General features: G+C 38.4%; 1 protein-coding gene and 1 long non-coding RNA gene across 5 annotated transcripts; one reads left to right on the forward strand and one right to left on the reverse strand.

The window, feature by feature from the left end:
- Positions 1-51,141: 51,141 nt before the first annotated feature.
- On the reverse strand, positions 51,142-53,758 carry LOC144455632 (uncharacterized). Its single transcript, XR_013484351.1, has 2 exons — positions 53,314-53,758; positions 51,142-51,647 (listed from the first exon to the last, which is right to left on the reverse strand). It is a non-coding gene; the product is annotated as an uncharacterized LOC144455632 (long non-coding RNA).
- A 6,346-nt stretch (positions 53,759-60,104) lies between these two features.
- On the forward strand, positions 60,105-120,414 carry N4BP1 (NEDD4 binding protein 1). Of its 4 annotated transcripts, none has more exons than XM_078150084.1 (8): positions 60,105-60,578; positions 93,547-95,279; positions 107,740-107,870; positions 112,261-112,357; positions 115,485-115,592; positions 116,920-117,027; positions 117,329-117,375; positions 118,921-119,184. In XM_078150084.1, exons 1-8 carry the CDS (start codon positions 60,117-60,119, stop codon positions 119,094-119,096), a joined length of 2,862 nt encoding a protein of 953 aa, XP_078006210.1. In that variant the 5' UTR covers positions 60,105-60,116; the 3' UTR covers positions 119,097-119,184. The 4 variants fall into 4 exon arrangements, with proteins under 4 accessions (XP_078006210.1, XP_078006211.1, XP_078006212.1 ...); XM_078150085.1 differs by having other exon boundaries at positions 117,283-117,375; positions 118,921-118,973; XM_078150086.1 differs by having other exon boundaries at positions 117,325-117,375; positions 118,921-118,973.
- Positions 120,415-121,896: the final 1,482 nt, after the last annotated feature.

Genomic DNA, 121,896 nt, shown 5'->3' on the forward strand with positions numbered 1-121,896 from the left:
GCCTGCTATATGCCAGTCACTGTGCTAAACAAATATTATTTCATTTGATCCTGACAATAACCCTGGGAGGTAGGTACTATTGTTATCTTCATTTTACAGTTGAAGAAACTGAGGCTTATAGAAGTTAAGTGACCTGTGAGGCCAGATTTGAATTTGTGTCTTCCTGACACCAATCCCAGTGCTTTATCAGATCATGTCTAATAATAATTTCATAATTTTTAAGGAAAGAAATTCATGATGGTTACAATAATAAAAAGAACAAAAATGTTCTTTTACATAGGACTGAATGGTTTATGAAGCACTTTCACAATGATCTGATTCTAATAACAACCCTATGAAGAAGCTGGGCAAGGATATTATCCTGATTTCATAGATAGGGAACCTGAGGCTCAGTCTTCTATATCATTATATGATGCTACAGTATATAGTAGGTGCTTGATAAATGCTTATTGGCTGAATAAGGGGTTAGATAACATTTATAATGAGAAACCTCAGTGGGAACGTAAATCTACAGGGGGAAGGGGAGAAGGATAATACATTTCTAAACCAAATATGGGACAGTTAGAGTTAGAGTTGCCCCAGAGTCAGAAAGACATAGTTTCAAGTCCTCCCTCTTACATATGTTGATTTTGTAAACATGGGCAAGTCACTTAACTACAATGCCCCCCAGGCAACTCTTAAAGACAGTTATAGAAAGTTGCCCAAACACTTTGGAAAAAACCCTCAAATATAAAGGATTTATGGGTTATCTGCTGTTTCAAATTATGCATTGTAATAGCTCCCCTCCATTTATCATGAATATATAGTTAAATATACATCGAACAGTAATCCTACAACTCCAATTTTTCAAAAGTCCACCTCTTAGCATATTGCTCATCTCGACAAATCTACCTCAGTAAATAAGAGCTTATAGTTGTGTGGAGCTTCTAACTTTTCAAAGCATTTTATATCCATTATCTCATTTAGAATCTTCGACTCTTAGCGCTAGAAAGTGAACTCAGAGGTCTTCTAGACAAACTTCCCACCCCATCCATTAATTCCCCCTAAACAACCACTATGTGAGGTACATAAAGCAGGCATACTTCTACACGCATACACACACACACACACACACCACACACACACACACACACACACAACTTCTTAGGTGAAAAAAATTAGAGGTTGAGCAGCTTGTCCAAAATCACAAAGATAATGGCCCAACTGCAGTAGAAACCAGCTATCCAACATCCAGGCTCTTCCCAGGAGAGCACAGTGCCTGTCTGGTAGGTGAGTACACACATTCATTCCCCCGAAGCAGCCATCCCCATGCTCTAACACATACACTCAGCACATCCCCATTTCTACCAGTTCAGTCTTGAACACCTTTTGAATGACAACATTATCTCTCAGATCCAGTGATGGTAATTACTGTAGAAATAAGCAAGAGCTATCACTTCTCATAAATGACAGGGATGCGGGAGGGAGGGAGTAATACATGCAAGAGTGTTAACCTGCCACCCGTATAACACTGGCAAGGCAATTTTCTTCATTTGGCAGTATTACCGAAGCTCTCATAAAGTGACACCCATTTCAAACGTGTGTAATGTTGTGGTGCAATCTACAAAATTTGTATGCAACATTGCAACTGTGTTTGGGAATGCTCTGCCTAAAAGACTAGACAGCTGTATTACAGTGACAAAGTGAGAATAACTTGTCATTCTGGTAATAATCTAACCATATATAAGTATCTGTCATCATGGAAATTGGCCTCTTCCATTTCAATTTATTTTGTCAACAACCCAAGCAGAGCCAGAAAATATTTTACAACACCATTGCACACAGACCAAGTAGTGTAGGGAACTTTAAAATAAAACTCATCATCATACTGCTAAATATTTACATTAAAAAAGATTCCCTGTTCTGGAAGACATCCCAGCTCCACTAAGCATCTCTGCCAGTACACCTGCAGCTTTTTGTAACTAATTAAGTAGCTCCAGGAAAAAAAATGCATTTAAAAATGCCTCCACAAACAGATGCACACTCCATTAATTAAACAAGCTGGAGCAATCACCAAGTCTGTAATTGGAAAATTTGCTTCTTTCCTCCAGTTTAAGGAAATCATAGTTATTTGCAAATGTCTTTTGATAGATTCTCCAAAGAGAAGGGCTGCAAGCAGCAGGCTGTGGGTCCCTGTAGTAGGCTGGGAAGGTGCTTGGCAAACATTGTTCTGGGCATGACACAGAACTGCCTAAGCATGCTAATTATTTTGAGCTCCATTCCCCCCATTCCCACCCCAAAGGTTGTGTTCATGAGAGAAAGGAATAGATTTCAGCGCCAAAACCTCACTCATCTAACACTGGGGCTCAAATATATTATATTCCCTACCTTGCCATGGTTCTTAATAAATCACCCACTTATACAAGCAGTACAAAATGTGTATGTGATATCATTCAACCCATAGGGTAGCATTCTGAATTGAGTATTCATTTTGCACACAGCACTGCACTAGACAATGATGTGAGAATCATAGAATCACAGCTCTCCAGCTGAAAGAGACCTTAAAAGTCATCTAGTCCAGCTTCCTAGTTTTTAAGATGGAAAAAACTGAGGCCTTGAGAGGTGAAGTGACTTCCAAAGTAAACACAGGGAGTAATCAGCAGAACTGGCGATTGAAAGTTCCACACTTTCCATTGTACCATGAGGGTCAATGAATAAAAAGAAATATATAAATTAATATACTAATAACCCTTTATAATGGGGATATGGGTTATCCATACCACTTTAAAAAGGACTATTTTATAAAATTCAGCTGACATTTATATAGTGCTCTGTGATTCCACCTTTACATATATGATTTCACTTTTTCTCTCATCAGTTCTATGAGCAGGTGGGGTAAATACTTATCCCCATTTTACAGATGATGAAACAGATGAGACAAGAGTTTAAGTATTTTGCCTAAGGCGATACTGTACTAAGTGGTCCAGCCTAATGCCTAGTCAGAGGAAAATATGTATGCTAAGGATTAGTTAGAGACAAAGTTGGATAGGTTATGTAGGGCCAGATGTTGGAAGACCTTGAATGTCAACTTGAAGAGTTTAGACTTCATATGAAGTCATAGGAAATGAAGAACCATTAAAGGTTTTAAGCAAGGAGCAGTAGTCTTTTACACAGGTCATCCCCCATGGCTGGAGTGCTCCCCATCCTCATCTCTTCCTGCAGAATCGCTAGCTTCCTTCAAAGCACAGATCCTGTGCCACCTCCAGTAGGAGACCTTTCCTAACTAATCCAGTTGTTAGTGATCTCCCACACACGTTCCTTTATATATATATATATATATATATATATACTCTAAAAATGTTTTCAGTAGAGAGGCATTGTGGTATAGTATATGGTCAGCCTCAAAGTCCGGAATTCAGGTTTTGACTCTAGCACATACTGTCTATGTGACCCTAACCTATGCAACTCTAGGGGACTACAAATGAGAGGATATGCTGATGGGGATGGGATCTGAACTCCTAAAAGGAAAGGACCATGTCTTTGAGATCCAGACCCCAAAATTAAAAGCCCTGGACTTTCACGCCAGGTCCCTGGTGTTCACCTGGAACAATCTGTCCTTTCCAACTAATTTACTGCTCTTTCGTTGTCTGCATCTGGCCCCACCCTAGACCTCCACTCCTTGATCCTATCTCCTCTGTATCCTGTGGCCATGTGGTCCAGGTCCCTGGTGTTCTACCTCCCAGTCACCCCAGCTTACTGCCCACTCCCATCCAGATCCTCTCTAGACCCCTCCTCACAGTCACCTCTGACTACTTGGTCACTCCTAGATCCCTCCCACAGTCTTTATGTATATAAGATCCATCTTGACCACCATTAAGGTGCTCAGATTCTTAAAATCTGGCCAATGGCTGAGATTCACTCTATCCCACTTGTCAATATGAGTGTCACAAATGTTCAGATTCTTTAAGATTCTGGCCAATATGGTGGATCTTTAATAAACCTTGTCTTTGGCTGAAAGCATGAGAGCATTGTTCATTATCCAGAACCCGGGCAAGCGTGCCATCATGAAATTGATGTGCAATGCTGATGAACTTCTCTGGGCAACCAAATTTTGACATAATTTTCCATAAGCCCTCACAACTGACCTCTGCTTTGCTCCTGGTATTTCTCCTGGAGTTATCTGGCAGCAAACATCATAACAATCATTCCTTGGTCATTTCTGAAGCCACACTGGCTCTCAGGTAGATGACCATCTTCCAGATGAAAAATCAGCCTATTAAGGAGAACTCTGGCAAGAATCTTGCCAGCAATGACTAAGGGAGAGAACCCCCTATGATTGTCACAGGACAATCTATATCCTTTACCTTTATACAAGTGGACAGTGGAGGCATCCTTGAACTCCTGGGGGATAACTTCCTCTTGCCATATAACCTGGAAAATTTCAGTCAGCTTTTGTGTGAGCAATGGACCCCCTACCTTGTAAATCTCAGCTGGAATAGGATCAGCACCAGGTGCTTTGCCACATGAAAGGAGCCTAATGGCATTCAAAACCTCTTCTTCAGTTGGAAACTCTACTTCAGAGAGCTCAACTCCAACAGGCTGGCCATGTTGTTTGAATGCAAAACATATGCTTGCCAAAAAGACTATTTTATGGAGAACTCACAAAGGGCAAGCTTTCATATGGTGGTCAGAAGAAGCAATACAAGGATACGCTCAAGGTCTCTCTTAAGAACTTTGGAATTGATTGTATGACATGGAAGACACTGGCACAGAACCACTCAACATGGCATGCCCACATCAGAAAAGGTACTTGTGTTCTATGAGCAAAGCAGAATTGAAATAGCTCAAGAAAAACACAAGATATGCAAACTTAGAGAATCCACCCCAAAGGTTCACACAGACTATTTGTGCCCGATCTGTGGCAGAACATTCCAAGCTCACATTGGTCTGATCAGCCACAGCTGGACACGCAAAAATTTGGCTTTAGCATAGTGGTGTCATTTTGGTCTTCCAAAGTGAAAGACAACAACTAACTAACTTTGGCTGAAAGAAGGCTTCAATAGAATTCATCTGGGCAGGACCCACGTGTTGCTATTTCAGGGTCCCAGCACCCCTAAACTTCTAAACCTCAACAATACCAAGCTCATTGGTAGAGGAAATTTCTTCACCCAGGAATTAAATGATGCAAATTCTTAATTCTTCTACCTGAAACCTCCTTCATCGCAATCCCCCCCAGGATCTTTCTCCAACAGGTATCTTCTTGCTCTCAAGTATCTTTGCTCCCCCATCCTTTCCTTCCACCTATAATTATGCTCAGATTTCCCAATCATATGCACCATCTCAAAAAGCCTCTCCTTGGGGCAGCTAGGTGGCGCAGTAGATAGAATACTGGCCCTGAAGTCAGGAGGATCTGAGTTCAAATCTGGCCTCAGATACTTGACACTTACTAGCTGTGTGACCCTGGGCAAGTCACTTAACCCCATTGCCTAGCCAAAAAAAAAAAGCCTCTCCTTAACTTTTCTATCCAATCTAGTCACTGTCCTACCTCTCTTTCCCTCCTCTACTAAACTTCTTGAAAAATTTGTCTACTACCACTTCATACCTATCACATTGGCTAATATGACAAAAAAGGAAAATGATAAAGGACTTGGGAAAATTAGGACACTAATGCACTGTTCGTGGAGTTGTGAACTGATCCAACTATTCTGGAAAGCAAGTTGGAACTATGCCCAAAGGGCTATAAAACTGTACATCCTTTGATCCAGCAACACCATTACTAGGTCTGTATCCCAAAGAGACCATAAAAAAGGGGAAAGGGCTTACATGTGCAAAAGTATTTATAGCAGCCCTTTTCATGGTGACAAAATATTAGAAATTGAGGGGCTGCCCATCAATTGGGGAATGGCTAAACAAGCTGTGGTATATGAATGTAATGGAATACTATTGTGCTATCAGAAATGATGAACAGGCTGACTTCAGAAAAACCTAGAAAGACTTACATGAACTGATACAAAATGAAATGAGCAGAACCAGAAAAACGTTGTACACAGTATCAGCACCATTGTATGATGATCAACTATGAATGACTCAGTTCTTATCAGCAACACAATAATCCAAGACAAGTACAAAGTACTCATGAAGGAAAATGTTATCCCTATGCAGCTAAAGAACTGATGGACTCTGAATACAAATTAAAGCTTTTTTTCTTCATTTATTCTTTCTTGTGTTTTTTTTCCTTTTGATCTGTTTCTTCTTTCACAACTGTGACTAATATGGAAATATTTTTACTTGATAGCACATGTATAAACTATATCAAACTGCCTACCATTTTCAGAAAAGGGAGGAAGGGAGAAAAATTTGGAACTCAAAATCTTGTAAAAAATGAATGCTAAAAATATGCTTGACATGTAACTGGGGGAAAAATACTATTTAAAAGAAAAAAAGAAAAAGTTGTCTGCATCAGATCAATTTAATTCAACAATCATTTTTAAATACCTATCGTACATAAAGAAGGCATTTTGCCATTCAGAATATACAAAGAAGAGAAAAAGAAATAGCCCTACTCTCAGGGAGTTTACATTCTAGGAGGAATTGTGATGTTTATACTGATAAGTAATTACAAAATAATTTGAGGGGATAGGGAAAACTAACAACTAGAAAAATCAGAAAAGGTTTCCTGTAGGAGGTAGCCCATGAGTTGAGATTTAAAAGAAGCTAAGGATTCAAAGTGAAGCCAAGGAGGGAGTTTGTTCCAGATATGTATGATAGCCTGAGCAAAAGCACAAAGATAGAACAAACAGAATAGAATTTAGTGAAGTGACACTATTGATCACTCTCCCATCCTTGAAAATCTCTTCTATGTAGGTTTTTGGAACACCGCCCTCTCCTGGTTCTCCTCCTACCTGACTACTTTAGCAAGTAGGCCAGTTTGGTTAGAATGTAGAGTTCATAAAGGGGAATAATATGAAATAAGTCTGCACAAAATTATAGTAAAATTCACTGTTTGGAGGGACAAAAAGTTCTAGAATTTCAAAGGAGGTGCATTTTTAAAGTAAAAATGAAGGAGGAATAACACTTCCAGACCTCTAATTATATCATAATCAATCAATAAACAAAAGCACCTCTTACATACCAGACACAGCACTAAGTGCTGAGGATACAAAAAGAGGCAAAAGACAATCCCTGCCCTCAAGGAACTTACAGTCTAATGAGGAAGACAACTTGCCAATAAATATATACAAAGCAAGCCATATACAGATAAATAGGAAATAATTAAAAGAGGTAAGGCACTAGAACTAAAAGGAGTTGGGGAAGGCTTGCATTAGTAAAAGATGGGATTTTAGTTGGTATTTAAAGGAAACCAGGGAAGTAGGTGGAAGCAAGTAGGAGGGAGAGGTTCCAGGCTTGGGGAACAGCCAGAGAAAATGCCCAGAACCAAGAGGTGGAGTGTCTCGTTTGTGGAGCAGCCAGGAGGCAAGTGTCACTGGATTGAAGAGTACCAGTCAATGAGTAAAAAGACTGGGAAGGTAGGAGTAAGAAGAGTGGGAAGGTAGGAGGAGACTAAGTTATAGCTTTGATTGCCAAATGGAGAATTTTTTACTTGATCCTGGAGACAATAAGGAATCGCTACAGTTTACTGAGTAGGAGAGTGACATGTTATCTGATCATCATGTTTAGGGTGTGCTTTGGGAAAATCACTTTAGTGGTTCAACAAAAGATGAATAGGAGTGGAAGGAGACTTGAGGCAGGCAGACCCACACAACAGGCTATTACAATAGTCCTGATTACAATGAGGTGATGATGGCTTGCGCTAGAGTAGTGGCAGTGTCAGAGGAAAGAAGAGGACATATTCTAGGGATATGCAAAGGTGAAATTGACAATAGATTAGATATTTGGGAGTGAAAAATAGTGAAGAGTCCAGGATGACTCCTCAGTTGCAAGCCTAAGGGATCGGAGAACAGTGGTACTCTCTTTAGTAATAAGGAAAGTAGGAGGAAGGACAGTTTAGGGGGAAAGATAATGAGCTCAGTTTTGGATATACTGAGTTTAAGATGTCTATGGACATCCAGTTTAAGATGTCTGAAAGGCATTTGGAGATGCAAGATTAAAAGTCAACAGAGAGTTTGGGAAAAGATACATAGATTTAAGAATCATCAGTATTGATCTACTAATTAAATCTATAGAAGCTGATGAGATCATCAAGTGAAATAGCATAAAGGAAGAAAAGACAGCCCACTACTGAACCCTGATGGACACCTATAGTTAGAAGGCATAATCTGAAAGAAGATCCAGCAAATGAGACAGAGAAGAAGCATTCAGGATAACAAGGAGAGAGAAGTGTTCCAAAAAAACCTAGAGAGAAGAGAATATCAAGGAGGGGAAAATGATTAACAGTATTAAAGGTTGATTTGGTCAAAGTGAATGAGGATTGAGAAAAGTCCATTGAATTTGCCAACTAAGAGATCATTGGCAGTAAAGTAGTAAGCATCAAAATTATTTGATATTGATTAAAGAATAGGAAAGAAGATCAGTAGAATAGACTAGATAAGGAAGAATCAGAAATAATTGAAATCAATAGCCTAGTGTTCAGAAAATCTGAAAAAATAAATTACTTGAGCAAGAGCTGTCTATTTAACAAGAAGTACTGGGAAAATTAAAAAGCAATTTGGCAAAAATTAGGTTTGTAGCAACATCTTACAACATTTATAACAATAAGTTCAAAATAGATATAAGACCTGAATATTAAATCACAGCATTAAAATTTTTTAAAGAAAACTAGATCAAGTATTCCTGGAGAGTGGAAAGGGAGTTCTTAATTATTTCTCACCAAGCTACACTCCTGACTCCTCCATAATGCCCCTAGAAAACTCTTTATCCAGGAAGATCACTTCAGCCCTGGAATTCACACATCAGAAGTATCTTCTGTCCCCTGCAGCTCCTCCTTCTGATTGGGTCGTTCCCCTGAGAATATCCATTTAAAAAGAGTGTCCATGCCAGCCATGCCAGGACAGCTATCTCTTTATTTCTCAGCAGACTACAGTCTATCTCCCCTCCCACCCAGATAGTCTTCCTCCAGTAGAATGTAAGCTCCTTGAGGGCAGGGACTTCCTTTTTTATTGTATTGGTATTCCCAGCAGTAAACATAGTACCTGGCAGCAGCAAGTGCTTAATAAATAATTGTTGAATGACTGACTAATCAAACAAAAAAAATAAATGATTACAAAAAATGCAATAATTTCAATAACATACAAATTTTTTAAAAAGTGTGCACAAACAAAATCAATGCACATAGAAGAAGAATGGAAGCTATTGATTGGGGGGGAAGATATTTGTGTCAAATATCTCTGAAAAGAGTCATGAATCCAAAACACATGTGGAACTAACACAAGTACAAAAGACCAAGAGCCATCTTCCAATGGATGTATCATCAAAAGATATAAGTAGTTCTTCCCAAGAAGAGAATTTCAAACTATTAAGAACTCTATGAAAAACTGCTCCAAATCAGTAATAATAAGAGAAACGTAAGGTAGCCCTGAGATTTCATATTATATAGAGCAAGTGGGCAAAAGTGACAAAAGATAGGAATATTTAATGTTGATGGGTCTATAAAAACACAGGAACACTATTACATATTTGGTGAAGCTATGAATTCATCCAACCATTCTGGAAAGCAATTTGGAATTATGCTCAGAAAAGGACTAAAATGTTAACATCCTTTGACTAGAGACCCTACTCCTAGGCATAGATCTCAAAGATATCAAAACAGAAGAAAGATCTCATATAAGAAATATTTATAGCATCACTTTTTTGTGGTAGCAAAAGACAGGAAATAAAATAGATACTAATCAATTGGGGAATGACTAAGCAGATTGTGGAACATGAATATAACAGAATATTACTGCACTGTAAGAAACAATGAATATGATGAATTCAAAGAAACATAATTGGATATATGAACTGATGGAAAATGAAATAAATAGAAAAAGGAAATCAAATACATACACTGACTCCAACACTGTAAATGGAAGGAAAGAAAAGAAACTGAAAATGACAAAACTTATCCTCAAGGAAGAGTTGAGAAAATGTACCTCTATTTTGCAGGAGTTATGGATATGGAAAATGTCATATATTGTCAAATTTGGTTCATGTAAGCAAGACGTTTTGCTGATTAACAATTTTTTTAAAAGTCCTCCAAAAGAGAAATCACGTACCAGAGGTAGAACAATTACGGCTGAATCCATAGGACAAGAAAGCAAAAAGGTAACAACCTTGTGAATTATCACTAGAGAATGCCAAACCTTAATGTCCTCCCTCAGGCACTCCTGCACTACATTCTGATAGAGTATATAAACCAACCCATGAATTTATATTTTAGGATCCATGAAGGCGTTTCCCTTCTGCTGCTAAGAATCTGCTGGCACATCACACCCACAAACATTCTCCATCTGATTGCAACAAACAGCAGATATTGACTCTGCCTAGCCATATGAGAAGTAAGGGGAGAATTAAAGGAGAAAAAAACAGGCTTAATTCTGCTTCCTTCAAAATCTAGGTTAGGGATCCTCAAGGCCACAGAAGTTTTGCCCAGAATTCCCATCTTTTCTTTCCCCAAGTTTGCAAAAATTGACTGATGCTAATTCAGACCAGCCAGAGAAGGAAAGAATGAATGAAACTGGGTAAAGGAGCCAGTGTATATGACTCCAGGTCTCTATTCACTTTTCCACAAAACAAAAAAGCTCAAGATACAACCCAAATCTGCAGGCCTGATCATAATTATTGAATTAATAATTAATTGAGGAAATTATGATAGGGGCCAGTTAGGAGACTATCTTAATAACCCAGGTGAGATGATAAGGATCTGAACTTGGATAATGGCTATGTAAGTAAAGAAAAGGATACAGGTTTGAGAAATATCATGGAGGAAGAATTGATATTGACAACTTATTAGCTATAAAATGTGAAGGAAAGGAAAAAGTAAAAGATGGCTCCAATGTTGCAAATATGGATAACTCAAAGCATAGGGGTGCCATCAATAACAAAATAAAAATAATAAAAGTTTGGAGGCAGAAAAAGTTGGGATTGGGATGAGAGAGAATAATGAGTTCCATTTTGGACATACTGAGTCTGAGATGTTGATGGGAACATACAAGTAGAGATGTCCAGCAGACAGTTGGTTATATGGGTCTGGAGTTCAGGAAAGAGATAAGGAATAAGAGATAAGTAGATCTGATAGTCATCTGCCTAGAGAAAGTCATTAAACCCATGGCAGTTGATGAGATCACCAAGATGAAAAGTGTAGAAGGTGAAAAGGGCCCAGAACACAGCCTTGGAAGACTCTTACCCATTTGCAATTAGAATATGGACTATTTTCAAGCAAAGGAGAAAGAGAGGGAGTGGACAAGCAGGTGAAAAAAGAACATGGATGGAAATAATATCCAGGACAATGTGATAAGTGAGTGTCAATAAAAATAGTTAACATTTATGTAGTATTTTAAGGGTTTCAAAGTACTTTATGTATGTTATATCATTTGTTCCTCACAAAAACCTTATGAAATGGATACTGCTATCCCTTTTTTACAGAGAAACTTAACTTTGAGAGAGGTTAAGTGACTTGCCAGGGTCACATACCTAGTAAGAATGTGAGGTAAAAGTCAAGCTCAATTTTCCTAACTCCAAGTCATGTTCTCTCTCCATTATCACACAGAAGCCTAAAGCTACATAAAGGAAGAAGCCTAAGAAAAGGACATCAAATTTAGCAATAAAGACTATGTTGGTAACCTTATAAAAATTTTAAAAAAAAACATTTTGAAGGATGAGATTGAGACCAGATTACAAGGAATCATGGGAACAATGTGTATAAACTGATTTTTTTCTAAGATTTTGGTTGTAAAAGAAGGGCAGATATAAAAAATAACTTGAGAGGGAAGCAGGTTAAAGTGAAGTTTTCTTACAGGTGGTAGAGACCTAGACATGTTTAGGAAATAGGGAAGGAGTTAGTAGATGCAGATTGAAGATAATTGAAGATAGGGAAAGGGAAGGGAGGAGAGAGAGACTTTGAAATAATGAAAAAGGCAAACTCTCAGAAAAGATTGGAATGGAGGAGATTCAGGATAGAAGAAGGGTTGGCCTGGACAAAGATTAGAGTAGAAAAGAGACTTCCTGATAACTGATCTAATTTTCTTAGTCAAGTCACAATCAGGTCTTCTGCTAAAGGGGAAAAGAATGAAAGTGAAAGGAGGAGGTCTAAGAACAAAAGAGAAGATTTGAAATACCCACAATGAGGAGCATTCTAGAGTCAATCAGGGAAGAATAAAAAGGATTTCCATGCTGCAATGAGTATTCTATCGGTATTAGATAATAACTATGTAGTGTACTTAATCAGAGGCAACAAGGTAGCAAAGTGGATAGAGCACTGGGCCTGGAGTCAGGAAGACCTGAATTCAAATCTGGCTTTAGACACTTGCTGTATAAATGTGGGCAAACTCTATCTACCTCAGATTCCGATTCCATAAATAGAGATAATAGTAGCACTTACGTTCCAGAGTTGTTGTGAGAGGGGGGAAAAGATAATATTTGTAAAGCCCCATGCAAACTATAAAATGCTATATAAATGATATCTGTTATTAGAATGATTATGTGACTTTCTTTATTAGCATTCCACAGTGTTCAAATGGGCAAGAAAAAGGCAGATGGCTGGGGTAACCCAAGACTGAGATTTAGCAAGATATGAGAAACAGGAGAACAAGGAGCAAAGGATTCAATGATAAAGGATAATGCATAGCTGGACAGTTTAAAAATAAGGTCAAGACTGAAAGAGAAAAAGTATGACCACAGCAGAGGTAATGGAGTGGAAGAGCACGAAGACTAGAGACCATATACAGAATAGGTTTTGGAGGGATGAGGCAAAAAGAGAAATGGAAGAAAAGGATGTGATACAAGAGAATAATCTGAAAGTTCTAAATGGAGGTAGAATTATACAGAGCTCTAGATGTAAGTGATATGATCAAGAGCATGACCATTCCTGTGTATAGCAGAGGTTCTATGATGTTTGTTTGGTTTTTCTTTTTGGGGGAGGGGAGTGGTTCAGACTGATGAACTGGAAAGCCAGGATGTTTGAAGGGATATTAATATAATGTTTCTTTTTTTAATATAAATTTATTTATTTTTAGTTTTCAATATTTACTTCCACAAGATTTTGAGTTCCAAATTTTCACCCCATCTCACCCCTCCCCCACCCCAAGACAGCATGCATTCTGAATATCCCTTTCCCTAGTCTGTCCTCTCTTCTATCTCTCCACCCTTCTCTTATCCCTTTCCCCTTCTATTTTCCTGTAGGGCAGGATAGACTTCTGTACCCCATTTCCTATATTTCTTATTTCCCAGCAGCATGTGAAAACATTTTTTTAAACACATGTTTTTAAAACTTTAGGTTTCAAATTTTCTCCCTTCCTTCCTCCCCACCCACCCTCATTGAAAAGGCAAGCACCTCAATATAGTTTATACATGTGCAGTTATGCAAAACACGTCCGTAGCAGACATGTTGTGAAAAACTAACTCTATTTCCCTTAATCCTATCCTGCCCTCCCATTTATTCTATTCTTTCTTTTGACCCTGTCCCTCCTCAGAAACATTTATTTCTGATTACTCCCTTTCCCAATCTGCCCTACTCTCTATCATCCCCCTGCTCTCTTGTCCCCTTCTTTCCCTATTTTCCTGTAAGGTAAGACAGATTTCCATACCCAATTGAATGTGTATGTTATTCCCTCCATAAGCCAAATCCTATGAGAATAAGATTCACTCATTCCCTCTCACCTTTCCCTGTTTCCCCTCCACTGTAAGAGCCTTTTCTTTTCTGGGTTTTCTTTTCTTTCTTCTTCTCTAAGTATAATCCTCTCTCGTCCCTTATTTTTATTCTCCAGTATGACCCCTTAATCTTCAACTCACCTTGTGCCCTCTATCTATCTATCTATCTATCTATCTATCTATCTATCTATCTATCTATACATACATATAATTTTTTCCTCCAACTACCCTAATACTGACAAAGGTCTCATGAGTTATAAATATCATCTTTCCATGCAGGAATGTAAACAGTTCAACCTTAATAAGTCTCTTATGATTTCTCTTTCCTGTTTACCTCTTCATGTGCCACCTGAGTCTTGTATTTGAAAGTCAAATTTTCTATTCAGCTCTGGTCTTTTCATCAAGAATGCTTGAAAGTCCTCTATTTCACTGAATGATTATTTTATCCCCTGAAGGATTATACTCAGTTTTGCTGGGTAGGTAATTCTTGGTTGTAATCCTATCTCCTTTGCCTTCCGGAATATCATATTCCATGCTCTGCGGTCCTTTAATGTAGAAGCTGCTAAATCTTGTGTTATCCTGATTGTGTTTCCACCGTACTTGAATTGTTTCCTTCTGGCAGCTTGTAATATTTTCTCCTTGACCTGGGAACTCTGGAATTTGGCTACAATATTCCTAGGAGTTTTCCTTTGGGGATCTCTTTCAGGAGGAGATCGGTGGATTCTTTCCATTTCTATCTTGCCCTCTGGTTCTAATATATCAGGGCAGTTTTCCTTGATAATTTCTTGAAAGATGATATCTAGGCTCTTTTTTTGATCATGGCTTTCAGATAGTCCAATAATTTTTAAATTCTCTCTCCTGGATCTGTTTTCCAGGTCAGTTGTTTTTCCAATGAGATATTTCACATTGTTTTCTAATTTTTCATTCTTTTGGATTTGTTTGACAGTGTCCTGATTTCTCATAAAGTCACTATCTTCCAATTGCTCTATTCTAATTTTTAAGGAAGTATTTTCTTCACTAAGCTTTTGGACTTCCTTTTCCATTTGGCCAGTTTTGCTTTTTAGGGCATTCTTCTGCTCATTGGTTTTTTGGACCTCTTTTGCCATTTGGGTTAGGCTATTTTTTAAGGTGTTATTTTCTTCAGTTTTTTTTGGGTCTCCTTTAGCAAGCTGTTGACTTGTTTTTCATAATTTTCTTACATCACTCTCATTTCTCTTCCCAGTTTTTCCTCTACTTCCCTTACTTGCTTCTCAAAATCCTTCTCGAGCTCTTCCAAGGCCTGGGACTGATTCATATTTTTCTTGGAGGCTTTGGATGTAGGAGCTTTGACTTTGTTGTCTTCTTCTGGTTTTATTTTGATCTTCTTTTTCACCAAAGTAAGATAATATAGTCTGACTCTTTTTGCACTGCTTGCTCATGATCCTGGCTAATTACTTGAGTTTTAAACTCTTTGTGAAGGTAAGAGTCTGCTTCCAATATGGAGAATGTACTGTCCCAAGCTTTGGGGGTTTGTACAGCTGTTTTCAGAGATACTTGTAGGGACCTGTAAATTTTCAATTCTTCCAAGGTGGGGTGAGGTGTTTATTCCTTTCCTGGCCTGTGACCACAAGTACTCCTTTCTATCCTGTAACTGTGAGGAGGGTTTTCTCTGCATAGCCACTACAAGCTCCACCATGCCAGTGCTCCTCCTCACCCCAGGACCGCCGCCTAGAACTGTGACCCAGATCCAAACACGGGCAAAGCAAGAGATTCCTGCCTCAGCACTGGCAAAGAGATCCCTGCAATCCCCCTCTGATCAGCCACTCAATTCCCCCTCAGTCTGTGGGCTGGAAGCTCAGGAGACAGCTGCCTCTCCAGGGCCGTGCTCTTGGGGAACTGGAGCTGTGCCCCCATGCTCCTCCATCAGCACCACAGAAACAGACTTTTCCCACTGACCTTCTAAGTTGTCTTTGGCATTGGTGGGATTGAGGAGTCTGGAAACTGCCACAGCTGCCCTCCATTCAGTCCTCTGAGGCCTGCTCCAGGTTCGCTGAGGCCTTCACACCCACAGTGCACTGCGCTCCTCTGCTGCCCAGCGCAATATACCTTTCTAATCAATCATCCAGGTTGTCTTGGGCTGGAAATTTGTTTCACTCTGTCTTTTTGTGGGTTCTGCTGCTTTAGAATTTGTTTAGAGCCATTTTTTATGAGTATTTGGAGAGGTTTGGGAGAGAGTTCAAGCAACTCACTGCTTTCACTCCTCCATCTTGGCTCTGCCCCCCAACACAATATTTCAATCTCCAAGTATGAGGACAAGGATTAGAGAATAAAAAAAGACTGTAAGTCCACTAATGAACTCCTGGGAAAAGGAGCTGATAGATTTCTACAGAAGTCTTGGATGAGATGATATAAACAGATAGTGAACCTTAAAGGAAAAGTGGTTGCTAAGTGCTAATGGCAGTCCTAGAAGTCACAGGGAAGAATAAGGATCGTGCCCACTCTTCCTCCCTTCCTAATGTGTCAGGTTACATGAAAGGACAGATACCAGTACTGGAAAGGAAGGCTAGGGAATATGGAGTCTTCTGGGGGTAAGCCAGATTTCCATGTGTGAGAAGATAGTAGTATGAGACAGGGGGTCTAAGAGGAAGGAAAGCTTGTTAATAATAGAATTAGAGTTGCAGAGTGTATAATCAATTACTCAATCAACAATAATTTATAAAGTGCCTGCTATGTGTTGGGCACTATTTTAAGTCCCAAGATACGGAGACAAAAATATGAAACAATCTCTCTAATCCCTGAGGAATAGGACAGGTACCCAAGAGGGTTACAGTTATAGCATGTGGGGCTGAGAGAGTAGGGAATGGTACCACTGGACAGGGTTTTCCCCTAGGCAGCCAGTACCACTGATCCACAGGAATTAAGAGAGAGGAAAGTTCCAGCCATTTGAGTAAGGCTACCAACCATAAGGGTCTTGTGATGATAGAGAGCAGCATCAATTAGTGCAGAAATTCTCAATCTGGGGTCAAGGAATTTAGGGGGTTTTTTTTAATACTTTGATAACTGAATTTGAATGTAATTGGTTTCCTTTTTATTTTATGCCTTCTATTCTGAGAAGGGATCCATAAGCTTCACCAGAATGCCCAAGGGGTCCATGACACAAAAAAAGGGTTAAGACCACCTGAGTGAGTGTATTTTCAAGGATCAAGGAAGAAGGGAAATTAGGTCAGCCACCCAGGTCTGCAATTATCTAGCGATCAGGTCCACAAGGATCAGATTGTACTAAAATTCAGGAGCAGCTCCTTCACCTAGTCCAAAAATGGCAAGGAGTGGTAAAAAATTAGAAGATTTTCTACATGGAAGCTGCACTTGGCTTCTGGTCAGGCCTGGTGTTACAGGCCTTGCTTCCTGGATGAGGTCTTAGGGGCTAGATTGGGAAGATTGTTTTGGCACCCATGTGGAGGATGAATTGAAAAGAGAAGAGACTGGGAGTAGCAGTAACCAAATAGGGGGCTGTTTTAATAGTGCAGGTGAGGTATACCAGGCTCTGGTCCTAATCAGGGTGCTGGCAGCAAGAAGCCTTGTGCCTGGGGGCTCAGTGGTTATGCAGGACAAAGGCATTATTAATTCTCTAGTCTGGTTTAGAAGCAGGGCCAGGTTGTGCCTCCATAAGCAGCAGTAGGTTCCTGCTAAGTGGTGATGGATGAATGCATTAGTGACTCACTTTAAAATAGTAGTGGACTCCAGGGCAGCAGGCAGCAGGGAAAGAAATCCCCAAACCCCTGGGCCCCCTGGGTTGGGGTAGGTACTGGGCCATCTGCTTTCACCAGCTCTGACTACACCCTTGGTACAATGCCTCCATTTCTTAACTATTCGATATCACTTCCATTTGCCTTAGTCTTGCAGGCAAGGTTGCCTGCCTCCTCTTCCCCCATAACTCCACTAAAGCTATTCTATCAAAGGACACCAAGAATCTCTTAATTGCCCAATCAAATGGATTTTCTGAGTCCTTAAACCTTCTTGACCTCTCTGCAATTTTTGGCATGACTGACCACCACCTTCTGCTGGATACTTTTCTGTCTCTTAGCTTCAGAAACAACACAGGATCATAGATTTAGAGCTGGAAAAGACCTCACAGGCCACTGAGGCCAAGTCACTCATTTTACAGATGAAGAAACTGAGGCATAGCTATTAAGTAAATTTCCTAGGTTCACACAGCTAGCAAATGTTGGAGGCAGAAGTCATCTTGGTTATAAATCCAGGCCCCAATTCATTATGCATCACTACCTCCGACCACTTTTGTTTCATTCTCCTATTTCTACTCTAAGTGTACCTAGTCTTTCTCCTTTGCTTAATCATCATTTGACCCACCTCTTCACATGGATGTTTCCCCAGGGTCCATCCTTCGCACTCTTCTCTTCTCTATTTATGCTCTCTCCCTTGCCAATCTCAATAGCTCCTGTGACTTTAACAACTTTCACTATACAAATGACTCCTAAAATCAATCCAGATGTCTCTTCTGAGCTCCTGATCCATATCTCCAATTGCCTTTGGGCCATGTCCACTTGGATTTCTCATCAGTACCTCACAGAATCATAGAATATCAGAATTAGAAGGGACCTCAGATGGCATCTACCCCAACCCATGTGTAAACAAGAATCATCTCTATAGTAAATGAGTGGCCTTTTTACTGTTCAAGACACTCCATCTTCCATCTCTGTGACTTTGAACTGCCTGTTCACCATGCTGTGCAGTCCCTCCTCATTTCCTTCTGCTGGAATCCCTAGTTTCCTTCAAAGCTCAGCTCAGGCACAACTTTCTACATGAAACCTTTCAGGATTACTCAGCTACTAGTGCATTAATTCCCTCCCCTCCTTACCTTTTATTTATTTTGTATGTTGTGTGTATGTTTGTATATATACATATGTATATGTTCATATACAAGTTTGTATATATACATATATGAATGGTATCTCATCCAATAGAATATACACTCTGAGGGTAGGGATTATTTCATTCTTGTCTTTGTATCCCAAGTCAAACACGGTATCTGGCACATAGTAGGCTTACTTATTAATTGAAGTGGACATCCTTGCCAAGGTCAACCCTTCTACATGTTTACTCGATCCCATCCCTTCCTGTCTTCTGCATTCCTAATCATCCTCTCCCTAATCTTCAACTTCTCCATAGCAATTGGTGCCTTTTCTACTACCTTTAAATATGTTTATCTCTCCCAGCCTTAAAAAAAAAAATCCTTGAGATGGAATTATGAAATGATCCAACCATTTTGGAGAGCAATTTGTAACTATGCCCAAAGGGCTATAAAAATGTGCATACCCTTTGAGCCAGCAATAGCACTTCTAGGGTTATATCCCAGAGAGATTATACAAATGGGAACAGGACCCACATGTACAAAAAGATTTATAGCAGCTCTTTTTGTGGTGGCAAAGAATTGGAAATTGAGGGGATGCCCATCAATTGGGGAAAGGCTGAACAAGTTGTAGTATATGAATGTAATGGAAGACTATTGTGCTATAAGAAATGATGAACAAGCTGACTTTAGAGAAACCTGGAAAGACTTGTATGGTCTGATGCTGAGTGAGAATCGGGAGAACATTGTACATAGGAACAGCCAGGTTGTGCAATGACTAATATTGATAGACTTACCCCTTCTCAGCAATACAAGGGTCTAAGATATCTCCAAAGGCCTCATGATGGAAAAGGCTATCCACAAAGAAAGAACTATGAAGTCTAAATGCAGATTGAAGCATACTATTTGCTATTTTTTTCTTCATTGTGTTTTGTTTCCTCTTTCTGGTGGTTCCTCCCCTTGATTCTAATTCTTATTTACAACATCACTAATGTGAAAATATGTTTAACAGGAATGTATATGTATAGCCTATATCAGATTGCGTGCTGTCTTGGGGAGGAAGGTGGAAAGGGAGGTGGAGAAAAATATAAAACTCAAAAGCCTATGGAAGTGATTGTTGATAATTCAAAATAAATTAATTTTAAAAATCCTTGAGCAAGGAATAGTTTACTTGTCAGATCTATGGAGAAAGGAAGAATTTATAACCAAACAAGAGATAGAGAACATTATGAAATGCAAAATGGATCATTTTGATTACATTAAATTAGAAAGGTTTTGCACAAAGCCAATGCAACCAAGATTAGAAGGGAAGCAGAAAGCTGGGAAGCAATTTTTACAGCCAGTGTCTCTGATAAAGGCCTTATTTCTAAAACATATAGAGAACAGAGTCAAATTTATAAGAATACAAATCATTCCCCAATTGATCAAAGGATATGCACAGGTAGTTTTCAGATGAAATTACAGCTATCTATAGTCATATGAAAAATGCTCTAAATCACTATGGATTAGAGAAATGCAAATTTTAAAAACTCTGAGGTACCACCTCACACCTATCAGACTGTCTGATATGACAAAAAAGGAAAATGATAAATGTTGGAGATGATGTGGGAAAATTGGAACACTAATGCAGTGTTGGTAGAGTTGTGAACTAATCCAACCATTCTGGAGAGCAATTTGGAACTATACCCAAAGACCTACCAAACTGTGCATACCTTTTCTTTGGTCCAGCAAGACCACTATCAGGTCTGTATCCAAAGAGATTTTTTTTTAAAGTGGAGGTGGGGAATGGGGAGACATATTTGTACAAAAATTTATAGCAGCTCTTTTTGTGGTGGTGGCAAAGAATTGGACATTGAGGGGATGTCCATCAATTGGTGAATGGCCGAACAAGTTATGGTATATGATTGTAATGGAATATTACTGTGTTATAGGAAATTATGAACAGGCTGATTTCAGAGAAACCTGGAAAGACATAAAATGAGGCTGAGTGAAGTGAGTATGACCAGAAGAACATTGTACATAGACGACTTTGATAGACAGCTCTTCTCAGCAATACAATGATCTAAGACAATTCCAAAAGACTCAAGGAAAATGCTATCCACATCCAGAGAAAGAACTATGGAGTCTTTATGCATATTGAAGCATATTATTTTCTCTCCTTTTTCTTTCTCATGGTTTTTCTCTTTTCTGATTCTTCTTTCACAGCAAGACTAATGCTTGCTGTCTTGGGGAGGGGGAAAAGAAGGGAGGGAGAAAAAATTTGGAACTCAAAATCTTATAAAAATGAACGTTGAGGGACAGCTAGGTGGCACAGTGGATAGAGCTCCAGCCTTGGAGTCAGGAGGACCTGAGTTCAAATCTGGCCTCAGACACTTGGCACTTATTAGCTGGGTGACTCTGGGCAAGTCACTTAACCCTGACTGCCTCACCAAAAAGGAAAAAAAAGTGAATATTGAAAATTATCTTTTCATGTAATTAGAAAAAATAAAATACTGTTAAGTGGGGGAAAATCCTTTACTAAACACTAACCATCCCCTCAAGCTCTCCTTCCATATCTCTCCTCCCATATCTCTCCTCCCATATCTCTCCTCCTTTTCTTATCCAAACTCCTCAGAAAATTTGTCTACAACTCCTGTTGGTGGGATTGTGAATTAATCCAACCATTTTAGAGAGCAATTTAGAACTATGCCCAAAGAGCTATCAAACTGTGCATACCCTTTCTTTAATCCAGCAATACCACTATCAGGTCTGTATCCCAAAGAGATTTTTTTTAAAAAAGCAGAGGTGGGGGATGAGAGACCTACTTGTATAAAAATTTATAGCAGCTCTTTTTGTGGTAACGGCAAAAAACTGGACATTGAGGAATGGCTGAACAAGTTGTGGTATGTGATCATAATGGAATATTACTGTGCTATAAGAAATGATAAACAGGCTAACTTCAGAAAAACCTGGAAAGACTTGCATGAACTGATACTAAGTGAAGTGAGTAGAACCACGAGAACATTGTACACAGTAACACCAATATTGTAAGATGATCAACTGTGAATGACTTAGCTATTCTCAGCAATACAATGATCCAAGACAATTCCAAATGACTCATGATAAAAAAAAATGCTATCTGCCTCCAGAGAAAGAACTGATGGAACCTGAATGTAGATCAAAGCATACTATTTTTCTTATTCTGCTTTTTTTCATGGTTTTTTTTTTTGCCTTTGCACTTGTGTCTTCTTTCACAACATGATTAATATGGTACTGTGTCTTGCATAACTGAACATGTATAACCTATATCAAATTGTTTACTGTCTTGGGGAGTGGAGAGGTAAGGGAGGAGAGAGAAAATTTGGAACTCAACATTTTTAAAAAGTGAATGTTAAAAATTGTTCTTACATGTAATTGGGGAAAAAATATTATTTAAAAAGAAAAATTTGTCTACACTCCATACCACCACTTCCTCTCCTTTCACTCATTCCTCACTTCTTTGCAATTTGGCTTTTGACCTCGTCACTCAATTGAAACTGCTCTCTCAAAGTTACTGATGATCTCTGAACTGCCAAATATGGTGGGATTTTTAAAAAATTCTTCCTGACCGATATGTTACAATTGACACTGCTGACCCCCCTCTTCTCCTTGATATTATCACCTGTCTGGGTTTTTGTTATATTACTCTCTCCAGGTTCACTTCCTACCTGTTTGACCACTCACTTCTGTAGAGGTTTCCCAAGGGCCTTCTTCTTCTCCCGCTATGTTCTCTCTTGGTAACCTTATAAGGTCCCATGAATTTAACTATCATCTGTATGCCGATGACTCCCAGATCTACATATCCAGTTCAAGTCTCTCCCCAGAGGTTCAGTCTAAGACCTCCAGATGACTAATGGACATTTCAAATTGGATGACTCAGAGACATCCAAAGTTCAACATGTCTAAAACTGAATTTATTATATTTTCCCCTGAATCCTCTCTTTCTCCAGACTTCCTTATTTCTGTCAAATGCAACACTATCCTCCCAACGTCTCAGGTTCACAATCTCAGCATTTTCCTGGACTCCTCAATATCCATCACTCCATATATCCAATATAAATGTTTATGTTTCTACCATCACAACACCTGTCTCATCTGACCTCTTCTCATTCACACATCTGCCACCTTAGCTCAGGCCCTCATTATCTCTCATCTCCTAATTGGAACAGCCTCCTGACTAGTCTTCCTGCCTCAAGTCTCTCATCACTCCAGTTCATCCTCCATACCACTACGAAAGCAATTTTCCTAAAAAGCAGACCTATGTGACTCCCCTATTCAACCAACTCTTCTTATTGCTTTTAGGATAAAACATAAACTTTTCTGTTCAGCTTTGAAAGTCCTTCAAAACCTAGTCCCAGCTTGTCTTTTTAGCTTCATTGGGTATTACTCTCCCTCTTATGCTTTGCAATACAGACAATCTGCCCTTCACTCTCTCTCTACTGCACATGACATTACTTCTTCCTCTGCACTGGCCATCTCCCACACTCCAGAATGTGTTTCTTCCTTTCCTCTATGCAGCTTGGGCACCATCTTCTTCAGAAAGCCTCTCCTGATCCATCCCCTCCCCCAACTGCTAGAGCCCTCCCTCCCAAACTACCTTGTATTTAACTACTTTAAATACACTTGTATTTCTTAACTTTATGACGTATGCATTGTCATATATATACATATATATACATATATATACATATATATACATATATACGTATATATATACACATATATATGTATATATATATACATATATATACATATATATACATATATATATACATATATATACATATATATACATATATATATATATGTGTATATATATATATATATATATATATATATATATATATATATATATATATACACTTCTTGCCACCTCCATTAAATATAAGCTCCTCTCCAGTAGAGATTTTCATTTTTTATTGGTATCCCCAGAGCATAAGGCAGTGCCTGGCACATAATAACCACTTAATAAATACTTGTTGATTGATTGGGCTAATCCAACCCAGCCTTTAGTTAAAGACTTCTAGTAAGAAAGAACCCTTTATTTCCTGAAGCAGGAAATTTCTACTCTCAGATAACTGTAATTATTTAAAAAGTTTTTTCTGACATCAAAATCTAATTCTTCTTTTTTGGCAATTTTCACCTGTTTCTTCTAGTTTTGCCCTTTGAGGCCAAGCACACCAACTTTAATCCCTCTTCCTCATGACAGTCCTTCAAATACATGAAGACAGCTATCATATTGCCATTAAATCTTGTCTATTGAAGTTAAACATCCCCAGTTATTTCAGTCAATCATCCTATGGCAGGCTGTCAAAGCCCTTCACTTTCATGTTCATCTTCCTCTGGACGTTTTCCAGTTGATCAATGATGATTATAAAATGTGGAATAGAATACTAGACACAAACCTCCACTTGTGGTCTGACCAGGGCAGACTTCAGGGAGACTATCACCTCCTAAGAGCAGGACACTCTGCCATTCTTAAGGTAACCTATGATTGTATGAGGTTTTGTTTTGTTTTGTTTTTGTCTGTCATTATCATATTGTTGACTTGTATTTAGCTTATAATCCACTTAAACACAAAGATCTCTTTTTCAGTTTAGCTACAATCTAGTAATGGCTTCCCCATCTTGTTTTTGTGAAATTGACTCTTGGAATCCAAGTACAAAATTTCATATTTATCTCTATTAAATTTCATCTTAAGGAAATACCTCCTAGTAGAGAGGTGAGCTAAGAATGTGAAAAGCTCTTATTAGATATGTCAGATATGTTTACTATATTAATTGAGTTCACTTAAATGTTTATCTCTGTTACAAAGAAAGGTTCAATTCATAAGTCAGTGTGCTAAGGATAAATGATATTATGTGATAAAATGGCAAAGAGTACAATAAAACTTACAGAATTTTAATTTTAAAAAATCATCTTACTAGATTTGGCCTTAGATTCCAGCTTCTTGAAGATTTTTTTAATCTTCATTCTGTCATCCAACATTTTGGCTGTCCATCCTAACTTTATGTGATCTAAAAATTTCATTGGCATTCTACATATGTTTTTATTTGTGCTTTTATTTATGCTTTGGTAAAAATGTTAAGGAGCACGGCATCAAGCACAGATCCCCAGAGCTTTCCACTAGAGACTTGCTTCAAATTGACACTGAAAAATAATGACTACTCTGAGTTTTGCCATTCAACCACTTCTAAGCCTACAACTGTTAAGCCCATGTGTCTCCACGTTTTCTACAATAATAGCATATGAAAAGGTCAGTTGCTTTAGTAAAATCTGAGTAAATTCCATCAACTGTATCCCCTAACCAACCAGGTTTGCAACCTTGTTCCTAATCAAACCACTGTGGCTCTTTATTAAGACTGATTCTTCTTCTATATATGTATTAATAATTCATTTAATAATACATTCTAAAATTTTATCAGAGTTTATAGATTGCAGGCTCCACCCTCTTCTCTTTTTTGAATAGGACAGCATTTGCCTTTCTTAATCCTGTGGCCCTCCTCCCATTATCCACAATCTTTCAAAAATCATGTACGGCAACTTAGTAAATTTTAAATTCAACATGTCCAAAGCCAAGCTTATCATCCTTCTCCCTAAATCTGCTCTTCCTTCTGTCTTCACTATTTTTGTCACTGTACCAATTCATCCAGTTGTCCATGTTTGTGTTGGGAGTGAGGAAAGGAGTAGCTTTGACTTTTCTCTCTCCCTTATCCCTCAAATCTAATCAGTTACCAAGTTCTGCTGACTCTACCTCTGCAACATCACTCAAATTGAAATACACCGCCTTCCTTACATTGGAGAGGTGAGAGGATATGAAGGTGGAATGATGAATACACTATTAGGTAAGTTTTTGCCCAACTTTTTCTTTGTTACAAGGGGAACTTCAGGGTGGAATACATCTAGAAATAACAAAAAGCAAAAGGCATCAATAAAACTTTAATTAATTAAGGGTATAATCTATAGTATAAGGGTATAATCTGAGGAAGAGGGAGTAGAGAACAGGAAAGAACAAGACAGAACAGAAGAGGACAGAAGAGGAAAAGAGAGATAAGGGAAGATGACAAAAAAACAATTAAAACTTAAACTCTTTTGCCTAACATTCAAAGTCCTTCACTATCTGGTGCTTCCTCCATTATGAAAGCCTTCCTCTATGATGATCCTTATACTTGACAGAGCACTTTCCTTTGCAACTCTCTAATGGACTCACTAGTAATAGCATGCACTGGAATTATCTGGGGGATAGGGGATAGTCCTATGCTCCTAAGCTATAAAATTCATTTGGGAAGAGATCACATAGGAGCCAAGATGACAAAATAGAAACAGCATTCCAGCCAAACTCTCCCAACATTCCCCTCCAAACAATTTTAAAATAATGCATCAAATCAGATTCTAAAATAGTATAGCCAAGAAAAGTTGGGGTGAGACATTTTCCCCAGCCCAAACAACTTAGCAGGTTAGAAGGAGAGGTCTGGGACATTAGGGTAGGGAATGGCCAGAAGCCCAGTGTGGCACTGACATTAACCACAGGCATTGGAGGCAATAGAAACAGCAGAGCCTCAGCAGCAGTTTTGGGAGTTCTCAGCATCCAGAGACAGAAAAGGCATGGACAACTGATTACAAGGTGGCCTGCGCTGGCACTGAGCACAAGACTAGGCACTATTTGGCTACTCCATTGCCTATTAAACCATTTCAGGTTGCAGTTCCAGAATGGAGAGGAGTGCTTATAGTACAAGGGTGCAGGGGCCCTGGTGACAGTCCCAGAGCAGAAAGAGAAGAGAGACCCTAGTTCCAAGTTGCAATTCCAGGGTGGAAAGGAGCACTAGTGCTTGTGGTTGCAAGGGGATAGGGCTCTTACCTGGGTAAGAAGCAGAATGCAGATCAGGAAAGCAGTGACTGGATCACACCACCTTTGAAATTACTGAAAACTTACAGACTCCCAGAACTAACTGTGAAAAGAGTAGGGCAAAAAAGCCTGAAACTTGGGACAGTGATCCACCCCCACTCCACCCCAATTGAGTAAAGCCCAATTCTAACATAAAGTTCAAAGTCAAGAAACAGGCCAGAAAAAAAAAATGAGCGAACAACCAAAAAAAGATCGTGACCATAAAAAGCTAATATGGTGACAAGGAAGCCATCACCATATGTCAAGAGACATAAACTCATAAGATAATGATATGAAAACATCCATAAGCAAGCCTCAAAGAAAAATGCAAATTGGACAGAAGCCCAGCAAGAATTCCTGGAGAAAGCTAAAGAGAGTGATTTTTTAAAAGGAGCAAAAATGATTATAAAACTCAAGTAAGCAACATAGAGGAAAAATTGGGAAAAGAAATGAGAGCAATGCAAGAAAATTGTGAAATGAGAATTAACAGCTTGATAAAAGAGGTGCAAAAAATACTGAGGAAAAAACACTTTTAAAAAAAGAATTGGCCAAATTGTAAAAGAGGAACAAAACCTCACTGAAGGAAAAAACTCCTTAAAAAGTAGAATTGGTCAAGTGGTAAAAGAGATGTAAAACTTCACTCAAAAAAACCAATCCCTTTAAAATTAGAATTGGGCAGGTGTAAATTAATGAATCCTTGGAACATCAAGAAACACTAAAACAATGTCAAAAGAATGAAAAAATAGAAGAAAATGTAAAATATCTCATTGGAAAAACAACTGACCCAGAAAATAGGTTGAATAAATCATTTAAAAAGTATTGGACTACCTGAAAGCCATGATCAGAAAAAGAGACTAGGCATCAAATTTCAAGAAATTATTAAGGAAAACTGCCCTGATATCTCAGAACCAGAGAGTAAAATCCACTAACCACCTGCTGAAAGAGATCCCCAAATGAAAACTCCCAGGAATATTGTAACCAAATTTCAGAATTCTTACATCAAGGAAAGAATAGTACAAAGCAGGCTGAAAAAAAAACATCATTCAAATATTGTGTAGCCAGTCAGGATCACATAAAACTTGGTAGCTACCATGTTAAATAAGTGGAAGGCTTAGAATATGTTATTCCAGAAGTCAAAGGAGTTAGGATTACAATCTATTCAATAATGACTTATCCAGCAAAACTGCAGGCTGTGGGGTGGGGGTGGGGCAGTGAAATAATGGATAAGAGAGGACTTTAAAGCATTATTAATGAAACAGAGGACTTTAAAGCATTCCTGATAAAAAGTCCAGAATTGAATAGAAAATTTAACAAATTCAAGATTCAAGAGAAGCATTAAAAGGCAAATATGAAAGAGAAATCATTAAGGGGCTTAATGAGGTTAAACTGTTTACATTCTTATATTAGAAGATAATAAATGTAACTACTAAAAACTTCATCATTATTTGGGCACTTAGTCTACACAGATATTCAGTGTGAGTATAAGTCAATTATATTGGGATGATCTTTTTTAAATGGAGGGATGAGAAAGAGGGCTGTATTGGGAGAAGAGGGAAGAGAGAGGAAGACTAGAGAAAATCACCTCACATAAAATAGCTATGCAAGAAAGTTTTTACAGTGAAGGAGAATATGGGGGTGGGGGAGGCAATGCTTGAACCTCACTCTCATATGAACTGGTTCAAAGAGGGAAGAACACACACACACACACACACACACACACACACACACTCTTAATTTGGTATAGAAATCCATCTTATCTAACAGGGAAGTAGGAGGAGAAGGGGACAAGAAAAAGGAGGAGCTGATAAGAGAGAAGACTAAGGGAGATAATTTTCAAAAGCAAAACAGACTTTTCAGGGGAGAGAGAGAGACAGAGAGAGAGAGAGAGAATAAACAGAAGAAAATAGGATGGATGGAAATATACAGTTAGTAATCATAACCTGAATACGAATGGGTTGAGTTAACTCATAAAATGGAAGTAGATATCAGAGTAGATTAAATACCAAAATTGCACAATATGTTGTTTACAAGAAATATATTTGAGGCAAAGAGCCACACACAGAGTGAAGGTAAGGGGCTAAAGCAGAATCTATTATGCTTCAGCTGAAATAAAAAAAAGCAGGAGAAACAATCATGATCTCAGACAAAACAAAAGCAAATATAGATATAATTAAAAGAGATCATAAAGGGAACTATATCTTGCTAAAAGTTACCATAAGCAGTGAAGTAGTATTAATACTAAATATACACGCACAAAATGGTATAACATCCAAATTCTTAAAGGAAAAGTCAAATGAGTTACTGGAGGACATAGATAGTAAAAGTATTCCAAAAGAAGACATCAATTTACCCCTCTCAGTATTGGATAAATCTAACCATAAAATAAACAAGAAAGAAGTTAAGGAGATGAATAGCATTTTAGAAAAATTAGATATGATAGACCTCTGGAGAAAACTGAATGGAAATAAAAAGGAATATACTTTTTTCTCAGCTGTACATGACACCTACACAAAAAGTGACCATGTATTATTAGGGCATAAAAACTCAAATGGAGAAAGGCAGAAATATTCAATGCATCCTTTTCAGCTCAGAATGCAAAAAATGTTACATTCAATAAAGGGCTATGAAAAGATAGATTAAAAATTAATTGAAAATTAAATAATCTAGTCCTAAAGAATGAGTAGGTCAAAGAAGAAATGATAGAAACAATCAATAATTTCATTAAATAAAATGACAGCAATGAGATAACATACAAAAATTTATGGGATGCAGTCAAAGCAATACTTAGGGGAAATTTTACATTTCTAAATGCTTACATCAATAAAAAAAAAAGACAAAGAGGAGATCAATAAATTGGGCATGCAACTAGAAAATAAACTAGAAAAAGAACAAATTTTACATTTCCAATTAAACACCAAATTGGAAATCCTGAAAATCAAAAGACAGATTAACAAAATTAAAAGTAAGAAAACCATTGAACTAATAAATAAAACTAGGAACTAGTTTAATTTTTTTAAATAGATAAACCATTGGTAAATTTGATTTTTTTAAAAAGAAAATCAAATTACCAGTATCAAAAATGAAAAGTGAATTCACCACCAATGAAGAGGAAATTAAAGCAATTATTAGGAACCATTTTGCCAAAAAATCTGACAATCTAAGCTAAATGGACAAATATTTACAAAAAATATAATTTGCCCAGATCTACAGGAGGGGAAATAGATGACTTAAGTAACCCCATCTTAGAAAAAGAAATTGAACAAGTTATCAGTTCCCTAAGAAAAAATACCCAGGACCAGATGGGTTCACAAGAGAATTCTACCAAATATTTAAAGTACAATTAATTCCAATACTATATAAACTATTTGGGAAAACAGGCAAAAAGTAGTCCTACTAAATTCCTTTTGTAACACAAATATGGTACTAAATCTCAACCAGAAACAGCCAAAACAGAGAAAGAAAACTTTAAATCAATTTCCCTAATGAATATTGATGCAAAAAAAAATTTAAATAAAATACTAGCAAGGAAACTACAGCAATATGTCACAAAGATCATACACTATTACAAGGTGGAATGTTTACAGGAATGCAGAGCTAGTTCAATATTAGGAAAACTATCAGAATACATCAAAACAAAACCAACAAAAATCATGTGTTTATCTCAATGGATGCAGAAAAAGCTTTCTGACAAAATATAATACTCATTCCTGTTAAAAAAAAAACACTAGAAAGCATAGGAATAAATGGAGCTTTCCTTAAAATGATAAATAGCATTTATCTAAAATCATTAGCAAGCATTAACTTTAATGGAGATAAGCTAGAAGCTTTCTCAATAAGATCTATGTGAAGCAAGGATGCCCATTATCGCCACTATTATTCAATGTTGTACCAGAAATGCTAGCTATAGCAATAAAAGGGGGGGGGGGGAGACAACCATTGAAGGAATTAGAATAGGCAACAAGGAAACAAACTATCATTCTTTGCAGATGATATCATAGTGTACTTGGAGAAACCTAGAGAATTAACTAAAAAACTACTTAAAATAATTAACAACTTAAGCAAAGTTACAGGGCTATGAAATAGACCCACATAAATAATCAACATTTCTAGATATTACCAAAAAGTCCGGCAGCAAAAGAAAGAAAAATTCCATTTAAAATAACTGCAGACAATGTAAAATACTTTGGAATCTACCTGCCAAGAACCAGGAATTATATGATCACAATTACAAAACACTTTTCACACAAATAAAGTCAGATCTGAATAATTCAAAAAAATAGTAATTGCTCATGGATAGGCCAAGCCAATATAATAAAAATGACAATTCTGTCTAAATTAATTTATTTATTCAGTGCCATACTAATCAAGCTACTAAAAAATATTTTATAGAACAAGAAAAAAAATGACAACAAAATTGATCTGGAAGAACAAAATGTCAAGAATATCAAGAGAATTAATGAGAAAAGATTGTGAAGGAAGGTAACCTAGCTATACCAGATCTCAAACTGTATTACAAAGCAGTAATCACCAAAACAATCTGGTACTAGCTAAGAGATAGAGTGATGTATCTGTGGAATAGATCAGGTACACAATATGCAGTACGTAATGACCATAGTAATCTAGTGTTTGATAAATGCAAAGATGCCAGCTTTTGGGAAAAGAACTCAGTATTTGACAAAATCTGCTGGGAAAAGTGGAAAGTAGTTTGCAAAAAATAGGTATAGGCCAACATCTCACAATGTATGACAAGATAAGGTCAAAATGCATATGTGATTTAGACATAAAGGGTGATACCATAAGCAAATTAGAGGAGAATGAAATAGTTTACCTGTTAGATCTATGGATAAGGGAAGAAATTATGGCCAAACAAGAGACAGAGAACATTATGAAATGCAAAATGGACAATTTTGATTTCATTAAATTAAAAGGGTTTTATACAAACAAAACCAATGGAGTCAAGATTAGAAGGAAAGCAGAAAACTGGGGGGAAATTTGACAAGTTTCTCTGACAAAGGCCTCATTTCTCAATTATATAGAGAACTGAGTCAAATTCAGAAGAATACAAGTCATTCCCCAATTGAAAAATGGTCACAGATATGAAGAGGCAATTTTCAGATGAAGAACTCAAAACTATCAATAGTCACATAAAAAATGCTCTAAATCATTATTGATTAGACAAATGCAAATTAAAACAGCTCTGAGCTACCATGTCACCAGATTGGCTAACATGACAGAAAAGGAAAAGGACAAATGCTGGAGGGAATGTGGGGAAAGAGGTACATAATGCATTGTTGGTGGAGTTGTGAACTGATCCAACCACTCTGGAGAGCAATTTGGAACTATGCCCAAAGAGCTATAAAACTATGCATATCCAGGAATACCACTACTAGTTCTGTATACCAAAGGGAGAGAGAGAGAGAGAGAGAGAGAGAGAGAGAGAGAGAGAGAGAGAGAGAGAGAGAGAGACCTATTTGTACAAAAATATTTATAGCAGCTCTTTTTGTGGTGGCAAAGAATTGGAAATTGAGGGGATGCTCATCAATTAAGGAATGACTAAACAAGTTCTGGTATATAATTGTAATGGAATATTAATGTACTATAAGAAATGATGAGCAGGCTGATGTCAGAAAAACTTGGAAAGACTTACATGAATTGAAATGTGATGTGAACAGAACCAGGAGAACATTGTACACAATAACAGCAATATTATAACAATGCTCAATTGTGAAAGATTTAGCTATTCTCAGCAATACAATGACCCAGGACAATTCCAAATGACCTATGACGAAAATGCTATTCAACTCCAGAGAGAAAACTGATGAACTCTTAAGTGCAGACTGAAGCATATTGTTTTTCTCTCTCTTTATTTTTCTTGCTTTTTTTTTTTTTGGAACATGGCAAATATAGAATTATGTTTTGCATGATTTCACGTATATAATGGGTACCCTACTGCTTGCACACTCAGTAGGTAAGGGAAGCACTGAAAGGAAGGAGAAGTTAGGAACTTTTAAATGTTAAAAAAATTTAAAGGGAAAAGAACATATGTTCTCTAAATTATATATCTTTGAGCGACTAAAAGAGTTTATAATTCACTAGCATAGCCTTCAAGAATCCAAGGCCATCTTGACACCACAATGAGCTATCAAAGTAGAACTTTGCAGGGAAGGATAGTGCAATGAAAACAATAAATTATTAATAAATGCTTGTTAAAAGAGGAAAGCTTTGAAAGTAACATGTTGAATTTATTACATACTTTAAAAGAATAGCAACGTGAGCATAATAGAGATTCAGTTTCATAAACACTCCTCTCTGTTCCACTGGGTACATATGAAGACACTCATTCTAATTAATATCTGTTAAGTTCACAATTTTTTTTATATTGAGAAAATATAATAAATGTTGAACTTTGAATGAATCAATGAGTTCATATACGTAAATAATTATAGTATTACGCAAACTAGATTAGAGGTAGTGGATGTAGAGGATGGAGGCAGAGAAACAGACTGCAAGGGAATGGGAAGAAGACAAAACCTATATTTATTCAGCTTTTTTTCCCCCAAGTTTTAGTTTTTTATATGCAAAGGGGAGAATGAGGAGACTGGCCAACGAGCCTAGCCCTTATAAGGATACAAAATGTGCTCTACTGAGCAAGTATAGGGATTGTTTTCAGTCTGATTAACACATGAAGAACTTTTTTAACTGACTGCTAAGCCAAAGCTGAATGTGAATTCAAGAGTCCCTAACCGACCAAAGCAAAATTCTCTTCCTCTTTGCTACTGCTTGGGTTCAAGTGAGGAGGCAAAGTCTTCCAAGAACCCTCAGTAGCCCTACAAGGACCATTGCTGTGTGGTTCGTGAGCACATGGCCTTGCTGTTGCTTCCTTCCATGTTGTGTCAATTCTTCCTACTTTTAGGTATTGATGTATTAGAGATAGCCATGACCTTATGAGCACCAAAAATCTGAGAGCTAATATCTATGATGAGACTTATGGGGAAATCAAGCATAAATGTACGGCATAAAAAGGGTCAGCTAAGACCACTCTACTTGACCCAGCCAAGCAATAGTAAAGATGTGGACTAATCCATCCATTGACTATTATTTGGAAGCAAAGATGGTTAAGTGACTATAGAAACTGCTCTAAGTGTGGAAAATGTACATCTGTTTTTCCTATATCTCAATAAATATTTATTTATAAAAGCTAACTAATGTTTATTGGTTAAATGATACTGGGACATTCATTACTGATGGTTGAGAGGGAGAAGAATGCATCAGAATGGATGGTAGAGTCAATAACATTAGAGAATAATCACCCTTGATCCCCATCTAGGGGCACTGCTAGTACCCTAGGGAAGAGTAAATTTCCTTGCTCTGGGAATTGTCAACAGGTGATCAAAGGTCATGAGACTTACATGAAAATTAGGTTTATTACGAGAGAAATGAACATGCATGTGGAACCCAAAGAGTTCACAGTCCTTACAGAAGTTTGCATATTTATGACAGTACAACAACAGGAGGAGGAAAAAACAGGAAGGGGCATGGCATAGAAGGGGACAGGGGCAGTAAAAGCTGGGAAACAGGCAAAACCACCAGGTGAGGGGCAAGATGATGGCATAAGCCCCATTCTTTTCCCTTGGAAACTGGTAGACTATGAAAATGGGAGGGTCTGCTTATCTCTGAAGGACCCCAGCCTGGGGTCCTACACAAGCATTTTCCAAGCCTGTCACAGACTGGTGGGTACCTGTCTTGCCTCCAAGGACATACAGGGAATTCAGCTTGGAGTACAAACAAAAATTATGTCAGGTGGGGCTTCGCCTTTGGCACATTCAGGGTCTCCTGCATGCTCTGGGTCCAGTTTTTCTGGAAAATACGGCAACTCAAAAAGACAAGTTCAAGGGACCCCTTAACAGAATCCAACCTGGTAGTGCACTAATGGGTTGAGAGATCAAATCCAGACTTTTGCTACAAATAACATAGATATAGATGTAAAAGGAAGAAATTGGATTAGTAAATTTTCATTTACTCACACATACACACATATACACACACACACACAAACACGGAAAGGGATATTGAAACCATGAAGCTATTCAGATTCTTATTGCCTGGTTCTTCTTTGATAATCACCTTTTCTGAATGGTTGATCTTCTAGGAAATTCTGTCTCCCACCCTCCATTTATTTCCCTGAGGGTCTTACACTATTGACATTCATTTGGCACTGATTGTAGAGTACACTGAATGCTCACTCAACTATCTGCACTTTTCATTCCACGAGAGCCTTTCACCTGCCTCCTAAATCTCCAAATACACACACATACACACACACACACACACACACACACACACACACACACACACACACAAGGGTATACATGCAGACATACATACTATTCTTGTACTACTATTTATCCTAACAGTACATGTTCTAAACCCAAGAGTTAACACATTCTTTCATGATCAGGCTGAAAACTAATTTGTGCCCTAAGAGGATCTTCCTTTATCTCCTGGAATAACCCTTAAATTACAAAGCAGAGTAACTACATGCAGCACTATCCACTTACCTTAAAATTAGTATTAATTTGGACGTGCTGCTAATGTTTCTTTAACATATATAGTTCTCTAAAGACATCTAGCAAATGGCATGCCTTGGGATTTCTGTGATCATGCGTGGTGTACAGCAGAGAGGACTGAACTTAGAATCAGAAAATATGGGTCAAGTCCCTCTCTAGACACATCCTAGTTGTGTGTAACCTTGGACAAGTTATTTCCCTTCTAGATGGACCTCAGCTTCCCCATCGACAAAATGAGGGAGTTGAATTCAACAATTTCTCCACCTCTGACAGTGTATGTCCTACGGTTCTAGTTCTTCAGCTGCAGATGATGACAGCCTTGCACAAGTCATGTAATATCTCTGGACCTCAGTATCCTCCTCTATAAAATGAAAGGAGTACACTAAATGATTTCCAAGGTCCCTTCAGGCTCTGAATTACATGATCCTACTTGACCGTGTTCTAGGAAATGCTGAACATGGTCTCCTCCCCAGATGGCAATGACACAGCCTGCTGCCCTGTTGCTATTCCCTGCACTGTGAGTTCTTGGCATGCATTTTGTTCCCTGGCCCCCTTCAGCTGCATTTCCCAAACTAAATTGGCCATAGAATAGTTTGGAGATTGAAATATTTTGATAGAACCATAAAAAGGTTAGTCCTGGGAGTTCAAGGTTTTAAATTACACCAGAAATAAAAAGAGAAATCAAGAGAATTTAAGAGCAAAAGAAAGAAAATTAAACCTGTCCTCAAATTGAAAAATTGTCAAGTAGTAAGTATTTACTCTGGTACAGTGAAGACAGCATTGGACCAGGAGTCAGGAAAACCTGAATTCAGATTCAAAACCTGAATTCTCAGGCAAGTCATTTAACCTTTTTCTGCCTCAGTTTCTTCATCTATAAGATGGAGATAATGATAACACCTCTCAAAAAATTGTTATGAGGATAAATTAGACAGCATTTGTAAAGCACTTTGTAAATGTTAAAGCATTATATAAATGCTAGCTATTATTATTATTATCATGAAGGACAAGACATGGGAATGGAGAAGCAAGGGTTGATATGAGAATAAAAAAATTGCAGATGTGTTCTGAGCCCTGACAAATGATCCATTTTCCTTTTTCATAGGACAGTTCTCTCAAGACCATGTTGTAGGGTTTCAGTTTTAGCTTCCACACAGAGAAGCCTAACACTCTCTAGCAGCTTTCTATGAATTACTATTGCATCCTCACCCACTACATTGGGGCAACATTAATCATAAGTTGAAACAAACGCACCTTGGGGAGCCCATGTGGAGGTGGCAGTCAAGTATAAAATGGGCCAGTGGATAAACAGCAATTGTTCTGAAAAAAAGTCCTGGGGGTTTAGTAGACCATAAGTTCAATTCGAGTCAGCAGTATGATGTGGCAGTTATGGGACTGCAACCTGCATTAAGAGGGACACACCTTCCAGGAATAGGAAGGTGATGGTCACACTGTATTCTGCTCTCATTAGGCCTCATCTGGAGCTCTGTATTCAGTTCTGCACACTGCAATTTTGAAAGAACATGGTAAGCTAGAATGCATCCAGAAGAGGGAAACCAGAATGGTGAGAGGCCTTGAGTCTATGACATCTAAAAATCAGTTGAAGGAACTGAGCATACTGATAGGGGAGAAGAGAAGACTCAGGGAGAATGTGATAGTTGTTTTCAAATATTTTAAGGTCTGGCATGTGCAACAGCGACTAAACTTGCTCAGTTTGGCCCTACAGGATGGAACTAGAAGCAACAGATGGAAATTACAAGGAAGAAAAGTTAGACTTCCTGTTAGGAAAGAATTAGAGCCATACAAAAGTAGAATGGACTACCTCGCTAGGTGGTCACTGAGTTTCCCTTCCTTGGATGTCCTCAGGTACAGACTGGATGATCAGTCATCAGGGACTTCAGAGTGGGGATGTCTCACATGTATGAGTTGTACTAGAATCAAGTTTCCTTCCAGCTCTCAAATTCTATGATTTGGTGGGTTCTGAGCATGTCTAAATACTGAATCAGTGATATAGGAGCTGGACCTGGGATTTCATTGGTATAAGGAACTCCCAGGTGAGGAAATTCCCTCTACCTTCCATTCAATTTACACTCTTTAAGAATCCTCTAAAGCACTGACATGTTAAGTGAATCATCTAGGGCAGAGGTGGGGAACCTGCCATCTCCAGGCTACATGTGGCCCTCTAGGTCCTCAAGTGTGGTCCTTTGACTGAATCCAGTTCTGTGAAGTTTGGATTCAGCCAAAGGGCTGCACTTGAGGATTGAGAGGGCCACTTGTAGCCTGGAGACAGCAGGTTCCCCATCCCTGGCTAGGGTCATATAGCCAGTCTGTGTCAGAGGAAGGACTTATACTCAAATTTTTCTGGTTCTGAGGCCAGCTCTCTTCCACTATGCCATTATGCCCCTTATGGAATTAATGCTGTTTAGAGATGTGGAATTTTTCTGAAAATGAAAAGATATCCTACATTTAGTAGAAAATACCTCTCTAAAATGAGTGGGGGGAGGTGGGTTGGCAGCAAATCAACATCCACACTGGGAAAACAAAAATAGAATCCACATACAATACTTATTATCCAAATAATATTTATTGAAGAACAGTTTTTACAGTCAACTGAGGCCTCAGGAGGCCTGGAGCCAGAGGATGCTCCAAGTTTTTGGATGAGGGTATGGTCAGCAATAAGAATAGTTTTCTAATTTGCCCCTTATTACAGAAGAAAACTCCGATCTCTGATTATGTGATAATTCAACAGTTTTCCTTATTCCACAGAAGAGATAGTGAATAATGAGGAAGCAAAGTGTTATCTGTTATCTCCATTCCCAGATCTATGATTGGAGATCTTTGAGCACAGTAATTAGTAGAGGGGACAAAGAAGAAGAAAAGAAAGTGGGAAGAGACACACCATGACTATCTTTGTAAATTTATTGGGCTTGTTCTCATACGGATAGAAGCCTGCTCTCATGGTAATGACCACTAGACTCTGAAAAATATTAACCTACAAATTTTTCCTAGGGGCTCATACTCCCCATATAGGCAGTCACTGGCTCATAAAGGAAATTTTATGGGGAAACAAAGAACAAAACTGTCATTAAGTTGTTCATGGTCTGAATTCCTGTTGTAATTTTTAATTCCGCTGAGCCAGGCTCAAGACTCTAAACCAAAACATAGATATAATAAAGGAGTTAAAGTTCATTCAAGGTTTTTAATTCAATAGTTTATGTTTTGGGATGTCTTCCACATCTACAATGCATCAATAGGCAATTCCTGGGGGCTAGAATAGTTCCTAACACAAATGTCCGATTCAGTTCCCTGTTTTTGCCTAGTTTGTTCCATCAAATGTCTTTGCTTTGAAGTCATGATCATGTGGTTTCATTTTGTAAAAGAATCATGGATAGAAGCTTCTCTACCACAGATGTGAATAGATGGTTAGCCCAAATGGACCTGTGTACAGCTGAGAACTGGGTACATTGAGGGGACCAGGTGCTATATTCACAAGGGTTCATTTAGAATATATTGTGGATGCACTAGCATTGTAAGGTATATTAAAGTTTTTCTGCGCATAATATACTTTCCTTTTGATATACTGGACAATAGAGTTTTGTGTTAAACTTATTTAGGTCAGACTACATAGTTGATTTAAAAACAACAATTAGACTTATGTCAGTGTCATTAAAGTTGTAATGATTTGCTGACTGCCCACCATGGCCATTCTGTTATTGGAAAATGTGAGCACAGTAACAGGAATGAATCCTTATCAAGGACTGTTATCTTATGCCCATTAACAGTCATGATAAAAATACTGACATTCTCTAGGTACTTTAGAGTAACATCAGGTACTCTCTAAGGCTTACGAGGTTATTAGCTGTATTGTGTATGCTGTCTGAAACAGTGGTTCACTGTTTCAGCCCCAAAGAGATAAGAGGCTATTTGGAAACTAAACTCCCTGCTACTCAGAAGCTAATGAAAAAGTTTAAACCCTTCCTGACTGGAGGAGAGACCATGTGACTATGTGACTACGGACAGTGTGAGAACCTTGTTCATGGAAGCCACCCCATCTTCAGCTATTCATCATTTAGGGGCAAGTTTCTTCTCAATAGTCAAGAAGTTAATATTAGCCACAGTGATTCTATAGTAATATTTGCCACAATTACTCACTGTAGTAATAGTTATATTACTACATGACACCCAATAGGTCTTTTTCAGGATGGCATCCCTATCTACCAATTAAAAAAAAAAACACTTGGCTAGAATGTGCCATAGCCAGGATGCAGGGATAGCATGAAACTAATGCAGAGAAACATATGTGATTATTAGAGAGACTTGGGGGATCTACTCTTGACATTGTACAACAGTGAAGATGCAATGCCACCAGGTTCGAATATGCTGCAGATGCCAGATAGTCAATTTGTAGTGCTAGAAGGGTCAAGGATAGATAGATGATAGATAGATAGATAGATAGATAGATAGATAGATAGATAGATAGATAGATAGATAGATAGAAGATGATAGATAGATAGATAGATAGATAGAAGATAGATAGATAGATAGATAGATGATAGATGATAGATAGATAGATAGATAGATAGATAGATAGATGATAGATAGATAGATAGATAGATGATAGATAGATAGATAGATAGATAGATAGATAGATAGATAGATAGATAGATAGATAGATAGATGATAGATGATAGATAGATAGGTGATAGATAGATAGATAGATAGATAGGTGATAGATAGATAGATAGATAGATAGATAGATAGATAGATGATAGATAGATAGATAGATATAGATAGATAGATAGATAGATAGATAGATAGATAGATGATAGATAGATAGATAGATAGATAGATAGATAGATAGGTGATAGATAGATGATAGATGATGATAGATAGATAGATAGATAGATATAGATGATAGATAGATAGATAGATAGATGATAGATAGATAGATAGATAGATAGATGATAGATAGATAGATGATAGATAGATAGATAGAAGATAGATAGATAGATTGATAGATAGATGATAGATAGATAGATAGATAGATAGATTGATAGATAGATGATAGATAGATAGATAGATAGATAGATAGATGATAGATAGATAGATAGATAGATGATGATAGATAGATGATGATAGATAGATAGATAGATAGATAGATAGATGATAGATAGATAGATAGATAGATGATAGATAGATAGTGATAGATATAGATAGATAGATATAGATAGATAGATAGATAGATAGATAGATAGATGATAGATAGATAGATAGATGATAGATAGATAGATAGATAGATGATAGATAGATAGATAGATAGATAGATAGATAGATAGATAGATAGGTGATAGATAGATGATAGATTGATAGATAGATAGATAGATAGATAGATAGATAGATAGATAGATAGATAATTGGTAGATAAGCATAGATATAAGTACAGATAGAGATGATATTGGGCAGCTAGGTGGCACAATACATAGAGTGCTGGGCCTGGACTCAGAATTCAAATCTGGCATCAGACATTTACTAGCTTTGTGATCTGGGCAAGTCACTTAACTATGTTTGCCTCAGTTCCTTATCTGTAAGATGAGCTGGAGAAGGAAATAGCAAACCACTCTAGAACCTTTGCCAAGAAAACCCAAATGGGGTCACAAAGAATCATACATGACCAAAATAACTGAACAGCAACAACAAAATAGATGATATGGATATAGATTTATATATAGATAATATATAGATATGAAAATCCTACATATTTCCCAACAGGGGGGAGAGAAGGTCTTGGACTTGGCAGTAAGTCTAGAACTGCTGCAGAATGCTACAATCAGGAATATAAAGTGCAGTGTGTGAACCTATTAGTCTGACTTAAGTGCTCAGGGAAGCTATATATGATGTCATGCTATGATATCTACATAAGAAGAGAAAACAACACCCTAGACACTCAAAACTGATGCAGCTAATCCAGCAGATGAAGGAAGAGTGTATAGACAGGGAGAGTATGCTGAGGCAACAAAAAGTAGCCCATCAGGGCTTCAGAAAAGTCACCTGGAGTGTTGGCTACAGAGACCCAAGTAGGACTAAACCTTGAAGGCTCATCCCAAGTCAGATCTACTGTTCACTCACTTGATTCTTTTATAGGGATAAATGGCCTCAGGCTTGGAGATTGAGGCAGGCCTTGGGATAACAATAACAGAGGTCAAGTTGTATTTTGCTGTAATCACGGACAAGGAAGTCATAAATATCTAGAGGATACCCATTCAGCATTGGTTTGTCAGAAACTAGAGGCATATGGACTAACATCAGGCAACACAGAGAGAGCCAGGGATGGCAGCTACTAAAGGCCCCCAAAACTAACATCCCTGGTCTTTTCCACCTGGACTTACAAAACCCCCAACATCAGAAAGAAAATAGAAGATGTGGCATACTGTGCTGGACAGTGGATCCCAGGTGACAATTATATTCTCGGCACTTCATGAAGGAAACTATTAAGTATATATAGGGGCTAGATTTCTATGGATTTTGTGCAAGAAATTACCCATTCTTGGGTCATATCAGAATAAGCTTGGAGTTCCCTAGGAAAGTCGTGGATATAACTTAACACAAAAGTTGTTTCTATGGCCCTATTTGTTCAAACTCAACACACACATCTCTGGAATGTCAAAATTGATGGAGACCAACTTCAGCTTGTTCTAAGTACCATCAGAATGTGACAGACAGAAATCAAGGGTTCAATACCTCCATACCAAGGAAGCTTAAGAAGGTAGAAGATAATGGTAAAGACAGAGAAGCAAAAACAAACAAACTAGTGAATGCTCCATCTGAAGGGTGGACACAGAGAAGTTTATTTGGGCAGTTCCTTAGAATCTGAGGAATAGAAGGAGCAATCTAAAAAGAAGCTGAGCAAGAGAGCAGGTGTTTTCTCACTGCATAAGTGAGCTCAAGGTTAAGTGCACACAGTCCGTATCAATGATCCCCAACTTATTTGAGAATGATGTAGGAAACTCACTGTCTCAGAGACAGAAGAACCCAGGAACCACCAGAAGAAATGATTAGTCAGCAATACTTCCACAGAATCCCATAATCCATTCCATAGTAGTTGTATAGGAAAAAAAAGACCAGGAAGATTGTGGGTTATTGAACTTTGAACAAGAGAACTAGTTTGATAAACCATGCAGGGAGTTCTGAATTGTTCACTAGGTAACCACTGATTTTCACAGTTGGATCTGGGCAGTTGGTACTATCAGATCCCCATGGCAGAAAATAAGAAAAATAAGCATTCATAAGTCCAATGGAATCTGCCAGTTTGAATATATATGGAATTTTTGAGTCTCACCACTTTCCAACGGTTTATGGAGAAGACAGTTGGTAAGGAACATAGATTTAGAGTTAGGAGGGACCTCAGAGGCCATCTAATCCAAACCTCTCATTTTATAGATGAGGAAATTGAGACCTAGACAGATCAATTTGCAACCAAGTTCATTCAGATAGGAAATAACAGAGGCAAAATTTGAACTCAAGTTCTCTAACTCCAAAGTCGGTGCTCTTTCCATGGTACCACAGTGTCTCATCATATTAGAAAAGACCTCAATAAGTATGAATAAAGGCTACTGAAAGCATTAGATCAACCAGAAGTCATTGGTCTAAAGATGTCAATTGATAAATAACAGTTCTGAAAAGGCAATGTCAAATAGTTACCTAATGTCTCAGCAGATAGGACTGACCCCAAAAAGTTTGAAGCACTCATCACCTGACTGTATCTGAAGACTTTTCAAGAGCTAAAGACTTTTCTAAGATTTGTGGTTGCTATTACAAATACATGAAGAAATGTGCCATTATTGGAAAGCTTCTCAATAATCTCATAGGATAGTACAGTTAGAGCTGGAAGGGACCTTAAAGTACTCATTGAGTACAACCCCAATTTTACAGAAGAGGAAATTAAGCAGCAGAGAGGTTATGACCTGCCAGTATCACATAGGGGTTAAGTGTCTGAGATGGAATTCATACCCAGATCTTTCTGACACCAGGTCCTGCATTCCATCTACTAAAGCACATTTCCTTCCATTCTTGTATATATGCTTAAAAAAAAATAAAAGCAAAAAGGGAAAAAGGGGGAGCAATCTGTTCTGAAGTCTCTGACACCATCTGAAAATCACTGGGATGAGAAATGTGGCCAAATCTTCAAGGACTTGGTTAATTGCTTCACACATGAACCAGGGTTTGCTTTTGCAAATCCAAATGAAACCTTTTCATTACACACTATAGCCTAGAGTGTGACATGGGAACAATTTTGTATCAAGAGAAAAATGGACACCAAAATTCTATTGCATTTTGTGGCAGATTTGCTGAAAAGGAAATTCACGATCCCATTTATCCTATTTACAAATTAGAGTGATTATATGTATGGAACATAGTTGCACATTAGAGAGGATAGTAGCACAGCTACATATTTTCAATACACAGTAATTCAGATGTTTCCTGCCAGAGATGGTTAGCAGCATGAACCAATTCTGAATTGAGAGTAATATTGGCCAGGAAAGAATATGGATATGAATGCCCTATCCTCTAGGCTCTGCATTTATAAAGCCCTGGTGGTAACCATATTCAAAATGATCTGTGAGATGTAAGGATATGAGTCACTAACATGAAAATGCAGCTGAAAGTCCTGTACTTCCACTGTAGAATGAACCTTCAGTGAATATAAATTTTGTAACATTGGACCAACCCTCCCTTCTCTATGTATCCCTAGATGACTAGCCCCAGAAGCAACTGATTGCTTAATGTTTATGAGAATGAAAATTACTAAAAAATAGAGTTATGACCCTCTGGTTTTTTTTCTCATGATTCCTTCCTCAGAAGGCACCCTAGTGTTGAGAAAATAGCAGATATTGAAGTCAAAAAACTGAATTCTATACTAGTCCATAACTGACTCAATATAAAGAAATTCTTGGTGCTACTCAATTCATATTGATTCATAAGTATGAAGGTATTACATAATGATTTTGGATACTCTAGGCCAGGAGAAAATACTGGAGAATTCTACTGATTCAAGATGGCATCAGATGTGTGTAGGACTTGTAAGACTTGTATTCACAATGTTCACAGGAAAGTGAAATAGATTCTCATTACTTATTAGGGAAGTATATATACACCAGAAATCCTGTGTATAGGTCTTTTATCTCTAGAAGGAGACAGAAGATAAGCAGTATCCTAGTAATGACAAACTATTTCACCTAGTATGCACAGGCATGCCCAGCTAGGAACTAGGAAGCTTCTACAGTTGCCAAGGTGTCATTGGAGAAACATTACTCAGTGTCTATATGGTTTCCATGCCAAGATTCATTCTGACTGACCAAGGTTGAAATATTGAGAGTAAACTATTCAAGAAGATATTAGCTTAGGCAGGAATCAAGAAATTTAAAACTTCGCTTTACCAAATTCAAAGAGACACATACCCATAGTATTTTAATCACACACTATTGAATATACTATAGACCCTGAGACTTGACCAAAAGATTCAGGGGAGCCCACATATCATTTCTAGTGTACACATGTGATTCCACCAAGAGTAATAGTACTGGCTTTATCCTACAACTGCTGGTGTTTGGACAAGAACCAAGCTCACCTATTAATATATGTTTTTGGAGCCTCATAAGGTAGAGAAGTAGAGACACGATCAGCACATGCCTGAGCTTAATTGAAAATAGCCTAACACTTAACAGGTAGCTATATATGGCTTCAGCTCAGAAAAGCTCAAGGAGAAATAAGCAAGGGTGCGATGCTTGAGTTCATTGTCAGAACATCAGCTGGGGTATAGAGTCCTGCTAAGAAACCTTGGTTTTCAAGGAAAACACAAGATAGTAGAACAAGACAGTAAATATTCACCCTTTACCAAGTGCTTGAAAGACTCTGCAATCTGCCTATTTGAAAAATAACTGAAAAATGAATGATGCTTTGCAAACATAATACATATAATAATACATAATACATAATATGTTAGAATACAATAGAATATAACTACCCAATGCCCAAAGAAGGCTACTTGGATACCCTGTTGTTCAGAATAAGACTAATGGATAATCAGTCAAATATTCTCTGAGAAGTGCCTGTCTGCCAGTTGCAGATAGACTGATGACTTACATAGAAAGGATACAGTCCATGATTCAGGTGAAGAGGAAATTGCATTAGTCAAGATTGTCTCTAGCCTCAAAGGAACCTCTGCTCTAACAAGGGCTTGAATCTAAAGGCTTCTCCTTTTCTGCTTCACATTTCCACTATGGAGGTCCCAGGAAAGTTTACTGACCACTTCTCAGAATGTTTTTAAATGCAGAGGTAGCACTAACAGCAGGCAAGGTTGGTTAGATTTCATTCTTCCCTCCACGGTTCTCTGGTATCATTAATGGGATTTGGGGAAGCTTGGTGGCTCAGTGGATATAGTGCTGGGCCTAGAGTCAGGAAGACCTGAGTTCAAATCCTGCCTCAGACACTCACTAGCTGTGTGACGCTGGGCAAGTTACTTAACCTCTGTTCACCTTAATCCACTAGAGAAGGAAATAACAAACCACTCCAGCATCTTTGCCAAGAAAACCCCATGGATAGTATTGTCTATGGGGTCACAAAGAGTCCAAGTGTAGGAAAATGGTCAGTCCCCTATACCTCAGTTCCATTAGCCACTAACAGTTAAATTAGCTTTTACACTGAAACATTTACTTCAAAAGATATAAACATACTCCCCTATAATATGGTAGGCATAATCTTCTCTTTCACTGCCTTAATCTTTGGGGACTTAGACTTTGGGGTCAGAGCTTAGCTCAGTTCCTATACAACACAGTCCCAGCTCCAAGTCATAAAACCTCCCTTGGGCTTGAGTTGCAGGCACTTTGTTTTCTCACAGCTTCCATACTGGGCTAGCTGGTTTGCACCACCCTGCCTACAATCTTAGCTTCACAGTACTATGGCTCAAACTTGCAGGTCTCAGTGGAGATCATCTCTGGTATTTGAAGCTTAAGCAACTGAAACTGAGCAGGACAAATAATACAGAACGGAAACAAACACCTCCAGGCTCATTTCTTGGAGCCAGGTTTAAAAAGAGCAAGCAGGGGAAGAAAGTTTTTCCCTTCTCGCTAATTCAGTTCATAGCAACCTCGCTGTAGGTGAACTAGGATCTTCAGCATCAGGTTGCAGCAGATAAGAGTTGCCAAAAAGAGTACAACAGTTTTAAAGATGCAGACAGCCACTCAAAAGAAGCCATGTGGTAGGGGATGCAGTGGATTCCATGTTGGACAAACTAGATATTCTCTAAAGATTCCTCAAGGGCACCTCCATATTAGGCAAACTAGACATGCCCAGACCAACCCTGGTGGTATATAAAATCAACGAATCAATATTTATTAAGTACCTACTATATATACCAGACACTGATAATCATTGGGGATACAAAAAGAAGCACAAGACAGTCTGCCCTCCAGGAGCTTACAATCTAATGGAGGAGACAACATACAAACAAATATATACAAAGCAAGGTCTATCCAGGTTTTAGTTTGGGCATAAAGAAAGCCAGGGAAGTCAGTATACAGAGTAGAGAGAAGCTCAAGGCCTAAGGGACAGCCAAAGAAAATGCTGGGAGCCAAGAGATGGAGTGTCTTGTTCATGGAACAGCCAAAAGGCCAATGTCACTGGATCAAAGAGTTCCAGTTGGGGAGTAAGGTATAAGAAGACTGGAAAAGCAGAAGGGGGCTAGATTATGAAGAGCTTTGAATGTCAAATAGAGCATTTTGTATTTGATCTTGTAAGCAATAAGGAGCTATTGGAGTCTGTTGAGTAGGAGGTGAAAGGGTTGGACCTGTGCCTCAGGAAAATGACTGGTAACTGAATGAAGGATGGGTTAAAGTAGGAAGAGATGAAGCAGGCAGACCCACTAGCAGGCTATTACAATAGTCCAGATATAAGGTGATGAGGGCCTAAACCCTGGTGGTAATGTCAGAAAAGAGAAGACATATTCAAGAGATGTTACAAAGGTAACAGGTAATGGCAACAGATTGGATATGGGAGCCTCAAGGACTAGAAGGATCATGTCACCCTCTAACTCAGGCCTGTACAATATACAGCCTGAGGGTCGCTTGGGGCTACCAAAGGATCTCGGGTGACGACCCACAGTTGCTGGGCTGTTGGTGGGCTGCATGTTTTACAGGTCTGCTCTAGAGTAATAAGGAAGGGGGCGGGGAGGGGAAGGCTTAGGGGAAAAGATAATTAGCTCAATTTTGGGCATGTTGAGTTTAAGATGTCTATGAGAAATCTAGTTTGAGATGTTTGAAAGGCAGTTGGAGACGCAAGATTGGAGGTCAGCAAAGAGGTTGGAGCAGGATACATTAGCATTGAGAATCATAAGCATAGAGATGGTAATTAAATCCACAGGAATAGATAAGATTACCAAGTGAAGTAGTATACAGGGAAAAGTCTCAGGACACAATTTTGAGGGACACCTATGTTTAGAGGGCATGATCTGGAAGATGACCCAGCAACAGAGAGTAAGATGAGAACCAGGAGTGAGTGGTATTCTGAAAATCAAAAGAGACAAGAGGATACAGGAATAGAAAATGGTCAACAGTGTCAAAGGCTGCAGAGAAGTCAAGGTGGGTGAGGATTGAGAAAGGGCCACTGAATTTGGCATCCAAAAGATCATTTGAAACTTTGGAGAGAGTAGTTTTGGTGAAATAATAAGGTCAGAAGCCAGACTGTAAGGGATTGAGAAGAGAGTGGGAGGAGAGAAAGTAGAGGCACCTATTGTAGATAGCCTTTTCAAGTAGTTTAGCTACAAAGGGCAGAAAAGATATAGAATGATAGTTAGCAGGGATGGAAGGATCAAATGAGGGTTTTTTCAGGAGGGAGAAGACTTGGGCACATGTGTAGGCAGTAGGGAATGAGCCAGTAGAGAGGGAAAGATTAAATATAAGTGAAGGAGTGAGAATGAGAGAGGGTACAATCTGTTGGAGGAGATAAGATGGAATTGGATCACTTGAACAAGTACAAAAGTTAGCCTTGGTAAGGAATAAGGCCATTTCATGTGGGACAGAGATGAAGGAGGAGAGAAAGGCAGAAGACATCTGAGTGATAGGAGATGAGGAAGAGGAGAGAAGAGAGAGCTCATGACAAATGGCCTCCATTTTTTCTGTAAAATATAAAGTAAGATTCTCAGCTGAAAGGATAGGGGGGGAAAGGGAGCCATGGAAAGTTTGAAGAGGGATGAAAAGGTTTGGAAGTGCCACTGTGGAAATAGGATAGCCCAGTTGAGGTCGTATAACACAAATTTGTAGTGGACCTATTCTGAATGGTTGCATGACTTTCTCCATCTTCATTCAGCAACTTGTATGTAGGAGTGAAGGTGACAAATGGTGGGAGTGATATAAGGCTGAGGTTTAGCTGTGTGTAATCAGTGAAATAGGGGGCTAGGGATTCAAGAGAGGAGGACAGTGCAGAGTTCAATTGGTTCACCAAGGAGTCAAGAAGCGGAAAAGAAGAGAAAGTGGTTAGTGTGGGAGAGATAGTCTAGGAGAGAATTGAGGGGGTCAAAGGATTAGTCATAGTACAGATAAAGAGTATGGTTTTATAAGGGAAGGTAGAAGAAGAGGTGAAAAATCAATAGATTATGATAGGATAAGGGATTTCAGAATTCTTGAATGTGAAGATGGTACATTTGTAGGTAATAAGATCAAGGGTGTGACTATACTGTCTGTGTATTGCTGAAGTGTGATGGAAGAGCAGGTCATGAGAAGTGAACAGGTTGAGGAACTGAGTGGCTAAGGTGTTTGTCAGAGAGTCAATATATATGTTGAAGTTCTCTAGTATGAAGGCAGGAGTTGGAGAGGAGAGAAAAACTGTGAACCAGGTACCAGAACTTATTGAGGAAGGAATGAAAGTGACCTGGGGGTCCATAGAGAATAGCTACCATGATTTTGATTGGGTGGTTGTGTGGTCTGTACTGTGTTCTCAGAAAGAACCAATACATCAAGGAGATAAGGACATGACTTGCATTGAAATGGATTTGAGGGAGGGAAGGAGGACTCCTGCAAAGTTATCAGCTTCACTTCTTCCAGAGCCATCTGGCCCCAGGGGCCAGATACAGATCAGGTGGACTGGAGAAAAGTGCAGGATGCAGTAGGAGACCTCGGCCTTTTTAAACTAAGGTCTTTCCAAGGTCTCACTTTGAATGAGGTAACACCCATTCAGTGAATAGGCCTGTTGAAGAAGTGATGGCCCCTTTAATACTACTAATAATAATAATCAGACTAAAAGGGGAAGATGCTCAGGCTTGTTGGCCAAAAGAGAAACAAATACTATTTACATTCAATCTGAGCCAGGAGGGCCCCCCACCATTAGGTGCTTGGGCAGGGACCTATTGTTGTACAATGAGACCCAGAGGTTAGTTGGGTTTAAGGCATGGTCTTTGAGAAAGAAATCTAGCAAGTAAACACCAAGATAACTAGGTAGGTTTCAGCCATCAAAATTTATCTTGCTTTGGGCAGAACACCCTCAGGTAAGGGTATGATACTCCATTCGGAGAGAGGAAGAGAGGAGAGGAGAGGAGAGGAGAGGCTCCAGAGCCCATGCTCTTCTCCACCATGTCATATTGCTTCCAACATGTGTGACAATAGAGGCCTCATTGGAATAATTGTCCATATCTGTTCATTTATATCACTTTTTGGAATGCTATCTCTAACCCTTACTTCTTGATCTTCACATTGGACTTGTTCCTCTCCTGTGAATCTTAGAGTTGAGATTCTTTAGCCTTATAATTTATTGAATTGTGGAATGGTCCTTGGCATATAGTCTAGGTCCATATGGCCTTAGCAAAACTTCTCTTATGCAAGATGGGACCCTTTCAGGAATATGTCAGGGATAAAGCTAAACTAGCTGAAACTATGCCTGGAGTGAATTCAGCCGAGAGAGTGGGGTAGAGAGTACAGGATACAATCCCACCAAGGGTGCAGTTGGGGAGAGTGTCATCATGGTAACACAAAAGATAATCTCATCATAAGATTAGTCATGCCAGAAGAAGTGACTCATCTCCCAAATATCCCTGTTCCTTCTCCCCAACAGAGTTTGGGAAGGAGGATGAGTCCCTGAAAGGGGACAGTAACAGGGCTTGACATTGGTAGCTAGAAGCAGTTGTAATCTAGACCTCCAAAGAATTTTGAGGCAAGACATGAGTAGACACTGCAGGGGGAAAAAAGTGTTCCTCTCCAGATGTTGGCATCCATGGACAAAGCCCCAATCATGCCACATTAGTTATCCAATAATCCAATCAGGATTATACCAAGCAAGTTAAGTTTTACAGATATATTTCATATATATATATATATATATGTATTTCTCTACTTTGGGAGGTGAACAAGAAAGTAAGAATTTCGAATATGGAGGTGACCTTTTGTGATTATATCACATACATCAAAACTTCCTTAAATTGCAGTTTAGAGGCAAGTTTATACAAGCAAGGATTTATAGAAATCCTAAAGTGGGTTTATGAACCAACATGCTTACCTATAGTGAGCTATTCAAAACTTTCATGACTTTGAGACCGCTAAAGTCACCTTTCTGCCCTTCATCAATCACTTCAGTACAATAGGTAATATTGCAATAGTTGGAAGGATTAAATGAAATAAAAGTGGGCATTTATATAGCAGTAAAGTACTTATCAATGCAATTTCCCTCTACTTCTCACCACAGCCTAGGGAAAGTAGGTGCTGTTATTAGCCCCTTTCAGGTACTTGAGACGCAAAGCAGGCAAGTAATTTGCCCAGTCATACAACTAGTAAGTGCCTGAGGCCAAATTTTAACCTGTGAACGCTTTATCCCCTGCATCACCTAGGTAGGTGAAAAGTACTATAGAAATGCAAGTCTTTACTGGTAGCAGTAAGCAGTCCGAATGGTCTTTTTTACCAGCAAGCCCACATGGGAGTCCGCGTGGGTGTAATGCCAGTTCCTTTGGCTGGTTAAAGATTTTGTAATTAAGAAAAAAGTCAAACGTTCTGTGGGTTAACACCCACTACTTTCCAGTTTCATCCTGCTGTTTATTCGGAAGCATTCCCCGGGGCTGCAGCTTACAACTATATGGGAAAGTACAATGTGACAAAACACACTAGGAGGAAGTAAATTCATTTATCATCCCAAGCAACCGCCCCTCGAATTAGGCAACCAGTCAGTCTCTGTCGGTGCGATGATTGCTGCACGGAACAAGCAAACAGCTCCACGGTTTCTCTGAACATTTGTTATCCCGGATTTGTGATGCAGTTCCAGCACCGAGCTGATTTTAAATGAACTTCCTCAAGAATCCAGTCTACAATTTTGGCTTTCCGTATCGGAGCCTGACATGGCTCCATTTGAACAGGAGGTGGCGCCACGGACACGGGAAGCCAACAAAGAGAGATTCTATGAGCCAGAGACGGGAAGTGACTTGTTACATTCTTAAAATAATAATGATGATTCCATGTTGATAGCATGGAGGTAACAAAGGGCTTTCCTCGCCTATACTGGTAAGTTTCAGGGGACAGAAGATCTGGAGAGCAAGCAAAGAAAAGACATTAAATTAAGTGAAAAAGGATAGGAGAACATGAGTTAAAATCCAAGCTGTACAACTTCTTAACTGTGTGACTTTGGTCATGTTAATTTGCTTCTCTGGATCTATTTCTTCCTCAGTAAAACAAATCTTATGAACTCCTGTGAAAGGAAGGCAGTTACAGAATGGAAGCTTGACATCAGGGACCTTTTCATGTTTGTTTTTCTATCCCCTTGGTAGCTAGCTCAGAGCCCAGCACACAGTAGGTTTGTGTTGATTGTTGATTAATTGAAACCAGACTCTTTTCTCTAAGAAAGTGTCTACAGGTAATGAGAGACTCAACTTCAAATAATTTACCAATACTCTTCAGCTCTGTGTACTAAAGACAAGGGGATTCTAGGCATATACCCTAATGATGAAAAGAACAGAAAGGTTATCATATATACCCAAATATTCATAGTACCAGTCTTTATGGAAGTAAAAGACTAGAAACAATATGGATGCTCATTCATTGTGGAATGTATATAATGGAGTATTATTGTGAAGATGAGGAAATCATAAAAATATGGGAAGAAATGAAATGGTGCAAAGAATACAAACCAGAAAAATAATGTATATGACTTATAACATAAATAAAAAACGATACCAAGAAGCAGTGGAGCTCAGATTAAATGTGGTGACTAATAATGATTCCTGAGATCATATGATGAAACACATCATCCTCCTGGGGGGAGGAGAAGGTGTGGCACACATTACTACAGATCAGGAAAATTGCATTTACCAATGATGCAGTCCATCCATTGTGTTGGATGGTTTTACTTGAATATATTTCTTAGTTACAGGGAGGGTCTTGAGGTGGTAAACAGTCTGTCACAACATTATTGTGGTTTAAAAAGCAAAGGGCATCTACAAAAAAATCAAATCAATAAAAGCCAAGGGTAGTGTCCTAAAATGTCATGAGTAACTCAGGCCTCTAGAGGCAAAGGTACAGGTCACCAAAGCAGGAAAGGTGCCAGATGGTCCACTAGGAAAGAGGTGATCTTTAGATAATAGGATTTAGAAGTGGCCTTAGTACAGTAAAAATTGAGTTTCAGGGCTAGTAGAGCACTAAAACATAGAATGTCAGAGACACAGAAGATCTTAGAAATAGAATGTAAAAACAGGAAGGGATCTTAGGAATTTACCATATGAGGGATCACTCTGATCACACTTCGAAGATTAAGAAAATGGAAAAAAAAAGATTAGGAAAATGAGGCCTTAAGTGTCAAAGAGATTTGCCCAAACACATACAGTAAATAGAAAACCTAGGATTCAAACCCAGATTTTCCAACCTTGAGAAGAAAGGGGGCATGACAGCTGTTTTTCAAGGAGCTAGCATGGAAGAGGAATGGGACTTCTGCTTGGCTCAAGGGAGCAGACTTATGAATAATGTGTGAAAGATAGGTTTAGGCTAAACAGAAGGGAAAACCTCTTAATAATTACAGATCTCAGAAAATAAAACAGAATCCCTCAGAAATGTCCAGGTTTCCCCTAACGGTCTTCAAGCAGAGACTGGTCAGTTCTTACCAGTCAATGATGACGAAGAGGTACTTCTTAGCCAGCAATTGATTGGACTGGATGGCTTTTGAGGTCCCTTCTAATTCAATTCTACAGAATCACAGCCTACCTCTACATCCTGGCTAGGAAATCAGAATCCTATTGGGACTCTTAGACTCCTAGTGTGGTCTCTCTCCATGCAGCTCTTCAGCTCATAAGTCTCTCTCCATTTTGCTCTCTTGGAAATTTCCTTTCACAGGTCTCTTCCTCCAGCCTTGAAGATGAAATTGCCCTCCTATACAATTAACCCTGCCTACCTCATGAACTGGCCTTTACTTGTGATGTAATCTCCCAGTGCTTTAGGTACAGTGTCCCATGGGAAATGGAGTCCTAGGGTTGTTTCCATGTTCTTGTATTATGGGAAATGTAGTACTATAGAATATGCAGACCATTCCTTTAGATATGCTTTGAAAAGACATGTATCAAATTGTGTGAAATCTCTGTCCTTGGAAACCTGGGAAAAAAAGTGATAGGTTACGTATATATAGCGCTTTACAATTTTTCCCATTTCTCTGAACGGATGAGTCTCAGAGAAGGTAACAACTTGCTCAAGGTCATATAATAAACAACAGAACTGAGACTAGAATCCAACTCTTCTGACTACCTAGAAAACCAAAACACTGGAATAAAGGGATTGCTCATCCCCAGGGCGGGGAAGGGGTGGAGGGAACCCAGCAGCTGTCAGACACAGAAATCCTCCCTTCTACATTTAAGCTAACTGAGGACGGCACTGTCATCACAATCCCCAGATGTAGATCTCTGGAACTGAGTCATAAGTGTTCTCTTCCCTGTACTGAGTCACTCCTGAGTCCATCCTTCAGGTTTTTGAAATGCTGTGGAAAATCCAATTTCTTTCCCATTGTGGTTAAGGAAAACCCTGTGAGTTTCCTGTGCCAGAATCATGTCCTGGCCATCAGTAATATGGCAAAAAAGAGTGCTGGACTTACAGTCAGGAGACCTGGGTTCAAATCTTGGCTCTGACACCTAGTAGCTATGTTACCCTGGACAAGACAAGTCACTTTACCTCATTAAGCCTCAGTTTCTTCATCTCTAAAATGGGGACAATAACATTACTACCTCCCTCACTTGAGGGATATGTAAGGAAAGCATTTTGTAAATCTTTAAAGCCCTATGAAAATCTAAGTTATTATTATCTAATGTAGTATACTAGACCTAGAAGCAGGAAGCCCTGAGTTTGAATACAAATTCTGACCCTTACTGATGGGGTGATGGGACCTGGACCCCTAAAAGGAAAAGACCATGTCTTTGTAAACACCTCAGTCCCTGAATTTTCCCATACATTTCAGCAGCCCAGATCTCTTCCATTGACGTTACGATAAATTGTTCCTTGACTGGAAGAAGGTTTGAGTGCATAAATTCATTCCAGGCAGCCAGGGACACTGCTCTGTACCCTGACTTTTCAGGGTTCCCATCAGCCCCAAACTGCATCACTTACTATTGAACCTAGAACAAGTCACTGGACCTGAGTCTCAATTTTTCTTTCTGAAAAAGGAGAATAATAATACCCACCTTGTAGTGTTATTGTGAGAGACAAATGACAATGTATATAAAGTGCTTTGCAAAACTAAAAATACTACATAAATATGAGCTATATGTCATTTCACTTGCCTGGAAAGGCGGAACTTGACTAGATGATCTCTCAGTCTCTACCACCCTCACAGAATGTCAAAGCTGGAAGGAACCTTAGAGATCCCCTAGTTCAGCCCTTCCATTTTACAGATGAGGGAACTTTGAGTCTTTATCATTCCAGTGATGATAAATAAAATACCATAGGATTAATGGAGAAAATAAAAATTGCACTGGAACTTGAAGAAAGGTAGAATTTGGTAGAATACCTTTTGAACAATTAATCAGAATAATTTATATGAGCATTATACAGCCAACTTCAAAAACACATAGGAGGTTATTTACTATAACCTAAATAGAGCTTCTTCTTAACCTCTTCTCCATTCAGGCCAGGGTAACTAACAAAGCTAAAACAAGATTCGGCCAAGGGCAGATTGTGCTACTGCATTTTTTGATAATATTACCATAGGCTTTAGTTCTGTGACACACGCATGATCTAATCCAATCCCCTTATCATATAGAAGAGGAAACCAAGGCCCTTAGAGGCTGTGACTTTCTCAAGTTCACACAGCTAGCTAATGAGATTCCAGGATTTGAATCCAGGTCTTCTGATTCTAAGTCCATTACACTAATCATCTAAAGTCAAATAGAGGATGTTTTGTTTTGTCCTGTCTTGTTCTGTTTTCATGATCATTCCTCATTACCCACAGCTCTTTCCCCCTCTATTCAGGCAGATAAAATATTACTTAATATATTGCAGAAAACAACCACCACCCTTATCCTTGGCTCCAGACATTACAGGCTGGTGGGACTAGTCAGGACAAGACAGGGTTAGACACATGAAGGAAGTTGTAGTTCAGAAACTCTCAAGGACATGATGTAAAGTGGAGGGAGTTTCTAGGGCGGGGGTTTCTCTTTCTCCTGGTTCTCTTCAGTGAGGAAACATTGAGGGTCATATAAAGGGAAATGCTGACCAGTTTTGGGTGTGCAGACAAACAACCCTCTATGGAAAAAGAAAAAAATCCCTATCTTTCTGATGATCTGGTTTCTTTGCATTAGGGCCTTTTCTTAGTAAGGGATTGCTTGGTAATTAAATGACTAAGAGTCATTGGTACATGAAGGAAGGTAGGGATGCTCTGTAAATACAAGGAATAGTCAGAGTATGATATAAACAGGAATCAGCAATGTAGAAAGCCCTTCCAATTAGTTAAATAACCAGCTTTTTAGTCAAGGTAAGTGAAATAAGCAGGCAGGAAATAACATGCTCTATGTTGACTCTAGTTCCATGCATGATCAATCAGCCACTGTGGAATTCATTATCTGACTGCACCCTGTACAATCTTGTCATATGCCTTGGTGGAGCATGACACAAACTAGGACTATAGACATCAAGGGAAAGCCCCCGGTGGAGCAGGAAGTAAACAGCTTTGTGAAGCCAAGAGTTCTCTTCCTTGTACTAACTCCAGAGTCCTTCCTTCTGAACTGCTTCAGTTTGGGGAATGATGTAGAAAATATTTCCCTTTGAGGCTGAAAAAGACCCTATAAATTTTTTGTGGAAGATCTTGGCCAGGTCTTAATTTGGGTAATCCCTTTCTAATATCACATATCTAATATCACAATTTCCCTTACCTGGTATTTCCAAATGCCAATTTATTCAGATGTTGTCCTCCCCTTCTCTTTGAAGGGATCCACTGAGATAGATTTGGCCTTTAGTATTTTAACTTGTGTATAACTTATATTTAACTTTGAATATAATTTGTTGTATAATTTCTGATGAAGAAACCACTGAATTCACTTAGAACAATACTAGCACATTCAATCTCAAAGGTGAGCAAATTGGTACTCTACACTGCCCTACAATGTACACTTCTTTTTCTCTCTCCTTTTGTGACTTTTTCTTGTATTACCAGGGTGACGGTCCTGAGTTTGCACACTGATGCGTTTCAGTGGCCACTTCTAGTGACACAGGCACCATGACTAGGTCTCTTCCACTTGCTGGAGGTCATATGTAAACAGAGGCTCCTGGTTGGTCTGCTGTGTCCATCATGGAGGGGGTGTGAGGGGATGCGGGAAGAGTAGGGAGACCGCTGCCAAGGAGACTGAACACTGAGCCAGGAGAGGCCTGGAGAAGCTGTCCACTCATTTGGCTCAAAAGGAGAAATAACTTCTTCTGCTAGGACTCTCTCTTCCCCTCTATTAGTGAGCTAAGAATCAACTGTCCTCTTCCTTGGACTTCCATTCATTGAAGGGGAGAGGGGAATCTGACTTGCTCCCTCTTCCTGTCCTCCCAAACCTGCTGGCAATGGCAACAGACCACCTATGACAACCGGTATATATGCTTACATCTCCTCATGCCGGCTTTCATGAGTGCATTTTGTGCTTTTTGGACTAGGGGATGCAGTGGATAGCATGCCAGGCCTGGAATCAGAAAGACCTGAGTTCAAATCTAGCCTCTGACATTTACTAACTGTATGACTCTAGGCAAGTTCCTTAACCCTGATTGCCTCAATTTCCTCATCTGTAAAACAAGCTGGAGAAGGAAATGGCAAAGCACTCCAGTAGCTTTGCCAAGAAAACCCCAAATGAGATCACGGAGAGTTGGACATGGCTAAACACAACTGATGCAGTAACATTATCATTGTGAGATCTGATCATTTTGCAAGATCCAAACAGCCTTGGCAGCTATACCTTATCAGTACCATCTGTCCCTCTAATTGGAGGGTGGAATCATAAATTCCTCAACCTCCATTTAAGGATGGTTGATAAGACAGGCATCCCCTTATTTCCCATCCGCTTATGCTCATTTTGGACTTCTTTGACTTCACCATGTTGCAATACTGCATACCCTTCCTTCTCCTCCTTCCCCACCTTTTCAGCTTTTGTGTGTATGTATGCGTGCTGTCTTCCCCCAATAGGCTATAAACTCCTTGAGGGAAAGAACTGTTTTTATTTTTTTTTGTATTTGTATCTTTAATGTTTAGCATGGTACCTGGCTTATAGCAGGCTTAATAAATATTTATTGACTGACTGCTAGTCTACATGAGCCTAAGATTGAATGAACCTCAAGTCTCTGGCTATCTCTTTTGCTTTGTGTGTCTTTCCTGGGACACAGGACATCACTGAGATAGCTGCTGCTAACCTTGACAGGAACTTCCTGAGTTCGAGAACTCAGGAGCTCCTGGGTCCAGATGCTGGTTACTCTGGAGATGATTTTTGAAATACTTGGGAGAAGATTTTCATCACCAAGAAAATAAACCTAAGCTATCCACTTGCTTGCCAGATGATATGGATTCTGAATAAGGTACTCATACAGAACCAAGGTGAAACTGAAATATGCGCTCAACATTCCAACAAAATGTTTCATATTTTAAGGATCAAATTCTCTTGAGAATATAATGTGTGATGGGTAATTGTAATAATCTAGTATTTGATAATTCCAAAGACATAAGCTTTGGGGACAAGAACTCACGATTTGACAAAACCTGCTGGGAAAATTTGAAAGCAGTTTGGCAGAAACTGTTGGTATATACCAACATCTCACACTGTATACCAAGATAAGGTTAAAATGGATAAATGATTTAGACATAAAGGATGATACTATAAGCATATTAGGGGAGCATAGGATAGTTGACCTGTCAGATCTATGGATAAGGGGAGGATTTATGGCCAAACAAGAGAGAAAGAAAGAGAGCACATTATGGATGTAAAATTTGTAATTCTGATTACCTTACATTTAAAAGTTGTTGCATGAACAAAACCAATGCAGCCAAGATTAGAAGGAAACTGAAAGCTGGGGGAAAACATCTTACAGCAAATTTCTCTGATAAAGGCCTCATTTCTCAAACATATAGAGAACTGAGTGAAATTTATAAGAAAATGAGTCATTCCCCAATTAATAAATAGTCAAATGATATGAACAGGCAGTTTTCAAATGAAAAAATCAAAGCTATCAACAGTCATTTGAAAAAAATGCTGTCACTATTGATTAGAGAAATGCAAATTAAAATAATTCTGATATAAGTAATCTCACACCTGTCAGATCGGCTAATATGACAGAAAAAAGAAAATGACAAATGTTGGAGGGGATGTGGGAAAATTGGAATACTAATACACTGTTGGTAGAGTTGTGAACTGATGTAACCATTCTGGAGAACAATTTGGAACTATGCCCCAAAGGCTATAAAACTGTGCAGAACTACTAGGTCTGTATCTCAGAGGTCAAAGAAAAAGGAAAAACCCATATGTACAAAAATTTTTATGGCTGCTCTTTTTGTCGTAGCAAAAAAATTGAAATTGAGGAGATTCCCATTCATTGAGGAACAGCTAAACAAGTTGTGGTATATGATTGTGATGGAATACTATTATGCTATGAGAAATTCAGAGTAAGATGCTCTCAAAAAAATCTGGATTTACATGAAGTGTTGCAAAGTGAAATGAGCAAAACCAGAAGAACATTGTATACAGTAACAGGAACACTGTAAGATGATCAACTATGATTGATGTAGTTCTTCTCAGCAACACAATGATCCAGGACAATTCCAAAGGACTCATGATGGAAAAATGCTATCCACCTCCAGAGAAAGAACTGATGGAGTCTGACTGCCGATCAAAACATAGTGGCTTTTTTTTGGTCAGTGTTTCCTTTCACAACATGACTAATGTGAAAATATGTTTTGCACGACTGCTTACATATAACTTACAGCAAATTATTTGCCTTCTCAAGGAGGGGGGAGGGGGGAGAGAATTTGGAACTCAATATTTTTATAAATGTTTTAAAAATTTACATGTAATTGGAAAAATATTTTCAAAAATAATGGTTGTTGATTTGAATTTGACCCATACACTGTTCTGCAAACCTTTGAGCAAAGATTCTTACCCTTATCTTCCTGTATTTTTTAAAAAATAATTTGATAATTGTATTTCAACATAACCGGCTTCCTTTGTAACCCTCTATGTTTTATGCATTAAAAACATTGTTTTGAGAAGGGGTCCACAGGGTTCATAACACTGCCAAAGGAATCTATGACGCACAAAAAAGTAAAGAAGCCCTGCCTTAAAGTGAGGTATAACTACGGAATTGAGAGACGCCTGATAATAATCAGCTTTTTGCCCTTACTCAACATGGCCGCCCAGGATGGGATCTTGCAGGAAACGCCTCCTTCCTCCCTCCTCCCTCCCTCATCCGAGCCCCTCCCCCAGCAGGGCTTTCCCTTTGCCACCCTTTGACAAGCTTGTCTCACATGACTGGGACCCGCCCCCGCCGCGTCGGGCGTGCGGCGCGCCGTGATGACCGCTGCGCACGCGCGGTGGCGCCGCCCCGGCCGGTGGCAGCGGCGGCGAAGGGGGGGGGCGCGGCCCTGCCTTCCCACAGTTGCCGTCCTGCGGCCCACAGAGCGGGATGGTTTAGCGGAGCTTGCGGTCCGCGGGGGCCCGGAGCGGCCGGGGAGGGCTCCGGGGGCCGCTACCGCCGGTCGGATCTCTGGATCGGGCCGCGGAGGCCGGGCCGGCCCGGGCCCTGGAGGAGGAGCAGCGGCCATGGCGGGGCGCTCGGGCCAGGCCGTGCTGGACGAGTTCACGGCCCCCGGGGAAAAGACGGCGCTGCTGCAGGAGAGCCGGGGCCGCATCGAGGGCCTCTTCGGGGTGTCCCTCACGGTGCTGGGCCCGCCCGACGCCCCCACGCCGCTGCCCGCGCCCGGCCGCATCTGGCTGCAGCTCAGCGGGGCCAAGGAGGCCGTCCGCAGCGCCAAGGTAAGTTACCCCCCTCCCCCATCCCATCCCATCCCATCTCATCCCATCCCATCCCGACCCGTGTGCGTGCGTGTGGGAGTGCGTGTGTGGGAGTGCGTGTCCGCCCCTGCTGCCTGCTCCTCCGGTTCGCTCGGCCGAGGACAGGGGACCCCGGGACCCCGGACCCTCTGTGTGTAGGGGTCTGGCACAAAGTAGGCACTTGCTAAATGGTTGTCCCCACCTGTTGAAATCCGACCCGTCTGTTGCCACCTCCGCCAGGAAATATTTCCCAATTTTCCTCCTCCAGCGGAAGTCAGTTATGATCCTTTACCCCTGGGACCTTACATTGTTTTCAAACCTATATTTTCACCTAACTTATTAGGGGTTTTTTTGTGTGTGGGGGAGACACTTGCAGCCTGCCTTCCTATCCTCCCAGTCCCGCCCCCGCACACCCTACTTTCAGTCAAGGCTCTGTGAATTCCACCTTCCAGTTATTTCTCGACTTTAGCACTTGAATTAGAACCACCTTAGTGTAATCTTCCTGAAACTGTTTATCCCTACTCCACTGACTCTAAAACTTTCAGGGACTTCCTTTTGCCACCAAGTAACATTTAAACTCCTGGCTGTAGTATTCCAAAGTCCCCGCCTCCCAGTTGTCCCTGCCCCAGCCTTATCTCATACAGTTCTAATTGAGAGGCTGAGCATTCCATCCAAACTGGACTACCAGTCACCTTCAGTTTTTGTTTTGGCTTCTCCTGTCTCCATGTCTCCTTTCCTCATCCCTTCCCCTAGCCTAGAATGGGCTGTCCTCCAGCTGGGACTTTCCCTTATTCCCCTTACTGCTCCTAAGAAGCTTTCAATCAAAATTTCTGTATAAAGAGACTGATCTGCTTGGTATTCAACTTGCCTAGGACTGTCACTCAAAACTCCCACGCTCATATCAGTTCAGTATCTCCAACTTCCTAAAACTTAGTTTGCCCAAAACTCCACCCTGCCAGTTCACTCCAAACCATTTCCTTCTCCCAGTTACACAATTTCTATGAATGATAGCACCGTTTTTTTCAGTCTTCTAGGGGAGAAATCTTGGGGTTATGTTTGGCTTTCTCTTCTTCATACCCTGTATCAAGCCCCCCTTTTTTTTCTTTGCCCTGTTAAGACTGCATCTTAAATATTAGGTTCAGGTCTGGGTGCCACATTTAGGAACAACATTGACAAGTAAGAGTACAACTAGTCAAGAGGTAAAGAGCAGGATTAGTTGAAGGAACTGGAAATCTCTGAAGAGGAGGAGACTTAGGGAGATGTGACAGCTGTTTTCAGTGTTTGAAACATGTTTTATGGAATAGTTTTTAGACTTAACTTTGCTTGACTCCAGAGAGCAGAACTCTTTGCAGAGAGGAAAATTTCAAATTGACATAGGAATAATTTTCATAACAAAGTTGGTCAATAATGAAATGACCACTTTAGGAGGCACCTAGTTCCCCATTATTAGAGATCTTCCTTTGTTGTTGTTTGTCCTTCTTTCTCGAAGAGGACCATCACATCAGGAAGGTGATTCCATGACTTGCAAGGGAATTGAAATCAGGGAGGGCCAGGCAAGGTCAGCAGCCTCACTTTCTCCTCTAGAGCCATCTGGGTCCAGTGGCAAGATATAAATCAGCATACCTAGAGATGTCCCTCAGATCTTCCCCCAAATGGAGGCTAGATGACCACTTATAATGGTTGTTATAGAGAAAGGATTCCTGTTCAGGTACTGATTGGAATAGATGACCTTAAGTTCCCTTCTAACTCAGAGATTCCATGAAATATTTCTTGGATTGTCTCCTTTGTCCTCCTTCCCAGGGCTACTGCCTTAAGTCCTCACTACTTCGTGCCTAAGTTACCACAAATGCTTCCAGTTTGTGGAGCTTCGGCCTTAGGAGTTTATCATAAAAATAACTCACCATGTCTTAATGTTAAATTATTGCTTTTCACATAACCCATGGATGAGAGGAACTTTTTTTTTACTATTCCAGGACCACACAAGAGTAAAAAACAAGTTGATTAAGTTTAGGGGAGTTGTGGTTATTTGTGACAGATATAAAAAATTTTATTTATTTTACTTTCAAATTGAGGACAGGGAACATCTAACTTTATTCTGTAAACATTTAAATTATGGCCAGGTGGGAGAGTGAGGAGAGAGAGAGGAAAAAAACAGTTTTGGGTGTCCCTGTGATGCAGTTCAGTTCAAGAAGCATTTATTAAGTCCCCGTTTTATTCCTGACACTGCTTTAGATGTTAATATTTTGCTGGAAATGTGAGTGACAACATGTATACAAATAAGTAAGTACAAAGTATATGCACAATGATCATGGGGGTGAATCAGGAATGGACTCCTGAAGGAGGCTGCAGAAGGAGCTCTTGGGATTAGCCGTGAATGGAGCAAGGGATTCCAGGAGGTGGTGGTGAGAAAGAAGAGGACAGCCTGTGCAAAGGCATGGAGGTGGGGATGGAATGGCAAGTTCAGGAAACAGCAAGGAAGCCAGTTTGGCAGAAACATAGAGGATATGAGGGGGAGTGATGTGAAATCAGTTTGGACAGATATTGGAGCCAGATTGTAAAGTCAAAAGAGTTAATATTTTATTGTACAGGCAACAAGGAAACTACTGAAGAATATGCTTGATGAGAGGAGTGACATGGTTAGAACTGTGGTTTAGGCATTTGGGCAGTTGGGTAGAAGATTTATTGGAGAGGGGAGAGTCTGAGGACAGGAAGACCAATTAAGAGGCTGTAGTGATAGATCAGGGAAAAGGTGATAAGTGCCGGAACTGAAAAGGTGAACATAAGAATAGAGAGAAAGGGGCAGGTTTAACAGATGTTATGAAGGTAGATTTGATATTATTGGTAACTGTTTGGATGATAGAGACAGTGAAGAATAGAGAAAGACTAAGGTTTCCAACCTGGGTGAATGGAAAGATGTTGGTGCCCTCAACAGAAAAAGTGAAGATCGGAGGAGAAGTAGGTCTACAGCAGAAGTTCTTAACCTTTTCTGGTGTCATATACACCTTTGGCAGTCAACCCCTTCTCAAAATAATGTTTTTAAATGAATAAAATAAGATACGGAAGATTACAAAGGAAACCAATTATATTTTAATACAATTGTCAAAAAAACAAGTTGGCAAAACCCAATGTTAAATCTCAGTGGAGAAGGAAATTTGGAAAATTCTGTTTTAGACTTGTTGAACTTAAAATGCCCATTGGACATCCAGGTGATGTCTAGTAGGCAGTTGGAGGTATGAGACTGATGCTCAAGAGAAAGATAAGGGATGGGTATGTCAGTTTGAGAGTCATGTGCACAGAGACAGTAATTTAGCCAATGATAACTGACGAGCTCACCAAAAGAATGAAGAAAATTAAATTAATACTACTTTGATTCAATATTGTATTGATTTTATATTGTAATCTAATCTGCATCTGCTTGAAGTTACCTTTCTATGTATTTGAGTTGAGCTCAGAAATTTAGCTTTCCCTCTGAGTTTGTTTAAAGTTATAATTAAAAGAAAAATTGTTACTTCTTAAACCAGTAGCCCCTGAGATACTTCCAGGACATCTGTTTGTTAATTTGGTACAGTCTCCAAAAGATATGTCATCTATCTTTTCCAGTCCTCATACAATTAGAAGAGTTTTTATCTCTTCCACGGAGATAGCAAGTTGGTAGTTTTGATCCCCTAGCAAAGATTACAAGATGCAGATGGACCCCATAAAAATTAACATTCCTTAATTTTAATTTTATTTGGCACAAGAGAGAATAGGGTCCACAACAAGTCTTGGAATACACCTGCAAAAGGAGGTAGGACATGGAGGGTGATCCTTCAAAGGAAATTAGAAGGGAAGGAGGTAAAGGGAGAACAGAAGGGAATAAATCAAGAAAACCTAGGAAAGGGATGGGCAGCAGTGTCAGATTTTACAAAAAGGTCAAGCAGAGTGAGACCTGAGAGAAAAGGTTTAGCAGTTGAGAGATCCATAGTAACTTCCAGGAGAGTAATTGAGTGGCAAAGTCAGAAATTAGATAACAGAGTATTAAGTGGAACTGAGGAAGAGAGGTAACAAACAGACAGCTTTTTCTAGGCTGTGAAGGAAGAGATATAGGAGAATAACTTGAGGAGATGGTAGAGTCAAACAAAAGTTTTGTTTTGTTTGGTTTTGTTTTAAATGAGAGAGAGCCAGACTTATTTGTAAGAAGCAGAAAAGGATCCAGAGAATAAACAAAAAAAAACTCAAAAGAATATGCCAATGAGAAGAGATGGGTATAAGTGGAAAGGTTGGTCTTGGAGGAGAGCAAAATTGGAGCAAAGAAGGGGAAAATAGGAAATGGTATTAAGATTTGAGGTGTGGAATTAGAGAAAAGAGTGAGTATAGGTTACAGAACTTCAATTGGGGGGGCGGTTATAAAGTATGAAGCAAGTTCCTTTGCTGAGAGTGATTTGTGGGGAAGGCCTGGTATTGGCTTAAGGAGAAAATATGTTTGGAACAGATGCTGCAGAGAATGCTTTAGAGAGTCAGTAAGGGAAGAGTTTAAAAAAAAAAACCTCTGTCTTGAGAACTCCTCTTTTCCTTCTCTACTTCTTTTTTTTTTTTGAGGCATTTGGGGTTAAGTGACTTGCCCAGGGTCACACAGCTAGTAAGTGTCAGGTGTTTGGTCTGAGATCAGATTTGAACTCAGGTACTCTTGACTTCAGGGCCGGTGCTCTATCCACTCCGCCACCTAGCTGCCCCTTTCTCTACTTCTTTCGATGAGCTTTTTGGCCCTCATGAGTTCAATTATCTCTAAGGACAAGAATGCCAAATCTGTTTATCTTGCCCTAATCTCTCTTCTGAGTTCCACACCACTCTGCTCATTATCTTCACAGATATTCCATCAGTATCTCAAAACTCAGCAACTCTAAATCCAGAAATCCTTATTTTTTCATGTGACCTTGAACAAGTCGTTTGCCCTCCCTTAATCGCTGTTTCTTCATCTGTAAAATGAGAGGCTTGGATTAGATGGCTCCTCAGCGCCCCAACAGCTCTGTGTCTATGGTTCTATAAGTCTGCTTCTACACTTCCTTATTTCTGTTGAAAGCGTCCTTATCCTATCAGTAACCCAAGCTCCAGCCTTTACATCAGCCTGGACTTCTCCCTCTCCTATCTAACAACTATGTTATCAAGTGCCTACTGAGTTTAGGCCCTATGCTACTCACTGAAGATACATGGACAGTAAAGAAGAAGTCAAGGAACTCTGCACGGGGAGAGAACATGTATATAGGAATAGGGACCTATTGTTGGAAAGAACTCCTTGAAGAGGAAATTCCTTTTACCAGTGGAGGTCAGCACCTTTGCTGCGGCTTACAGTACTAGTGAGTTGTTGAGAGCAGTGGTGACAAACTCACAAAGAAAAAGATCCCAAATTAACATTATGTTGCATTTTTATTTATTTTGTTAAACATTTCCCAATGAAATTTTAATCTGGCTCTGCGCTAGTTGAGAGTTTTGAGGACAAGGAGTTTGCTACCTCTGTTCTAGAGCCCTAAAAGATCCAAGCTACTTGCCTAGGGTCACATGTGTCAGAGGTAGGACTTGAACGTCATTTTTCCAGGTGCCAGGATCAGCTCTCTAACCACTATACAACGTGCTGCTCAATGTGAGTATATGTGAATGTAAACAAAATATATGCAAGGCAGTTTGTCAGGCAAAGGGGGGTGGGGGGAGGAATCAGGAAAGACAATGTAGAAAGTGATACTTAAGCTGAGTTTTAAAGGCAACAGTGAATTCTTAGAGGTGGAGGTGAGAAGGAAGTGCATTGTAGGTGTGAAAGACAGTCAGCACAGTTGCACAGAGACTGAAGATTGAGAATCATGTGTGAGGAACAGAAGGAACATCATTTTGGCTGGCTTGTAGAGTGCATGAAGGTGTAAAGTATGTGAGACTGGAAAGGTGCATTAGAGCCAGGTTTTGAGGACTTCACATGGTAAATAGGAGTTTGTATGTTTTCCTAGAGGTAATAAGTAGCTAGAGGAGTTTATTGAGCTAGGGAGTGAAGGCACCAGACTCTTTGTCATAGGTTTTGGCAACTATGTTATCTCTTAAAGAGGGAGACTAAAGAGAGAAAGAAGGAAGCATAGGGCACAGTCTTTGGGGCAGGGGTGGGAAACCTCTAGGTCCTCAAGCGCAGCCCTTTGACTGAATCCAAACTTCACAGAACAGATCCTTTTTTTTTTATTTTATTTTTTGGCTAGGTTAAGTGACTTGCCCAGGGTCACACAGATAGTTAAATGTTATATGTCTGAGGCTGAATTTGAACTCAGGTCCTCCTGAATTTGGGGCTGGTGCTCTATCCACTGCGCCACCTAGCTGCCCCCAGAACAGATCCTCTTGATGAAAGGATTTGTTCTGTAAAACTTGGACTTAGTCAAAAGGCCTCACAGAAGGACCAGGAAAGCCAGGTGTGGCCTCGAGGCAGCAGGTTTCCCAGCTCTGCTTTGGGGTATTTACCCATAGTTGGGGAGGGTGCAATATGAATGATAAATCTAACAAAGGAGACTGAGAAGGAGCAGACAGAGAACAAAAAGAGTAATGTCCCAAAAAACCTAAAAACAGAATAACCAGAAATGGATGTTAAACTTTGTTGAATGCTGCAGAGAGATCAGGAAGGTTGGAGAAAGAAAGGACTATCAGCTCTGATGTTTAAGAAATCTTTGGTAACTTCAGAGACTGCAATTTCAGTTGAATTAAGTCAGAAACCAGAATATAAGGAGTTGAAAAGTGAGGGAAGTAGAAGTAGCTCCTTCTAGGAGCTATGAAGGAACAGAGATATCATATAGCATGATAATGAAATTGCAAGTTCAAATGAGGACTTTTTAAGGATAAGGAGGACCTGGGCATGTATATGGAGTAGAGGGAAGGAGCTATTAGAATAGAAGAGATAAAGATTGGCAAATGAGAAGGAATGATTTTGGCAGCAGTCCGCCAGAGGAGGGGAGATCTGGGGTTACTGGAGAAATGTCTCTTTTAAAGGCAACTAGGTGGCTCAGTGGAGCTTGGAATCAGGAAGACTAGAGTTCCGATTCTGACTCAGACACTTATTGTCAGTATGACCCTGTCTAGGTCGCTCTAGGTCTCAATTCTTTCATCTCTGAAATGAGGATAATAAATATAACCTACCTCCCAGGATTGTCGTGAGGATCAAGGGACATAACATTTGCAAAGCACATTGCAGACCTTAAAGGGCTATATAAAATGTTAGCTATTATTGTTATTATTTTTTGTTGGTGTTTTAGTTGAGATTATACAGCTCAAGGAGATTAATTAGCATAGAGAATGTTCCAAAAGTCTTTAGTGCAGTTTTTTCTTTTTTAATTTTTTAAAATTTATTTAACATTTAAAAAAATTTTGAGATCCAAATTCTGTCCCTCCCTCTAACTCCTCCCATATCCACTGAGAAGGCGAGCAACATAATATCCATTATACATGTGAAATCATGTAAAACATTTCCATATTAGTCATGTTGCAAAAAAAAAAGCAAGAAAAACAAAGTGAGAAAATTATACTTCACTTTAAACTCAGAGTTCGTCAGTCCTCTTTCTGGAAGTGGATAGCAGTTTTCAGCATGAGTCCTTCTGAATTGTCTTGGATCATTATATTAATCAGAGTAGCTAACTAAGCCGCCTTTCACAGTTAATCGTCATTACAATATCACTGTTACTGTGTGTGATGATATCTTGGTTCTATTTACCTCACTTTTTATCAGTTTGTTTTAGGTCTTCCCATGTTTTTCTGAAACCATCCCTCTGATCATTTATTATAGCACAGTGGTATACCATAACATTGGCATCGGTTCCCCAGTTGATGGGCATCTATTCCATTTCTAATTCATTACCACCACAAAAAGAGCTGCTATAAATATTTGTGTACATATAGATTCTTTTCCTTTTCTTTGATCACTGTGGAATGCTAACCAATTGCTAGGCTAAAGGGTATGCACAGTTTTATAACTCTTAGGGCATAATTCCAAATTGTTCTCCAAAATGGTTGGACTAGTTTACTTTTCCACCAACAGTTCTTTAGTGTACTTATATTCCCATATCCCCTCCATTATTTGTCATTTCCTATAGGTATGAGGTGGTACCTCAAAATTGTTTTAATTTACATTTCCCCAATCAGTAGTGATTTAGAGCATTTTTTCGTATGACTATAGATATTTTGATATCTTCTTCTGAAAACTGTTTATATCCCTTGATCACTTATCATTTGGGGAATGACTTACATTTATAAATTTTACTCAGTTCCCTACATATTTGAGAAATGAAGCCTTTATCAGAAAAACTTGCTGTAAAATTTTTTGATATTACTTCATTATGTATGCTATGTTTTAGCAAAATGTAGTTGTCCTGATTATTATTTTAATTAAGTCTATTTCTGCTTTTGCTTTATCTGAAATCATGATTGCTACCCCTGCCTTTTTTACTTTGGCTAAAATGTAATAGTTTCTGCTCTAGCCCCCTTATTTTAACTGTGTGTGTGTGTGTGTGTGTGTCTTTCTGATTCAGGTGTGACTCTTGTAAACAATATATTTTTAGATTCTGATTTCTAATCTTTTTTGTTATCGGTTCCATTTTATGGATGAGTTCATACCACTCACATTCATAGTTATGATGACTGTGTATTTCCCTCCATCCTGTTTTTTTCTATTTATTCTTCGCTCTCTCTTTACCCTGTTCCTCTTCAAGAGTTTATTTTGCCAGGGTTGCTAGGTTCGTGGTGAATAGAGCACCAGCCCTGGAGTCAGGAAGGACCTAAGTTCAAATGTGGCCTCAGACACTTGACACTTACTAGCTGTGTGACCTTGGGCAAGTCGATTAACCCCATTGCCTAGCAAAAAACAAACAAAAAAAAGAGTTTGTTTTACTTCTGACCATTGACTCCCTTAATTCACCCTCCCTTTTATCATGCCCCCTTTTTCTTATCTCCTTTCCTTTCTGCTTCCATGCTGGATAAGATAGATTTCTATACCCAATTGAGTGAGAGAGAGAGAGAGAGAGAGAGAGAGTGAGAGTGTGTGTGTGTATTCTTCCTTCTTTGAACCTTTTCCAGTGAGAGGGAGGTTCAAGCATTACCCACCACCCTTCTCCATCTTCCTCTCCTCTATAAAAGATCTACCTTGTGCACCTCTTTTTTTGTGAGATAATTTCTCCCATTCTCTATCTCTCTTCCTTCTCCTAGTAAATCCTTTTTCTCATCCCTTCTTTTTTTTTTCTTTTGAGATCATCCCAACATAAGCAACTCACATGCCCTCTGTCTACATAGACTCTTTTCTAACTACCCTAATAGTGACAGAGTTTTTAGGCGGTACATGTATCATCTTCCTTTATAAGAATGTAAACAGTTTAGCCTTATTGAGTCCCTTATGGTTTCTCTTTCATGTGTACTTTTTTTGCTTCTCTTGAGTCTTGTGTTTGAAAATCAGATTTTCTATTCAGCTCTGGTCTTTTTCATCAGGAATACATGAAAATTCTCTATTTCACTAAATGGACTTTTTTTCCCCCGAAGAATTACACTCAGTTTTTCTGGGTAGGTTATTTTTGGTTATAATCCTGGCTCTTTTGCCTTCTGAAATATCAAATTCCAAGCTCTCCACTCCTTTCACTTGGAAGCTGCTAAATCTTGTGTGATTAAGACTGTAGCTCCATGATATTTGACTTGTTTCTTTCTGATTGCTTACAATATTTTCTCTTTGACCTGGAAGCTCTGGAATTTGGCTATAATATTCCTGGGAGTTTTCATTTTGGGATCTCTTTCAGATAGTCATTGGTGAATTCTTTCAATTTCTGTTTTACCTCTGGATCTAAGATATCAGTGCAAGTTTTCCTTTGTAATTTCTTGAAATATGATATCTGGGCTTTTTTTTTTTAATCATGAATTTCATATAGTCCAATAATTCTTAAATTATCTCTACTTGATCTGTTTTTCAGGTTATTTGTTTTTCTGATGAGATGTTTCATACTTTCTCATTTTTTTTTCATTGTTTTGACTTTGGTTTTTCTTGATGAAAACAATAACTAGTAATTTTAGTTAATAGCTTAATAATAAGTTATTAGCTACCACTTGCCCAATTCTAATTTTTAAGGAATTATTTTCTTCAGTGACCTTTTGTGCTTTTTTCCATTTCCCAGTTCTACTTCTTTGGTTTTTTTTGTTTTTGGCTTGTTTTGGGGTTTTTTTGGCAATTGGGGTTAAGTGACTTGCCCAGAGTCACACAGCTAGTAAGTGTCAAGTGTTTGGTCTGAGGCCGGATTTGAACTCAGGTCCTCCTGACTTCAGGGCTGGTGCTCTATCCACTGCGCCACCTAGCTGCCCCACCCCAGTTCTACTTCTTAAGAGGTCTTTTCTTCAGCGAATTTTTATGCCTCTTTTACCATTAGGCCAATTTTGTTTTTTAAGGTGTTATTTTCTTCATTATTTTGGGGGCCTCTTTTACCAAGCTGTTAATTCTTTTTTAATAATTTTCTTGCTTCCCTCATTTCTTTTCCCAGTTTTTCCTCCCCTATTTTCATCTCTTTAACTCTTAGGAATTCTTATTGGGCTTCTGCCCAATTCACATTTTTCTTTGAGGCTTTGTTTATAGTTGTTTTAACATTATTGTCTTCTGGGTTTGTGTCCTGGGGTTCTTTGACACCGTAGTAGCTTTTTATAGTCAAGTTCTTTTTTTGTTGTTTGCTCACTTTCCAGGCAATTTCTTGATTTTGAACTTTATATTAAAGTTGACCTTTCCTCACCTCTGGATGGGCAGATACTGTCCCAAGCTTCTGGCTTTTTGGTGCTGCTATTTTCAGATCTAGTTCTAGGGGTCTACAGGTTTTCAGTGCTTCCAAGGTGGTGTGATCCAGGGAAAGGTCTGGTAACCTCTCCTGGTCTTTCCTCTGGTCTTTACCCAGAAAATGCCCCTGTTCCCCTGTAGCTGCAAGTGCTAGCACTCCTGTCAGCCCTGGAACTGTGACCAGGGAACCTGCTCTCCTGTAGTTGCAAATGTGACCTTTTGTTGACCCTATTGCTCCAGATTTCAATTTGAGGTATTATCTTAAAGTTGGGAGGGGCATGTTGCAAGAGTTCAGCTGGTTGCTGCCTCTACTCTACCATGTTACCTCCACCAGGCTGTTGTTGTCATAGAAACAGTAAATGGAAAATGGAGAATGATGTCCAAGGGCTCCTGAGATGTAAAGAAGAGGGAGCTTAAGGCAAATGGCACCTATCTCTTTCATTAAAGTTTGAGGTAAGGTCTTCTGAAAGGGTTTGGAGAGAGGTGGCATGGGGGATTTGACAGAAGAAAAGGAGTACAAAGGAGAATCAGTTGGGAAGGAATAATATAATTGTCTTGCTGAAGTGAGGGCTCAGATTGGGTCACACAAAAGGAAATAGTCCAGCCCTCAGGGAGCTTACCTTTTTGGGGAGAATATATGTACATACAGAAGTAAATACTAAATAGGTACAAGGTAATAATGGGCTGTGGTAGCAAGCAAGTTGATCAGGAAAGACGTAATGCTTGGGTTGAGCCTTGAAGACCGATAGGGATTCTAAGTGGAAGTGAGAAAGAAGCACATTCCAGGAATGGGAGCGAGGAGGAAGTTCATTAGAGTCATGGAAGAACAGCCTGGGCAAAGACATTGAGCAGGGAGACAGACTGTCATGTCCATCATATTGCTTGCATCTGCCCCCCTCTCCCCTCCAGCCCCCACTTTATTGTAGATCTCATCAGCTTTCACCTGAAATATGTTGTTGGTGTTCAGTCATTTCACTTGTGTCCAACTCTTTGTGACCCTATTTGGGGTTTCTTAACAAAGATACTGGAGTGGTTTGCCGTTTCCTTTTCCAGCTCATTTTATAGATGAGGACCTGAGGCAAACAGGGTTTGTACTACCAAGCCTACCTGAGATATCAATGATAGCCTCCTCATTGGTCTGCTTGTTTCCTATCTCTCCCTTCATCCTCTATGCAGATGCCAAAATAATCTTCCTAAAGTACAACTCTGGCCATGTCTCTCCCTTACTCAGTAAACCTCAGTAGGTGCCTATTGCCTCTGAGAAAATTACAGACTTCTTAGCTTAGCACAGGCAGCTAGGTGGCACAGTGGATAGGGTGCTGGGCCCACAGCCGAGAAGACTCATCTACCTGACTTCAAATGTGGCCTCAGACATGTACTGGCTATGTGACCCTGAGCAAGTCACTTAACCTTGTTTGCCTCAGTGTCTTCATCTATAAAATGAGCTGGAGAAGGAAGTGGCAAACCACTCTAGTATCTTTGCCAAGAAAACCCCAGAGGAGGATATGAGTAAAAAAAGACTAGCTTGGCATATAAAGCCCAAAATGTGGCTCTACCTTCCCTTTCCACATTTCACATTACTTCACTTACTCTATATTCCAAACAAAACGACCTACTTGCTATTCCTTGAATCCAGCAGTCTATTTTCTGCATCTTTGTCTTTGCAGTCTGTCCTCTCAAGTCAGGAGTCTGCTCACAGATAAGTACCACTTAGAATTTTTGGTTTCCTTCAAGGCTTAGCCCAGGTGACACTTCCTACAGGAAACTTTTCTTGATTCTGGTTACTAGTGTTCTTTCCCTCCTAAAAGTATCTTATATTTACTTATTTGCATATAGGTTGTATCTCCCGGTACAGTGTAAGTTCTTGAGGGAAAGGAATGATTTTATTTTATCTTAAATTTTTAAATAATAATGATGGCTAGCATTTATATTGTACCTTGTACGTGCTACACATTGTGCTAAGTACTTTACCAATATTACCTCATTTTATCCTAACAACAACTCTGGGAAGTAAGTATTATTATCTTTATTTTACAGTTAAGGAAATGAGGCAGACAGGTTAAGTGCCTTGCCCAGGGTCACACAGCTAGTAAGTATCTGAAGCTGGATTTGAACTCAGGTCTTCCTGACTCTAAGCCTAGTGCTCTAGCCACTGTGCCTTTCTTCACCCAGCACAGGAAATTGGACATAGAAGGCACTTGATATATGTCTTTTGAACTGAGAGGGATAGAGGATAATGAAGAAAGACAGAACAAGTATAGGGGCACAGATTCTGAAGTATATATTAGTGAAGTAAAGTAAACTAAAGACAGTTGGATCCAGAGTCAAGAGAACCTACGCCCAAATCTGCATCAGACATTTGCTGATTGTGGATCATGGGTAAGTTGCTTAACTTCTCAGAAGCTCGGTTTCCTCATCTGTAATCTGGTTATATAGTACTTATACTGCACCTCTCAGCGTTATTGTGAGGAAATGACTTTGCACACCTTAAAATGCTATTTGTGAACTACTATTAATAAACTGGCCAAACATTGCTTATTTTTTGAACTCTAAACCTAAATATTATCGCTATCTTCAGAATGCAAATTCCCTGACTTACCATTGTATTTATCTTCAAGCCTTTATTTCCTTCTATTTTAGGACAGACTTGGTATGGAAGATAAGGATGAGTGTGGGAATGAGAATTGAGGAATTACTCTCTGAAAACTGGCATTAGAAGAGTAACTAGTGGTCATGCCACATAGGAGCATCCTTAAGGACCTAATGTGTCCTGCTAAACAGGACATAACTGTAAAGATAAATTTGAATCCTAATAACCTGAAGATGTTGGAATAGGACACATAGGAAGCTCTCCTTGGTAAAACTCAGTCTGAACCATTCCAGTCCAATTTTTATTTGGGGTAAAGAAAGGGAACTAGAAGGGGAGAGCCAAACATAGAGATAGGAATCCACCTGGTCCTAACTGTTTTTTCTCAGATATTTGTGGAGTGAAGAAGAAAGTAAATAAAATAAAACTCTAGAGGAAAAGACTAATTAGATGCTGCCCTCTTTTGAAAATGTCAAGGTTGCTTTAGTATTCTATATGTTTACTTTGTACCTGAAGAGCTACCATAATATAAATTAATTCATGGGAGAGTTTGATTTATTCATGTCATAATTTCAAATGTATGAATTACCAATAAATTGAAATTTGCTTTACCAGAAAAAGAATTGTTGGCCTTTTGTAATTTCCTTGAACTAGTGCTTGGGGAAAAAAAAAAGCTGTGGTTATAAAATCCACCTTCTTGGAAAGAGTTCTGTAAGAATGACTTTTTAAGGTTTTTTCATGGCCAGCATTTAGGTGGTGATAACAGAATGTTGTAACAAATGACCCTCAGATTGTCCTTGATGGGGCTTTTTTTTTTAAAGTGATTTCCTCTTTCTCTTTCTAGTTCTCAGCCAATTTTATTGAGCTGCAGTTAAATCAAGGGCTATATCTTGTTCTTGGACACCTCATCAGTACATTGGTGTAATTGCTCAATAATATTCTCTTTTAAAACTCTTAATATTGGAGCAGTATATTGTTTTAAGGAACATCTCTTGGAATGATAAAATATACATGTGAGGATGGCATTTCTAAGACTTTTAAAAGATGACAGCCTTAAATATGTATTTCTCAACTTTCTAGAAAATTTCTGCTCAATAATAGTGCTAATAGTTAAGAAATAATAATCAGCTGTTGAACAGGGGCCACATTAATGGTAAGAGAGTTTAATCTACTTGAATTCCCTGAGAAACTTTGAATAAAACATTTTTCAGTTTTTTGACAGGAACATCTATCTACCAATTTTAGATTTTTTTTTTATTAAGATAGAAAAGTCTTTTGGTTTATAACAAATTCTAGTCCCTAATGACTCCTAGTTTTGTTTCGGTGAAAGAATTCAATTTGGCAAACAACTGCACAAACGTTAAACACTTGTTACGTGCTGGGTACTCTGCCAGGTTATAAGGGTACAAAGATAAAAAAAAATGACACAGTTCCTGCCCTCAAGCACTTCTCAGTCTAATGAAGGTAGGAAGAACAAGACATATATACAAATAAGTGTAATATAAAACAGAAGACATCCAGACAAGGTGCTATAATAAATTTCATGTAGAATAGGTCCCATTCATCTTAGGGTATCCCCTAACCTCTTTCCTGGTCCCTCTTCTCTCACTGTACTATTTCACTTGGTGATTTCATCAGCTTATATGGATTTAATATTATCTTTATGCTGATGATTTTCAAATCTGTTTATACAGGCCTAACTTCTCTGCTGGCCTCCAGTCTCACATCTACAACTGCTTAATGGACATCTTGAATTTGGCATGTCCAAACTTGACCTCATTATCTTTCTTCCTCAACCCTCCCCTCTTCCTTAATTCCTTATTCCTGTTGAGAGTACCACCATCAAAGCCTAGGTATGATCCTTAACCCCTCACTATCTCTCACCCCCTATATCCTATCTGTTGCCAAGTCTTGTCAATTCTACCTTCAAAACATCTCTCATATACACCCCCCCCCCTTCTTTAACACTGCCTCCTATCACCTCACACTTAGACTATTACAGTAGCATGCTAGTTGGTCTCCCTGCTTCCTGTCCCTTTCCATGCCAGTTCATCCTTCATGAAATGATATTTGTAGGTGTGACCAGGTCACTTGACTACTTGATAATACTCTCTTGCCTTCAGGATCAAATCTAAAGTCCTGTTTGGCTTTTAAAACCCTTTAAAACCAGGCTCCTTCCTGCCTTTCTGATCTTTTTACATTTTATTCTCCTCAACATTCTCTACAGTTTAGTAACACTGGCTACCTTGCTGTTCTACATCCTGTGCATTTTCACTGAATATATCCCATACCTGGAATTCCCTCCTTCCTCACCTCTGCCCGCTGGCTTCCTTGATTTCTTTTTTATTTATTTAATTTTTCTCCCCCCAATTACACGTAAAAACAATTTTAACATTCTTTTTTTTTTTCAAATTTTGAGTTCCAAATTCTCTCCCTCCCTTCCTCGTTACCCTCTCCATCTTGAAAAAGCAAGCAATTTGATGTAGGTTTTACACATGTAGTAGTGCAAAACGCACTGCCATGTAAGTCATGCTGTGAAAGAAAATACGGACCAAAAAAAACCAAAAATAAAGTAAAGAAAAAGTGTCTTCAATCTGCATTCAGGCTCTACCAGTTCTTCCTCTGGAGATAGATAGCACCTTTCATCTTTAAGTCCTTCAGAATTGTCTTGGATCGTAGTATTGCTGAGAATAGCTAAGTTATTCACGGTAGATAATCATACAATATTGCTGTTACTATGTACAATGTTCTCCTGGTTCTGCTCATTTCACTTTGCATCATCAATTCACGTAAATCTTTCCATGTTTTTCTGAGAGCATCCTACTCATCATTTCTTAAAGCACAGTAGTATTCTATCACAATCATATACAATAACTTGTTCAGTCATTCCCCAATTGATGGACATCCCCTCAATTTCTAGTTCTTTGCCACCACTAAAAGAGCTGCTATAAATATTTTTGTATACATAGGTCCTTGTCCTTTTTGTTTTTTATCTCTGGGATATAAACCTAGTAGTGGTATTACTTAATCAAAGGGCATGCATGGTTTTATAGCCCTTTGGGCGTAGTTCCAGATTGCTCTCCAGAGTGACTGAATTAGTATACAATTCACCAACAGTAGTTTGTTAGTGTTTTAATTTTTCTACATCCCCTCTAACATTTGTCCATTTTCCTTTTCTGTCATATTAGCCAATCTGCAGAGTTGTTTTAACTTCCATTTCTCTCATCAATTGTGATTTAGAGCATTTTTTTCATATGACTATAGATAGCTTTGATTGTTTTATCTGAAAACTGCCTGTTAATATCCTTTGACCATTTATCAGTTGAGGAATGGGTCTTATTTCTATAAATTTGACTTCATTTTCTATGTGTTTGAGAAATGAAGTCTTTATTAGAGAAACTCACTATAAAATTTTTTTTCATATTTCCCTCCATCCTATTTTCCCTGTTTATCCTACTCTCTCTCTCTCCTTTTACCCTGTCCATTCTCAAAAGTGTTTTGCTTCTGACTTTTACCTCCCCCAAACTGCTCTCCTTTCTGTCAGCCCCCCTTCTCCCGTTATTGTCTTCCCTTCCTACTTTCTTGTATGATAGAATAGTTTTCTACACCCAACTGAGTATGTATTTTATTTCCTTGTTTGAGCTAGTTCCGATGAGAGTAAGATTCATGCGTTCCTCTCCCTCTTCCCCTGTCTTCCCCTCCACTGTAGAAATCTTTCAGGCTTCTTATGTCAGATAATTTACCCCACATTCTTTCCCCTTCTTCTCATGTATTCTTCTTTCTCAACCCATAGTTTTATTTTTTTATCTTATCTTACCATTACATTTAACTCACACCTCTGTTTTCTGTCTATGTATGTGTACTCCTTCTAACTGCCCTAATAATGAGAAAGTTTTTAGGAATTGTAAGTATCATTTTCCCATGTAGGAATTTAAACAGTTTAACCTTGTTGAATCCGGTATGGTTTCTCTTTCCTGTTTACTTTTTATGCTTCTTTTGTATCTTGTATTTGAAAGTCAGATTTTCTATTCAGCTCTGGTCTTTTCATCAAGAATGTTTGAAAATCCTCTATTTCGTTGAATGTCTGTTTTTTCCCTGAAGGCTTATAGTCAGTTTTACTGGTAGATGATTCTTGGTTGTAATCTTAGCTCTTGCCCTCAGGAATATTGTATTCCAAGCCCTCTGATGCTTTAATGTAGAAGCTGCTAAGTCTTGTGTCATCCTAACTGTGGCTCCACGATATTTGAATTGTTTTTTGTTTTGTTTTGTTTTGTTTTGCCTGTCTAGGATTTGTTTGGGGGCATTATTTAAAGATGTTTACAGGGGTTTGGGGGAGAGTTCTGGCCCTGCCATTTCTCTCTACCACTGGCTTGCCTGATTTCCTTTAAGACTAGGCTCAAAAAGCCTTTCCTGGTTCCCATGAATTCCAATGCGTCTTCTTTGAAATTACCTCCAGTTTACACTGTCTAAATTTGGAATGTTCATAGTTATTTGCATGTTATTTCTGCTATTACAATGGGAGCTTCTTCAGGGCAGGAACTGTTTTTGCTTTTCTTCGTAACCCTAGCACCTAGTATAGTCTAGGCACATAGTAAATGCTTTGTAAATACTTGTTGAGTGATTGAGAGAGGAGAGATTATCAGTGAAGGCCTCCTTAAGATCAGGTACCTACCTTAGGCTTGAATAGAAGCTCCTTGAAGGAGAAGACTGTCTCAATTTTAGCCTGATGCTTAATAAATGCTTGTTTGATTAAAAAAAAAAGATATTTCAGGCATGTCTGTGCAGATGACTCCCAGAAATATACATCCAGCTCTTATCTCCTTAACTCCAAACCTGTACTTCCAACTGCCCTTCTGGAATGTTCAGCAACTCAAACTCAGTATGTATAAAACAGAATCATCTTTCCCTATTAAACCCTTCTTCTTCTCCTCCTCCTCTTCCTCCTTTCCTCCTCCTCCTCCATCATCCTCCATCATCTTCCTCCTCCATCATTCTCTTATCAACCAATCCTGTACCCATGGAGTCATCTTTGTATATCGTAATAAGGGAGACAAAAAAGTCCATCAATTACTATTTCCTATTGATTCTGTCTCTACTAGTCACCCCTGTACTATTTTAATAACCTCTTAATTAGTTTCCCTGATTTCTTATCTGTCTTTTCTCTAATCCATCCTTCATACAGCAAGATCAAGAGAGATTTTAGAGGTAATACGGTGATAAAGCAGGAGAACTATTTGACCCTGAATACAAGGTGAAAGTATTTCTTGGTACTACCACTGGAAGAGTTGCTCACACAAAGTGGGACTAATTTAATATCGATATGAATTAAAAAGAACTTTAGAGCCTGAAAGGAATTTTTTTATTCATCTTTTTTCTTTTTATGTAGCCTAAATTTCCCCTTCTTTCTCTTCCTTCCTCTCCCAGAGAGCTATCCTATGTAATAAAGATATTTTTTAAAGAAAAAATAAAAAGAGGAAGAAAAGCAGCAAAACTAATCAATGTGTGTGTGTGTGTGTTTGTGTATAGATATATATATATATATATCTATACACACACACATATGTATAAAACACAGCCTGACAGTATATCCAGCATTCCACACCTGTGGATTCCCTGCCTCTCTCTGCAAAGTAGTTTGAGAGAGGTATCTTTCCATAATGTCATCTTTGGGACCAAACTTGGTTTTTTGTTTGTTTGTTTTTTTCAATTTTGCAATATCCTTTTTAAAAAATTGTTTTATGGTTATTCTTTCTGTTTACATTGTTATTGTATATACATATAGATTTTTTTTATTGGCTCTGCTTACCTCATTTCACATTGGTTCGTGTAAGTCTTTCTGTGCTTCTCTGTATTCATCATATATGTCATTTCTTAGAGCACAGTAATATTCCATTACATTTGTGTAGGGAAGGGAGGAAAAGAACAGGCATTTATTAAGTGCAGGTACTATACTAAGTGTCGTATAAATATTGCACAAATCTATTAACTGTTCTTGGTCAGAAAAAGTAAGATTTTAAGAAAAAGTAAGTGTTTGTCCATGGCAAATGATTCTTTAACCATTCATATTTTTAAAAATCTTCATCTTTAAAATGAAATGATAATTGCTTCTGTGGAATGATTTAGTGATGAATAAACAGATCAGTTTCAGTTGCAAAGCAGGTATTTTTGAAATTGGGGAAAATGGCAAAAATATCTTGAAAATGTATCAGTAACTGACTTTTTCATAAATGTAGTCACTTTATCTTTCTGTATCAGAGTATGGATTGTAGGACTTTGCATTAATTTATTTAAGGGATTCTGTTTTTCAATATTGTTTGCCAAATACATGTTTCAGAAGATCATTTTTGTTATAAATTTACTTATCTTGATTATTATCACAAAATAGCAGTTTCTTTTTTTAGCTTAAACATCCTTCAAAATACTTTGGTAAAAGAAAGCTAGCACCTTCTGCAGTAATAAATAACAACAAAACTGGGTAGGATAGTAAATAGACTGCTGGACCTAGAGTTAGGAAGACCCAAGTTCAAATTCAATTTCAGATAAGTATTAGGTGTGTGACCCTGGGCAAGCCTCATTTTCCCTCATCTGTAAAATGGGGATAATAATAGCACTTACTTCCCAGAGTTAGGATGATCAAATGGGAAAATATTGTAAAGTGCTTTGCAAACATTAAAGCACTATATAAATGAGATAAATGAAAAGTCCCAAAGACAGGGTTTCTGGGTAATTAATCACCAGTTTGTTAATTAGGATAGCTGACAATAAATAATAAATAAATAAATAATGAAGGTCATTAGTTCTCTGGATAACCAGACCCCTAATGGAGACATTGAAAGCCTTAAATATTTTTTTGAAAGGGAATGACCCTGACAGGAGAAATCAATCCTTATTTGGTGAATAATTAATGAGGGGATAGACTTTTAAATGAGAGGTGGATTTAAAGTCTTCAGCTCCCCCTTCTGAGAACTGGATTGATCTTGAGACTCAGCCTTCTCCAACAATCTGGACAAAGGAATCCATCTCCATCCCAACTTTCTACTTCATGAGCTGGGTTACTAAACTCCATAGGAAGGGTGCAAGGGCATGAACTTGATGTTTTGGGGCTGGAATTCACCTAGATTAGATTCTGTTTACACTCTAAACAGAAGTAAGGTCTCCTACCTTAAAGTAAGATGGGGTCCTGCCCAAGATAGAGAAACACTTTCTTGGAGAATTTGGGCAGTCTCAACTATCAGCGATATCTATCCTTCAGAGACTGACTGACTGGTCTACATGGCCTGGTCTCTGAATGAGGAAATAAAAAGCATAGATCCTAACTAATAATGGGTCATTAATATAATGTTATATTTTAATAATTATATTTCTTTCAATAAATGCTAGTTATTTTTATTGTTGTTAGTATTATGTAGGTGCACTGTGCTGTCTCCACACAATTTTACAACAAGCCTTCCTTTTAATGGACTATTTTTAATAGATTTGATTACTCTTGTAACAATTTGCAAAATTGTACATAGCTCCATGTTTATTTTTCTATGCAAATGATTACCAGTGAAGCATTTATTTGAAATTGCAGAAGGGCCACATTTTCAACTAGTCCTCATAGACTTTACTTTTATCCAAATTTTGATTAAGTTCCAAAAGTGCACAGTTCAGTGCAGTTCTCCTACATTATAATATTTTAATTTTTTAGATACACCAGTTATATTAAAAATTTCTCTTGATAAGACGTTGCCATCAAGAGATTTGCAAAAACATGGCTAATATGGCAATGTCTTGTGTGACATCACACACATAATCGATATCAAATTGCTTGTCTTCTCAAGGAGGTGGCAGGAAGAGAATTTGGAACTCAAAATGTTAAAAAAAAATTTGTACACATAATTGGGAAATATCGAATGAAATAAATAAAACTATAAAGAGGCTTGCGAAGTAACATCTTCCCTGTTTCAGTAGCATATTGTACTTGTGTAATCAGATGAGCATCTTTACTTCTCTTGCTTTACCCACTTGCAATTCAAAATAAGATTTTACTTTCTCAGTTAATTGATTGTATAAATCTTCCCACTAACAGAGAATTCTCTTTCTCTCTGATCCATAAAAGGAACTACTCAAGACAACTTTGCATATGATTCTCCAAGCATATCTGTGGATCAGCAAACATTTCTAAGTACCTACTACATGCCAGACACAGTGGTAGGCACTTGGGGTACCAAGAAAAAAATAGAACAGGCCTTGCCCTCAAGGAACTTAAATAATTTTGAAGGAACATATATGTATACAAGGAATCCTGAAAGTTTTAGAGTAGTTTTAATCTTTAATACCTTCAGAAGTAGAAATGCTACAAACTTACAAAAGCAGTTTTTGAAAGGTTAATTATTTAAATATTTAAAATACTTTTGTTTCCTGTTGAAATTCAGCATAATTCCCCATCTTGTTCTATACAACACTTTAGTCGATTTTCAGAATATCTCATAGTTTATTTTAGAAGAAAATGCCTCAAAAACAAGAAAACTAAGATAAACCTTTGTTTACTAGGCATCATGATACTGATTTTCTAGAATGGCCTTACCAAAATTTTTTACATGGACTATTTTTAATAGGAATTTTTCTAAAATGTATCAAATGCTTTCCTACTTAGATAATTTACTTCTTTATTTTAATGACTTGAGTCCTTATTTGAATATCAGTTATTATGTTCCTCTAGAATTCCCTTCAGAGTTATGCACTGAGGTCCCAGATTGTTCTTTTTTTTTTTTAATTAATGGTGTCTCCATTTTTTTAAAAATGTCACTTGTTAATTCTTATTTCTGTCAGTGTCTCCTCTAACAGTCCACCTCTGTCAGTGCCTACTTCTCTTCTCTCATTTGTTTCTAATTTGATAGAGATATGTAAAGTAGGGTTTAGCAGAATTAAGCTTATGGGGTTTTTTGGTAACTATGTTTACTTCCTTCTGGTGTCAGCTGCATTGAAGATGGTTGAGGTGGCCAAAAGCTAATCTCACAATAACTGGGGGTGTTGATATACTTAATAAAGATGTGTATGTGTGAACAGTCAGATGTGGTTTCTGACTTTTTTAACAAATATGTTTTTAGATAGAATTTTTTTGTTTCCTTTGCCAAATGAAAGGGGAATTCTCTGCTGAAAACCCACAAATCTTTCTTTTTTTCCTTTGAATAAGGTGATAATTTAAGAACTGATCAGAAGAAAATAATTTTCAAGTAGAGGTAATATGGTGAGGCACATGATCAAATCACTAAATAAACATACATGCAAAAGATGATAAAACATCTGTCTTTCCAACCATGCTAAGTGTTGGCTATATGCCAACTGGCAAATACTTCCCCATTAAGTGATGGTAAATTTCAGTGTTCATTTCACAGTCTGAGTGTAATCAAATGTTGAATTTCTTTTTATTCATTTAGCCCTCTGTGAAGGCTAAACTTCTAACAAAAAGGTTTTGAGTCTCTCCAAATTCCAAGAGCTATTAGTCCTTTTGGAGAATAAAAGCATAAGTAATGAACATTTGATAGGCTATAAAAAGTGCTTTTAATTCAATTCTTATTAAGCTAAACTAAGCAACTAAGTGTCATATAAGTTGGATAGTAATGTATTAGCTTGTTCTGTTGGGAACAAATTTTAAAATTGTACTCAAGAAGTAGAATCACAGAGAAGTTAAAAATTGTAAAGGACCAAAGTGATGATCTAGGCAAACCTATACCTGAAAAAGAATCTCCTCTACAATATACAAAACAAGGGGTCATCCAGCCTTTGAAGACCTCCAGTTCGGTTTCAAAGGGATAGCAAATTCTATTTTGAGATAAGTCAAATTGTCAGGAAGGGGGTTTTCCCCCCTTACATCATGCCAAAATTTGCATCTTTGCAACATTTTTGCTCTTTGTCCATTGTTCCCAGTACTGCTCTTGAAGGCCTGGTAGAGCAAGCTGATGCCTCATTCACATGATAACCTTTCAAATACTGGAAGAATTGTAGGTGAAATATGCCCAAGTCTGTCCATCAACCCTCATATGCCATGAACTTAAGCCTTTTTGCCATCTTGGTTGCCCTCCTCTATATGCTCTCTAGCCTATCAGCGTCTTTCATAAAATGTGACACCTCAAACCAAACTCTGGCCATGTCAGAGTATAATAGGACTGTCACTCATTATTCAGAGCTGCTATATGTCTCTTCGTGAAGCCTAAGATTATGTTCATTTTCTTGAATGCCATATCAAACTGTTGACTCTTACTTGGTTTGCACCTGACTAATCCTAATCCCCCTCTCTCCACCTAATTTCTTTTATTCAGCACAGTGTTTAAGCCTGTAGGATATTTCTAAATCCTGATTCATTATCCATTGTATTCACTCTCCTTTCTGGCTTTATGTCATCTGCAAATTTGATAAATATGGCGTCAGTGCTTTTGCCATTAATCATTAATAAAAATGTTAAACCACACCTGGCCAAGCACAGACCCCCTGGGACATTCCATTTCAGACCTCATTCCAAGTTTACATTGAACCATTAATTATCTACTCTGGGTCCAGTCATTTTACCAATTCCAAATCAGTCTAATTGTACCTACCTTTGGCCAAAACCTCCATTTCTTTTTTTTAAAAATTGCTTGAGAATTTTTCAGATGCCTTGATAAAATCTACATATTCTACATCTGCAGCATTTCTCTAATCTGCCAGTTTAATAACCCTGATTAAAAAGGGTTGTGTTTCTGACTTCCTTTACCAGTAAGCACTCCAGTGTTGTCACTGTCTTCACCTTTAGTTTCTCAACACCCTGATAGTCCCACTTAACTTTTGTCTTCTCTTTTGACTTTTTACCTGTTTTACAAAACAATGTGTTTTGTGTACTTGGGCTCATTGTCTTCTCTTCCTCACCTTTAGCTCAAGACTTTTGCTTTTTCTTCTTGGATCTTTTACTGTCTCTTCCTTCTTCTTCAGTTTCTTAAGTCCTCCCAAATTCATTTTCTGTGTTTCACAGTTCCAAAGTCCTCCAAATCACTTTCACAATCCCTTCTCTTATCCTGACTTTGACACAGCTGTCTCCTTAGGAGGACAGAAATAGAATGTCGTCCTGCAGAACTGCAGCTCTTAAGCTAAAGATAAAATAAGTGGACAGAGTAGTGGCTCTGATTCTGTCTGGGCTGAATGCTAATCCAAATTCCTAATTTTTTAGCTATAAGTACCTTTGATTTGACACTAGGTTTTTCTTGTTTTAGAATAGAGGTTCTTAAAAATCTCAAGTCCGTGAATTTTTAAAAAATGTTTTGTTATTTCAATATAATTGATTTGCTTTGTAATCCTCTTTGTGTTTTGTTTTGTGCATTTAAAACATTACTCTGAGAAAGGGTCCATAGGCTTCACAAGACTGTCAAAACAGATCAGTGACACACAAAAAGGTAAGAATCCCTGTTCTAGAATGTGATTTTTACCTTAGACCCAGCTGAGTCTCTTTGCTTTTGGAATGGATTTTGCTGACTTTCTTACTTTAGTTTTTATCACTGATTCCTTCCATGGATTTGAGACCATCCTAGAAAGATTTGTAGTAACCTCCCTAAAGGTCTTTATGGCCGCAGGCCACTTTGAGATCCTTTCTTTGCTCCCGGCTCACCTGCTGAGAGAGAAACCCTTATCAGTCCTCAAAAGGTTTTCTCCTTGTGCTTGTCAGGTTTTTCTACACATAGCTTAGACCTGGCTTCATTGAAGCCTTCAACTCTTGAAGGTTTGGGGGACTCTGGGCCCTAACTCTTCTTCCTCATTCCTCTCTGGATTAGTCTTCTCATATTTAGTTGAAGGTAGGTTTTTGTATCTTGTTTTAGTTAGACACTGAGTCCAGGCCTGATATAATGGTTATGTGACACTGGTCTTTTGTTGTGTGGCCTTGAACCAGTTTTCCCTTTGTTCTCCTTAAGGGTTTCTAGTAAACTACACCCTTCCTGTTCAGATCCTGTGCCTCCTAATGGATCTTCTATGTTTGTTTGTTTTTCCCACACTGAGAAACTTGCCCTAGCTCTTACAAACCTGAATTAATGGATGCATCCAGGAACCCAGGAATGTTTGTACCTTTTTGGGGTATTGACATTAATAGAGTTCTCTTCATTTTCTCTCAATTTTTCTTATGACTTATCATTTAAATGCTTTTATTTTCCTCTACTCAGTGATTTCCTAAAATACTATCATTACAACATCAGAATTACCTTAAATATGTAGCGAAAGTTAATGATTTCCACCACAAGTGAGCCCTTTTCCTCTATTCCACATGTATACTTCCAGTGACAGGGTACTTATTGCAGCATGAGATAGCTTGTTTACACCACCAATAATTAAAAAAAATTTTTTTCTTTGCTATGTTGAGCAGAAGACTGTTTCCTTCATATGATTACTACATAGTTCTATTCTCTCAGTCTACACAGAATTAATCTGATCTCCCTTCTACATGATAGCCTCTCCACATATTTAAAGGCTAACAGATTGTCTTCCATGTCTTCCTGTTCACTGTATCCTCAATTTCTTCAGTCACTCCTTGTGTAACATACAGAGTCAAGTTATCATCCAGGTCATCTTCCTGAACTTACTCTAGTTTGTCAATGCCCTTTTTAAAATCTGTTATTCAATTTTGAACATAATATTCCAAATGTGTTCTTACCAGTTCTCAGTACTGTTTCTGTTGCCTAGAATCATAGAATATTAAAGTTGAAAGGAACCTTAGAGACCTCTCTTTGGGGGTAAGGAGTGGGAGTCTGTAATCAGCCCAAAATTGTTTAAACTTCCTGAACAGCCAGATCTCACTGTTGACTCATATTTGGCATTCAGTTCACCAAAAACTCTGACTCTTTTTCATATGAATTATTATCTAATTATGTATTTCCCCCATCTTAGACTTGTAGTATTTATTTTTTTAAACTTAGAGTACAGGACTTTCTTTACACTTGTACCTGTTAAATTTCATCTATTAATTTGGGACCATTGTTCAGCTTATTGAGATCTTTTTGGATTTCAGTTCTTTTGTGCAGAATACTAGAATGTACCAACTTCTCATCATTCACAGATTTGATTAGCATTTCTTTTCTTTCATCCCGATTAGAAGAGGAACACGTAGAGCCCACTTCTTCTCTTCCAATCCATACTTCTTTAAAAAGAAGGGGGGGGGGGGAGCCAGAAGCAAAGAGATGGAAAAGTATAAAAGGATGGTAAAGAGGGAAATATATAAATAACAATTACAACTAAATATGAGTAGGGTGAACTCACCTATAAATAGAGGAGGGTAACAGAATGGATTAGAAAGAATTCAACAATATGTTTACAAGAAACATACTTGAAACACATTTATACAATATTAAGAGGTTAGGGCAAAATCTGTTATGCTTTAGATGAACTCAAAAAAGTTGGTAGGCCCATGATGATTTTCAGACAAAGCAACAATAAAAATAGACTTGATTAAAATAAATTAGGGAAACAACATTATGCTTTAAGGCACAACAAATATTGAATTAATATTAATTATGCACTGGATAGCATAGCATCTAAATGCTTATAGGAGAAATTCATCAATATCTAGTAAGAAATAGACAGTTAAAAGTGAAATAGTTGGAGATCTCAATTAAATTCTCAAACCTAGACAAATCTAACCAAAAGATAAACAACAAAGTTAGAGATATGAATATAATTTTAGAAAAATTAGCACTGCTAGATCATTAGAAGTTACAGAATGGGAACAGACAGGAGGGTGTGTGTGTTGTGTGTGTGTGTGTGTGTGTGTGTGTGTGTGTGTGTGATTTCTCAGCTGTGCATGACACAGCTATGAAAATTGATAAGTACAAGGGCAAAAAACCTCACAAACAAATGCAGAAAAGCAGAAATATAAAGCATCTTTCACAGACCACAACATACTAAAATTATATTCATTAAAGAGCCTTTGAAGAAAAATTAAAAATTAGAGACAGAGTAATTTAATTGTAAAGAAGTTGTGATTCGAAGATCAAATCCTAGAATCAATATAAAATTCATCAAAGTGTAACTATTAGATTATACAACAGAACTTTTGAGATACAATCAAAGCTGAAGTGCCCTTTAAAAAAATGTGAGTTTAGTTATGTGTAATTTGTTCTTGAAGAATACACGTTGGTTCTAAGTGATTGCTATCTGCTTTCCTAAGTGCCTGTAAACTATGAAAGTATCTCAGATGAGCACAGCCCAGAAAGCTTAGCATTTTTGCTAATGATCTCTTTAAACCAAAATGTTCAACCTTTTTGGTGTCATGGAACCTTTTGGCAGTCTAATAAAGCCTCTAGACTCCTTCTCAGAATGGTATTTTTGAAACATAAACTTAAAAGAAACTAATTATAGTGAAATAAAGATTTTTTTTCCCTCCATCTAAGCTGGTAGAGTTAGTCAGTAAGCCTTTATTAAGCACTTGCTACGTGCCATGTTCTGTGATAAGTTCTGGGAATACAAAGAAAGGCAGGAGACCATTCCAGCTCCCGGGGAGCTCACAGTCTAATGAGGACAACTATGAACAAATTTTTTATTTATATATATGTGTGTGTGTGTGTGTGTTGTGTGTGTGTGTGTGTGTATGATAAATTGGAGATAATCAGTAGAGGGGAGGCACTAGCACTATTGGGAAAGGAGCCTTATAGAAGATAGGATTTTAGCTAGGACCTGAAGGAAGCCTCAGAAGCCAGGAGGAGACAAGGAAGGGGAGAATTCCAAGCATCAGCAATAGCTAGTGAAAATGCTCAGAGCTGGGAGATGCAGTGAGTGTCTTATTGAAAGAAAAGCAAGGAGGCAAGTGCCACTGGCAGAGTATGGGGTAAGGGTGGGAGTGTAAAGTTATGAAGGACTTAGAACACTAGAGGATTTTATATTTGATTTTGGAGGTGAGAGGGAGCCATTAGAGTTTATTGAATAAAGGAGTGACTTGGTCAGAACTGTGAAGATCAGTTTGACGGCTGAATAGAGGATAGACTTGAGGCAGGAAGATCAATCAGCAGACTATTAAAATAGTCCAGGCATGAGGTGTGGAAGGCCTATGCCAGGGTGGTGACTGTATCAGAGGAAAGAAGGGAGCATATATGAGAGATGATACAGGACTTGGGAACTGGTTGGGTGGAGAAAATGTGAAAAAGAGAGTGAAGAGTCAAGTATGACATCTAAGTTGTAAGCTGGAGCATGGTAATACCCTTGAAAGTAATAGAAAGTTAGGAAGAGGTAAAAATTTGGAAGGAACAATGAGTTCTGTTTTGAACATGTCGAATTTAAAATGTCTTTGGGGCATCCCATTCAAGATATCCAATAGACAGTTAGAGATATAAGACCGGAAGGTCAGGAGAGAGGCTAGGGCTGGGTAAATAGATTTGAGAATCATCGGAATAGAAATGATAGTTGAGTCCCTGGAAGCTGATGAGATCACCAAGTGAAATAGTATAGAGCAGAAGTGTCAAACCCACTAACCCTACACACTCCTAGTGTATCCCAAGATGAAAGTAGTGCCACAAAAAGCTTTAGCAAAAAGAGTATCGAGAATGAGGAAATCTCTACACAGACCCTTATATGGACCCAAGGGTAAGAACCCCTACTTTAAATAAATATTTTGTACCATTCTTCATGAATTTACTTTTTAAAAAAATAAAACTAATGCTTTGACTGCCTTTGTAAACACCTCAAAAATTCCACTCTCCTGAGAAAGATTTCACATGCCAAGAAACTTATGGATTTTTTTTGCAATCACTATATTGGATGGAAATAGATGGGATTTTTCAGTAACGCTATCTTTAGTAGTTCCATTCTGATTTTATATTTATTTAACACATACCTTGAGTAGCTCCATACTCATTGTCACCAAGTACGTTTCTGCTTCTTATCCTCATTTCATCTTAATTTCCTACTTTGATTCAGAACTTCTTCAATTTCATGTTTTCCAAAAAACATACTTCACCTAAGTGGTTTAAAAGAGATTTATTATCCAAGTTATTTTTTCCTAGTACTTAAGTCTGCATTTTAAAAATCAAGTTATCTTCAGGGTATAGGTGCTTGAATTATATTTTTTTTACAAACATTTTCTTCCAATTTGGTGATTTTTTTCCTTCAGATTAATAATAAGCCATATTTTAAGTATTTTTAGTCAGTTATTTTTTCACTTAAAATCTGAAGGCTAGGAGTGATGGCAGCAAACAAAAAGTTAAAAGTTTTATACTGTAGCAAATAATTTGATTTTATATCTTACCTCTTATTTTTCCCTGTATTTACTCTGTCATAATTGTATATGACCAGTAGTAGAGCATAAATATTTTTATTTGGCTACCTTATATATCTTTTTACCATTAAACCTCTACTACTAAGGTTGGGAAACCCTAAGGGATATGAAGCAAGATACAATGTTTAAAAATTCATAATTACAGCTTATTTTAGGGTATCAATTTCTTTTGGAGTGATTCAGTTCTGAATCATAGCAAATCATTTCTCACATAGAAATCTTTTTTTAAAATTTTGTTTATTCTGATCTTAAACATACAAAAAAGCATTTCCATATTCATAGCAAAACACAATAAGATGATTGTGTGTGAAACTGAATTTCCATTTTATACTGCTTGGGTTTTTTAAGTGTATAATATATTCTGCATGCTACTTTCAAAACTTCGTACTTGTCTGTTGCTTCCTTCTGAAATTCATTCTGTTCTCTTCTTTTTTTTATTTTTCTTTCCCTCTTTCTCTTTTCCCCCTTCATTCGTTCTCTCTGTTCCTCTCTCTACCTTTCCTTCTTCCTCTCCCCCCTTCTCTTTTCTGTCTCTTTCACCATGATAATCTCTCTCACCTCCAAACTACCACTCCAAATAAAAACCAAAGGGATGAGGGGACTTATTACTAATAAGCAAATCTACACAGAGGCCATATCAAAAAATGTGTGTCCACCACCTTTCTGTCAGGAAGTGGGTAACATCCTTTATCATAGGTTCTCGAGTCACAGTTGGTTAACTCTAAACTTTGATCAGAGTTCTTGATTCTTTCACAGTTTTTTTTCCTTTACAATGTTGCTTTCCTTATATACATTGTTCTAGTTCTGCTTACTTTATTCTGCATCAGTTCATACTAAGGATCCTCTGAAATTCTCTCATAATTTCTTATAGTATGATAATATTCTATTACATTTATACCATAATGTGTTCAGCCATTTCCTAATTGACAGACACCCTCCCTTTTTCCTTTTTGTTCCCCTTTCAGGTTCAAGAAACTTGTTTTGCTTGAGGCTGTTCTTTCAAGGTATTATCCTACTTCTGAATCCCACCCATTCCCATTTGTTTCTTTGTTGAGTTTGATGTATTTCTACATTATTTGTGTGTGTCTGTGTGTCTGTCTGTCTGTCTTCATATCTCCTTTGTCAGTTTCTCTAATACCTACTCCTCTCATGCCCCTACTTCTTTCATTTTTGTGTAATTCTTTTCTCCCACATTCCAATTAGGAGAATTAGCTAGTTCTACTCTCTTCTTCCTTTCTAAACTAGTATATTCCTTTTACCTTTCCTACTCTTCTTCCTCTTTCAACTGTTGAAACAAAACCAATCTACTCCATAATCCTCCACATTTCTTATTTAACTGCATCAGGACCCTTTGAAGTCATTAAGGTTTTAAAGAGACATTTGTTTCTTCTCCCTCCTTAAAATGTTAGTGTTATATCACTAGGCAGCTCCTTCTAAGTCTTCAAATAAATTTACCTTTCTAGATTTCTTTTGATACTTGTGCTTACATTTCAAATGCTTGAAAAATCCTGTGTTATGCTGTTTTTTTTTCCTTGTAGTATAAATTATTCTTGATTATAAGTCTATATTTGCCAAGTAGCAACTGCCATTGTTACTGTTCTTCAGATGGTTCAGTCATGTCTGACTCTTCATGACCCCATTTAGAGTTTTCTTGGCAAAGATACTGGAATGATTTGCCTTGTCCTTATCCAGTTCATTTTACAGATGAGGAAACTGAAACAAACAGGGTTAAGAAACTTGCCTAGGTCACCCTGCTAGTAAGTGTCCGAGGCCACATTTGAATTCAGGAGTCTTCTTGACTCCAGGCCTGCTACTTTATCTACTTCATTACCTAGCTGCCCAAGAAACTGCCAGGTCTTAAGTTATTCTGACTGTAGTACCTTGGTATTTGAACTGCTTCTTTCTAGATATTTGCAGTATTTCTTTGATGTTTGACCTCTCAATTCTAGCTGTAAAATTCCTTGGAATTTTCCTTTGGCCTTTCAGAGGATGATCTGTGGTTTTGTCTTTTGTTTTTCCTATCTTTACTGTGTCTTATAGTTCTAATAGAGCTGGGCAGTATTCATTTACAACTTTTTGAAATATAACATCTGGTTTTATATATATATATATATATATATATATATATATAAATTTCAGAAAGTCAGATGATTCTTAAATTATCTCTCCTTGACCTGTTTTCTGGGTCATTTGATTTTTATATCAGATACATTACATTTTCTATTTGTTTTTATTTTGTTCTGATATTTCTTGCTGCTTAATGGAATCATTGCTTTCTGTTTGGTCTAGCCTTATTATTTGAGTAAATTTTTCCACATTCCCTTCTAAGCTATTTTCCTTCCACTTTTCTCCAGAGCTTTAATTGTATCCCTTTCTTGAATTATATCTTCTAGAGATTTATGGGGTCCTTATGGAAAATCCATGTTTTCTTTGAGTCACTGCTTAGAATTGTTATGGAATTTCTCTCCTAGGTTGCTTTGGGGGGGGAATCTCTAGATCTGCAACAATTTTTTCATACTGGTTGATAACTTCTTTGGTTTGTTCTTCTCTCTACCTTTATTTCCTTAACTGAGGCTTTATGCCAAGGCCAGACTCTGCTCCTGCTATACTTTTTGGTTGGGTTTGTCAGTCCTGCTTAGTCTCTGGGTCACTGGGTCCCTTGTGCTGACTTCCATTTCCCAGGGTTAGATACTCTGATCTTTGAGGTTCAGAGGGCTGAATATTTAGGGCCCTCTAAGCCATGTCAGAACAGTTCTAGGGAACTGGACAGCCCCTGGACACCTTGGCTGTCCGAAACTGAACACTACTGAACATGTACTACTGTTCCCCAGGTCCTTTTTCCGATGGGAGCCCTTCATCCTGCTGTCTCCTCAAACAGAGCCCTTCAGGTTACACACTTCTTTGGCCTGTCTCTGTTAGTGCTAGGAGATTGTAGATTTGTTTGCCTAGTCTGGCTTTTCTTGTAGCTCCTTTCCTATTGTCTGTGGACTTCTGGCTGACTTATTGTACAGCTTGGGGGTTACTGTAGTTTCTCATTAGATTTCTTGATCATTATTCAGTCTGGTGTCAGTTTCAAATTTTTATTGGAGTAGGTGTTTGGGAACTGGGTCTTCTGCTTCCATTCAGAAAGCCTTCTTGGATGAAAATAAGAAATATTTAAAAATTTTAATTTAAAAATAAAAATTTCCCCATTCCTTAGATGAAAATGTTTTTTAATTCTTTCCAGATTGACTTGTTATTTGTAATTACAGATCATTTGCTACATGCTGTAAGGGGATTTTAAACTGCAATTTTTTTTTAATCTTTACAGGAATTCATCAAGGGAATCTGTGAACCTGAATTAGAAGAGAGAGAATGTTATCCAAAGGACATGCACTGTATTTTTGTTGGGGCACAGAACCTATTTCTTAAGAGCTTGATCCAGGATACATGTGCTGATATGTCCATTCTGGACATTGGTGTGCTTAGTATTAGAGGTGGTGCTGAAGCTGTTGTCATGGCCAGAAGTCATATACAACAATTTGTGAAGCTCTTTGAAAACAATGAGAGCCTGCCAAGTACTCAGAATGAATCAGAGGTGAAAAAACAATTTAAACAATTTGTTGAATCACATGCAGATAAATATACAATGGACTTGTTGATTTTACCCAGTTCATTGAAGAAAGAACTCCTAAATCTTACCCATGGTGAAGATCCATATGAATTAGATTATGATGATAATGATATTATTGATCTTACAGATCGTAAAACAGAATTTACACACAATGGTATCCAGGAGCTGAGCATGTCCAGTGATGGGCAAGTTTTTCAGGAGGATGAAAGAAAGCAAGCAGGGACCCCTGTTTCTGAGCTTACAAAACAAATGGACACAGTTTTTTCTGGTTCCACAGAGGTTCTTTTTGTTCCTGTAAATGGTGTAGCTCCACCTGAAGAATCTGTTTCCAAAGAGAGGGTATGTCACAAAAGGAGGTCTTCTGATACTGAAGAAAGACACACGAAGAAGCAGTTTTCATTGGAAAATGTTCAGGGGGGTGAGCTTCCATCTACTACTGAGAAATTGACTGCTGGCACAGTGATTAACCTGCTCTCTGATTCCTGTACGATCTCTGAAGATTTAGGCATTGATGTAAAAGACACTACTGAGGAAATGGAATATAACATCCTGGTAAACTTTTTTAAAACCATGGGATACTCCCAGGAAACTGTAGAAAAAGTTATTAAGGAGCAGGGACCATCTACAGAACCCTTAGTACTCTTAGAAGAAATTGAAAAGGAAAACAAAAAGTTCCAGGAAGAAAAAGAAGTCTTCCCTAGGCACACTTCAGTTTTGTGCCTGGAGGTCACTGAAGCCAAAAGCAAGGGTATTTGCAATAGTCAAAATGAATTTAAAATGAATTTTTCTCCAAAGAAAACAAAGGATCACATGCAGCAAAACATAATAGAACAATCTCAGTCACCTCTCAGAATAGAAGAAAAACCAGGTACCTCAAACTGCAAAATGAAAATTGCCAGTTCAGTTCCAACAGAACAGAGAGCAGAAAATTGGAATTCTACCCAGAGCCATGTTCCCCATATAGATATAGAAATGGATGGCTCTTCACCTTCTGTTTCCCCTTTAAAGAAGCTCTTAAATGACAAGGGAATACTAACAGACCTGGATTTTGTTGCCAGAGGAACTCCGAGTCACCAGCCAAGAGTACCAGTTATTCCTGAAAATATTATGTTTCCAAAAACTGGGATCACAGTTCCAAAGAATAATGTTAATCTTGTATGTGAAAGCCAGCTAGGATGTTGCAGCCCTTCCCAAGTCAAGCCAAATTGCCAACCCCTCCCTCCGATGCCTTTTTTTCCACCCCAGCTTCTCCCTTCAGTTACTAGTGTTAAGCTGGCAGGACCATCCAATCGTTGTATTGATTCCTCTGTTACTGGGGTTCAAAGATTCCGGGATACTCTAAAAACGCCATACAGGCTGGAATTAAAAAATGAACCAGGGAGATCAGATTTAAGGCACATTGTTATAGATGGGAGCAATGTTGCAATTGCGTAAGTATAGTTAATCTTTATTAACTGTACCACAAATTTTTAAGTGTTTGAATTGATCTAAATAATACCTAATGGATTGATTACTTTGCCTTATTTGGACCATACTTGAATAATTATGTAAGTTTCTAAAGCCTTGGAATATCAAAAATGTACTGGCCTGATGTGCTTTAGTGATAGGTACTGCTTTATATGCAGTTTTACTTCATTAGTTCAAGCTTTGTTTCTGGCCTTCCCTATGAGAATTTTTCTTACTGGTAAAATTTGTAAAGGGAAGAATTATAGTTGTCCTATTTGGAAAGAACTGTTGAAATAGGTATCAAATGGAATTTGACTTACATTCATCTACCCACACTTCTAGAAAGCCAGATATCTACAGATTTTTTTTAACTGCATTCAAATAACTTCCTATAAGAGGGCCTCTGTGTTTGTAAAATGTATTTCCTAGGTTGCATGTTTTTAAACTATCCCTTATTAAAAAGTGACCAAATAGTAGGTTCTAGCAACTTCCTATACAGTTAAAAAAAAATTAAAAGCTTAATTAAATAAGAGTTTTCCATAACTGAAAAGATAAAGGTTTTCCTTTGTCATTGTTGACAGTATTTTTTTTTTTTGGCCACTGACTTTTAAAAGAAATATTTCCAGTAATTTGTTTTCATAAGTAATTACATTTTGAGAAAATACATTTTATGTAAAATTTTAGAGCTTCGAGAGCTTTAGCTGAATGAATGACCTCGGGCAGCTCCCTTATACATATGTACTAAATGACACAGAGAAGATTAGCATGGCCTCTGTCTGAAGATAGAGAAATTCTCGAATCAGTTCCTGTTTCCAGTGCGAAGTGATCTCTCTACTGTTCTCTTCCCTAGTGCTTTGTACACTTGTCATATTTAATTTGGTGTGGTCGTGGTAGTGGTGTACTTGCTAGGGCTCTCAGAGCTTTGAGGTAAAGGACCAGGTGTTTATTTCACTCTCTACCCAGGAGGTGCTTTCCATAGGCCAGGTGCTTAATAATAGTGGCAATGGTGGTTTTCACCTCTCTCAGGGCCTTAGTTTTCTCCTCTTAACAAATGAGGTGGTTGGACTAGATAATATTTTAGGTTCCTTCTAGCTCAAATATTATTCTGTCATTCAGTAATTTAGTCTAACCTCCTCATTTTACAGAAGAGGAAACTAAATGCCCAGGAGCTTAAGTACCTGGCCTTGGGTCATGTCAGTGGCCAGAGAACCCAGTTCTCTTCATTCCCATCCACATTCATTCCCACAACTACACCACACTATCTTTAACTTTCTAAGAAAATTCTTTTTTTCATTGTTGAACAATGAGAGTTGTACAAAGAAGTAAGCAGCAAGGACTTTTCTTAGGAAAAGTCTTCCCAACCCTCAACCTGAATGTAAAATTCAGGTGCATCTCTTTTCTTTCGTCAGAAACTTCTATAACTGCTCCCTTCTTATTTAAATGGTAGTAGACTACCATAGTTTAGAAATACAGCAACTTGGAAACAGGAGCTCTTCACAACCATTATCAGAAGAGTAAGCTGTTTTAAGAGAGAACCAGAAGCTACTTAGCTATTTTGTCTAACAGCCAAACTTGAGCTAATTAAGTAATTTAATATGTAGTGAATTGTTGGTATTATGGGTCATTATTCAGTTTTTTAAATTGGGATGGATAATGCAAATTATATTGATCATTTTGTGCCTTTTGATTCTTTTTGATACATAACTAAGATGAGCATGATGGCATGATGCAAAGGCATCAGATCTGGTTTTCAAACTGGCTTTGTTATTTCCAGGTTTGTCATTCTCTTTTGTAAACCAGTTTTTAGATTGCTTAATCCTTCTACTTGCTTCCTTCCTTGAAACTTCTTTAAAGTTTCCTGTGCATTTTGTAGTACTTACAGTAATCTTATTTTTAAGTTCTTGTTGTCAGTTAAACACCCTGGAAGGGTACTGGTGTTAATCCAAAGTATATCACATCTCTTAAATTCCATTTTCTCAGTTTCCCATAATGTGATATTTAAGCTTTCACCTTTTATAGTGGCTGAATCATTTAAGTTTTGGTGTTTGGGGCAGCACTGACTTTCCTTAGTCTTTTTTTTTTAATAGCACATGGCCACGTTGTACCAAGAAGCACTTATAACAGATTTCTAATCTATGAGCTAATTGATATACAGGTTTTCTGTTGTGTAATATTTTGTCATTATTGGGAAGAGCTTTATTCACCTTGAATTGTTAATGTAATAAATACTCCTTTGACAATTCTTGTCCTGATTTCTAAAGGTCTCCTTTTCTAGTTTTGCTAAGTTTTTTAGCATCTTCTCTTGAATAGGGCACATGTAGATTATAGATATAATGCATTGGTAAACTTGAATTTCAGGAAGCTCTGGTGAAATGTAGAGTACTTCATGGCTTACTGTTTTGTTGGGTTTGGTTTTTTATTTATTTTTTAGAGGGAGGGAGGTAGTAAGTGTTAAAACTCAATTTGCATGAATGACTTCTCGTGAAATCCTTGGTGGAAGAAGTGGAACTTCACCAATTTTAGTTTTCTCTGGCTTTTAGCAGCTACAGGCCATACTATTTTTTTGGCATTTGTAGTTTTATCTTAAACATAGAATCATTTTTTCATTAGGTCAGGAAGGTCTTTCATGGAAGGGAAGAAATTATTCTGTTTCTAAATAAAATTTAGAAATTAGTCACTGGCAAAAGGCATCCCATGAACAGGTAGTATCTTGCATGTACATTTGATAGATCAGGTAATAGTCTATAAAGATTCAACTGGAAAGACTTACTCACTTGGACTCTGGATCAGAGCAGTTGTCCCAGAAATAGCAAGAAGATGAGAGAGAAATATTGAAGATAGCTTAAAAAATATATGTGATCACCCAGGTTTCTCTCTCTCACTCTTTCCTTCCACTTTTTTTCTTTTTTTTGGGGGGGGGTACTGCCTGCCACTACCATGCCCTCTGAAATGGGCTAGTTTTGTTAGATTGGACAAGACTGGACATGAACAACATCAAAAAAGAGGGGTAATACCAACCTCTAGCCAGACTGATTATTGACACGCTCCCTCCATGCCACTAAAGGAGCTGGGGCCATTTTATCATGTAGTTTTTAAGACGGCCTTTTGTGTAAGTAAGTGTGTTGGATTGATGGGAAATCTTGAGATAAGCAAAATAAATGACTTGGTGTCAATATGGTCTGACTCAGAACCAATTCAAATACTATGCACATGGAACTCTATTAAGTTTGACTTGGTAGTAAAATTAAATCTCTGAATGGTTCATTTCAGATTCCCCCACCCATGACACATTAAATATCAACAAATCTATCTGATAACTTCAGTTGATAAGAAGAAACTAGAACTGATAGTGCTCTAAGCCTTTTTTCTTGATTGACCTGAAGATTGAAATGCCACTAAAACTTTAACTCATGTTTTAGTCTGATAATCCAAATAACGTGTCCTGTTTAGCCAATGAAACGATGAAAAGCATGGATAAGGTCTTGGAAGTTGAACTACTTTTTTCCTTTTTACTTTTCCTTTTAGGTCAAGTTCCTGTCTCCTCGTGTTATCTCTTTCTTTTAATTCTCTAACTGATAGCACTCTTGGCATGGCCTGGACGACACCTGTTTCCAACCGCTTAGCTGGCAACAGCGAGGTAGACTGCTGGTTTTTCTCCCTCTTGTTCCTAGAATCAGTAACCTCATCTTTTCCAGAAATTCCTCAGGGCGAGACAGCATAAAAACTGCCTCAGAAAGCATGTCTTCAGAAATTCTATCTAAACAAACATTAACACTCATCCCCTCAAGTGTTAGTGAAAATGCAGTTGTATAATCATAAGCAGCCATTCCTAGAGTACTGTACAATTCTTTCTTAGAAGCTTTAAAGGCCCTGTTTAGCAAGCAAAAACAAATCTCTCAAATTAGCATGTCAGTGTTTCAGGAGAACCTACTTTAAAAGAAACTTAAGTTTTATTGTGAAGCCTACAAGTATTTATTTTAAATATTTATTACTTTAAAACTATGTCCTTTTTTTTGCTGGACACTTTTGGATGTCAGTACTTTAATTCTAAGTCAGAAGACAGGAATCAAAACCATGCTTGTCTTCATTTTCAAATATTACTATTTCTTATAATTTCACTTTCTTTTTTGTGGGGGGAGGCGGTATGCACAAAATGACCCACAGATGTGTAGCATTACCCAACTCAAAATACAAAATGTAGTTGCAGTCATTTATCTCTTTGAGGTCCAGCAGTAATTCCTCATTATGATTTGACAAAATGGTAATAGAAAGTGCAAGTCATGATTCTAACTACTGCTAATTGGCCATCATTTCTTTCTAATGAGTTCTCAAAGTTATATTCAATTAAAAAGAAACACAAATTAGAACAAAATGGAAATAGTAAAAATTCCACCATTCTTTCTCCCAAAGGAGAAAGCTTTTTTTAAATACCTTTTTTGATAAGGTCTTTTTTTCCCCCTGAAACTGCTTTCTATGAAATCTACATAGATGTCCTCAACAAAGAAATAACAAGAAGATTGTGTCTCTTTGAAAAGTTAAACATCTAGAATCTTAGAGGGGACTTCAGAGGTCATCCAAGTCTGTAAACCAGTAATTAAAATGAACTTTCTTCTTAATTCTAGATCATTAACTGAGAAAACATCACTTTGTATTTATTTTGCCTTTTGAACCACATTTATAATTTTATTTATAGTTAATACAAATAAAGATAAAAATTTTACTAGTGCTATGTATGATTATTTATTTGAGTTTATTTATTATTCATATATTTCTGAGCCTGCTGTGTACAAGGTACACAGCATGGGTATAATGATAGTGGGTATTTTTGTTCAGTTATTTTTTTCAATCGTGTCCTACTCTTCCTGACCCCATTTGAGTTTTCTTGGCAGAGATATTGGAGTAGTTTGCCTTTTCCTTCTCCAGCTCATTTTGCAGATGAGGATACTGAGGCAAATAAGGTTAAGAGACTTGCCTGGGATCACACAGCTAGTGTCTGAAGCCAGATTTGAACTTAGGAAGATGAGTCTTTCTGACTCCATGCCCAGCACTTTATCCACTGTACCATTGTGTAAGTCATAGGCCTTACCTTAATTTAAGGAGCTTTCATAAAAGGCATTATTTGACCTGGACCTTGAATAGGGAGAATTTTGACAGATGGCTGCAAAAAAAGAGGAGGAATGGAGGTGTGTTCCAGTAAGAGGGGGAAGGACTAACTTGAACAGAGGCACTAAAGTGGGAAGATACAAGATACGCCCAAATAACAGAAGTAATATGGTTTGACTAGAGTGTAGGGTTCATACTGGTAATTAGGCTTTGTGGAACAGTATGGAGAAAGAATCCAGCCTCTTAACGTGCAAGGTATGTGACCATGAATAAGTCACTTCATCTTTATATAAGTGTCTGTTTCTTCATCCGTAAAAAGGAAAGATATCTATAGTACTTTCTTTCCAGAGTTTTTGAGATTATCAAACTAGATAATGTATTTAAATCACTTTGCAAGCCATAAAAGCACTATATAAATGTCAGCCTAACACGATTATTTTTATTATTGCAGATGATACATAGCTAGGAGAGATCATTTACCCAGTGGATGATACAAACAAAACAAAATTCAAGAAGATCTTAACAGATTAGAATGTTGGGTTGCATCTAATGAGATCAAATTTAATAGGGAAAAATATGAAGTCATACACTTTGAAAAAAAATTCAGCTTTACAGTGTATGGGGGAGGTACGGCTAGACAGCCTGAAAAAAGATGTTGGGGTTTTAGTCGACCAAAAGCTTATGATGAATCAGTAGTATGGCAGCCCAAAAAGCTATTACAATCTGAGTCTACATGGAGAAGTACAGTGTCCAGGACAGGGAAGGTACAGTCCTGCTCTTCTTCATCCTGGTTAGTTCCCATCTGGAGTACTGGGTTTAGGTCAAGGCATCATATTTTAGGAGGAACGTTGATAAGCTAGAGAGTGCGGAAGGACAGCTAGGGTAGTGCTAAAGGATCTTGAGTTCATGTTCTATGAATATTTGTAGAAAGGACTGGGGATGTTTCTCATGGAGAACGTGGCAGTTGTATTCAAGTACTTGAAAGTCTGTCATATAGAAGAAGGATTATACATTTGTTCTGCTTACTCCTAGAGACTAGAAGGAGGAGCACTGAGTGGAAGTTTCAGAGCCAGATTTATGTGTGGTATAAGGAAAAATATATTGCTGGGAGAGTTATCCAAAAGTGAAACAGGCTATCTGGGGAAAAAGTGGATTCCCCCTTACTAGAAGTCTTCAGGCAAAGGCTAGATGACCGCACATTGAGTATGCTATAAGGTGATTCTTTTTGTACAGCATTTGGACAAGATGGTCTCTGAGTCTGTGTCTGAGCTTCTGAGTACCTTGAATGTCAAGGTAAGGACCTGGGACTTTATTTAGACAGTGAGGAGCTATTGAAAGTTTATCAGTTGTGGTGTGACGTGACTGAAGCTGTTCATTCCAAAGATTGATCCAGTAGCAAAGTATAGAGTTGATTGAAGGGGAGAGATGAAGCAGGATTATAAAGTTGTCTAAAATAGTAGGTCACCCATTTCAATCCCCTCATGAGACTTGGCAATAATAAAGGCAAGAAATCATAAAGATCTCAAGTAAGGGTGATAGAAAATGTATTCAAGGTACACTAGGGAGGTGAAGTGTTCAGGATTTGGCAATGGATTGGCTACATGAGAATATTTTTCTTATTAAATAGTACTCTGAAAACCTTACTTATTTAATCAAACTGTAGTCATGGGAATTTGGGATATAAGCACTCCCATAAGTTTACTAAATACTGAAAAGCACCCCACCTCCTCCTGTAAACTTGAGCAAGTCTTGTATTTTACCAATCAAGCACACATTCCTTAGCTGCTTATTCAAAATATTTGTGAGAAATTCCAATTCCATTCCAGAACTATTAATTGAACTTCACACATTTTTTACTTTTCTTACCATGAATATAAATAGAAACTCTTTGGTGTGTAATGACTTTTTTATGCAAGACACCCAAGGGGCTGACAGGTATAAGTTGATAGCTGTCCAGTCAGAATGCCACAATGCCTCAGTATAGTACTGATCTGCTATCCTTGCTGAATGAGACATTCTACACAAGTGGTTCTTCCAGTTAACTGAAGTTGATTCTTTCAGGTGCCAAAAATAAAGTTACATTTTTTTTTAATGATCTGAAAATATTTCTGTAGTTTGTGGCTCTTTCCTGCCTTTAGGCTACTAAATGTAATTTAGCCTTTTTGATGACTCCAGGTTATTACTGTACCGGCTTGTGCACTGCATTTCTTTTTTAGTTTTCTCTCTCCTCCCTCATTCTTAGGCTATCAGCTGTCACTTCCCATTGCTGTTATTGTACCTATCTCTTAGCAGCTGCTCCCCTGTATTTTGTAGTTTCTCACTTCCGTTCTTGTGTGTACTGCAAAACAGATAAGACTTTGTTGGTGTATGTTAAATAAGATGTAGTAAGACTTACCATCCACCAGCCCTGAGAGGAGGTGGTCCAGGATTTTTGAGGCTATGCCAAGAGAACACATTTGCTATACTATAGAAAGGCTTCAGGTGTGGACCCGGTGTCAGACAGACATCTGTGGTCTGAAGCCCATAGATTGACAAGTAATTTTGTCCAGCTCCCTCATTTTGCAGATGAGGAATTTGGGACCCAGAGAGGGAGAGAAATTGCCCCAAATCCCACAGTTAGTAAGTAGCAGAAGGAAAATTCAAATCCAACTCCAGAATGGACCCAAATTCAGCACTCTAACTAATCTAGCTAAATTTACCAAGGTATGTCATTGGCAAAGAGTGAACAAATACTGATGAAGTCTTAGATCTTGAAGTGTTAAAAGTTCAGAACAACCTAAGGACCTAGCTTTTTCTACAAGAGCAGACTCATTACTGAGCAGCCTGGATAATTTGAGTCCATATTCCACTATGAACAAGGGTATTAAGGTACTTTCCCTATATTCATTCATTCATAATGTAATAAACTCTTATAATGTGTAAGGCCCTACATTTGGTGCCGAGGAAGACACAAACCTAAATAAGTTGTGCTCTGTCTTAAGGGAGCTTAAAATCAAGCAAAAGTAAAAAGACATATTCTCTTGAACACAAACTAAAATATAAGTGTGAAAGATAAAGTGTTTTGAGCACTCATTCTGAAAAGGGATCCATATGGTTCACCAGACTTGGGGGGAAGGAGGGAAGATGGAGAAAGGGTGGCCATGACACAGAAAAAATTAAGAATCCCTGATCTGTGCTAACTCCTTTATTTTAAAAATGAGCAAACTGAGGCCCAGAAAGGTTAAACTGAGGCCTAGGCTTGCTCAAAAGTAGTAAATAGGAGAAGCTGGCTAGGCATGCTAATTCCAAATCCCATACCTCTCTACCATACCACACTGTTAATTTAAAGGCAAAGATTTGGTTTCATTTGTATTCTACAGTTTTATAGTTGGCAGTATGATATAATGGAAAGAGCACAAGATTTGGAGTCAGAAGGCCTAGATCTTATTCCCATCATTGCCGTTTACAGCCTGGCTGACCTTGGACAAGTCGTTTAACTTCTTATTCACTTTCCTCATTTGTCAAAATTGGTCAAGGGGATGGGGGTGAGAATGTCCACGTTGAAGATTACCTCTGAGGACCCCTTCGAGCTCTTGAAGTCCTTTGTACTAAAGATTTCGTGTTCTTGGAATTATTTTAAACTCTAGGTTTTATCTTAAAGACAGTGGCTTCTGTAGTGGTTTCTCAGGATTTCAAGTGTTCCTAGGTAACACTCCTAATAGCATTTCAGTAGCCGGTTAGTAGTTCATGCCTCCAACTAGCAGATTTGGAGTGATCCCATTTTTTGTAGCAATATTCCCAACTATACTTTTCCTGAATGCTGGACAGTGACCCAGAAGAATGGAATTATATTCAACACTCCCCCTTTTCCGTATTTTCTGCTGCTAGCACCAAACTGAAGGAAAGCAAAGGGAATGTGACCTTTTTTTTTCTGTGTCAAGCAAGCCAAGAAGCAACTTAGAAGCCTTCCAGTTTTGTCATGGTACTTGAAACATTGTCTCTTTAGAGAATAGAACATAACTTTTTCCCCTCCTGCTTTTAAAAGAAACTAGTAACAAACTGTATTCAGGATTTACCTTGCAATTGAAAATAGTTAAATTCTTCTATTTGCTGTAGTTGATATTCATTACGTAAATTACCACTGAATATGTATGTTGTGGTGTGTAATTAGTGCCTCCTTGTTTCTTGTAAATAATTAATTGTAATGATGAAGGCACTGATTGGCCTAGCCAGCAGAATTCTGAGATTCTTTTCTAAACCATTCAAGCAAGTATGCAGTATTTTCTTAGTCCTCAGCTCTGTTGTTCAGTGCTGTGAGAATAGATAGTATAATATGGTCCCTTGCTTTCAGGGAGTTTGAAATCCAGTAAAAGAGGCAAAATATGGACACAGTTATAGTGCAAAATAGACTCTAAGTACCATAACAGTATGAACCATGTGTATGAAAGTTCAGAGGATAGAAAAGATCACCTCATGAGTGTGTTCTTGGAAGACTTAGAATCATAGATTTAAAGCTGGAAGGAGCCTTACAATTCATTCTAATTCAGGCGTGCCATTTTACACAAGAGAAAACAGAGGACCAAAGAGACGAATTGATTTTTCCATGGTGACTCAGAAAGTGGCAAAGCCAGGATTTTAGCATTCATTATTTCTTCTGACTCCCATGGAAGACATGCTGGGCCTTAGCAAACTTCAGAGCAGGTTCTGTCTCAGTCATCCCTATATCTCCACACAGGAATTTGCATGTCAGGTTAGAGCTAAGGACAAGACCTGTGATTTCATTGGTACATGAAATTGCTGGGTGAGGATACTCCCTCCCCTACAAGTGCAGACCTGCACTTTCTCAGCAGCTTATAGTCTTAGAGATTGCATGTGTCACTGAAAGGTTAAGTGACTTGTTCAGGGTCACACAGCCAGGATGTGTGAGAGATAAGACTTGAACCTAGATTTTCCCAGCTTGCCTAACCATGCTGCCTCTCCTTCACAGTGCTTTGCACATAGTAGGAGATTTAAAGATGTTTGTGGAATTAGTATATGTCATCGTGTAGAAATGGACAGAAAAGGTCCAGATTTCAGGAATTATATCAGCAAAGGCAGAGAAACAAGGAAGTATGAGATAGGGGAGAAGGAAGACAAGGTTTGACCATGAGGAATAAGTTATAGTTGGAACATAGAGGATTTGAAGGGCATAATATGAGAAAAGGTTAGAAATAGGGGGCTGAATTCTAGGTCTGCTGTATTGCCATAAGAATTTAGAGTCTGGGGGTGGGAGGTGGGGAGGGAACCTGCAGCCTTGAGGCCACATGTGGTTTTCTAGGTTCTTGGGTGCAGCCTTTTGGCTGAGTCCAAGTTTTACTGAACAAATCCTTTTATTAAAGGGATTTGTTCTGTGAAGTATGGATTCAGTCAAAGGGCTGTACTTGAGGACCTAGAGGGCCTCATGTGACCTCGAGGGCACAGATTCCCCCCCCCCCAGATTTAGACTTTATTTGTTAAGCGGTGGCAAACTATTGAAAGGTTTTGGTAAGGGGAGCAACATGATGAACTTTAGGAAGATTAATTAGTCGATTTGTGCAGAATGCATTAGCAAGTGGACAGATTAGAGGCAGGGAGATGAGGTTAGGAAGCTTCTATACAACTGAGAAATAGTGAGGGACTGGACTGGAATATTAGAAGAGGGAATGGAAAGGAGAAGACATACAAAAGGGATTCTGGAAGTGGGATTGACAGATTCCCAGCCAATGGGCTGTGGACTCCAGGGGTAGCCAAAGAACTATGACAGTGATATATGTGGTTCTGCCTCATTCTCAACCTTTTCCTCTGTTTTTCTCCTCTTTTTTCTTTCCATTTTCTTATGTTGTGTTTTTTTAATTGGGTTTGTTTTAGTTTTTATTAAAATATGCATTGTGAATGCAGCTGTCATCATGGAAGGATCTGACCAGGGCATAGTATAGGATAAAGGAGAAGGAGGAGACAAAAAAGACTTAAGATTTTGAGCCTGGGTGATTAGGAGGATAGTGTTACCATTAACAGAAATAGAGAAGTTCAAGGGACCTGTTTTAAATATATTATTGAAGTTGAGGTCACAGTTGAACACTAAGGTGGAAATACCTAGAAATACTAGTCTGTAACCTTAGAGAGAAATCAGTCTTGGAAGTAGATTTAGGAGTGAGAACTTAAGTTATAGGAGTGAGATTATCAAAGGAGAGAAATGTTCCTTTTTGAACATATCCAAGCATAGTTGGATTTTTGTTTTGTTTTCATTTTAGCAAGTGTATTATAAAATATTTAGCAAGTGTAAATGAGTATTAAAAAGTAAATTATTAAGACCGTGCTTTGGACTGTCGGGAACACTAACATCAATAACAAGATAAGAATGAGATATAAGTAATCCTTCAGATGAAAATACATTAAATTACAAACTAACTGTGTAAGCATAAGTCATAATAAAGATACAAATATATTTTGCTTTCACAAGCAAGCGTGAAGTGATTTCTGAGTAATCAATAATGCATTTTTCTCCAGAAGAAAAGAATTTAAACTAAGCATTGTTTTCCAGACAGGAGGCCATGGAGGCCAGGGGTAGCCACAGTTATGACAGAAATGCGTGTCTGTTTTCCTCTTATCTTGTCTTTCAGTAAAAAGATGTATTATGAGTACAACTACCATCATAGAAGGGTCTGTGACTTTTTTGATATTAAAAAGGAGTTTTTATACTCATAGTTTGGTACTCCATACTCATAGACTTTAAGCCACTGATTTAAAGTAATTAGAATTAGGTTGTGTGTTGGGGCATGAAGCAAGAAAGTTTGAGTTCCTGCTTCATATCCAGGTTGACTGTGTAAAAGTTGAACTCAGGTACCAGAAGAAAATGACATGTAAGCTTCGCAGGTTAGCAAAGAGTCCTTTCCTTCCCCCTCTGGTAGTATGGAGAGTAAGGTAGAGAAGGGAGAAATGTCCCTGTAATATCTTCACATATAATAGAAGAACTGGAAAAGTAGAAGGACTTCAGGCTGTTGGAATTCCATGAATGACTTTGTGTTGCATCCTGGACTGATGTTGTTACTCCACCTCAAAGGGTAGGAGGTCTGCAGCATTATGGACTTGAAAAATGCATTCAGTGTTCTTAATTTTTTGCATTGTAGTAGCAATTTTCTTTCTAATTATTTTGGCAAAACACTGACATAATGGACCATTGACCAAGACTTAAGCATAATCATTATTGTAATGAATTTTGTATTACTATTTGTATTATGTTCAGATCTGCCCTATTTACTTTTGCAAAGTCAAGTGTTTTGTGTCATAACTCTAAGCAATTTTTAAAGTACTTTACTGAGACAAATTTCACTTGTTTCTTTATAGTCATGGTCTGAACAAATTCTTTTCCTGTCGAGGAATTGCAATAGCTGTTGAATACTTTTGGAAACTTGGCAACAGAAATATTACAGTATTTGTCCCTCAGTGGAGAACAAGGCGTGATCCTAACATCACAGGTGAGGCAATCAGTGGGTTTTTCTAGACTTCTAACTGGAAAGTATTGGTTTCTATATTTAGCATTTACTGTTTGGGCTAAAGTCCCATGCCAACAGATATTTCTTCAATAGCTTTCCTTCCTTCCTTCCCTTAATACTTAATGTTGCTCTTGATACTTTTTAAAGCTCCTGTGTACCTCCAGCTTCTGAAATTACGTCACTGGAAAGTTTTAAAACCTATAAATCCGAGATTTTGTAAGAATTCAGGTGAAGAGATTGTGTTTTATAGGAAAAGCCATCTATTGAGTTGATTTTCTTCATGACTGGGGAAAATTTTCAATAGTGGTATGACACTCTTTGAATGAGATATGCCCTTTGAGTATTTGACTTTTAAAGTCAATCTACTTTATGGGCATACTATAAAATATTTTGTTCGCTTGTGCACACATTACAGCTAAAAGACACACAAATAAAAGGTTTGAATTTGAGTAATTATTGCCTGAGTAAATTTAAGGCTATCTCTTAAGGAGGCCACATAAGAAGATGGGTGGAAAGGCTCCATGAATAATACCTGAGATGTAAAGATCAAACAGATCTTTGACTGTATGCAGACATAGTAGGGGAAATCAAGAATTGAACAAGAAGTGAAATTTAGCAGGAAATGAAACTTGGTCATTAGTACAACCTGGTTTCCGGAAAGGATGAGTCGACATTTAGTGAATTTACCAGTTGAGATGTAAAAAAAGGAATTAAATTAATAACACACATTTCCTAAATCCCTGCAAATTTAGGACTGAGGAAATCCTTCAGATTCTCTCATTTTTTGAGAAATTGTTTTCCCTAAACATGATCTCTGTTTTGTTGTATATAGGTCCCTTAGGGAACATAGCAATCTTTATATATTGTGCTTTCAGAATCATAAAATACTTCAGTGGACTCTTCCACTTAGAGCAGCTTCTAGTATAGGAGTGGGGAACTCTTGCCCTAAGGTTCCCTTCTTCCTGCCATAGACATGAAGCCTCCATGGCCACCATATCCAGTAGCTATACCTTCATTCATTCTCTTTGGTTCACTGGTCAGGGTGGGAATGTTGGAATACTCCTTGCTCCCCGTTGCCACTTCCAGGTTTCTCCCCCTTCCTCCACCACTCTGTAACCTCTTCCTGTGAGATTCATGCTATTCATATCTACCATCCAGTAAAAATCCTGGTACCTATTGTCTAAAACTCCCAGGTGACTCCCTTTCTTTCCTCAGTGAGTTCAGTACGTGGCTCACAATGTTTTTCTCCTCCTCAGCTCCTGCTCTCATGCTTGGGGACTTCAACATACATATTAACTCTCCCTCAAACACCCTACCCACTCAGTTCCTAAAATCCAGTCCCTGTAACCCACTCCTGCACCCTTCCTCAGACACACGCACTGCTAGCTGGTCATACCCTTGAAGTTGCCATTACCCACAGATGTACCCCCTCCAAGTTCAAGAATTCTGAAATCCTCTTATCCAACCATAATTCCTGACTTTTCACCTGTCTCTGCTAAACCACACTCTTCCTCCACACTGTGACCTTCAATTCTTTTGACTCTTCAGTTCTCTCCCAGACTATTTCTCCTGCACTAATCACTCCCTCCTCTTTTTCCCATCTTGACTTCTTGGTGAACCAGTTCAACTCTGCACTGACCTCTCTTGAATCCCTAGCCCTCTTATCATTTCTCTAGTTATACCTTGCCAAGCTTCAGCCTTGGAGCACTCCCACCATTCTCGGCCTTTGCTTCTACACAACATGCTGCTGAATGGAAGTGGAGAAAATCACCCAACTGTTGTGACTGGGTCCACTACAGGTTTATGTTACACAGTCTCAACTGGGCCCTCACTGCTACTGGACAATCCTTCTATGCCTCCCTTATCAACGCACTATCCCACTCTCTTCGGCTTTTCCAAAACTTTATCCTTCTTCAGATCTTCCATGTCTTCCCCCTCCCCCTGCCCTCTGTGCTGAGAACCTTGCCTCATAGTTCACTGACACAATTGAGGCTGTGCAGTAAGCTTCCTCTTCTCTCCTCTTCTTCATTTCGTGTCATTTTTAGGTCTGTCTAGATCCTTCTTGATGTCTGTGTCACATAGTAGCCTTACTCCTTGCCAGGGCTACTTAAGCAAGCTCATTCAATCTGGTCTCCTCCAATAGCTTGTTCCTTCTATCATCCCCCCTCTCTCGTTTATTTTCAATCTTTCCCTGGCTACTGGCTCATTCCCTACTGCCTTCAAACATTCCCATGACTTCCCCTCTCCTGAAAAAACCATCATTTGATCCCTCCATCCCCACCAGCTATCGTCCCTAATCTCTTCTGCCCTTTGTGGCTAAACTGCTTGAAAAAGTCATCTATAGTAGGTGCCACCAGTTTTTCTCCTCTCACTCTTCTTAAACCCTTGCCATATGGTTTCCTACAAAACTGCTCTTTCCAAAATTACCAAAAATCTCTTCCTTCTTAGTTGTCAAATCCAGTGGCCTTTTCTCGATTCTCATTCTCCATGAGCTATTTTCAGTCTTTGACGCTCTTAATCATTCCTTCTTGATACTCTTTTCTTTTTGTATCATCACTCTTTCCTGGTTCTCATCCTACCTGACCTCTCCGCTGGTTCCTTATCTAGATCATGTCCTCTAACTGTAGATGTCCCACAAGGGTTTTGTCCCGGGCCCTCTTCTCTTCTGCTCTGTACTACTTCTCTTGGTGACCTCATCATCTTCTGTATGCTGACGATTCTGAAATCTGTCTATCTTGCCTCAACATCTCTTCAGACCTCTATCCTTGCATCTCCAACTACCTTTCAGATAACAACCTGGATGTCCAGTAGACATCTTAAACTCAACACATCCAAAATAGAACTCATTAATTTTTTTTCCTTCTAACGTTCCCCCACTCCTCCCCCCTCAGCATACTTTTCCTGTTACTATAGAGGGCAATACCATCCTCCCTCTCCCTTAGGCTCACAATCTAGGTGTCATCCTTGACCCCTCACTCTCGCTCCTCAACATCCAGTCTGTTGCCAGGGCCTTTTGATTTCACCTTTGCAACACCTCTTGAATACACCCCCTTCTCCCCTCTGACACTGCCACCACTCTGGTACAAGCCCTTATCACCTCTTGCCTGGACTATTGCAACAGTCTGCTGTCGGCTCTGCCTGCCTCAGGTCTTTCCGTACTCCAAACATCTTGCAGTTAGCCACCAAAATGATTTTCCTAGAATGCAAGTCTGACCATGTCATCTCTCTACTCAGTAAACTCCAGTGGCGCCCTATTGCCTCCCAGAACAATTACAAGATGTCCTGTTTGGCATTCAAAGCCCTTCATAATGTAGCCCCCTCCTAACTTTCCATCTTCTTATATCTTCTTTCCGACTCTCACTTCATAATCTAGTGACGCTGGCCTCATGGCTGTTCCATGAACAAGTTACCCCAGCTCTCCACTGTGGCATTCTGTCTGGCTGGCTGCCATGCCTGAAACACTCTTGTCCTCTCTGCCCTGACTACTGACCTCCTTGGCTTCCTTTGAAGGTCTCAACTAAAATTCTTCCTCTCTACAGAAAGCCTTCCCTAACCCATTTTAATTCTAGTGCTTTCTGTCTTTCAATTATCTCCTTGGCTTGCTTTGTATACATATTTGTTTGCATGTTGTCTCCCCATTAGGTTGTAAGTTCCTTAAGTGCACGGACTTTTTTCAACTCTTTTTGTATGCACAGTGCCTGGCACATAGTAGGCACTTAATAAATGTTTATCAGTTGATTGAAAGGCAGATTCTCTAAATTTCAACTGTAGATTCATAGATTGTTAGAACTAGATGGAGCTTTGAAGACAATATAGTCATACCCTTCATTTTACAGATCAGGAAACTGAGGCTCAAAGAGAAGAAGTAACTTTCACAAGATTTCATTAGGAACAGAGCACTGAGAGAAGCCTTCTCTCCTGGCTCCTGGCCCATTGTTCTTTGTTGTCACACTGGCTCACGTCTCTTAGGCCTGTCTTCTGTCCCAAAAACCATTAAGGTCAACAAGTACAGTTGTATAACATCAGAAATACTTTGGGGTCTGGAAAGCAATCCTTTTTAACTATGTGGCTAACTCAGTCTTAGCCTCTTTCTGTGATTTTTTCCTCTCTGTTTTTCAATTCCCTTACCTGCTATCTTTTTTTTTTCTTTTTTTCCTCTGGTCTTTTCTCTGTATATTAACTGACTATAATGTGGAACTGAAGTGTTTTCTTATTGTACTTTTTTAAATGAAATTTTGTGTTCTCTTAATTTTTTAAGTGACTTGAATTGCTTTATATTACTCTAAAAAAATTAAAATAGGATCAAGTTATAGGTTGTATCTTAGGATTTTTTTCCCCTGTCATTTTGCTGAATGACTCTTTCCATGAACAGAGCAACACTTCTTGACCCAGCTCCAGGATCTCGGAATATTATCTTTAACCCCTGCTCGGATGGTCTTTGGAGCAAGAATTGCTTCTCATGATGACAGGTATGAAAAGCAGTTTCCTTTTACCTTGTGGAATGGGGTAGTGAGGAACACACCTGAGAAGCAGTTAGCACAGTTTCACAGTTGGTGGGAGAAGCATTTTTTTTTCCCCAGTTCACCCTTCAAAGGGCTAGGGACTCAAGGAAGCAGGTCACTAAAATATCACTTAGAGTCATGAGGTTGTATGTTTGCATGTCTTAGGGAAAAAAGACTAAATCAAAGAGAAAGCTGATCTCTTTTCCGTCTAATTAAGGTATTAAACAACTTGTACAACAGGGATGAGAGTTCAAAGCTGTAAAAGTACAGTCTGATATTAAGTGAGACTTTTACATTTAAAATCCATTAAAAAACAGTTGATCTTGCTTTAACAACTTGTTTGATGATACACATAGTGCCACCCTCTGGCACAGTGTTTTGGGCAATCACTTTGTCCTTATATTGCTCCCACTCTCCTTTATCTGAATAATAGAAAATGGTACCCTACGTTGTTTTTATTCCAGGCTCTGTCTATGCCCAACCACCATTATAACTAGATTTGTCCAAATGCAAATTTGACATTGCAAGAAGTCACTGGTCCTTCTAATGTAGCTTAACCCTCTACAAAACATGGTAAATAATAGTACAGTCAATCAGAAGGAACTTAGAACATGAACCTGGAACCATATAGCATTGCACATGACATGGACATCTGAGACATTTTCCCTAGGGTTCACATCTATCTATTAGACAAACATTTACTGAATACCTCATATTCAAAACACTAGTTCTATGTTGTGGAGGCAAGAGTGTGGAGAGGGCACCAAAGAGTAAGTCAGTAGGACCCGGGTTCATGTCTCACCTCAGTCATTTAGCTCACTGTGAGACCCTGGGGAAGTCACTTAACCTCTTGTGTCTTACTTTCCTCATTTGTAAAATGAGAGGGTTGGACTCACCTCTCAGGTCTCCTCAAGGTCTGAATCTGTGATCCTATGTGTAAGACATGTTCTTATACAGGAAGCTTACAGTCTCTTAGTGGGACACAAGATACAGAAATAAGATCATAATATTAGCAAGGTAGAATATAGTAAGTACGATAAGAGATGCAATGTAATATAGTGAAAAGAACACAAGTTGGATTCTGATCCCTTTCTGTGTGACCATAATCAAATTACTTAATTTCTGTGAGCCTCAGTTTCCCCACCTCTAAAATGACATATTTGCACTATCTGCCTTACAGAGTTGTTGAGGAAAACAGTAGGCAAACCTTAAACTACTTTATAAACAAGCTGCTGTTATTATTTTTTATTCTTTTATTCTGTTATCCTCATCATTAACAAAGTGGAAAAGAGAGGGAAAAAACCCAATCTATTTAAAATCATGGAAGTCTTACCAGAGGAAGTAGCATTTTGAGGAAGTTATGTGGAAATGAGGTGACTGGTTCTGGCCAAGAGACTGGGAATAGAGTAGGTGGAAAAGATGGTTCAGGGAAGGAGTGCTCACACTAGGCTTGTAACTGCTGCTTAGAGAGAAGCAGGCATCCGGGATCTAGGAAGAAGGGCAGGAATGCCTTCTGGGCTGCACGTGGGGTGCTGCCATTAAAGAGAGTCATCAGCTCTTCTGTCATTGTAGCATCCTTCCCTGAAGCCAGCTTTTGAGTCATTTCTAAAAAACTTATATAGGACCCTCCCTGTATTAGACTTAAGCTTATGTGTTCAAAGAGCAGTGCTCGTCCAAGAAGAGTATAGTTTGTGATGTGGTGCATATACTCAGAACCCTACCCCTGTTGTTAATAACCCTGGCAAATGTCCTCACCAGTCACAACTCTTATCAGCAAAAAATAACTTCCAGGGGCAGCTAGGTAGCACAGTGGATAGAGCACTGACCCTGAAGTCAGGAGGACCTCAGTTCAAATCCTGCCTCAGACCAAATACTTGACACTTACTAGCTGTGTGACCCTGGGCAAGTCACTTAACCCCAATTGCCAAAAAAAAAAACTTCCAAAATAGGACCATTACTTATAACACCAAAGGGTTAATCATTTATTTATTTTCCCAGTTTTACTGACATCAGTGAGAATAACAGGTATTTTCTTTATCCTTATGATTATTTGTGCCCAATAATAAAAGTAGATGCTGTTTAGACTTTTGATGCCAATGATTTTCTTAATTCCTTAATTTATTTTATCATTATGTTATATATAAGTTCAGAGGCCTTAAATCAATGCAGACATTCTGCGTAGATGGAGAGAACTAACCTTGTTGCTATCCGAAAATCATTTTACAGCCCATAACTGATCGTAGGAGGAACTAAAACCATATTTCTTTTCCCATTAATCTTGGCATAATTCTCATTACAGGGTTTAAGTATCTAATTCCCACTAATGAAATAGAGGCAGCATTAATGTTTAATCCTTACCCTTTCAAGTCATCTCTTATCCTCTTGGAGCTTTTGCATTTGATAGAATGTGTAGCTAAACAGAATAGCAGTACTAATGTCCTAGGCATCAGAGTATTGGGAGCTGGGATGCGAATTAGTAGAAGCAGGTTTAAACTATTCAGACTTTTAAAAAAATTTCTTAGGCATAAATGACTTTGCTATTACAATAGCAACAAATAGCTCATGTTAAAGTAAAGCTAAGCTACTTAGAATTTGCCACCTAATAATAGTTTGCAATAATAGTCACATAATATTTCTATTACATTCACCTGACCTCCCACTTCTACAGACACATCCGCTTTCCTTTCTAATGCAGTCTCTCCTAATTACTTCATCTGCTGATAATACAGTTGTACCTTGTTTTAAATAATAATTGTGTGCCTGGAAAAGTGTACAGATGACTTTTCCATCAATTTCCTTTGTGACCCATGGCTATAAAATGAGGACAGTGATCTTTGGGGGGTGGCATTGACAGATCAATCTTGTTGCTTTATAGTCTCCCTGTGCATTTATAAGTGCTTTAGCTTCATTTCTGACTGCTCAGGTATTTAATAATTTGTTATGTGATTCTTAAATGCATTTGGGTGTTTTCCTTTGCTTGGTGAATCCTTTTTGAAAAATAAATAATTACTACAAATGTATGTTTCATGAGTTTTGGTGTTTTTTTTAAAGTAGGGCACAGCTGTACATTTTAACACCTCTCATGTTATCATAGGTTTCTGTTGCACCTAGCTGACAAAACTGGTGGCATAATTGTAACCAATGATAACTTCAGAGAATTTGTGACTGAATCAGTATCTTGGAGAGAAATTATTAAAAAAAGGTAATATTTACTTCTTTTCCATCAAAAAATATTTGAGTATCTACTATGTGCTTCTTACTAGGTACTAAGGTGGTACAAAAGTAAGTATCAAGCATGGTCATTACCCGCAGGTATTGCTCTCGAGTTGGGGAAAAAAACATACCCACATGAAACAAGGAACCAGTTGTGTGTGTGTCTCTCTCTCTTTCTCTCAGTCTCTCTCTCCCTCTCTCTCTCTCTCTCTCTCTCTCACACAAACACACACACACACACACACACACACACACACACACACACACACATACACACCAGCTAAGTTGTACAGACGGTAAAGGTCCTTCTTGAGGGCCCTTCTGATACCCTACGGTTCAAATTCAGAAATAGGACAGTCTAGAATACTGTGCTAATTCTGCTACTAGTTTCATGAAAGAGGAAAAACAAGAGTGCTATTAGAATTTGCATCACGTGTGTCTGTTTTGGTGCCAAAGTAAAGTCATGTGATGCATTTTGCTTCTGTTTTGTTCACCCACTTACCACATCTCAGGTATTTTGGTTTTTCGCTAAAGAATGAAAAATAATCCATTTTCCTATCAGTATCTAGAGAATTAGTCAATCAACATTCATTGCTAAAGCAACAAAATGGAACTTTGGCCCTCTACACATAGTTCACAAGTCACTAATAATGCTTTCTTGACATATGTTTGCTTAATCTTTGCTCTGTGCTCTAGATAGGTTACCCTTTACTGTCATGTGTTTATTGGTCCCATAACATACATACAAGCACTTGGATACACATGCTCTTGGAGGACATAAGACCCACATATTGACATGAAGACACAAAGCAGATTTGAAACGATACAGACAGAGCCTCAGACCATCTAGGATCTTTACAAATCTGTTAGCTATGCCACTAAAATAACATCATAACTTCCAGAGGAACTCATCACTTTCTTTTAAACAACTCTTTTCAGAATGGATTGCCTGAGGAGCTCCACAGCTTCCCCCAGGCTTCCCTGACAGGAACACAGACAGGGTTTTAAGCTTTTCTTTTCACTTGAGAGTTAACATTTCTCAAAACCTAGAGAAGTGTCTGAAAGACTTTCCAGTGAAATCCTGATAAGTAATGGAAAGTCCAGCTGATGGAGTTCTAGCTATTCTGAGTTTTTATTCAGAAGAAGAGAATGAAGCTAATATGAGAGAGTTTTTTCTTTAGGTAAGCAAGCTCCAAGTTTGTCAAGTGACTTCTGTTTTGGATTTAGACGGATACCTCACATAGTGTTAAAAATGGCAGATTTGCTTCGAAGTTCAGAAACTAAGGGTTGCCCTTACTCTCTTCTTCATGTTGTAGGTTGCTTCAGTATACCTTTGTTGGGGACATATTTATGGTTCCTGATGATCCTCTGGGAAGAAGTGGACCTAGATTAGAGGAATTTCTTCGTAAAGAAGTCTTCCTTGGGTATTTCCTTTTTCTGGTTATTGCCTTTTTCTGGTATAATTGTGGGATTTTTAAATTTTTGTGGGGGAGAAATTAGTGTCCTATATTTTAAAAAATTTATAATGTAGTATATTTTTATGAATACTTTAAAATAAATGCTAATGAAAATATCAAAGCTTATCTCACGGATACACAGAAAGACCAGGCTTAGAGTTATGTTCACTTTTGCTTAACTCATGTTTGTCTTATGATATGTTGGCACCATATACATCATAGATTGATAAAACCAAAGCAACAAAACATTATTTTCTGTGCCAGAAAGACAAAATAAAGATAAATTCCAAGATGGATGGTCTCATATTAACAAAGGTAAGCAAACATGGGCTTCCTCCATGTGAATGTCACTTTATTTTCATTTTCATAGGCAGTTGTTTTGCTTAAGTCGGTGGGGGCCAAGGGTGGGGTAGGGTGTGGGGAAGGGGTTGTATGTGTGTATGTGCCCGTGCTCGCATGTGCATGTGCACGTGTAATGAAGTTTTTAATATTGCACAGTTATAGTGGTCCAGCAATTACTTCATTAAGAAATCATGTTTGCTGCTCTTTCAAATTTATCTGGAGTTTATTTCATCTTTTTTTGGGGGGGGCAGGGAGGGGGAGGTATTAAAAAATTGATTTTCAGAGGTACAAAGTAATTGTCATTTGAAGTTAATTATGCATCACATTGATAAGCCTTGTGACTAGATGGTTAAAGGCTGCTCCCACCTTGTTGGAATTGGCTTGCTTAGAATGTTCTCAGGAAACATTAGTATTAAACTTATAAATTAGGAGCATAGCTGCCTTGAATTTCAGAGTTCTCATTCTGCCTTTAAGGTAGTAGGTCTTTTCAAGCCAACCCCTCAAATTTACACTGACACCATTTGGCTTTAATCATCTCCTGGAAATGAGGTCAAAGCAAATGCTGCTCTCAGACCATGTGAATCATGTAGAAATCCTTTTTTGTCTCTTACCTTTGAATGTTATATTGAGAGTCAGCACCCAAATACCACAGCCTTTTTGTTCATGAAACTCTAAGGCCCATTTGAACAGTACAGTGTGTGCATGAGTCAGGCTTGTTTCTCTAAGGTCCTCCTTAAGACTTGTAGGGTGATCAGTACTAATGGCAGTCACACACCAAGGGCAGCAATAAGAGATGATTTTTGAGCAGCTTGAAGAAAACACACACACACACATATACACACACACACATACACACACACACACACACACACACACACACACACACACACACACACACGTGCGCACATGTCAGCAAGGTTCTCTACCTTTCATCCCTGCCAGATCTCTACAGGGTCCTGTTCTGGTCTTCACCTAGCTGTTAGATGATTCCTACTAAACTGTTATCTGATAATTATAGTCTTACTGATTTATAGTCGAAAGTATAACCTTTTAAAGGTTATTTAAAGGGTTATTTGAGAAGGGGACTGTTGAAGCTGGGATAATAGCCTTTGGTGGAAGAACTCGGACCCAAGACCATTAAAATGGGATGTAGAGACAGAAGTCTTGCCCCCAAAAAAGAACCAGGCTGACCACAGTTCCCTTTCTCCTTTTCATTCCTTGGTTTTGCCACTAATATTTTAAGGCTCAGAGCCTTTAACTGGGATGTGATGTTCTCTCCACAGGACCATGGCCATTCCCCTTTCATAGTCTTAGCCCTGCCATTTCACACCACATTAACTTCTGGCCCATTGGCACTGTGTACCACATGCTTCCATTTCTGACTCCTGCCCTATGTTATCCTCTTGCCCCAGGAGTCCAAGGAACAGAGTTTTAAGCCATAAGCATACACAATGGCATTTTAGGGAATTTCCCTTTTGTTCAATAAGCTTGCTTACTTGGGCACTCTTCCATTTGTAGGGATTTTCCACCTCCGCCCGGAGTTCTGCCAAGTGGAGGACTGCATGAAACTGCCTTCAGGGTCCCCAGCACCAAGGCACCCAGCACCAGCCGACAACCCACACCCCCAATACAGGGAGTTCTTCCAAGCAACTGGATTCCCCAGCAACCTAACCTCCCAATCCTACAAAATCTAGCCAATATCCAACCAAGCCTGACAATTCCACCACAGAGATCCCCAGCAGAAACTAAACAGCTGAGGGAAGCCCTCCTGAAGATATTCCCAGAGTCAGAGCAAAGAATGAAAATTGATCAGATCCTGACAGCACATCCATATATGAGAGACCTGAATGCACTGTCAGCCATGATATTGGATTAAGGGTATATTGGGAAAGTTTGCAATCACAACCGATCCATTAAACCTTCAAGTAGCATCTGCACATGTTGGGAATTTAAATAATGTGAAAAAATCAATTTGCCAATATAAACCCTATTTGAACAAAACAGAATCAAATGTTTTGTGTATAAAAGATCTGTTTTCAAAACTGGCTTTATACATATATATGTATGTATATGTATGTGTATATATATGTATATGTGTGTGTATATATATATATGTATATATATACACACACTATATATATAAAAATGATGCTGCTATTACAGACTTAATATTAACATTTTCTGTAAAAGGAAAGTCTACATTTTCTGCCTGTTCAGAACTGTTTCATAGCAGCTTATTCTAGTGTATTAACGTTTTTATGTGTTTTTTTAAACTATTTTCCTTAAAGATGAAAATGTTGGCAAAATGTGATAAAATTAGCCTTTGTAAAATAAAAGAGTAGCTTTCTTAAGGAAAGCATGATCTCTTAAAGTATATTTTCTTGAGGTGAACATGTTATGTCCACTGACATGAAGTATGCCCCTTGAAATAAAAGTAGGGGGTAGTTAAGCAAGAAATGCTTTTGCCCGTTGGGGATTTTGTTTGTTTTGGGGCTTGGGGGCTTTTGTAGTATTGGACAAGTAATGCCACTAGATGGCACCTTCTGCCTTTCAGTTTTTGATGACCAGGGGAATGCAGGCATCTTACAATGCTAGATCTGGAAAGGACCTGAGAGTTCCCTTAGTCCATCCTCCTCATTTTATAGAGGAGGAAAGTAAGCCCCTGGGAAGGTAAAGGACTTGTCTAAGGTCTCACAGCTAGTTAGTGGCAGAGCTAGAGCTGATTCCAGGCCAGTCAGTGCTCTTTCCACTATACAGTGCTACCTCCCCAATGAACCCATTTGACTGAAATAAGTTCTTAGCATTTAAAGACAGCAGTGAAATATGAAGGAGAAACTGATTCAAAGAGCCCCATCTGTTGTGGCAAACAGGTATGTTCATTGTCCGCACATGGGGCTTTTGATTATGTCTTATATGCAGACTTTGCCAGAAAATGGTTTGTTTGTTGTTTTTTTTTTTATTATCACAAGTGACCCAAGCCAATAAAATAGCATTAATAGCTTCACATGGAAATTTCTGTACTCCTGTATTTATTTGTTCTGTGTTTATCTGTTTAGAATGGTCTAATCTATTCTCATACAGCCATGCCTGCACCTCAGTCCCTCTCTCTCTGTGTCCTTCCCCGCCCCAATTATTTTCTGTCACATTTTCACTGTTTCCCCAAACTCTGTACACATGGAAGCCTTTGCTAAGGTACTTCTGGGCATTCTGTTGGCTTTGTGTTGTACACAAGGTTATTTGTCTGAGAAACTCAGGGGTTTGTCTTTTATGGCTTATTTGTGATAGCCCCAGGCCCAGAAGCAAGTAGAAGGCCTCATATTAGGGGCCATTTCCCTATGGGATAGTTTAGGTACTTGGAAGTGGGAAAATTCATCCAGTCTTATACAGTCAATCCGGGTGGATCTCTCTGGGGCACTCTTCCTTTAGCTATCTTTCTTAGTGGATCTGTTTGATCCTAGCATCTGTGGTTTACAGGTGGTTATAAATCCAAACATGCCCTGACAGAGGACTTTTACTTCAATCATGTCTTATATTTGAGGATTTCAGCATGAATCATCACACGGAATTAGCTCTTAGTTGTCAGAGTTATGTTTGGTGTTGTTATCTGTGAAAGAAGGGACCAAAGAGAAACTGAGACTAAACCAGTATGATAGCTTGATCTACCCCCCAGCTGGGTCTTTAGACTGAAATCAGATTCATCTGTTCCCTCTGTGATCTCAGCAGCCCCTCCAGCCAAACTTGTAAATATGTGACTGGTTATTAAAAGGCATCCTCTGTCCTAGAACTGGGGCTTGATAGCAGCACTTGTACAACCAGTATTTCATGGACTTAAACTCAAGTTGTTATGCTTGATTCAATATTTCCCCATCTCTTCAATAAATGTACAAGAGTGTCCAAGAAAAGTCCTGATAGCTAAATGATCCTGGCAGGGGGAGAACTGGATTTTCACTAATGGGGAGGGGTGGTAAGGAAAAGGAATAACCATTTGTGTAACTCCTATGTGCCAAGCACTGCATTCAGTGCTTCAGGGCACCTGAAACCCAGTGGTAGCGGGCCAGCATAGCCAAAGAGCTAGAGAATGGGGTGAAGTTTCTTCTTGGTTCTATTAGTGACTTGCTGTCCAACTTTTGACTAGTGCTATTTCTGCTCCCTGTCTATAAGAGATGTATACCTGTTTCCTTGTTTCTTTAGTAGAAAAATTAAGAATATATAGCAGTGTCTTCCAGAATAGGTTTTAGGTAGAAACAAAGTACTGTTTTACTATTGTAAAACCAGAGTGCATATGGCTAAGGAATAAGGGATTGTCAAGGAAGGATCGCAGTCCTTTTTGACTAACTTAAAATTCATTCACTAAGGCTCCAGGTAGTCAAAGATGTAAGAGGAAGAAACTGCCTATTCCCAGCCTCCTCCTCTGTGTATCTCTTTTCTCAGTATGCTACTGCATGCTCAATAAATACTTGTTGAACTGAATCAATACCTGTTGATAAAGTATGT

This window comes from Phascolarctos cinereus, unplaced genomic scaffold (genome assembly GCF_003287225.1).
Source record: "Phascolarctos cinereus isolate Bilbo 61053 unplaced genomic scaffold, phaCin_HiC Scaffold_2;HRSCAF=192, whole genome shotgun sequence".
Lineage (NCBI taxonomy): Eukaryota > Metazoa > Chordata > Mammalia > Diprotodontia > Phascolarctidae > Phascolarctos > Phascolarctos cinereus.

Excerpts from the sequence above, each read along its gene's own strand:
- N4BP1 (XM_020985124.1), top strand. The coding sequence starts at position 60,117 with ATGACCGCTGCGCACGCGCGGTGGCGCCGCCCCGGCCGGTGGCAGCGG. Across the intron at positions 95,280-107,739 it reads GGGAGCAATGTTGCAATTGC|TCATGGTCTGAACAAATTCT; the intron begins GTAAGTATAGTT and ends GTTTCTTTATAG. Across the intron at positions 112,358-115,484 it reads ATTGCTTCTCATGATGACAG|GTTTCTGTTGCACCTAGCTG; the intron begins GTATGAAAAGCA and ends ATGTTATCATAG.